The 141,649-nt window shown below is 47.3% G+C and overlaps 10 protein-coding genes and 2 pseudogenes across 12 annotated transcripts in view; 4 read left to right on the forward strand and 8 right to left on the reverse strand.

The window, feature by feature from the left end:
- The first annotated feature begins 389 nt into the window (after window positions 1-389).
- NOBOX (NOBOX oogenesis homeobox) lies at window positions 390-25,157 on the forward strand. Its single transcript, XM_036230222.1, has 13 exons — window positions 390-433; window positions 5,056-5,234; window positions 5,449-5,737; window positions 6,646-6,837; window positions 12,569-12,652; window positions 12,814-13,047; window positions 20,271-20,869; window positions 21,248-21,354; window positions 21,643-21,749; window positions 21,989-22,074; window positions 22,302-22,533; window positions 22,846-23,153; window positions 23,860-25,157. The coding sequence occupies exons 1-13, from the start codon at window positions 390-392 to the stop codon at window positions 24,159-24,161; spliced, it is 2,763 nt and encodes a 920-aa protein (XP_036086115.1). The 3' UTR covers window positions 24,162-25,157.
- A 9,450-nt stretch (window positions 25,158-34,607) lies between these two features.
- Window positions 34,608-34,725, forward strand: LOC118611038 (annotated as a pseudogene).
- Window positions 34,726-35,571: 846 nt separating this feature from the next.
- Window positions 35,572-57,133, reverse strand: ARHGEF5 (Rho guanine nucleotide exchange factor 5). 3 transcript variants are annotated; one of them, XM_016157228.2, is made up of 16 exons: window positions 56,964-57,133; window positions 51,385-51,541; window positions 48,166-51,250; window positions 47,533-47,590; window positions 47,077-47,141; window positions 46,610-46,863; window positions 43,863-44,023; window positions 43,277-43,429; window positions 42,915-43,044; window positions 42,594-42,668; window positions 42,102-42,191; window positions 40,841-40,998; window positions 40,109-40,270; window positions 38,612-38,682; window positions 36,966-37,070; window positions 35,572-36,292 (listed from the first exon to the last, which is right to left on the reverse strand). In XM_016157228.2, the coding sequence occupies exons 2-16, from the start codon at window positions 51,409-51,411 to the stop codon at window positions 36,135-36,137; spliced, it is 4,752 nt and encodes a 1,583-aa protein (XP_016012714.2). In that variant the 5' UTR covers window positions 51,412-51,541; window positions 56,964-57,133; the 3' UTR covers window positions 35,572-36,134. The 3 variants fall into 3 exon arrangements, with proteins under 3 accessions (XP_016012714.2, XP_016012715.2, XP_036086645.1); XM_016157229.2 differs by having other exon boundaries at window positions 57,027-57,131; XM_036230752.1 differs by lacking the exon at window positions 56,964-57,133 and having other exon boundaries at window positions 51,385-56,357.
- LOC107516921 lies at window positions 56,336-81,387 on the forward strand. The gene is made up of 4 exons (XM_036230223.1): window positions 56,336-56,453; window positions 57,283-57,573; window positions 67,732-67,916; window positions 81,061-81,387. Exons 1-4 carry the CDS (start codon window positions 56,336-56,338, stop codon window positions 81,319-81,321), a joined length of 855 nt encoding a protein of 284 aa, XP_036086116.1. The 3' UTR covers window positions 81,322-81,387.
- LOC107516998 (olfactory receptor 2A1/2A42-like) lies at window positions 77,936-78,906 on the reverse strand. The gene has a single exon (XM_016157230.2). The coding sequence runs from the start codon at window positions 78,876-78,878 to the stop codon at window positions 77,946-77,948; it is 933 nt and encodes a 310-aa protein (XP_016012716.2). The 5' UTR covers window positions 78,879-78,906; the 3' UTR covers window positions 77,936-77,945.
- Window positions 81,388-86,322: 4,935 nt separating the features above from the next.
- Window positions 86,323-87,252, reverse strand: LOC107516925 (olfactory receptor 2A2-like). Its single transcript, XM_016157150.2, has one exon. It carries the CDS (start codon window positions 87,250-87,252, stop codon window positions 86,323-86,325), a length of 930 nt encoding a protein of 309 aa, XP_016012636.2.
- An 8,876-nt stretch (window positions 87,253-96,128) lies between these two features.
- Window positions 96,129-98,293, reverse strand: LOC107516939 (olfactory receptor 2A1/2A42-like). Its single transcript, XM_016157178.2, has 2 exons — window positions 97,368-98,293; window positions 96,129-96,153 (listed from the first exon to the last, which is right to left on the reverse strand). Exons 1-2 carry the CDS (start codon window positions 98,291-98,293, stop codon window positions 96,129-96,131), a joined length of 951 nt encoding a protein of 316 aa, XP_016012664.2.
- A 6,701-nt stretch (window positions 98,294-104,994) lies between these two features.
- LOC118610661 (olfactory receptor 2A5-like) lies at window positions 104,995-109,253 on the reverse strand. Its single transcript, XM_036230207.1, has 2 exons — window positions 108,614-109,253; window positions 104,995-105,396 (listed from the first exon to the last, which is right to left on the reverse strand). The coding sequence occupies exons 1-2, from the start codon at window positions 109,251-109,253 to the stop codon at window positions 105,290-105,292; spliced, it is 747 nt and encodes a 248-aa protein (XP_036086100.1). The 3' UTR covers window positions 104,995-105,289.
- A 4,270-nt stretch (window positions 109,254-113,523) lies between these two features.
- LOC118610662 (olfactory receptor 2A2-like) lies at window positions 113,524-114,456 on the reverse strand. The gene has a single exon (XM_036230208.1). It carries the CDS (start codon window positions 114,454-114,456, stop codon window positions 113,524-113,526), a length of 933 nt encoding a protein of 310 aa, XP_036086101.1.
- A 10,074-nt stretch (window positions 114,457-124,530) lies between these two features.
- Window positions 124,531-127,016, reverse strand: LOC118600341 (olfactory receptor 2A1/2A42-like). Its single transcript, XM_036230755.1, has 2 exons — window positions 126,088-127,016; window positions 124,531-124,874 (listed from the first exon to the last, which is right to left on the reverse strand). Exons 1-2 carry the CDS (start codon window positions 127,014-127,016, stop codon window positions 124,850-124,852), a joined length of 954 nt encoding a protein of 317 aa, XP_036086648.1. The 3' UTR covers window positions 124,531-124,849.
- Window positions 127,017-130,695: 3,679 nt separating this feature from the next.
- On the forward strand, window positions 130,696-130,814 carry LOC118611103 (annotated as a pseudogene).
- A 6,778-nt stretch (window positions 130,815-137,592) lies between these two features.
- LOC107516940 (olfactory receptor 2A5-like) overlaps window positions 137,593-141,649 on the reverse strand; it is a 9,997-nt gene continuing 5,940 nt past the window's right edge. The window contains exon 2 of the mRNA XM_016157181.2: window positions 137,593-138,658. Coding sequence (XP_016012667.1) covers window positions 137,679-138,611 — 933 coding nt within the window. The 5' untranslated portion in view covers window positions 138,612-138,658 and the 3' untranslated portion in view covers window positions 137,593-137,678. The remainder of the gene's footprint in view (window positions 138,659-141,649) is intronic.

Genomic DNA, 141,649 nt, shown 5'->3' on the forward strand with positions numbered 1-141,649 from the left:
TACTCCGAACACGTTACTGTCTCTAAACACAAACTGAGCGCCGACGAAGGCAGACACGGGGTGCAATGGGGGGTGCAATGCCGTCCCGCAGGCCACGTGATAGCAGAGGGAGCGAGAGACCAAAGAGGGAGAACGGAGCGGGAGAGAGCGACGGGAAGGGAAGGCGCGTCTCCTGCGCGCGGCGGGGACAGGACCGCGGCGGGGGCGGCTCGGGGGGCGGCACTGCGGGCGAGGGGGGCGGGCAGAGAGGAGAGGGATTCCTCCCCGTTTCTAACCCTCCGGAACGCTGCCTGCAGCTAATAACAACCCAGCGCCCGGCAGCAGCGGGCCCTCCGCGCATCGAGTAGGAGGACGTTGGCGAGAAGCTCGAAGCAGGGCGATGGCGAGCGATGGCGGGCGAGGCGCAGACGGACAGCGGCTGGACCACGACCGCGTGGGCGACGCCGGACGGAGCCCCGCGGACTCCTCGCCGCGGCCGGCCATGGCTCGTGGAATCCGAGGTCGCTTTTCTCTTATGTCCACTGTCTTTTTCCCATATTTTTAAGACAATAAGCAGCATGTACAGTAAAATTTTATTTTCTTAATATATTATTCAGTTTTAAATATTTAAAAATCCCTACATAGGTCGCATGTGAATAAAGAGATTTTCTAACGGTGCAAATACATTCAGACGAGCCGGCGCGGACACACAGAGGCAGGTGCGTGAGGTTCCCAGAGGCGCTACGTGCCAGGGCACGGGCAGGCGTGGGAGCCGCGCAGCCCGCCCGCCAGCGCGGAGGCTCCCGCCCTCTGAGTCCCTCGGTTTGCTCAGGCATTAAAATACAGCATTCATGTTATTATTCTAAAACACAATTCAGAAAACGTTTATAAACAGTATTTCAGCTCTCCATTCAATCATACATTCGTTCAACGAATGCCGGCACATCTGTCCTTACTCTGGACTTCCAGGCAAGACGGCAGAGTCGGTGAACACTGCGCTCACCTCCTCCCACGACCACATCAAAATTACAGCCGAACCACAGGGCAGCTGTCACTGAGAACGCCCTGAAGACCAGCTGAACAGAAGTCCTATAACTGTGGATATAAAGAAGGAGCCACACCAGGACTGGTACCGGGCCCGGAGACGTGGAGTGGGCGCCCCCACCCCCTGTGGTGGTAAAGAAATGGGAGGGATAGCTGGGCTTCAGAGGTCCGCCCTGAGGAGCCAAGGGCCCTGGCCCCAGGGCGCCAGTCCCTAACCTCCGGCTGTGAACACCAGCGGGGACTGTCCCTAGTGAGCAGAGCAGCTGGAGACCTAGGTGTTGCAGGTCGTAAAGGGCCCACGCACAATTCACACCCCACACAGACTCCCGGCTCTGAGCTCCAGCCCAGGTGCAGCAGCTTGGAAAGCCCCAGGGGCATACAACACTGGCTTCAGGGTGAGGGTTGGTGGGGTGGGGGCCAGGGCAGCTCTATCCTGGGGATGGAGGCGCTGGCAAGCCTCGACTTCCCATGGCTTTCCAACGCAGCCAGCCTCCCACAGCTTGCACTGCGAACTTTCCCAAAATCCCTCAAAAGTCCACAAACCCCAAATAAGCAGCACTGGCCCCGGCGTGCTCTGCGCCTCCTGCTAAGTGGCCCCAAGGCCAGCACCAGGGGCACCAACCACAGATCACTCTGTAGCTCCTACCAGGAGGTCCCAGGCCAGGCACAGGCAGTGTCTGACCTTGACCTGCACCAGAACCCATCCTGAGACGTCCCAGAATCCACACACCCAGTGGCCGGCTTCAGACCACACCGGAGCATCACCCAGTTAGCTACATAAGTGACACACCCAAAGGGTGGACTCGACAGGCACCCCGGAGCCCCCTTAGAGCAAACCCCAGCCCATGGGGTCCACCCCCACACAGCTGCACATCCACTGTAGTCACTGCCAGACCTCATGGCCAGTCAGCCTGCGGGTCGAGTCCACCCACCGATGTGCCAACAGCAATCCGGGCTCAACTACAACAGGAAGGAGGTGCACACGAACCACACAAGGGACACCCCTGGAGCACCCAACTCAAGTGGCCAAGAAGACTGCACCCCTGGGCCCCACAGAACACCTACTACACAAAGTCACTCTGCCAAGACGGGGAGACTTCGCAACCCACCTAACACACAGAAACAAGCAAGGGGACAGCCAAAACGAGGAGACAAAGAAACGCGTCCCAAGTGAAAAGACAGAACAAAACTCCAGAGAAAGAACAAAAAGAAATGGAGATAAGCAATCTATCAGGTGCGGAATTCAAAACGATGGTTATAAGGATGCTCAATGAATTTAGGGGCAGAGTAGATTAATCCAGTGAGCACTTCAACGAAGAGATAAGAAACAAGCAAACAAACAAAAACGGAGCTGGAAAACATAAAAAAGAGCCAGTCGGAAATGAATGGGGCGATAGGTCAAAGTACAAATCAGGAGTCGATGGACGGTCACGGGGTGGGGGGCGCAGCACAGGGAATGCGGTCGGCAGTGACGTGACAGCTAGGTGAAGGGCCAGAGGGCGGGAAAAACACGTGTTTTTATAAACCGCACAAATGCCTAAGCAATGTACTGTACACCTGGAACGGATCAAATAACCGAAGGACACGGTGACTGAAATGAAGGGCGCACGGGGGCCGCCGACGGCAGAGCAGATGGAGAGGACAGGGTCGGCCGCCTAGAAGGCGGAGTCGCAGAGAACCCCCGAAGGGGACGCCAGAGGCAGAGGCCTGTTCAAAGCGCGGGCAGTTCGAGGGACCCCTGGGACATGGGCATTTGCATCGCGGGAGTGAGGGCCAGAAGGACGGGGGAGGGCGCGAGGGACTGGCAACCTGCCCGAGGAAACAGTGACAGGAAACAGCCCCGAACCGGCAAAGGGAATCGACAGACGAGCTCGGGACGGGCACAGGGCCCCAGGCAAGACAAACTCAAAGAGGCCACGGCGGACGCGGTGTAACTAAAATGACGACGGAGGCGAGGACATGTAAAGGGATAAAGACGGTCTCTTCGGTGAACGGTGCTGGGGAAACGGGAAGATACGTGCGGAAAAATAACACCGCGCGCTTTCTCACGCCACGTACGCTAAACTCGAGACGGGTTAAAGACTCAAACGTAAGACGCGACATCGTAACACTCCTAGAACGTGGGCAGTGAGCTCGGGGCCATGGCTCTTAGTGCTATTTTCTTATGGTCTCTCTCTTCAGGCAGGAAAGCAGAAATAAACGGTGCTACGTCAAACGAGAAGGTTTTGCACAGCAAGGGGCCCCTCGCCGAAGCGGAAAGACCACCGACCAACTGGGAGGAGGCATTCGTCATTTGGTTACTATCCAAAAAATATATAAAGACCTCCTATGTGTAACTTAATGTCCATAAAACAATCTGATTTAAAAAAAAAAAATAGGCAGAGGGCCTAAATAGATGTTTCTGCAAAGAGGGCATACAGATGGCCCGTACCCACGAAAAGATGTTCGATGTCAGTAATCAGAGGAATTAGAACGACACTCTGACCTCAGACCCATCGGAATGGCCATCATCAACGATCGACAGAGAAACGAGTGCTGAGCAGGACGTGGAGACCGGGGGACCCTCGGGCGCTGTGGCGGGGCTGCAGATGGCACGGCCTCTGCGGAGATCCCCCAGATCGGAAATGAAGCTACCACGTGACCTGGCGATTCCACTTCTGGGTGCTCATCTGAAGAAATCCGAAACGCCAATTCAGGAAGGTCCATGCACCCCCACGTTTACTGCAACACTGTCTGCAGCAGCCAAGGTGAGTGTCCACGGCAGAGAGAGGGATGAGGAAGATGGGCTACACGTAGGCGCCGGAATACTACTCGGCCCTGAAAAAGCACGGACCGTTCATCGCGTGCAGCAACCTGGGGGGACCTCGAGGGCATCGGGTTAGACAAACACCACGCGATGGCGCCTCCACGAGGAACCCCAACACCGAAACGAACAGGGCAGAGACAACCTCACGGACACAGAGAGCACAGACGGTCGCCAGATGCGAGGTAGGTGGGGGGCGCAGGTGAGAAAGGGGAGGGGGTTAAACTGTGCGAACTGCCGGGTATGAAAACAGCCACGGGGACCGCGCGTCCGGCGCGGAGAATCAGGCGACGACACCGTGACCGCTGCCGGCCGGGCGTCACCTCGTGAGCCGTGCAGACATCTCTCCCCTGCCGCACGCCGGAAACTAATGACGCCGTGTGTCGACGGCAATCGAAAATGGTTTTTTTTAATTTTAAAACACTGAGCATCTCCTCCTCAAATTTCGGTTCCGTCATCGTAATCGCGCCCTTGCTTCTGCCCTCAGCTCCCTCGCTGGGCTCACTCGGCAGAGCCAGCGCTCGGAGGAAACCCAGCTCTGCCTCCCTGGCACCTGAGAGGGGCGGGCGAAATCCCGCACCCACGGGGACCGGGGACCGGCCTCGCTGGAGAGTAGACACGCCTGGCCACCCGCTCGCCCTTCCCGCTCCTCCGTCCCTCTGCCCTGGGCCACTCTCGCCGCTACTAGAAAGAAACAGCACCTGAAACGCACAGGTTCTTCTCTTGACCCCGCTTCCTCTGACGGCTGCCCCCTCGTGACTCTGTTCCCCTTTCGAAATTTTCTGGACACCTGCACTTTTTCCAAAGTCCCCGTCCCATGGCCCTCCTGGACCCTCCCCGATGACCCCTGACCCACCGCCGCACCAGGCTCGTCTCGGGCACCGCCGGCAGCCACACTGCCGGAGCCGACCACGCGCCCAACGCGCCCGGCTGCCCAGCACGCGGCGCCCGCCGGGCCGTCCCCTCCGGGACGCCGGGCCCCCCGGCTCCCACCCGACCCCCTGGCCGCGCCTCTCTGCCCCCCGGCCCATCCCTTTCCTCCAGCCGTAACAGCGGCATCTCCCTCGGGCGCCGCTCTCCTGCGGTTTTCTCTCTCTGCTCGCTCTCACTGACCTCAGCTAACACGTCCGTGATCGATCGACACCTGCGTCTCGCACTCGAGGGCGCCCAGCACGAGCCCTGTGCTGCTCTCCCCGGAGCCTGCTCCGCTGGCCCCCTCCGCATCGCAGCGAGGCCATCCCGTCCTTCCCACCGCTGGAGCCCGCACCCCTGGGCCACTCCCGGCTCCCCCGGCTCCCACAGACCGCTGGCCAGGCCTTCCACGTGCTCTCGGAATCTGACCGCTTCTCAGCACTGCGCCATCGGCGGCTGGCCCAAGCCACCGCCGCCTCGCGCCTGAATCGCTGCGGTCACCCGGCGCTGCCCACTGTCCTTCTCCCCAGCTGTGCCCAGCACAGCTGCAATGCCCGACCACGCCGTTTCTCTACTCAGAACCCTGCGGTTTTGGCCTAGGAAAAAAGCCAAAGTGCCCACATGGACCCGAATGCTCGGCGGCTCTGGCCCAGGGCGCCCGTCGCCCCTCTCCCGTGGTCCATCCTCTCCTCCTGCTCACCCTTTTCCAGCTTCACGGGTCGCCTTCCCGTTCCGCAAACACCCCCAGTCACACTCCTGGCTGGAAGGCCCCTCCCCAGATGCCCCCTGGGCGGGCATCCTGGCGTCCGATCTCGCCTTCTCAGCAAGGCCTCCTGGAGCGTGCCGTGTCATGAGGAAACATGCCCAGTACCCCAGTGCGCCCACGCCACCTCGTCCGGTCCCTGGCGCTGAGATGGAGCCCGAGCCCCGAGGGCAGCACCCAGCAGAGTGCAGTCCTGCACTCGACACCTGCTTGTCGAGGATTTACTGCCTGCCGGGGTTGGTGCCTGTCTCCTTGGAGTGTATGACCTGATTCTGAGATTTCCCGGAGATAACTGATTTTTAGAATAGTCAAAAGAAAATGGAAAAGCATCAGGACGAACTGCACCAACCACCCTCCCGTAGAGCATGCTGAATGCTCTGGGCCATTAATTGCACTCTGATGACAGAAGCAGACGTGATAATCACCCGCTTCAGGGTTCAGGCTTCCGTGCTACCCCATGAAATCAGGAGGCCACGGGCAGGACCCCGAGGCTCCTCAGTCCAGTATGTAAAAAGAATGGCCCTAACGACGCTAAGCATAACTAATGACGGACAAAATAAATCACAGAAGACACAATATCACGCTAGTCTTTCAACAACTCCCCTAAATAATAAAAAAGAAAATGCTCCCAATGAAAACACGCCCATCTAAGAAATTCCCCACATGGAAATCAAGTCTTATGCCTTATTCAACAATTAGCGGGACGGAAACACTTCCACGCCCATTTTTCTGCAGTTCCGGCAGCAAATTGATAACCTCGGGCAATATTTAATCAGCACCCTTTAAAAATAGTTCGCTAAATCAGTCAACTACGAAATAACCTCGCCCAAATAATTAAGTTCAAACTGCGTTTCGAATCCGTCATGTGCTCTCGCTGTGTGCAGGTCCCCTCCTCCCTCTGGGACTCTCCGTCATCACCTGGATCGGCGGGCCGTGTAAATCCACGAATCCACACACCGCGCAGCGCGGGCGGGAGCATCTCTGCCCTGCTGTCCTGAGCACCTGCCGGTCCGCACTGAGGGTCCGCACTGAGGGTTCCGTCATCGGAAGCGGCTCTGGCTCCGCCCTTAACCCAGTGGAGACCGGACTTCACGACGAGCCTCCCCCTGACCAGGGACTTCACAACGAGCCTCCCCCGGTCCAGGGACTTCACGACGAGCCTCCCCCTGACCAGGGACGTCGCCCACCTTACTCGGCGTGAGCAAGCGGGGACGTGCTCTAGTCAGGACCTCTCCCGAGAGACAGCAGCCCTGCTGACCGCTGTCGTGACTGGCTTGACGAGACCCAAGAACCCGGCCTTCGACCTGGGGGAGAGCAGGGCGGGCAGTGGTGTCAGGTGAGGGGACAGTGGGGGTGGGGGGCTGGGTCATGGACCAAGCGGCCTGTGGCCTGGGCAAAGGGAACCAAGGAAATTCGGGAAGGGCTGTAAATTGGATCGAACGTATTATCATATCAATTGCTCTACATATCAAGAAGTCTTCCTTACATCCTAGAAGGTTCCGGAACGCAAAGGCAAACAGATCAGCCTCTGCTTGTGCGGCTCTTCCGGACATGGGCCGGGCGCCCAGCACCGGCGACGGCTGCCTCCCCCCTTCCCCCTTCCCCCTTCCACGGGCTTCTTGCTCACGGGGCTGCTGTCTGACAGAGGGAAACCAGGCTTCTTCCTGCGGGACTCCGCTGCGAGCGGTGGCTTGCGGGAGTGTCGCGCCCGGGCTGGACTGGGAGGACTCTCCTCTAGCTGCAGCCGGCAGAGGCGACCTACTCCGCGGCCCTCGCGGCCATTCTCCGGAGCCCCGTGCAGACGCGCACAGCCTCGAGCCGGACAACACCCTGGACCACGGCGCCCCTGACCCTGGGGCCCGAGGCTTGTCCGATCGGCGACCAACCCTTCTTGCAGGCAGACAGGACCCCTCGCGCGCACCCTGAGCTCTGCGTGCACGCCGGGGACCCAGTTACAGCCCCCGAGCAGCCGCGTCGTTTTCGGAATGTTTCCCGGGCATCCAGACGCAGGTGACTGGCGGCACATACCTGCACCTCCCGGCCCCACACTGAAATGTGCCTGTGGGAGAGCTTCCTCCACCAGGTGGCAGCCGAGCCTCACTCAAGCACACCGTGTCGCCATCACGGCCCCATGAAGGAGCAGTCCACAGCTTTAGGGCCACGCTGCCTAGGGACAGGCCTGCCTCCACGCGTGGGGTTCTCTGGAAGACGATCCACATCGATGACGCAAACCGCGGGGCGTCCGACGGCTCCTTCCGAGCTCGGGGATGGCATTTTACCAGCCGCGAGGAAGACGGTGTCTCAGGGCTTCTCCGCCTCGTTCCTCCGCTCCCCCGCAGCACGCAGGGAGGTCCACTTCCTCGGGAGACCGTGCGGGCCTCGGGGTGGGGGGGGGGGGGGCAGGGCTCGGCTGTTTCCCCCCCTCCTCCAGCGCCCAGCCCCCCTCGGTCCTCCGGTCTCTCTTCTCGTCACTCACTCTTACATCTCAGTTATCTGGCTAACTCCACAACTCCAAGTCGTGTATGATGATTATTTTTCATTTTTTTTGGAGGGTGGGGAGACTTCCCTGATGCCCTGAGACCTTTCCGCTTAAATGTGTGAGAACCAGGTTTTGTTGAGGGCACCCTGGAACCCTGACTGACGGTGGCGAGGACAACATGCCCTCGGCGCTGACAGTGTCTGAGGCATGGTGGGCACCGATTCACGAGAAGAAATGAGCAGTGAATTTTCTACATGGCGGGAACTGAACAAATGCCCAGATGCTAACACAAGAGGCTCCCAGTACCCATCTTCTCCTTTTTCCGTCTTTGCTACGAGAAGATTGGGACGCAAACACTCGCTTCCCGAGCCCTCGTCCTCCCTGTTCTCAGGGAGAGAGAAACTAAATTTTCGGTGGCTAATAATTCAGTCTAACAACCTGGGTTGAGGGGCAGAGTGGACTGGAGAAGCAGGCAGCTCAGTCCGGAGCTGTCCCTGGACCGAGGGGGTGACTGTGGGAGAAGGGGGGCAGCCAAACCCCTGACGGAGGACAGGGTGCAACTTCTGCAGAGGCCTGCCAGTCCAGACTGTCAACGAGCCTTTCTCCCAGAGAGCCTTCTCGGGCTCAAGGGACATGTGTGGTCAAGGGCTAACAGGTGTCTCATTGGCAACCTGTATGGACAGGTGACAGAGACCAGCTGCCTCCACCATGCGCGGCCCAGAACCCGGGAGAAGCCCTTACAGGGACAGAGGTTCAGCATCAGAAGTAAAATGACTCGGAGGACATAAAGGTGGTATTTCTCACATGTCTGAGGGTGTGGACCTAGACTCACATGGCCACGATTTTTAATTAGATTGGAAGTGCCCAGGGCAAGTGGCTTTTATTCATGCGGCTTTGCACTGAGCCGCCGGTCATCCTGCTGCCCCTGAGTTTAATCTGGAAGCGCAGTGTTTTCGTGCCCAGAAACGAGGGGACCGCGACTCGGCGCCCGTTGCCTGTTCTCACGGGACAACGCTGCTCCTTGCTCAAGGCCAGGACCGGAGCGCACGGAGGCCTGTTTCGGTGGTTAGCGCTCTCATCAGCCTGAGGTTGGCTTTGTGATGCAGGGCGTTCCCAGAACACACGGGGCTTTCTCATCTCTTTGCTCTAACGATTTACTACAGCCAGCTTCTAACTCGGAGGTGAAGGAGATTGAGACCTCCTTTTGCAACTTTTGAATTAAAACCCACGAAGAAAATGTCAAGGTGAGAAGACATAAAACCTTATCAATATATAAAGTATAAGACAAAATAAAATTGCATAACCCTCTTCATAAAGGCCCGGCCGGCGTGGAGGGCGGCGGCCTCCTTGTTCTGAGCCTTTGCTTACTGGAATGAGCGGGGGTGAAGCCGGTTGTGAATAGCGTGAGACCCCTTCGAGTAACTCCATGCGACTAGCTGCACAGTACAAAGCAAACCTCCAAACGCGCCACTAAGTTCGAAGAGGAAGAGGTCTAAAATGATAAGGGCACGGGTATGATGTGCCCACACGGGGAGCAAACGCTTGCTGCGGCCACGCCCAGCACACCGTCTCGGAGCGTCGCCGAGAAGGGCCCGAGGTCACTCTGGGACGAGTGGGGCTTGGGGCCGGCGGTGCAGGCGGGCCTCGGCGGGGGCCAGCGGTGCGGGCAGGCCTCGGCGGGGGCCGCCGAGTGGCAGACACAGGCGCACACGGGGCCACTGTCCGTAACTGGCAGGGTCCAGAACAGCCTCACAGCGTCCACCGCGACCGGTCGGTGCCCAGGCCTTTCCAAGTATCCAATGCCGCCCCCGACGCTGCCCCCCACCCCCCATCAGCAGCCTTGCATGAGCCCAGCTTCTGGAAGTGCAGCCAATCCCCGGGAAGAAGGACAAGGCAATGTCCCCCTTCCTCCCTGATGCCACTGCCCCAGGGATGCCTGTGGGAAGTTCCAGACCAGCGGTGGTCAGACAGATGGACAGTAAAGCCCAAAGCGGAGAAAGATGGCTCAAAAATGGTCTTTGCGATAGCGAAGGCACATTGTCTGGGGAAAAGAAGGTAAAGATCTGAGCGATACGGCAGCAAAAATGTCGGCCGGAGTCTGTAACAGATGAGAACCCTGCTTCTCAGAGAACAGCCATCGCCAGCGTCAAAATCCCCTGGGCCACCTGCGAAAAACTGAAAGACTTCTGGGTCCTGCTCCGGAAATGCACAATCGGAATTGTGGGGGCGGGAGAGCGAATCGAGGGAATCTGCATTTTTAGCTCCATCGCCAGGTGACTGTTGAAGAGAAAACCAGCCCTGAGCAGGGTCTGCGGGACGCGGAGCCGCAGGGCAAAGGCCGCGCACGTGAGCGGCCAGCCAGGCCGCAAGGGGAGGGGAGGGTCGGAACTGCAGGCCCGGACGATCTGAATTACCTGGGGAAACACGGGCCCGGCACGCGGGCGCACGTCTGCTCCGAGGGGTTCCGCCTGCAGACGCCGCCCCGTCCGAGGCCGCAGGGGCTCCACCCCTCGCCGCGGGAACCGGGAACCGCAGCCGGCATCCCCCGTGCGAGGCGCGGTCACAGCCGGCCCGCGAGGCGCTTCTGCTCAGGGCTCTGCGTCTTGAAGGGGAAACTCAGAGACGGGCGGCCGCCCCGGCTCCTCTGCAGGTGGGACCACGGTGGCCCGGTGGCCGCAGGGCCTGTTCCCAGCGCGACTCCCCGGCCCCACCCCCGAGCCCACATCCACGAGCTGCTCATATGTTTTTCAATAAATTCCTTCCTGCCCAAGTTTCTGAGATTCGGAGGACACTGCAGGACGAAACTAGACCCAGGACAAACTCCTCCACATACTGGGGAGAACGAAGTCGAAGTCACGAGCCGGAGACGCACTCGGAGGGCTTGAGACGAGGGTTCGGGACAGGACGATCCCGAGGAAATTCAGAAAGCTCACCGAACAAAGGGAGGACTCGGATGTGCGCGGGTTGGCCGGTTCCTTTTCTGCCCTCCCAGGCTGCTCTGCTCGCATTTCTACTTTAAGAATTATCTCACTGTGTTGAAATCGTGAAGTCCCCCCAGCGGACTGTCAGAGTAAGAACGTGGTCCACCCCCCGCTGCATGCCCAGGGCATTTCCACAGCGGGCGAGGAGGAGAAAGGGGGCACTCCGCCTGAAGGAGGGTAACAAGAGCAGAGTGGTGGTTCCCACCCCCCACCCCCGAGCCTCCCGAGGTGCACGGTGAGCAGACCCCGAACGCCCGGCCTCCTGGGGCTGCTGTGGAAGCTGCACCCGGGTGTCCGCCAAAGCCTCTTCCCCGCCGGCGGTCTCCCCGCCTGTGCCTTCGAGGGCGCGTCCTCCCTGCCTTCGTCTTCCCCCCAGACCCCGTCACATCCTCTGCACTTTAAAGAAAGGAAGGGAGAGTCTTGAACTTTGAGAAGCTTTCTTTGCCTTTCTGCCCTGCAAAACTCCTTAGTCGAGGGAATGGGAAGGGCTTAATCGCCTGCCTGAAAGGGGGAAAATACATAATGAACAAAACACAAATCAATATCTCAAAAAGTTATCTGGCAAGGTCTCCTTTCTAATCCTGTGAGGTGATGAGGGCCACTGAGAACCAAGGATCTTCTTCTGTTACTCTGCACCCTTGGCATCATGCTGTGCACACAGAATGCGCCTAGGCACATCACAAAAAAATGCATTCGAGTAGGAAAAGAGGTCCATGGAGAGACAGACAGACAGACACACGGACGCAGGGGTTAATAATCTGAATTGGTGGGTAGAAGTTCCTAGGGCAACTGGAAGAATCGGATCGATTACGCAGTGGGAGAGATTATACCCTGAAGCACGAGGCCCGGGTTGGGCAGCAGGGGAAGGCCCGCAGGTGGAAGAAGAGCCCCTCTTTCTGGGGAGAAGAGGCCACGATGCACGCAGGGGACCCCCACGCTCGGCTTCGCGCTCCGTGAGTGTTCACGGCAGTCACCCTGCTCTGCCGCCGCCGCCGGGGACTAGTCATGGAGGCAGCGCAGAACTCATCTCGAGGTTTGCCGGCGGAGGAGGCAGGCCCTCACCTGCGGTCATGGCTGCCGGCCAGCCCTCGGGGATCCTGCAATGCCCGATGCCCTGGCCAAGCGGAGGTTCTGCACCGTCTCTAGAAACTGGGAAGAAGGAAGCGAGTAGAGATTCAGTGACCGGAAGAGGAGCCCGAGGCAGAGACGATGGTGCCTCCTTAATCACTCTGCCTTCTCGCACACTTCCCGGCGCCTCGCAGTGAATCGGAGCCTCGCGACCAGTTGAGGCTGACGAAATATGAGCAGGAGGGAAGAGGTCGAATCCCAGCTAAGGCAGCGGGAAGGTCCGAGCAACGGGGTGCGCTCTGCAGGAGACGGGCCGAGGACATGGCCAGCCCGAGCCCCGGCGCGGATGGGGCAGAACGCCCCGCTGACCAGGGCTGGGTGGACGTGCAGGAGGAAGGACAAAGGAGCCTTGTGGTTCCGACACACTGAGGTCTGGGGATTTTTTTCCCAGCTGAACCGATCCTGCCCTAATCTGTCCTATACACGTCGCAATCTCCTTTTTCTCCCTGGAAAAGGGTCACACTGTCTCATCCTCCAAGCGGCCGCCTGACTCCTGCAGGTGGCCCAGAGTCCGCAGGCCCTGGCACCCGCCGACCAGCACAGGCGGCGGCCCGGCTGGCGAGGTGAGAGGCGCGCAGAGGCCTCCTGGACGGGAGACGGGGCGGCCCGCCGGCTCCACGGCTCCCGCGTCTTTCCCGCGAGCTGAGCGACGGCTTTCGCGGGCCTGTTTCCCCGGGAGTCGCTCGTCTCCCATCGTTGCATCTCTCCCCACGCCCTCCTCCAGGGAAAGGGAGTCGCTCCCAGCCTCCAACCCACCGACTGAGATCGAGCAGAAGGAGCCGTGCAAAGACAAGGACGGGTCCTCTTCCAAGACCCAGAACTGTCGTCCTAACGCCAAGGGGCCTAAAAGTCTGGAGCCGGCCGACCGCAACGTGATCCCGCCCTGCGTGCTGATCACCAGGCCTGCGGGGTCTCCGCGTCAGAGGGACGAGCAAGGCGCAGCCGCCCCGGAGGACAGGTGTCCATGCTGGGGACGCAGCAGCGCGGACGCCCCTGTCCCGGTCCGCGGTCCACGGCGGAGCTCCGCCCCGCACCCCTTCCCGGGGGGGCCAGCAGCCCTGAGCCCGGCAGCAGAAATCCCCCCAGGACCCCAGAGGAGGAAAGAACGCCAGTTCAGGGGCACTTCTGACTGTCACCGAGGCCGCCCCGCCGGCCTGTCACGTTTGTGGCCTCGGAGCCCCAGACCCTGCCTCCTGCCTGGACGCGACGCTCGGCTGTGCACTCGGCAGCCTGCGGACCCCGCACAGGTTCGAGACTATAAAAGCAGAGGGCAGGGCAAGCAGCCAGGGGGAGAGACTGTTCTCAAAAGGCTGTAAGTGAAAATGAGAGAGGCTCTATTTTGAATCTGCTTTCTAATTTTGAAAAATGTAGAACTTTCCGCTTTTTTCCAACAGGTGGAGGACAAAGTATGGTACTGCCACTCGACAAATTCTGAGGAAGGAAAACAGTGAACCCGAACTGTGCTTTTCACGATCCATTCGAGGGGAGAAATGCTCAGAATCACATACAGAATATAATTACGATCATGGGGAACATGTTTGACACAGCGACGGCAAAAATACTGAGAGGAAATGCTCCAGCTTGCTCACGACTGATAGTCGATTGATGGAAAATTGTTTTTCCTTTTCTAATAATTCTGTGTTCACCAATGTCTTGCTAACAAATTTGCATGTCTATTATAGCACACATAACGATCGTTTCACTCTGAAAACAAATGAGATACAAATTCCTCTGCTTGCCTGTCTACAGCCCTGTTAAAGAAACATAATTTAAATCTAAACGTTTTAAAATTACCATCCACAAAGTTTAGCAGTGTTATATTACTTGCAAAATGTTTCTGTAAATTAAATTTAGCCGCATCTAGAAGAACCGGACTTGTGGTCAGAGCACTGGAATCAACATTTATTTTATTTTTATTTTTTGAGATAATCGTAGATCCACATGCAGTTGTAAGAAATGGCAGAGAGAGATGTCATCTAGACTCCCCCCATTTCCCGCCGACGGTACCATCTCGTGTAACTACAGTATGAACAACGTCACACCCAGAAACTACCACTGGCACGAGCCACGGGGCCGCCTCAGACCTCGCCTGTTTTACGGTCATTGGTACGCACGTGCATGTTTTGTGTTCTGTTCAGTTCTATCTCACCGTAGACTCGTGTGACCACCACAGTCCAGCTCGGCACAGTCCCACTGGAGCTGCCCCCTGGGACAGACACGGCCCGCTCCGTCCCCCGCCCCCTAAGTCCTGGCGACGATGGTCGACTTTTGGTCAACGAGCAATAACAGATCCCCCACGTGCCGACCACGATGCCAGGCACAGAAGGGCCGTGACACAAGTAGAAATCGCGTCAACAGTATCGCCTGGCAGTTAGGAGTCCAGGCAGGAACCAGACCGACTGGGTTCAAGCCTTGGGCGTGCCGCTTCCCAGCGGGGTGACCTTTGGCAAAGTACTGAAGCTCTCTATGCCAGGTTCTCCAATAAAGTGGGGATAATAATAGAACCTCCCGGGGCCGTCACGCAGATTCGGTGAGGTGGCATTTTAAGGCAAGTAGAAAGTGCCTGGTCTGGACCCGTGCGTGACGGCACCTAACGACTCACAGTCCAGCGGAGGACACGCAGGACACTGGTCAGGTCAGCCGACGCCAGGTGAGGCAGTTTCACTGCATACACAGTGCAGTGGGAGGACGTGGGAGGGACCCGCCCGGTCTGGCTTCCCAGAAGAGGGAATATTCGGGCTGGGCTTGGAAGCGTCAGACCGAGGACTTCAGAGGTTTCAGGATCAGTGGTGCTGAGGCACGGGAAAGGCGAGGGCCACTCCGGGAGCCCGGGAGCCCACAGGATGGTTAGAACCGAGGGCTGTGAGCAGTGTGGAGGGGCGGGCAGGGGAAGCAGCCACAGAGGCCGGCCCGGGAGGCGGGGGTCTGAGGGGGCCCTGAGGGCTGTGGTGTAATGAGCGCTGTGGCTTCGCGACCCTGGAGAAGACTGAAACAGAGCAGGGGGAGGACAGCCTGCCTCCCAAACACAGGGGCACCGGACGGGGCGGGGACAGGTAAATCAGAAAGCACAGCAAAGGCGACTGATCGCTACAGTCCGGCTAAAGCCAGCGGCTGTGGCAACTGTGTCTTCAACGCGGCCACTGTTCTCGTTGGAAGCATAAAATCGTGGGTGTCCGGGCGCCTGGGCTTAGCACGTGCGAGGCCACTCAGGCCACCACCCGCCAGGCAGTGTCCACCTTGGCCAGGTGATCTCGATGCCGCTGGCCCGCAACCTCAAACCCTCCTTTCCTAGGAGTCCCGAGGGAGCCGCTGGGCAGAGGCTCTGGCAGTTCCCAGTGTCACTCTTGGGCGCTGGCACCAATCAGCCTTGTCATCGTGAGGCCACGCTAATCTGATGATCTGTACATTTGCTTCTTCAGCCTCAGGATGTCCCTGTCCCTGAACAGGTGACTGGCCCCGGCGCCCCCTCCCCTCCCCTCCCCAGCCTTGGAGAAATTTCTCTTCCCTGTTGTCCCTGGGCCGTGATCCCCTACCCAGGGCCTCTTCATATTTCTGCCTGGCTTTCAGGCCTGGATTCTTGCCTCGCCGGTCCCAGGTAGTGCCAATGACCTGTTGCCACCTACGCCTGGGTGTGGCAGGTAGAACATAAACAAACTACCTTGTGCGTCTGCTTTGAAATTCTCCGTCGGCCTCCTCCTCCTGGTTATAGTTCTCATTACAGAAAGAGAGGGAGGAAGGACCAAGAATGATTATTTCATTTCCTTAACCTAATTATACGGTCAGCTCTACGGAGACTGAAAACGATGATTGATTTTATTCTGCAGTAGCATCAGACATGTTCTCCCAACCACTAGAAGAAAGAAATGTTGTAATAAATGGCTCTTGCTAAGAGGGTGGTTGTGGTGGCTTACAGTTTGCGTCTGAAAACCAAGAAACCAAAAAAATAAAATAAAAGTAAAAAAGCCTTTCCTCTAAACAAGGTTGAGCGTACGAAGCTGCCTAAAGATCACGAAGACAAAATGTAACCAAAGACGACTTAGAAATAAATATTCCCAAGTACCCCTAAAATAACACCTTCTCATCCTCCCAGAAACACCTCCTTCGCTTGAAGGTGGTCTGCAAAAGATGGCTTTTAACAGCATTTATCACGGAATACAATCCCTTCCCAACAAAACACATCAAGACATCCTCCCATGCCTTCTTAGGCCAAATTCACTTGTAGCCATTAAATCAAATTGTCACGTAAATAAACAAAATTATATCATTTGTTAAAAAAAAAAAAAAGTCACACAACAGCCAGCCAAGAATATCAAAATAAACTGTTTGAATTTTTTTGATGTCATATCCCAACTCCAACAAATTCGGTTATTAGTGTGTTTAGAAAACACCAACATCTTCAATTCCCTAAGCCCCAGAGCAAAGCCTTGTGTGCGCTTAGAGCCCGCATCTCTCAATGGTTGGTGTAAGGGTGGTGTCCCATCTACAGGTGACCTGAGTCTGCCTTTCTGACCTTTCCCCAGGCGGAGGACATGCAACGTGAATGGTGGCAGAAAAGAGTGATTTATTCTTAATTGAATTCGTCGCGCTCTGCTGCTCACTGTGGCAGACATCTTAGTGAAGGACAATTCCTCTCCTTCCCCCTCTCCTATCCCCAGGATTATCTCAATTGAATTGTTTTTGAAAGATCTAGGAGTGTCTCAAACTAACACCAATAAAAATCACCTGAGGGGCTTGTTACACTATTTCTGGGTCCCCCTCTGGACCCACCAATTAAAACACCTGGGGATGGGGCCTGGTAGACCCATTTTAAACAAATTCCCTAAGAACTGTTGATCTAGGGATGGTTGGGAACACTCTGGGAAACACTAGGTCAAAGAGACAATAAAACTGGAAAATGTGGGCGTGGGCAGCAGGTGAGCTGAGGCCGCAGAGAAGAGGCCCAGCCCTCAGCAGGCTCCTGGCCTTTCGGGAGCTTGGTCGTCAGTCATCTGCCGGGCAGGCAGGGAGGGGTGAGCGTAGGACTTTGAGCAGGGCTGTGACGCAATAGGCTTTACATTTAACCTGCCTCTCCTTCCAACCGTCAGCTCGCCCTCTCCGAGGACTCTCCTGCTGCCCCGCGCCCTGCAGCCCGAGTCCGGGAGAGGGCCCTGCCGCCCTGGGCTCATTCCTACACGTGCTCCTGGTTCAGCGCGGGCCAGCCGTACTGACGTGGTCCATCTACTTGTTCTCCTCTCCACCATACGCTCCTGCAGGCAAGGAAGCGACTTGTGCGCTGAGCCCGGCACACGGATGTCCGACAAGCACCTAACCGAGCAGACCGTTGTGTTCCGTTTACCACCACATCACCACCAAAGGGCCCCGACTCTTCAAACAGAAAAGCGGCTCAACAGCCCCACGCCCGGATCACCGCGGCCTAGAACGGTTCGTTTCCAGCTGAAAACCTGGCCCCTCTTTCTGAACCCCTCCTTTACCAGAGGACATTATAGGGGTCAGAATGGAACATCGGATGAGTGAGGTTTTCATCATATTACTACCAAGTTAACCCGTTTATATTTTTATGTTTCAAAAAGAACTGAAGCTCTCACAACTCTCCAATCCGCTCAAAGGGATTTACGACGCAGGAAAACGCACCAACAGGTGATCAGGGCGTGACCGCGTGCGGGGCCAGTCTTGGGAAGCCTAAAAGCAGAACACCTGGCCGCCATCGGGCCGCCCGCACCCCAAGCACCTGTTTCAGTTGGGCCGGCCCCGCCCACTCGAGGCAAATGCAAGGAAAAGACAACGGGAATTTTTAAATTCTGAAATTGTTTGACCAAGGAGGCGAGAGACATTCTACGAACGAACGAGGAATCACAAAGATCACCTTGCCAGGTGCCCCTCAGCAAACTCCCCTTCGCTGTCGGAGAATAGAACCGTGGCACCGGTCGGGTGGGCAGCGGGACCACGCAGCGCCTCTGCCGCCTACCTGTGGCCTCCCGAGCGCGCGCAGGTGTCCCCGTCCCGAGAACGTGTCCCCGTCCCGAGAGCGTGTCCCCGTCCCGAGAGCGTGTCCCCGTCCCGGGAACGTGTCCCCGTCCCGGGAACGTGTCCCCGTCCCGAGAACGTGTCCCCGTCCCGAGAGCGTGTCCCCGTCCCGAGAGCGTGTCCCCGTCCCGGGAACGTGTGCCGCACGAGCTTACCTTGGAGCGCGGGCCCTTCGTGGCCACCGAGGTCAGCTCCGCGCCCCGACCTCCTCCGCCATCGGCGCACGGCCCGTCCGAGTCGGCGCCTGACCAGCACTAGGGCCAAGCCGTCTGCGCCCGGCGACGAGCTGCACGGTCCCTGGCACAAGCGCGCTGAAAGGCCGTCCGCAGCTTCGCCGGACGAGACGGCGAAGTCTCGAGGGACAGAGAGGTGGAGGCCGGGCCGGAGACGGCGCGGAATGCAGAGGAGAGGGAAGTGAGAGGAGGAGAGGGGACGGGGGCGGAGGGTGGGGGGGGGGGGGGGCGGGAGGAGAGCTGGGAAGAAATATGGGCCAGAGGCAGGGGGGAGGGCCGAACGGGCCAGAGCAGATGCACAGAGAGACGTGGAGAGCGCAGGCCGGCCCGGCGGCGCGGTGCGGGGCGCAGGCCCGGGCTCCCCGCGGCCCGCACGCACCTGCCCGCGCGGCGAGGCTTCATTAGGCCGCGCCGGGCGGCCGGCCGCGTCCTGCGGAGCCCAGGCCATGGAGCCCGCCCAGGAGCCCGGGCTGCCGGCGCGGGGTGAGCCGGGGCGCGGGGGCGGGCCGGGGTGGGCGCCGGCGGGGGCTCGGGCCCCACCGCCCGTCCGGGCCCACGCGAGAGCGTGGCTAGGCCGAGGGGCTGGGGCGCCCTCCGCCCGGGGGTTCCCATCTCCACAGGCCGGGGCAGGAAACGCAAGGCCGGAGCCCCAGAACACTCTGGTCTGGGTTCCCACGCCGCGCCTTTCTCGCCGGGCTTGTCACTCCCGCCTGTGGCACTTGTTGGTCACCTGCTCTGTACCGGGTTCGCTAGGCCACCAGCTCTCCTCCCGGCGTGCGTACACGCGGTCCCGCGGCCTTGCCCTCCGCCAGCTCAGGCCCCGCTGCCGCTCGGCGGGCCACCCTGGGGAACAGCGCGGCAGAGCGCCCTGGGCCGCGAGGCCCAGCCTACTGAACACAGTGAGCACAGCGGGAGGCAGCCATTCCTTAAGCCTTTGTATCCCCTGCAATTTTCATTGAAGTAACAATGACGCTTAGTTATTAGTCAGCATCCATTCCAAAACACTCCAGTGTATTTGGAAACGAGGCAGCGGCTCCTTGGGCCAAGGGGTCTGGGGGTTATGAGTGAGTGGGGAGGCTCACGGGGCAGGCCGGCCCTGGGAAGGGCTGTGTGTGGGGATTAAGAGCTGTCTGGTCCTGGACAGGTTGCTCAGATTTCTAGCCTGTCCCTGTTGGAATGAGATGTGAACGGTGCCTTCCTCCAGATTAAATGCACACCGCATTCGTCTTGGAGAGGTGCCTAGCACAGTGCCTGGAACAGAGTAAGCATCTGACGCGCCAGTCCTAGCTCAAAGACAGGCAAGCTTGGCCCACTCGGCGAGTGATAGGGGCTTCCCGTGCCGGCTGAGCCACTCTTACTTCCCTGTATAAGGGAGGTGGCGCAGGCCCCTGGGCCCCTCTTGGGGCTCTGCTTTCTAGGGAAGGAGCAGGGGGTGCACATGGAGGTGAGGAGGTTGGCACGGACAGTGAGTTCCGTGCACGGCGCCCTCGCCTGGGCTTCTGCGAGGCCATCCCGTCCCACCTCGGCTCTAAGCAGTAACGTCTATACCTGGGGCAGGAACAAGATCCAGTCTTAGAAGCAGCAGAACCAGCCTCCCCCAACCCCCACATGTGTCCCTGAGAAATGCCTGAACAGATGCTTGTCCCACAAACGCACATTCCAGGTGTCTGGAACAAAACTACGAACTTTCAGGGAGTGAGTGTCCTCTGCCATTAGGACTGCTCTCCCGCCTTCTCTGTATGTGAGTGAAGACCCCCTTAGAGCTGCATAAACTCGCTTACATTTTCCAAAGCGGCTGGATTATCGAATTTGATTCTCACAACAGCCACGTTAGGGAGGTACACCTGGAGTCATCATCCCACTCACCACAGAGATGAATTAAAGCTTCAGCTCAAACCGGAAGCCGGTTACACGCGGGGAGCAGACTCTTCCTTCTCCCTGGTGCTAAGGCGGGTTGGTGCTGGCTCCCCACAGGCCGGGAAGGCGGAGGCCAGCCCCTGGCTGCGGGGCCGGAGGAGGAGGCACCACTGCAGAGTGCAGCCCCCCACACTCGGGACGCCCCAAGCGGGGAACTGCCCCCCTCCTGCACCGTCCCTGGGGAGGAGAAGCCGCCAGAGGCCACTGGAGAGCTGACTGGGGCCGATGCCCTGAGAGCATGCCGGCCGCCCGGCTCAGGGGCTCCCCACAAAGACGGAGCTCTGGCCCCGCCCAGACCCCAGCTTCAGGGAGACGGCTGCTCCCTCTCCAGGAGAGAGGCCAAGCCAGGGAAGAGGCCCCGCTCTCCAGGCTCTGGGAAGCAGAAAAAGCCTATCGCTGTGGGTCCAGCCTCAACGTCATCTCCCAGTGGCACCAACCCAGCCCGTGCCACACACAACCCAGTGCCTTGTGGGTCAGGCCGGGGGCCCTGCCACCTGGCCAACCTCCTCAGCACATTGGCCCAGAACAGCCAAAATACAAACCAGAAGAGGCCCCTGGAGGCAGCCTGTCAGGTTCGGAAAAAGACTCGAACCCTCTACCGCTCAGGTAAGTTCGCGAAGGTGAGAGGACTCTGCGAGATCTGGGGGAGTGTCCGGGAAAGCTGGGCTCAACCTCCCTGGAATGTGGGCCCAGGAGACTGGGGGGCGCTTAATTTGTACATCACCTTGTCCTGGATCCTGTCCTGACCTCTGGCAGGGCCATGGCCTCTGACCTCCGAGGGGACGGTTGGGTGGCCGCATCAGAACGTGAAATTGGAACCGCGTCAGAAGGGGCGGGAAGGAAAACAGCACACAGCGCCCGAGAGGGCAGGCTCCGGCCCGGCGGGAGACTCGGTTGCACGACTCCCGGAGGCGCCTGGGCCGAGGGCCGTGGTCCCTCTGGGAGGCTCCCGTCTTTCTCCTCTCCTGCCACGTCTTCTTCCAGACCAGCTGGAGGAGCTGGAAAGGATATTCCAAGAAGACCACTACCCTGACAGTGACAAGCGCCGAGAGATAGCCCAGACGGTGGGCGTCACCCCCCAGCGCATCATGGTAAAGGGGGCCGGGCAGCTGGAGGGGTGGGGGGACCAGGGGTGCTGGAGTCGGTCGCATTAGGGCTGGGTCGCCTGCTGTCACATTCCTACAGGCTGAGAACAGTAGGCGAGCAAAGGGCCTCAGAGGCTATACAGATGAGCCTTCTGTAAAACCCACAGGACGGAGGCATCCGAAGCCAGGGGTGACGGGACCTCCCAAAGTTATGTCGCTCCTCACGTGACAGGCAGGGCCAGCGTCTCAGTCTCTGCCCCGTTTCCCAAGCTCCTCAAGCCCCTCTCCCTGCAGGTGTGGTTCCAGAACCGCAGGGCCAAGTGGAGGAAGGTGGAGAAGGTGACCGGGAAGGGCAGCAAGGATGACCCTGCAGGCCCCGCCCCCGCCGGCAGTCAGTGCAGGTGAGAATTCCTCCAGGTGGATCATCCTGCAGGGAGGAAGTGAGGCCCAGGCCGGGATCCTGGGGTCGAGGAGAATGCTGGAAGGCTGGGGCTGAGGCTCATATCTAGAGAGATTTGGGCTGGATCAGGCGGGGAGGTTGCCAGCGCTTTGGGGACACTGGTGTCCCCTTCCCTGCACTGAGGCTCCGGTGCGAACCCAGCGCCATTCAGACAGCAGTCTCCCTTCTGTCTGCCCCCAGCTCTGCAGCCGAGCTGCCACCTCCTGTGCCTGTGGACCCAGAGCCTGGTACCTTCCCTCAGGAGCCACCTCTGGACACGCTCCCGGGTGAGCTGGCCACCTTCTGAGGGTTATTCTGGGGGATGTGGCAGCTGGGAAGAAAGCGAAGACAGGGGGTCTTTCTGGACAGACGTGGGAGTGGCCAAATCGCCCCGCTGCTTTGGTCCAGTGGGGCCGACTCGGGGGGCCCTGGGCATTGCGCATGGCCACCACCCGGCAGCCCAGAGCCGTCTCCCCGTTCTCAGCGCCATTACCCCTTCCACCTCGGTCCTTAGAGCCGCCCTTGCTGCTGACGTCGGACCAGACTCTGGCTCCAGCCCAGCAGAGCGAGGGTGATCAGAGGGTGGCGGCGACTCCACCACTCCTCAGCCCCCCACCCGTTCGCAGAGCCAACCCTCCTTTTGCCCTGGGCCCTATGCACACGCCCCAGCTGATGCCTCTGCTGCTGGACAACCTCGACAGCGACAGCAGCCACAGGGACGGCCCCTGTGGGTCCTGGGGGACGAGGTACGGAGCCTGATGGAATGCGCAGTTGTTAGCTCGGGAGGGGTCAGGGACGAGGACGGGGGAGCTCGGGAGGGAGAAGGTTCAGCGGGAGGAGCAGCGAGTATGACGAGGACTGAAAGGTAAGTGGGCGTGGCTGAGAGCAGGGGCGGGGGCGGGGGCCAGGACCCGGGGGAGGGAGACAGCAGGCGGCGGGCCTCCAGGCGGCGGGCCGAGGCCGCGGAGGAAGGGCGAGGCGGCCGGGGGCCGACAGTCCCCCGCCACGCGGCAGAGCGAGGCGGCCGGCCTGAGCCTTACCCAGCACTGTCCCCACAGCGTCGCGTCCCCCCCCACCTGCTCGTACTTGGAAGAGCCGGAACCCCAGGAGTTCCAGCCGAGCGCCCAGCCGGGGCTGTTCCCGTTCTCCCAGGCTCCCCAGGACCAGCTTTTCCTGCATCCTCAGCCCCAGTTTTCACATCTGCACCCCTTCCCCCCGTTCTCCCTGCCCAGTGCCCTGACGCCCCCACTGCCAGAAGACCCTCTCTTTCCCATGCCCTACGGCCCCAGTGGGGGCGCAGCACAGGGCTACTTCCCAGGCCCCCCCTCAGGGCAGATCCTGCTGCAGCCGCCGGCAGCCAACGCAGGTGAGTTGGGGCTGGAAGAGAAAGTGCCCTGTGTGACGGAGGGAGCGGAGGAGGGGGCGAGGCTCGCTGTGGGGGGTGGGGGGCCAGGCTGAGGTGAGCACAGGGTGAGGGGACCGCCTTTCCTCGCCCGGAGGTCTTTTTGAAGCTCTTCCTCAAGTTTCTTGGAGGCTGCAGAGCAGGTTGAGATACAGCAAGATCACTGTGGAGTTAGGAAAACAGAAGTCTGAAGTCCGGCTCCACAGTTCCCAAGGGCCTCAGCCTCAGTTTCTTGGGCTCTGACGTATTCCCACGTCAGAGGCACTGGGTGAAGATTAGAAACAACACGAGTGAAATACTCGGCAGGGGAGATGGTGGCTACTGTTAGTATTCTGACGGGCCACCTGGGCCTCTGGAAACCGGGAAGCAGCCACCTTACGGCGGAATTCTAGCAGAAAGGGAAGGTGTCCCGAGGGCGGTCTCCTCGCCGCCTGCATGACAGGGCACGCGACCTGGCCCGTGGTGCACTTCGCGCCAGTGCTGCCAGACCACCGGACTCAAGTCAGGAGCATGCCCGGTCCCCGGGCAGCACCCGGGGCCAGCATTTCAGCAGACCGGCCTGGGCCCTCGCCGGTGTTTCTGTGGCGGGAGTCTCCGTCACGGAACATGCTGAACCGTGGTGCATGCCCTAAGTCTTGTCTAATCTTTCCTGTGTTCTTTGACGCCGCAGGTGCGGTCCCCTGGAACGACCCCTACTTGCCAGAACTGCCCTTCCCTGGTCCCTTCTGCCCACAAGCTCTGGGGCATCCCACAGGAGGGGACGGCTACTTTCCGGATCTGCTTCCAGCTCCCTATGCTCAGGCCGTGAGCAGCCAGCCTTCTCCAGGGCCCACCCAGCTGCCCGAAGGGAGCAGGCCGGGAGCTGGGCCCTTCCTCGGCAAGGCCCGAGAGGAGCCGCCGGCCACCTCTGTGGACCCGCACTCAGCACCTCAGGGGGTCCAAGAGGAAGACAAGGACCGCCCTGGTCCCTAGACCTGGGGCCACAGAGTGAAGAGAGGCTGCCTGGGGGGACGGGGTTGGGGTGCTGCTGAGACGGGGGTCGAAGTTAAGGAACACTGACGGGGCAGTCAGACTTTTCCCCGTTGCGTGGGCCCCTCTGGCTGGACGCTGGTCTGAGAAGGAAGGAGGCTGGCTCTGCCCCTCCCGCCACACCTCCGCGCTGTGGTCCTGAAGACGGGGGCCTCTGTCCCTTGCGAGTGCTGCACCAGTTTGTTGTTTCATGTTCTCACTGGACAAACGAGCCAGAGTCCCCTGTAAGCAGTCCCAAGTCCGCTCTTGGGCTTCTCCTGCAATTACGTGTCTCCAACTCCCACTAATTAAGGGGTTCGTTCCCTCATAGCCTCTCACGCAGCTGCCCAGTTGTTGGCGGTGGCCCTGGGCGTGCCGGGGGAGGTCCCCACTGGGCCCGATCACACGGAGCCGGCACCCTCCCTGGCCTGTCTCTCCTGCTGGAGGAGAAATTGGGCATCTTGGGCCTTGCCTTCAGTCCTACCATTAATCCAGGCTCTATCCCAAACCCGAGTTGAAGCCGGGCAAAGCCGAGCCCGGCCCCTCTCTGGAATTGGGAACCCGTACCTATAGGATTACAAGAGAGGCCCGAGGATACTTAGGTTAAGTCTCTAGTATCGAGAACCCTGACTTATTTTTCCAAAGCTTTCTTTTTTTTACGGGGGAGGGGTAGGACTGAGGGGTCAGAGCACCAAGAAGAGGATGCTGATATATGTCGCACCCCACACCTGAGCGAACGGCGGGCAGTCCTACAGTGCACAAGCAGCTAGGGTTGAAGGCTGTCGATCAAACCACTTGCACCGGTGGGGGTGGGGGGCTGCCATTCCAGATGCTACGATTATTGGAAAATACATGATATTTTTTTTCCCAAAAATTTGTACTATAATCAATTGTTTATGTATATCCATCACAGTTCTAGAAAGATGGCTCAAAATAAATAAAAGGGGGAAAAAAATGGAAACGGAGGAGAAACTCCTTAGCTCCGTGAGCACACAGGTCCAGGTGTGGGTGGCCTCTCACGGGCCAGCGGGGTCGCCCACCTCCGCTCTGCTGTCCTCGCCGTCCGCGCCCTGCCAGGCGAGGGGCGCAGCAGCCTGACTCGGGGGACTGGAACTCCACACGGAAATAGTAGCCGTCCGCGCTGCGACACAGCCTGGGTCTTCTGAGGCACACGCGTCCCACCCCTCTCTCGCGTTCGCATTGTCCCGTGCAGCCCCTTAGATGAGCAGCCTAGACACCGACGTCAGGGGAAAAGACGACGACGACTGTTGGGTCACGTGCTCGTTCCTCTCCTGCCTCGGTCACCACGACAGTCCATCACGTCAGAGCCCTGCAGGGAGCCTGCAGTTTCTCCTTCAGAGCCTAACTGATTCAGGCTCCTGCTGCTCAGGTCAGCAGCGCCGCGGGACAGCGTGCATGCAACGGCGCAGACGTCCAAAGCCGAGGACGTGGGCGGTCGCCTGAGATCTGTGCTGGCGTGCAACACTTGATCGACGTGTCAGACAATCTAATAGTCGGCTAACAGCAAAATGAGTTCATTGAGAATTAAGAACGAAGGATGGACTAGCGAGAAAATGGTGCGAAGGAACCGCACAGGCTGACTGTCCACTCCCGGCCGGTGCAGGAATCTCCGTACCATCGGGGTAGGGTCACCCACCGGGTCTCCCCTGGGGGCTGCAGAGGAGGGGGCGGCTAACTCCCTTACGCAAGAGCCTGTACAACTTTGAAAACTTCACTCATAAAGTTCTTCCTTCTACTAGGAGAAATTCCACATTGTTCACTCATCTGAGTTTTGCTTTTCGTGTGCTACACAGGATAAACCTAATATCGCAAAATCCGAGGACGGTCTGTCATCCCTCAAAGGCTTGCCTTTGTGTGACTTGGTCTCCAGGTTCTTCGTCACCCGAGACGCCTCTTTTCAAATGAATGTGAGTTTAGGGATGTTCCTTTCAGGAATGGTGCCAGAAATGAACCTTACTTTGGACATGGTCTGGTCCGCTGCATGGTACAGTGTGACTGTCACCTCCGCCATATAGGACACACTCTTCTATTAATGTTGCCTGGAGAAAAAGCAACTCCCCGCCCCCCCCCCCCCCAGCCAGTTCATATTATTCTTGGTCCAAAACAAACTTATTGTCAACTATGACCCCTCAGTCATTTTAACAGAAGCTGTTTTAAAGTCAATCTCTCTCATTTTGTAGAGTTGACATTTTGAATCTAAATATAAAAAAGTTTATATTGCTTGTTCAGTTATTTAATTTTAGCCCATTATTGAGCTTGTTAAGATAGTTTAGAGTCCTTACATAACAGCCATTTTTTGCAATTTTTTCTCTTTGCTAATTATTATATTTTGTATATTTTATAATCAAGCCATTGATAAGCCATCATAGTAAACAGAATATAAGTAAGTATAGGAACATTTTTACATCACTCCTTAAAAGTACTCCATTAATGAACATTTTTTTTAGTAGAGAGGTAAACTAGCTAAAAATCCTCCTCAACTATATTATCGTCCTTTGTCATCTCTAGGATTTCAGAAACAGATTTTGGGGAGGGAAAAAAACTTTGCTGTATGACTCACCAAAATCAAACATTTTCTCTTTATAGCACTCTAATAATTTAACAGTTTTATAAACCTAAAACATAATAAATAAGATTTAGTTTGGCACAACTTAGTCTTAGGAAACACTTGTCTGTTATGATTATTTTTTATCATATGCACAAATTACTTTTCAATAATCTCTTTACATTATGTTGATTCTCCTTTAGTTTCTACAAATCACCATTTGACAATAAGGCTAATTGCCTCAAATCTTACAGATCCTCTCCTTTCTGTTCTAGAAAAAATATATAGAATTATTTAAATCAGTTATAAGACTCTGGTTTGGGTTTTAAATTCATCTTATGTTTTTTGTCTGACCCTTTTAATATCTAGAACATTCTTTCTGAAGAAGATAGGCTAAAATCAGAGTCAAGGGCCCCTCCTTTCTCTGTTATGTGCTGGCGCTGTAACGTCTGCCTCGAGGGCGCCATGATCTTTCCCCTGCTCTTCCTGTTCCGAGTTTGGTTTTATTAGTGTCGTTGCTGAGTGTCATTGTTGCTATTGGTCGTTTGCATGTCTTGCAGCACTGAATTTCTCCCGAGCTTCACACTTGGAGATATTATTCTTGAAACTGCAGTGTGTGCCTTCTTTTAACTTTTACATCTTTTCAGCTTTTCAAAATCTGAGCTTGTAGCTGCATTGTTGGCTCCTGGGCGACCTCGTCGGTTCTTCCTTGTCATTCTCTGTGACTACACCTGTGGAATTTCACGTTGGATAGTTCCACACCCCTCTGAGCCTTCCTCGTTTGGAAGGATCGCGTGCTTCCCACAGTCAGCTGGAGCTTTTGTTTCGGTTTTGGTTGGCGTGAGGGAGCAAAGTCTCTGTGTGCCGGAGCGCCCAGGTGGCTCCCCACCGGATGGCAGGAAACACATTCCGGCATTCCGCCTAGCTCACTGGCTCACGCCTCCGTGCCACACCCATCTTCCTGATGCCATCCTCCTTTCCAGGAAAGACTCTCTCTTCCTCCAATTTAAGCTTTCAGTATCACAGACTTTCCACTAGATGGCAAGCCACCACCAGTTTCATTGTGGCCTTAACTATTCTTGTTTACGATGAGCAAGCCCTTGCATTCTTCAAAATGCCCAAGAACCAGCATTAAGATTAGACTCAAAGATATTAAGTCCTTCGAGTTGTAGCTTGGTTTGTAATAAAACACATAGGATGACCAGTTACACCTCAATTGCAGGTAAGCAATTTTTCAGTATAAGTATGCGTCCTGCAATATTTGTGTCCTGCATTTTTATTTGTGCTAAATCTGGCAACCTTGGTGGCAGCGCTTTGCGGGGACATCTGTATTCGCGATAGCTTCTCGGTTCAGGCAGAGATCGTCCAGGAGGCGGCCTCCGCATCTCTGCTCAGCTTTCCCGGCGTCGGGCTCCTGACCAGTCCTGGGTCCACTGTGCGCTCATCTGGTCCTCCCTTCTGCCATTTATAACCCTCACGCAGACCCCACAGTTGCCTGAAAAGAGGCTCTAAAATCTATGGGATTCCTATTATATTTCCTGTTGGCTAAAATTTTCATATTATTAGTTACTCATACATTTCTGAGATAGTCCATTAGAATTTATTTTTAAATGTCTATTTTAACATCACTTGCATAAATGGAACACAGGAAAACAGGCTGCAACAGATAATTTGGCTTTTGTCGCTTCTACTCCAAGTCTTAAATGGTCTTTACTAATTAAAAGTAAGTCTGATTTCCTGGAAATGAAGCAGCTCCTTCATTCACTAAGAAGTGGTGTTATTTTAGTCCACAGGAACAGTCTGGGAGATTGAAGGTTCTTATATTTGTAATTTATTTCATACTATTCTGTTTAAAAATACCCTCTCATCTGAGTTTATCACAAAGTCCTGAGACATAAAGGCAGATACGCATTTTAGTATTCAGTGGGGAGTTACAGGCACTGAGAGTACCGGGTGGACGCAGAATAACAAAATGAGTTTCCATCTCTCTGGGCACTGACCGTCCTGCTGGGGGGTCTGACAACACAAACGGCCAGCTACGCTGCAGGAAGGCAATGCTGGCAGGGCCAGCCTCGAGAACAAAGTGTGGCAGAAGCCCCGAAGGCATGGCAGCCATGTCCACTGGGGCTAAGAACGCTTGAGTCCAAGGCATTACTCATAAAGGAAGAACGGAATTGAAATAAGCAGAGGAGAGCGGAAAGGGCCCTGCAGGCAGAACGGGTAGTGTGCACGGGCCATGGAGACTGGGAAGGTGCTTACGAAGCTGGGAGTGGCGGACCCGAATGCAGAAGATGCCCACGGAGGGACTGCAGTAGAGGACGAGCCTGGCGGGGGAGGGCGGGAAAGGCTGGGATCTGAGCCGTATTCTTTGGGCAACTAGAGAGGCACCAGTAGTTTTAACTTATGGGCATGCCTGGCTCAAAATGGTTTTAGAAAGACAAACGGAAAATAAGATCGGAGGGCTTAGAGAGGGGAAGCAGGGCATCACGAGCGGGCTGCTGGGTGAGTCAAAGTGAGAGGTGGTGAGAGCCTAGGGCTAGGCAATGCGAAGAGAGAGGAGGGTTTGAGGAATATTGAAGAGTCAAGATCAGTGTAATAGGATAGGAAATTAGCTGAAAGGGATTGAAAAGAAAGGGAAGAGGACAAAGATTTGGGTAACCAAGAAATGCTGTTAATTGAGAAAGGAAATGATGGGAATGGAGCGAATTAGGGGGAAGGGAGCCCACTTCGTGTGTGTCGAGGCTGAAGTCCCTGTGGGTACCTGGGTGGGCATGCCTAGGGTCAACAAACAGATAAGGGCCAAAGGAGGCGATCAGGCCTCCTCAGCATGGACCATGCTAGCCGAGGCCGAGAGACCGCACAAAATTTCTCAGGCAGAGCACGTAGCATAAAGCAAAGTGGTCTTCGAATGGACTCATGGGAACACCCACGAAGGAAGCGAGCATGGGGAGGAGAAGGTGGAGCTGAGGTCGACGAGGACTGGCTGAGTGGGGGTGAAAGAGCCGGGAGCACCTTCGGACGGGGGCGGCTGGTCCGGAGAGGAGGTCGGACCAAAAAATAATTGTGCGAATTACATATAACCACCCCCGCTGACAGAGGAGGACGCTGAGGTTTGAATGATTTCCTAACAATGCCAAAACCAAGTCTAGATAAACGTCTTCTGAGTTTGTTTTCCACTTCACTAAGAGCAGATCGAGTCTTACTTCCTAAATGCTAACACATCATTTAAAACACGGAGTCTTAATAAGTAAATGGCTATTTATGACAGCCAATTTTGCGTTTGTTTAATGAGGCCATATGAGGAACTGAAATTGCCCGCTTACTTTACCCAGGCCCTCAGAAAGTTATTAATGATGACGGTAACCATTTATTCAGCACTCATTGTGTAACTCGCTCTCTAATAGGTCATTTCATTTCTCAGCAACCCTATAAGGTGTTAATCATTTGACAGGTGAAAATCTGAGACTCAGAGAGGTTTAAGTATTTGCCCAAAGTTGCAAAAGAAACAAATATTGGACAGGATGTAAACCTATGTCAGGAGGTGCCAACTGCAAGAGGAGACCGCGGAATTTGAGGGCGTCAGAGCGGACTCCTCCTGAAAGACTGCAGGGGGGAGCGCGGGAGTCCACGGGCGGATGGAGAAGTCGCCCCAGTGCTGAGACTCCAGGAGCGGCGGGGACGGAGCGGGCGATCACAGGGAGGACAGGACGCCAGGCAGAAGTCAGCAGCACCTGACGGTGTGGGCGGACGGAGCCGGCGTCAAACCAACTCCAGGTTTTAGAGCCCAGGCCTGGAGGAGTACGATTTACAGGACGCAGAACTCCACGGGGTTGGTTTCTGCCTCATCATCATGGCTGTCTCTGCGTTTGTTACCTTCCCATTTCCTTTCTTGGTCCCCTTGCCTTGGTCAAGTCGCCTCAGGTGCATTCCTCCTGCCCTAGTTTTATCATCCGGGGCTGGAATGTCCACCCACAGAGATCCCCTGGCCCTTTCTGGTGCACTTTCGCCTCCCGGCCACTGATATCCTCCCTTCCAGCAATGCGGTTCCCCGCCCCCGGCCCCTGGCGCCCGTGCCCCAGGCATATTCCAGTCCTTCCAGGACTGAGGCCCCTTCTGACCCGTAAACAAAACAAAGCGAGCATCTACTGTGCCCAAGCGTTCTGTTTCGCCCACTTCTTTATTTCATCTTCTTGCCCATTATTTATTTTGGCTTGACTTTTCTGTTACTTCCTATAACAAGTATTTGAATTGGTGAAATCAGATACTTTTTCATACTCAGCGCGCTAAAAAAAAGATGTCCCCAGGACAAAATTAAAGGACTATGTCAAAAGTTTTAAAAATAAATTCTATACATTCATTTTCCTTTTTTTTTCCAACTACAAAATTCCTCTTTTTCCCCCCTTTATTTAATGCCAGTATTATTTTGTTTCAAGGAGTAAGCCTAGTACTCTCTGCATAAATTTCACCTTCTAGTCAAGATCTTTTAGTTCCCTCTTTCTCTCCCTCTCCCTTCCCTCCCTCCCTCTGCCCCGCCCCCAACCCCAGTCGTTTGAGGCCCTGCTGTGTAAGGAATGACAGATGGCTGTGAAAACCACACCTTATCTTTGTTTCCAGTCTGTCACCTGGCCAAGCTCAATGCTATCACCAAAACTTGTTTATTAATTCCACAAGTGTCACTACCTGCTCCTCCCACTCTCTCAAAAATAATCTGCCTGTCCATATTCTGTTGACTCAATCCTTGCAATTCATGACAAGTCACCTTCAACCTTATGTGGTGAGCACCGACTCAACAAACTCAACAGATCATCTGCTTAAATCCTACAGGTAAACACCAGGCCTTTCTAATCTGCGGTTTCTAACTAACCGGCCGTGAGACGCTAGGCTCACCATCTCCCCTCTCCAGGCTCCATGGTGACAAGTGAGGGTGTCAGAAACAAAGATTCTTAGGGTTCTGTTAACTCCAACACCCCAGCGCAAGCTGATCGCAGTAAGAAAACACTCTTGAACTGGCTGGATTTGTCCCATCCAAGTGTCCGTTCTTATTTGCCTCCCGAATTTCCTCTTCAACCTGACTGTCTGCTTCTGCGACAGCAAGTCTCTCATGCTAGACTTGTGGACTCGACCACACCTCACACTCTGTCACTTTCAGATGAGCTTTCCCCCCACCCCAGGCGGCCAGAGCCCCTCGTCTGGGTGGGAGCAGACTTGGAACCCCAATCTCAGTGCGGCAAACTGACCCAACTCCCACTCTCCTGAATTTCCAGCCACTCTGTTTGGAGGTAATTGCCTCTCTGAAACACACAGATAATTGCCAGGAAAATCCTTATCTGCTCTCTGTGCTCCTAGGGAACTCTGGGGGCCAGACCCAGCCTCTCCTGGCAGAGGGCTCTGCCCTCAGGCCTGTGACTCACATTCCAAGCAGCAGGTCCCTGCAGTTACTCCCTGGGAGCGCCCTCCCCGGCATGGAGAAAGTTTCCGGCGCACGACCCAGCTCTGACCCAGCTCCTTTCTCCACACTTGCCCTGTCCACCCCACCCAGAAAGAATCGACATCGGAGCATCCACTCACCCGCACTCCCTGTGTCTTCCTGGGCACCGCAGCCTCATTTTTTGCAATGTCCTTAGGGGATTCTGCAGACGGAATGGATGCTTTGCCTGATCCTCTTCCCAGGAAGAGGCTAGAGAAATTTCTGCAACGTAACTGTCATTTAAAATGGGCGGATGGGAGGAAGTGGGTCAAAGACTATTGAGCAGAGAGAATGTTCTCGGTACATTTGAATCATGACTGAGTTTGGCAATCGGTTTCTCCTTAGCTCATGCACTTGTAACCTTCGACCCCTCCATACAGCTTAAGAGTTTTAAGAGCACATTAAACAACAGGCATCTCCCGACTCATGCTCATAGCAACTGTGGCTCGAGGGTCACTGAACGGCGTTAGTGATAGAGCCAAATCACCACCACCAAGGTATTTATGCGGTGGATTGAAAATCACGTACATACAAACGTGCACAAATCTCAGTGACCCGTCTTGGGTAAGTGAGGAATGTTCGTGTACATAAAGGGCTGCTGTATCAAAATACTGGATTTCCAATTTGGTCTCATTCACAGCACAGACTATTATGGGTAGAGCAACTCGGGGTCCAGAAGGAAATGAGTCCAGAAAGAGGGGTAGGGCAGTGCATTTAATTTCTTTAGATTTTCAGACTTTTAAACAACTTCTCTGCCAAAGGCCAATTAAAAAAAGATCAGTCATTGTAGGATCAAAATCCACTTTATCTTGTATCATGGATGTAAGATACAAAAAGTTGTTTAAGAGATGGAAAACGAAATTAGGGGAAATAAGTACATCTCAAAGTGTAAGCCTTGGAGATACTAACATGTAGGCTGATCTTACTGAAATCGTTTTAAATGACAGCGACGGAGCATGTCGTGCACAATAAAAATTGTAAGATCATAGTTAACTCTAAGTAAAAAGTTGATGGTGAAAATAAACTCTAAGGAACAGTTTCCTAAGCTGTGTGAGTAGGTAAAAGTAATAAAAAATTTAATGTCAAGTGCACAAAGATAAATCGTTCAGCATGTATCTATAAAATTTTAAGCTCAGAACATGTCACATTTTGGAAAAAGTCTCTAGGGCTGTTGTTGACGTCTCCTGAAGCCACTAAACCTGTGCATGCTTTTGCCTAAAAAACCAACAAAATCTCATATATCTGCTTATGCCTCAAATACAGTTCTGTCCAAAAAGTGTTGGTTAACGGTTGTTTTAATAAAACCTCATAAGAAATTGCTGTGTTTCTAAGACAGTGATGTCAGTCAGGATTAAACTATAAATTGAGTCAAATTCTAGAAATCTGCAGAAGGAAGGGACAGTAAGTGGACATGTACCCAATGATCTGAAACCCAAAGAATAGAAAATTTAGTGATTCAGCTGAGGAAAGATTACTCACACCTAGGTTTTATTTGTTTGATTTTTGGTTTTTGTCTTTAAAACCAAGGACCTAAAGATAGCCAATTCTCTTCTGACTTCCTCAATTAGGTGAGAATAATCCAATCAAATGAATACATATTAATTTCTTTTTTTTTTTTTTTTTTAGGCGAGGCAACCCTTGGTTGACTTCACAGACTGCAAAGACCTTGTCAGCTTACAGTCCCTTATTTTTTATTTTTTTATGCCTACAGCACCTGGTCTTCCTAGGTGGTCTCTCATCCAAGTACTAACCAGGCCCAAACCTGCTTAGCTTCTGAGATCGAACGTGCATATTAAATCACTTAAGACAATTTTAGCCTTACAGAAGTCAGCTTCAGGGGTGCTCAGAAAGCCTCGGCAACTTCAAGCAAAAGAGCAGCCATTCAACCAAAATAATTATTTGCACTTCTATTATTCAGAAGTTATTTTACCTCTCTGGGAAAATTTCCTAAAAAATATAAGGTTGGATATGGCTCTGTTTCAGCCATATGGCCAGTATTTAAATACTGGCTTGAATAAATAATTTAGATTATAATTATTGGTATTCCTGTTAAGAAAAACAAGTTGCTAGTTTACATGTAATTTATATATATACGTATTTATATATATATAAATGTATCATATATTAATAACAAAAAGCTGGCTTTATGAAAATGGTGAAAAGTCGCAATAGAACTTTTCCAAAACTATCTCATTAGATTGTTTAGTAGTGTCAACCTATTTAGAATAAATTAACATTAGCCCCATCTTAATTATGATAGTGAGAACTGTTCCAAAAATTAAACAAGTCGGACATGGTTCCATAGTATAGCACTTAGCACGTCTGCTTTACACACAGATGGTCCTGAGTTTGCACCCCAGTGGGGCCACGGTCCATGGTCTACGACCATGCCACCCTGAACAAGCCCAATCCCATCTGATCTTGAAAGCTAAGCAGGGTTGGGCCTGGTTAGTACTTACACAGAGACCACCTAGGAAGACCAGGTGCTGTAGGCATAAATCAAAAAATAAAATAAATAAATTAAGCAAGCCAACTTACATTTTAGGATGAACTGAAAACCGGGTTACCAAAAGTGGTACAATCACGTCTTATCATCCTTCATTGGATGTAGTATTATTCTTACCTTCGTAGAAAGCTGAAATGCAATTTTACTTTTGAGCCCCGCTAAAGATAAAACAGAAGTAGAACGGGCCGGGCAGGCTATGATGATCCAGCTTGGCAGATGGCTGCGCTGCTGCTGTAGGAGGGCCCGACATGAAAAATAACGTAAAGAATGACCCTGCTAGGAGATCGACGAGCGCACACTGTCAAGCCAGACAGGACTCTGGCGGTTACCTGGTCCGATCTTGCATTTTATACTTAAGGAAACTGACACACGGACAGGCTGAGTCATGGCAGTGTGGTAACTGAGGTACTGTGTCCCCTGACTTGGATCCTAGGACTCTTTCCATCACACCAGGCCGCTTTTCACAAAGAGGACGAAATAGCTGGGAAGATACGTTCACAACAATCCAAGTCAAAACATGAAATCATGAATGGTCTGAGTGGGATTCCCACATCCACCCAAACTAGCCTGTACCTTAACTTATGCGTTCAGTAAAAAAGAAAGTTTGAATGGGATTTTCACCACCCATCAATCCCTTCTAATTTCATATACAACCTCTGATGCCATAACGAGCAGAAAAAACTGCCCAAACTCTCGGAAGTCCTAAGGCGAGAGTCGATGGCCACCATAGCCCAGGGGCCGTCTTGGTCTTTCATGCACCTAAATCGAACATCTTAGCCTCACAGAACTCCATGTTCTGGACTTGTTCAGTGCTTAAAAGTCTGAAGAGAAAACACTCGGAGAAGTGCCAAGTTTATTAGAGTGAGAGCACGTTACCCTCACATTGCCTCTAACGGATCCCAGGGATGCATGCACTGACCTCGTACCAGTAAATCACGGAAAACCTTTGGGGCGGGAAGCTACTTAGAGGTCACCAGGCCGACCCTCCCATCAGATGTATCTACTGCTCTCTCTTAGACATCTCCTTGCGGTGGAAGTCAGATTCTGCTTAACGCATGGCTGCGATGGAGACCGGTTAGCTCTGAATCTGCGCTCCGAAGCAGAGAGTATTTAAGGACTGTATGGCAGCGGAAGTCAAGTTCCTTGGTGTGGGCCCCAAGGGTTCCTTTTCATATGAGAAAATGTTTCCAGAGCCAATGCAAAGTCCCTCAACCCCCCCGACCAAATGCAAACATAAAAAGGGATGGCTGGGACAGCAACGGGCAGCTGGCTTTGGTCCTGCGGCTCTCACGAGGTCCAGTTCTTGGTCCACGGAAGGCCGCTGTTGCAGAGTCACGGGGCCGGACCTCTCCAAGGACATCCTGTCCTTACACTCAGGGGATTCCTCCCAGGGAAGAGCTAGGTCTGCTGTTGCACCAGCTGCAGCTTGGCAGTCTTGACTCGCTGGGCTTCCTTCAGGTTCTGAGCCCGAACCTCCGCGTTGGAGATGAACTCCACCTGCTGCACAGGGAACCAGCCTCGCTCGCCATCCGACAGTCTCATGCCCTCCAGCCAGCCTAGGGGCACAGGGCAGGTGGGAAGAAGAATTACCTCAGACACACTCACAGTGATCTCCCCTGGACCGCCTTCCCAGAATCCTCAGGCTGAAGGGACTGCGGAGCCCTCGGCATGGGAAACCCGGCCTCGGTCACTCCAACCCTGGCTGTCCCAGGTCCTGCAGGGTCTGCGACTGCCTGCTCCTGACCTCTGCTCTTACAAGCTGAACTGTGTTCTCCCAAAACATATGGAGGGCTAACCCCAAGTTCCTCAGAATGTGGCCTCGTTTGGGAATAGGGTTACTGCAGACGTAATCAGTAAAGTTGAGATGAGGTCATACTTGAGTAAAAGGGGCCACCAATCCAATATATAGATAGTATCCTTATTTAAAAAAGGGAACTCTGGAAGACAGGTAGAGATTAGTGATGCTGCCCCAAGCCAAGTCACACCTGGAGCTACCAGAAGCTGGGAGAGGCAGAAGGGACCTCCCCAGGAGCTTCCGAGGAAGCGGAGCCCTGCCGACACTTTGATTTTGGACTTCTGGCTCCTGAAACCATGAAACTAAATTTCTACCGCTTTCAGCCACCAGCTCATGGTGCTTTGCTACAGCAGCCCTGGGACACTGACCCATCGGCCACCTGCCCTGACCCACCCACCGCGGCCCGCCTGTTCCTTCGAGAGTCTCCCTCTCACCATCGCTGCTTTGCTGAGTCACCATCACCACGTCCGCCTTCTCCAGGGCCAACTCGTCATTCTCTCGGGGTTTGTAGGCTCGAAGGCACTGAACTTGTGGGGAGTCTTTGGAAGAGAAGAGTGTGAAGAGAGGTTAAGAAAGGCAAGTAAGTGGCTGGAAGGCAGAGAAGAAATTGCAGGAGGAAGCGGGGAGGACTCGGGATAGAGGAAGTTTGGGCTTTTGAAAGTTACAGACAAAAGAGACAACTGGAAGTCTTCGTCTTCCACCGGGGAACAAAATGGTCGATGAGGACAGAAATACCAGCCCTGAAGTGACTCAAAAATTCTTTTTCTCCGGGAAAGAGTAATTAAAAATTACGCCGTGACCACATTTAATGGCTTGCTATTATAAATACACAAGACTCGTCTTCCCTCTGAGACCCGCTCTGAGTCTTCAGTCCTCAGTGGATTCTCAACTCCTTTAAAACTGACTGTCCAGTCCAAACCGCTCACCCTTATCTAAATGCTTCGCGTATGTTCTGGCTCTTCGACTACATTGCGAAATCTGAGTCTGTGACTCAGCCCTCATGTTCTTCACAGCGCCAGAGGTGGGACCAGGAGGACCCAACCAGGGGGTTCCAGGTACGAGCTAAGAAGGCACTTAATCTCCTCTAGCTTCAGTTTCCTCATCTCCGAATGACTGGGTTGATCCAGAAGACTGAGGAAATTCTGCATTTCCTATATTTCTATGCTTTTGTGACTCAGGAAATTCCCATAGTTTTGAAGTGGAGATTACAAAGCCTCAGAGCCCTCCTGACCACGGGCGTTCCGTCTGCCTCACCGCCGAACCGTCCTCCTCGGAAAACAAACAGAACCATGCTCCATCATCCGTGCTTTTGAAAAGCTCGTCCTCCTCCGCCATTCACAAGGCCAGAGAAGGAGGGAGGAAGAATGAGCTTGCCTTCCTTACCGCCCCAGAAACTGACGCCCGGCAGATGGACGCCCCCACCCCGGCCCCGGGAACAAAGGAACTCAGCTTCCAGCCTGGCTCTCTCCCTCCCCTTCCAAGCCTCCTTGCATTTGTCTGTGCTTTCGAGTCATTAGAGGCCAGTCCTCCTTTGAATTCAATTCCGTTCTGGAATCGAATTAGGGAATCCTTGCCGGAGGACCACTGCGAGGCTGAGAGGAGACCCGTAACCCCTAAGCCCAGGAGCGTGGCCGCAGACGCATTCACGACGCGCGGGTGTCTGCGGCCACCCAGGAGCACCCGGGAGCCTGGGCTAAGGGCCGTGGTCTCAGGTCGCCCGATCCGGGAGGGGGTGTGCCCGAGACGAACGCACCCTGTCGCTGTCCTCCCGCGACTCCCACTCCACCCTACCGTCTCCCATTCCCTGAGGCTTCGAGTGCGCAAAGTCGAGGTAAAATGACAGCGGGACACGCCTGAGGCGGCGAACACTGCAAAAGACCCGACCGACCGCTGTCCAAGGCAGGGAGCCGGCGGGCGCGGGAGGCGCTGCCGCGGGGGTGGGGGGTCGTAAGCGGGGCAGCGCGGGTGCTCGGGCTCCGGCGGCCCGTCGCCCGCCCTGGGCTTCCGGACAGACGCGGGAAGTGGAGGCCCCCGGGCCGTCCCCCAGCCCTCAACCCTGCCGTCCTCCCTCCTCACGCACCGCGGCACTCCAGAAGGTCCAGCTCCTCTCGCGGCATGGCCAGGGCCGAGATCCACCGGAGCTTCTCGCTTCTGCGAAACAAAGCAGGGTCACTCCTCCACCCGCGGTCCGGGGTGTGTGTGTGGGGGGGGGGATGCAGGTCAAGGGGCGGACGTGAGGAGGGAAGGCGCCATGAGAAGGCTTGTCTAGTTCAATGACATCTAGGACACACTTCTATGGGACTCTGCTTGGTTGGCAATATGACAGGATCTTGAACTGTTTGTTAATGTGCCTTGCCATCCTTTACTTTCCCCCTTTTCTTTCTAAGGTTATCTGGTTAGTGGCATCTCATATCTGTCAAGTGGTGGCAGGAAGTAGACTGTCAATTACAAACAGGTCCGTTTTCCACTTGGGGAGCTGTACTACGCCAAATGTCCGTCGCAGTTTAGATTCCTTCACTCTGCATCATTCTTGACACTCCTCTGCCCACCTCCTTCCAACTAAACATCTCAGAGATGAAAATTATTCTGTCGTCGTCAGGGAGATAATTCTAATTTTTTTTTTTGTCATGTAACATAAGTCGAGCCTCATTTTGTAATTATCTAAAGGTTTTGCATCATCTCAGCCTCTGCTTCCAACGGAGAAGCTGTCATTGTAGCTGAGGGCTGACACCACCTCTGCTCCGGGAGATGCTGCCCAGCGCCAGATGAAGAGCGGGGGCCGTTTCTGATCACTGTGCTTCGGTGCCACTCGTCGTCCCCGCCCCCTTCATCCGTGAGCAAAGACCGTCATTGCTGATCCCGCCCTGAAGTGGCTTCCAAGGGACAAAGCTGGAAACTGTCTATAACATAAGGATCCTCAGATTTTTAGGTAGCATGTCAAACTTTTTAAAGAAAAGATTTCTTATATCTTTTATAACATTGATAATAGCTATAGTCTAATAGCTTTTCATTATTAGAGGCTCTGTGTGCTGGATTTTATAGGTATTTTTCAATACTCTTTGAAATATATATCTGTAAATATGTTAATTATTATTATTATTATAAAGGTGAACAAAACAAAGTTCTTGACACTATGGATTTCTGCTCAGCAGAGGACTGGGTTGGAAGGTGGGGGCCGGGGGCCGGGCAGGACGAGGGCGCCCCAGAGCTTGTCCTGGCACACACGTGCCCACCACCCTGGGCTCTGAGGAACTTTTGACTTATACGCCGGGCATTCACTTGTGGGTGTCAGTAATTCCAATTCTGGAGGTACCCCACACCAGCCTGCCTCCTCCACGGTGGCTCGCAGACTTGGTCTTTCTTGACTAGAGGGAGTGAGACAGACACCAAGCCTTGGCGGCGGCTCTGTCCCCTCTGCCGCCCGGGTCTCCTGGGGCTGTCTGTGAGCTCCGGGAGTTTGGGTTTCTCTGTGGACGCTCCCCGGCCCAGCGGGACCACACAGTGCTGTGGCGCTTTGCCGATCACACTTCCCGCCTTGGTCCCGCGCCCTCCCCGACCACCCGCCGCCCCGGCTCACTGAGTCTCCGTGCGGAAGAGGAACTCGGCCTGGGTGCCCTGCGTGTTGTGCAGCAGGAAGAGGCGGAAGAGGTTTTTGTGAGGTCCGTGCAGCTTCATCTCGCACTTTTCCCCGCGGACGGAGGAGAAGGGAGCATGGTCGAACACCAGGAAGCGGCTGCCCCTGCAAGACAGACGGCTTCAGCCTGATCCTGATCCCGCTTCGTCTCCCCTCCCGTCTCTGGGCCCAAAGCCCCGTCTTTAGCATCTAGAAAGTCTCATGAAAACCATGCGATGGTGCTAACTAGCTCTCAAGCTCCGGGGTCCCCAAGGATTCGTCACCAGCTTGGCAAACACACGTCTAGTGCCACTTTAAAGAGCTGAAGAGACAGAACCGATGTGCACTTCTCTGGCCCTGAGGACCGGAGAGCCAGGTCTGGAATCGGCCAACGACCCTGGGCTGCGAGGCTGAGCCTGGCCCAGGGACGCCGCTGCGGACCAACGCCTGTGACAAGCCGGCGGGCCACGCTTTGCTGCGTGTCTGCACCACGGCACAGGCCGCGTGTGCTCTCGTGACGTCATTCTCTCGCTCTGCATGTCTCCCTCTTCTCCAGGCCGTGATCAGAAGCCCAAGGGTGAAGCCCCTGAGCCAGGTTCCTCTAGGAACACAGCCCCTCTCTGTCCCTCTCATTCCTTCCCTCTCGCCTCATCCCATCTCCCTCCTGCGCTCCGGCCTCCCACTCCAGGCACTGACTCTCGGGGCCGAGACAGCAGCAGGCAGTCGTTGAAGAGGTGCAGGTGCACCGGGCGCGTGTTCAGCTTCCTCCGCAGCCCTGGGGAGGCGCTGAACTCCAGAGCGGTCAGCTCTCCACTCTTCACCAGCCAGCGGGACTGCGAGATGAGCGGGAATATCTCCAGGGCGGGAGGAGACAGAGAGGGCGGTGTCACAGACAGGACAAGTGAGAGGCTCCCTCTGAGTCCCGCCCTCCTCGCCACGCCCCTTCCTCACAAGGTCCCCCGCGCGGACAATCTCCTCTTCCCGGTCCTCCCTCCTGCTCATCACCCATCCACTTAGACGGTCTCTCTAAACTCCCCAACTACCACTGACTCCCCTGTGCAGCTCCCGCGTCCACAGCTCATGCTCATGGAAGGTGCCGAGGCCCAACCCAGAATAGTGACTGTGAGAAAGTTTAGTCCTAGAAGCCTGAACTGAAGAAGAGATGGAAGAGCTCAGTGAGGTCCCGGGAAGGGAGAAGGCAGGGGGCAGGCTGTGTGCCTCAGCAGCTAAGAGACTGGCGCACTTCTCACATCTGTTCTTTCTTGGATTATCACCAGAGACAAGAGAGGAGCAGCTGGCATGGGGCCGGGGAATGAGGCTCAGAACTGGCAGGGTCTGCGTGGAGCTGGAATTTGCGTAGAGATAAGGGTACTGAACTGTGATCAATATGCAGATAAGGGATGTTCCTTCTCCTCCAGGGAGATAAGAATGGTATCTGTTCTGAGTTGGAATTTAAATGTGGAATGTCTATTTCACATCTGCATTCAGATGGGAGGTTTCGAACCTACATTTGGATTCAATTTTGTATGGCTTTGGTTAGACTAGATGGAGACTTGATACAATACTGAGTGCTTCAAGCACCAAAAGTGTATCTTTTCAAAGGCTTCCATTGCTAAGTCTCTCTCATCTGCCATTTCCCAAATGCACACTCAGCCCGCAGGTAACCACCGTCCTGGACTTCTCACATACCCTTCCAGAGCTTCCTGACGCATGCACAAGCAAACGCACACCCCGCTCTGCACCCTCCTGCTTTCCCACTATAGGTAATAGCTTATAACCCACACGGTCCTGTCTCCACCCTTTTTCCTGTAACCATGTGTCATGGAGAATGAAGTAGGCATTTGGGCAACCCAGAAACAGGACAGAGGAGTGAAGAAATGAGGTCAGAGACTGGGGTAGGGTGAGCAACGCGGCTCTCTGTGAGAAGGTGGCGGGTGAGGTTCCGAGACTCACTCACTTTGCACTCGAACTCGATCTTCTGGCTCAGGTAGATGAGCTCCTCTGTGCGACGCATCCTCTGGACGTTGTTATTGCAGTCTCGGATGAGCTGAGTGTTGAACGGGGTGAGGAAGGGGGAAGGGCACTGTGTTAGAGGCTTTGACCTTGGAGGCCCGCGTAAATCTGGACATCGGTAGTGGCAGCCTCAGTCTTTTCGACCAGGCGTGAGCTGCGTGAGGCAGCATGGAGCTGAAGGTCCAGGGCTCTGGCCGGACCACCTGCCAGAGCATTCCTGGGCCGAGTGAAAGGGAGATTTAACCTGGGGAATGGGAGAGGGAGGGCGCAGCCCCTGGGCGCGCGCTGCGCTGCGTGCGGGTGGGGAGGCCGCGGGCCTGTGCGCGGTTCCGTGGCCGGGCAACCCCGCAGCGGGACCTCCTGCTTCCTGGGGTCACGGGCCTGAGCGAGGGAAGAGTTCTCTGTGGGGGTCAGGGTGGGAAAGGCGGCTGCTCACCTCCTCCAGGGCGTGGTGCGCCTTCGTGGCCTCTGCCTCCTCTGAAGAGCCAGGCTGTGTTCTCTTTAGAATGTTCTATGGACAAAGGGCAGACAGGAGCCAGATGAAAGAAGGGATGGAGAAACAGGAAGAGGCGATCGGGAGTGGGCTAACGAAGATGTCCAGACGTCCGGGAGCAAACTGCTGGCTGCGAAGCGCCAAGCACCGCGAGGAGGAGGCCGGGCGCGGGCGGCGGGAGCCTGCGCGCCCCTGCGCACCCCTGCGCACCCCTGCGCACACTGCCGCGGGGCCGAGGGGCGGCCTGCGCGCGGACGGCCGTACCTGGAGCAGCAGCTTGAGCCGCGTGATGCGCTGGAAGGGCAGAATGAGGAAGGACTTGAGGGACAGGCGCTGGCACACGGGGTCACTCTCCAGCTTCTCCAGCACGTCGCGGAAGCTGCTGTTCGTGCTCCTGTGTGGGCGGCGAGCCGCGGTCAGCGAGCGCGGGAGGCCGGGGCACATGGCGAGGGCCTGGGGGGCGGACGCTCAGGGCAGAGCCTGCGGCATCCAGTGGACGGGGTCGGGAGAGGGCACGGAGGTCGCAAGAAGGGGAGCTATGGCAACGGCAGGCGGGGGAGGGGTACGTGGCCCTGGCAGGGCCTGCGTGGGGGCTGAATGGGGGCGGAATAGGGGCTCGGTCTCACAGAAGATTCTGGAAGGTGCGTTCCTGGTAGCTCTGGTTGGTGACGTAAGGCAGGTAGACCCGGCGGAAGTTGGAGGCATGGTTCAGGACCACGTCACACACGTGGAAGGTGAAGATGTTGTTCTCGAAGTTCTCCTCCAGGTCAGAAAGAAACCTGTGCGGTGTTCAACCAAGTCCCCTGAGACTTGTGAGCCTTGAGTGAGCACCTGGCTCACCGTGCTACACCCTGAGCGTGTGACATCTGTCAGCAATGACTTCCTGTGACTGGCTTGGCTCCGAGCCCTCCCTCTGCACTAGTTTCCTCAGAGGCTGTTCCCAGTTCTCCTCCCCGCCCCCACCTGGACCTAACTGGTCCTCGTCCCCAGGGCACTGCACGCCCACCACGGCACACCTCGTACTCAGTCCATCCACGAAGGGGTCTGTCCGCCACCGCCCTCTCCTTGCCCTCCCTACCCTAAGGCCACCGGGAATCAGGAGGGGAGCAAGGAGAGCGAGCGCTCCCGAGAAGGAAGAAGGTACGGACTGCAGGTTTGCGGCCAGGGACAGTGAGGCTGGGCACGCGGCGTGTGGCCGGAGCCGGCCCTTACATGGTGCTGACGTCACGCACGTCCTGTAAACGAGAGAAGAGCCACTGCTGGTCTTGGTTGGAAAGGACGGCCCGGAGCCGGGCCGAGTGCTGGAAGTGGTCCACGGCTATATTTAGGCTGCGCAGGTACGAGGCCTCCGACACGATCAGCTCGAACTTGGCCTAGGAGGTTGGAGAGGAGGGAGATTAATGAAGAACCTTCATTGAGTCCCTGGTGCATGCCAGCCGCTGCGTCACGATTTAGGTGGAGTGGTAAATAAGACAGATGCCGCCGTAGCTCACAGCCACAATGGAAGCCAGTCTGCAGTCGGGGGTAGGAAAAGGGCATTTGAGGCTGAGGGAAGAACATGTGCGAGCCCCCGGAGACACTCGAGCGGCTTAAACTGAGTGAATTTGGAATCTGTACTAACGTGGCGGCAGGAGATGAAGCCAGAGAGGCCAACAGAGACGAGGTCTGGAGGGTTATGTGAACACGGCAAAACGGTCTGGGCTGAAGACCACGGGAAAACAAAAAGAGGCTTTCATGTCGGGGAATGACTCGGTCAGCTCTGTTTTTCATAGAGCTGTCTCTGAGCATGGTGTGGAGAAAAGACGGCCATGCGAGAAAACTGTTCTAGTAACTCCAGGTGAGAGAAGAAGGCCCGAACGGCCACGGGCAGGGGACAGGTGGCCAAGTTCACACTTATTCAGAAGGGAGATTTACAAGGACGCAGTCGTTTGCCAGGAGTGGGGGCTGAAAGAGCAGAGTCTCAGCTAATGGCTCAGTTTTTGAGTTTGGTAACTGGGTAGACGACGGGGTCACTTACTGAGCCAGGGAACTTGGAAAGACAAACCAATTCAGGGGACGAAGGAGAGTGGGGTTTGCGGAGGAGGGGGGAGAGGGGGTGTGCGAGGATGAGATGGTGCAGCCGCCGTCTGATGGAGACAGCCCGGCACCCGGCACTCGCGAGCGGGGCCAGAGGGCCCGGCGGGAGGCACCGCGCCTCTCGGCTGCCCCCCCCCCCCGCTGGGCTGGTCCCGCCCTCACCCAGGCTCGCAGCTTCGAGGTACACGGATGGAAAGGAAAGAGGGAGGAGACACACACGCTTGGGTGACGGCTCGGACCACTGGCGACCCGGGGGGTGACCCTCGCGCAGCACCGAGCGGGGACACTGAAGGTGCTTTTGCGCCCTGGCTGTAACTCCCCCAGTCCTGTGACTACAGGCAGCTCATTTAACCTCCCCGAACCTCAGTTTTCTTATCTTTCTGTGGCGGTCCAGTGATCCCACCTCGCAGAGACGTGACAGTCAACAGAAATGGAGTCAGTGAAGGTACTCCGTGGACCCAGAGTGCTGCTTAATGGAAGGGATCCGTGTGTACAAGTGCAGAGGTTTGTCTTCTCGGACACATGAGGCCAGGCCTGGCCCAAGGGCCCTGGATTTGACAGTACGCTGGACTTGGGGAAAGAGAGCTGGGGTTCACGTCCTCTCCCCATCGTTCGGGCTATAAATATGGGGCAGGTCGGTGATGAGTCTCTAAATGTACTTCGTGTGCTTGAAAAGCTGAGGTCAAAACAGGGGCCCCTTCATGTGCTAGAAAAGTCTGAGCTTCAAAAAACCTGAAATTTAAACCTATCCATTCGACTTCGTTAAAACACTGTTGAATCCATACATCCTTCTGGCCGGAATTTTACTCCTTCCCACCTCTAAAAAAGGGAGAATATGGCACTGATATGTATCAAACTGTGTACCAGAAACTATGCTACAGCTAGCTATGCGCTATTTCATTTAAACTGCAAGGCATCCCTAAAAGGTACGTATTTATTATCCTCAATTTTCAGATAAAGAAACTGAGATTTACGGAAGTTATGTAACTTGCCAGAGGTTGCACAGCTAGTAAATGGTGATGCCAGGAATCAAACCCAGATTGGCCTGACTTGAAATTAAAGCAGGCAACAATTCTTGAGTGATTACCATGTACTAGAACCGGCCCCGCCCCCCGCGCCCCCCCCCCCCAACACAACTTGTTCTCCCAGGACCTCCTTGCAATGCAGCTTTACAAACGAGGAGACAGAGCTCAGGAAAAGCAAGTCATTTGGCCAGAGCAAAAAGCTAGCAAGTAATAAAGTGGGCTTCACATCCAGGCCACTTACTCCAGAACCCAAACACTTAAACATTACTCCATAATGCCTTTCCTTGTGCCATATTGTCTTCCTGGGAAGAAACGTTTAACCCATATTTCAGACTGATTATAAGAGAAGCTCTCCATGAAAAACCTATTATTTTTTTTTAACATTAGGCAAAATAGCTTCTACTGCAGTCTTGCTGTGGGGTGTAAGGCCCAAGCAGGCTGATGACCATTCCAAAGCCTCTATGAGACCAGCGGACTGCAAAGGGCACTCTTCAAGAGACCCAGCGGAAAGCTCCTGTGTGTGCCGCAGCTGCAGAGGAGAGCTTCAGCGCGGCCGGAACCCCCAGCTGGAGAGGGACTTCCGGTCGAGCTGCAGCAGCAGTGAGGGGATCAGTTCTACCCTCCTCCCAGCCAACGCAGAGGCGGGCCGCTCCGTGTGAGCGACCCAACAGCAGCGGTGGGTGCCCGCGGCGTGAGGCGGAGCAGAGGTGGGGGCGGCGGTGGCACTCAGGACGCAACGTGCGACAGCGTGGCACGCGTGAGTGCGGTGAGCGTGTGGTGGTGAGCAGGAGACCAGAAGGCCAGCAAGCGAGCCTGCGCTTCCCCCCCTGCACCCCGCCCCGCCGCGCCCCGCGGTACCTCCTGCAGCTTCTGGTCCTCGTGGGTCATGGAGAGCAGCACGGTGCTGTTGCGCACCACGGGGATCTCCTGCCAGAGGGAGCTGCTGGAGGCCATGGAGAGGCGCTGCAGGTAAGACTCCGAGGACACCAGGGCCCGGCGGGGCTGCCGGGGGGAGGCGGGCCCGGGGGCCTCTGCCAGGCTGTCCAGCCGCTGCTGACTCTGAATCTCCTTGTTCAGGGCCACGTCGCTGTACTCCTGGTAAAGCAGCTGAGCTACAGGGGTGGAGAAGCGCGGGAGGGCGAGAGTCAGCCGGGTGGGGAGCCGGGCACAGGCACAGGCGGGAAGCCGCAGACCGCCCGGCTCTCCTGGCGGTCCTCTCTCTGTGGGGACCCCCAGCCCACCGCTGGCGGCCACGTGCCCCTCTCCAGTCTGGGGCTGAACGGCCATGGGGGTCCACAGTTCTGATTCTGACTCAAAGTACTCACAGGAATTGATGAGCTTCGAGCGGCGCCGGGAAAAGCCTCCCATCACCTCCTTGGGTTTTTTCTCCCTGTGGAGGAAAGAGGGGCCCCAGGTGATATGTAGGTGAGTTAGTCTCCAACCGCTAGGACATGTGCTGGAATGTCACGCCAAGTCTCCTGAAGAGGCAAGCGGCAGCCTGACCCACTTTGGGGAAGTTTGCAGCTTATTTGTGCATCATTTTTGACTTTTACAGGAGGTTCAGTTCATGGCCAAAGGGCCTTGGAGGATGGGGGGTTAGGACTCAGCTGACAAAACCAGACGGATCCAGGCCCTGCCTCCCCTGGAACCCTGGTGTCTGTCTCCTCCCCTCCTCACTCCTGGAAAACACAGGGTCCCATAACCCTTGCCAACTCATGGAAACCTCGATCGCCACCCTAAGAAAAGAGATGACAAGCGTGTCCTTTGGGAGGGTAACTCACCGAAATACAATGGTGTCGGAAGAGCCGAGGGTTTTTTCCATGGCTGGACCTCTTGTATCTGAAAACGGAGATGAATGAAGTAACTGAGGTTTCAGAGGGACATTCAGAGGCAGCTGAAGAAGGTAACGACTCGGGGAGATGCGGGCGTCTGGGGGCACAGGAGGCGCGTAAAGGGGCGCAGGTGGAAATCTGTGAGGGCGGGATGTGCCAGAGTAGAACGCATTTGAGGACACTGGTCCAGATACGAACCGGTCCCTCGAGTCAGAATGTAACCTGGCCAAGTAGAGGATGTCTCCTCTACTACTGGGGGGACATCGAGCAGGTGCCGGTAAGCAGGAAGTAGGGTGTGTTTAGGAGTGGGGGGAGGATGTGCAGAACCACCTTGGGAAAAACAGATGGATACACAGTAAAAGAGCCCCCTGGGTGGGTGACAGACGGAGGCCGCGTGGGGAGCGAGGAGCATCGCAGTGGCTCAGAGAGGCTTCTGAGGGCCTGCCTCTGCGCCGGAATCGGATGTGTGGGTGAGTGCAGCCGGCAGGGAGAACGGCATGGGACCCGGGGGGCAGAGGATGGACGCGGGGGCAGGAACTGGACAGAGCCTGGTCTGACACGGGCGGCGCGCGCCCTGCTCACCTGAGGCGCCCTCGGGCAGGATGGAAGGCCTGCGCACGCCCTGCCGATGCCAGCCCTTGTGCTTGCTGGCGCCCTCGCCCGCGGCGGCAGCCTGTGCGCCGCTGCCCTCCGCGGGCCTCCCCGCGTCCCGCCTGTGGGGCCAGCTGGACGCCTTCTCCAGATGAGGATGGCCGGCTTTTTCAGGCTGCCTTGCCCGACCTGCATCTGACCGCCTGAGGCCGTTGGCTCCTTCCTGATGGGCTGTTCGTCTCAGTGATCCTCCGGCCCGGGCCCTGGACCCGTCTGAGCGCCCCGCTTCCCAGGTGGGTTCCTGGAGCTCCAGCGTCCAGGGGGTGGTTGGTGAAGAGGGACTCAGAAGGGCCGTCACGTTGCTGAAAGCCATGCCAGGGGCCACTTCACTCTTACTCCTGCTGGTGGAGGCCAGCGAGTCCACTGCTCTGCCTGTGGCTGGGGGCCAGGAGGTACGTCCAGCAGAATGGGGAGTGGACACCGTCCACTCCTGACAAACAGGTCTTGGCTTGGCTGGACCCCCTGAACCCACGAGTCCCCCCTGAATGCCCCTGTTCCTCCCCCTGGACTTCGGGGGCAACGGGGGTGGTTCGGAGAGAGCATCTACGATGGGGACCGCGGGTAGCGGCCTGTAGATCCTCGGGTTATTCTCGGGAAACGCGGGAGGAGGGTGGGGCTGGGGCAGATCAGGAGTCGGAGGTAATGGCTTGTTGTACCTCAGCTTTGGGGAGAAAGAGGTCTGGGGATGGCGGGGACTGTCTGGCGTAGAGGGCAGAGGTCGGTACTGCCTTGCCACAAGGGGGTCAGGGACTTCGGGAAGAGGGCCTTTAGGGGGACCATGTAGCCCCGAACTTAGGGCCAGCGGAGGAGGATAGCTACACTGCCTCAGCGTGGCGGCCGCGCCGAGACTGCCATCCCTCTCCACCACAGACTGGCCATGCCTCCTCTCTGGGGGAGGCGGGGCTGGAGGTTCGTGGACCCACATATCTGCTGAGACAAGGGGAGCTGAGGAGCCGTAGGCGGGGAGCCCGGGGGAGCCCCATGGTTGGGCGCCGTGGGCACTGCCGGGCCTCTCTGGGCTGAGGGTAGATTCTCGAGGGCCCTGGCCCCAGATGGACGATGAACTAGGGGACTCCGGGATGCTGCTGCAGCCCCCGCTGCTCTTCCTGTCCCTTCTCGGGATCACAGAACCACAGATGGGGGGTTTGGGGGGCCTCTGGGGCAGTTCCAAGTGAGAGGAGGAGAGCGGCGCCCCCGCCAGGCCCGGGGCTGGCTGCGTCCTGTGTGAGCCGGGGAAGGAGATGCTCCTGGGGTGACATGCCGCCCCTGCGCTGGAAGCCAGGGGGCTGGCCCACGGGTCCATGCTGGCCTCTGCAGCGGGGGAGCCCTGAAGGGGGGCCGGAAGGGTGTCGGAAGCCCCCCAGAGAGATGGCTGGTCAGTCAAGGAAGAGGCTCTGGAGGTTTCTGGAGAATACACGCCATTCCTGGGAATGGCGACCGGGGCGCTGGCCGGGGGCGAGGCGGTCGTGCAGGTGGGGCCCTCGGCAGGACTGCAGAGACCCCGACCTGGGGTCCTCGGAGGGGTCTCCCACGCACTGCCAGAGGCCACCTCGGTCTCCAGACTGGATGCAGCCCCCTCCCCCAGCTTGGGTCCCTCTTGCTGGCTGTCCTGAGCTGTCTCTTGGTCAGGTGACTCCCCGACAGGAAAGGAGCTAGGTAAAGAAATGGCCTGAAGGGACCGTCCTACTGGCTCCAGTGCAGGAGTCAGAGCTACAGGGGACAGATCCTCAGCCCCGGGCTCTGTCTGAGTCCCAGCAATTCTGCTTATGGCATCCCAGGTATCTGGAAGCAGGTCGCAGGGAGAAGAGACCCCCAGGGCCACCGGAGCCAGTGTGGGAGGACCACTGCGCTCCTCCCCCCGGCCTGTGCGCCCCTCCGCACCCGCGCCTCCCAGCGTGGCCCCCTCCCAGGCTTCCGGTTCCTCCTGGCTTGGCCCGGCCTCCTCCTCCCCCTCCTCGGGCATCCGTTTCCCTCGCGGACCCTCATGTTCTTGCCCTCCAGCGACACTCGCTGACTCCCCCGCCGGGCTCCGGTTCCCCTGCCGCGGAGTGTCCACCGTCCTCAATTCCCTCTGCTCCGCCTGCTCCGGATCTCCCTGGCCCTGCGACCTGCTCTCCCACTCGTCGTGATCCGGAAGTCCCAGTTCCCCATCGTCTCGGAGCTGCTCCTGTTTCTGTCTCTGTCCTCCCTCCGTACCGTCAGCCTGCTCTCCCACCTGCGTCAGCCCCGCTACAAGCCCGTCAGAACAAACGGCCGCCCCCAGCGTCCCTCCCCCTGGAAAGCCCAGTTCCCCTTGTCCCTGCTCCTCCAGCCCCTCGGCCTCCTGGGGACACACAAGCCCTTCTCTCCCTGGACTTCCCTGCACGTCCCCGGGCCGCAGCTCTTGCCCCGGCCTGACAGTACCACTCTCAGAGTCCTGCGCTGGGTGGCTCTCTGCAGGGTGCTCTTCCGAGGAAGGCCAACACCTCGTCTGAGCAGAGGCGCCTGGAGAGGTTTCCTCCTCCTCTTCTGCTCGTCCGGTTCCCAGGCTCAAGGCAGCGAGCCCTGGGCTAAATTCCACCTCCACTCTGCTGTGCAGCTCGCTGGATGTTGGGACCGGGTCCCGACCCTCACCCTGGGCAGGGTCGGCCCAGAGCTCCGGGGGAGCTGGTGTCTCTGCCTGTCTGTCTGTCGGGCTCTGGGGCACCGCCTCCCAGCGTTCTGGAGTGTTTCGGGCCTCGGCCGTAAGGTTTTCCTGCTTGGTCTCCGCATCTTCAGGGGCTTCCTCGGGTAAAGAGGTCATACTTTTGGTTGCACAGTCATTCACATCTCTTAAATCTCTCTGCTGGGTCTCCAAGAGTGGGCGTCCTTCCGCACACTTATAGGAAGGGTCCTGGCCTCCCGGGGCTCCAGGCCCCACGGCAGGGGTCTGCCGGCTGCTCGTGAGCGCCTCGGGGCTGACACTGAACTCGTCCACGGCGGGGATGGGAGCCGATGCTCCGAGCTGGGGCTCCGCAGCCTCCATCAGGGCCGAACCCTGAAGAATCAAAGACAAAGGCTCCATCACCGCTCTGCTGTCACCCGCCAGAGGGACAGACCCTGAGGACGAACAGGACGTTCCTCTGGGTCCCTTTAACTTGTTGTTTCCTTGTTCATTTAACAGATACTTACCGAGTGACCCTTTTCAGTGCGGGGCATTCAGACACATGGAGCTTGCGGTCTTGTGGGGGAGGGTGATGGCATGTGATTAGACGTGAGCCTTGCCGTCCGCGTCCTGAGCGCGCCAGGCGTAGATGGCATTATGTCATGCCGTCTCTCCCTGCCGACTCTGCGGACACCAAGAGTGACTCAGTCCCATATGACTCCCAGACACCATGAGTGACACGCCCTAGAACTACCCACCCAGAGAAGCAGTGTCTGCAGGGGATCCTCCTCCTAAGCTACGGGATCACGACAGGTCTGGCCATCGGCCACCGCAGCCCGTGTCTTACACGGTCTCGACTGCATCCATCCTATTTTCCAGTGTCTAGCAGAGCCTTGTAAGTCATCAGCGAGTTTGTTTGCAATTACAGAGGCAGCTGCTGTAAAGCAGAACGACCTAGTACATTAGAACCGCGGTAGACAGGCACGGTGGTTGCCTGTTTCGTGAAGGCCCATGCGACGGCTGCCCCCCTTGCCCCGCTGTCCCCTTCTCTCCGACAGCCTCGTGAACGCTTCTCATCACGTCCCACCTCTTCCCGCACTGCGAGCAGAACTTCCCACCTCCTGCTTCGAAAGGACTTAGAAACCAAAGGAGTTTCTTGCAATTCAGAGCAACCTGAATTTTGCTGTTTCCATCTTTTGTCCCCTGACGGTGCAAGACGTGTGTGCCCCTCCTCTCTAAGTGCCATCTCCTTGGGGCTGCCTCTCTCGGGGGCCTCCCGTTACCGAGGAGCTCTCTCTCACACCGGCACCTGCTAGAATCATGCCGCCAGCCCGTAGGCACGTCCGTGCCTTCCTCGTCTTTCTAACTCGTCAAAGGAGCTGCTCCTGGCTGCTGTCTTCACGTCCTCACACCTCGCCTGCCTCCTGCAGAGCTTCCGTAGCTCCGCCCGCCTGCCCGGCAACCTTCGAGCTGCTAACCCCAGAGGAGACTCGATGGGTGCTTTCCTTGGTGGTTCTTGTCTGTAGGAGACACTACTGACTTTAGAAATACTTCTTGCTATTCGTGAGACTACATTTTCCTGGTTTAACCCTTCCTTACGTGTTTCCCAATTCTCTAGCTAGGTTACTGGACACATCTCTGCAGCACTTAGCAACTATAATTCACTTCCCATTTCCTTTGTACCATTTGCATATTAATAATTACATAATTACGTGTGTATTTTGATTTATCATCTATTTCAAGCAGTAGGTGGCAAGCTTACAAGATCAGGAACTACATCTGTCTCATTCGAGTGTCTATACATAGCACAACAGTGGCCCGCACTGAGTGCTTAATAAATGTTTTTCAATTACAGAGTGAAATTCCCGTATCCCCGCTGGCCGCATTCGCTGTATCTAATCCAGTCGCCGAGCCCTCCTGACCCCGCCTCGCCGATGTCCCTCCAGCCCGTTCGCTTTCCTTCATCTCGCCTCCCCTGCCGGGCCCTGGCGCAGCCCGCCGTCCAGTCTCCCCCAGGCCACTGCACGCGGGGCACAGGCTGGCCACAGGCCTGCACCCAGCTTCTCGCCCCGCTCAGGCATTCTCTCTCCGCCCCCGAGCGATCTTTCGAGGCCCACTTCTGGTATTCTTCAGCAGCCTCCGACTGCCATCGGGACGAAGCCCCCCTGCCCACCGGACCCGTTGGCTCACCCCCCTCGCTCTGCTGCGGGCCTTCCCGGGCGCCGCTGCTCCGCCCGGAATCATCTCCTGTGGTTCCCAGAGAGCCCTTTACTTCTCGCATACTCATCGCACGTGTAATTACAGTTAATGCCTGTTTTCCAGGCTAGACCATGAGCTTCACGAGGGCACCGACTGCCATATTAGCCGCTCAGTGCCCTCTGCCTGAAGTTTAATGCACCCTTGACGAAGATTTATCACACGGATGAATGAAGGAAGGATGCAAGGTTAAAAGTATGTTGTTCAATTTCTAGTCCTGCCTTCTTTGTATCTTGTTAATCTAAGACAATTGTAGAAATCATTTATTTGAACATTCATTTTATCTTTATAAAGGGGATAAAATACTTCCTTTGCAAGAAATTCGAATGAAGATTAAATAAGGTAGTATGGAAAAGTGTGCCGTTAAATTTAACTTAAGGGTCATAGCAATGTTAGGGATTATAATTATAGATAGAGAGAGTAAGTGTAAGACAGACGTATGGGCCTAAGAGCTGGAAAGGCTTTTAGAAACACACAGAAAACTCTGCTTGTTACAGATGAGGAAGCTGAAGGTCAGATAACTAGATACTTGCTCACATTTCCTAAGCAAATAGTGTAGGTCAGCTCAAGCCAAGGTCTCCCGACTCAAGTCAACTATCAGTGAGCAGAAGTCCAACTGTAAGAAAGAGGGCAGGGAAGGTCACATGCCTGGAGAAGACCCCGAGGCCTACAGAACCCAGAGCTGAATCTGGACCTGCGCTCCTCTTGTCCGGTCTAGAGGAAGCCCACCACCCAAAACGCCTGCTGTCCTGCTCAGACAGTGCCCAGGTATGTATGCTTGCGAGAGCATGCATACACACGTGCACATGCACACACACACAAGTGTGCATGCGCAGAAGAGCCACCCTTGCCGTTTTCATGCAATAGTGCCTGACACAACCAAACGGGCAGGTCCCTAAGCCACCCTGCAGATCTAGTAGTATGTGACAAGTTCCTGGCTACCTCACAGACCCAGATACCATCTATACGGGGCAAAGAGCCACGTCTCACACAAGCTTACCCGTGCGGGACTCTCATGTCCTTTTCTAGTTAATTGACGCAGCACACGACTTGCTCCCTACATCTAGCCCTAAGAACGAAACGCTAAAATCATTGCGGATGATACTGTGAGGTCACCCTGTCCCCCCGACCACGCGTTAAATAACATACGCTCACTGAAACTTGGCCCCTACCTGCCTAAGGCCACTGTGCAACAAAACCTGTAGTCTCCGCTCACCCACATCTGTGCTGCCCGGGCCCTAGACCCACATACACCACCGTGACCGCGAAACAAGCAGTCTCTCAGTGTTCACGTGTGTTTCTGCTCTGCGTGGTGTGTGTGTGTGTACGCACAGGTGCTAGATGGACGCCGTCCGTTCCATTCTAGTGACGCAATGCACGTCTGTCTCCTGCAACCCCAGTGACACTGTTTCTGACGCTATCTTTATCCATTAGGAAATACTGGCGGTCACCGGCTGAGCCGCCATTCCCTCTGCCTGATCCCGTCCTCGTAATCTTATTACAGTCGGGCACTACAAACCTAGAGCGTGACGAAGCCAATCTGCACAACATGGTTTTAGTCACATAAACGCATCCGCTGGGAGGTGTTTTGCACTGCCCACTGTGTCAGAGTTGCCTCCTTACCTCCTTCTCCGCTGGGAGCGAACAATCACTAACTGAACACACGCAAAGACGGAGCGCGGCGTCGCCCAGACCAGAGGCATTTTGCACCAGCTGACCCGGTCCACGTGCGGCTTTTTTCGACACAAAGCTCCATGTCACCCCATGAACACAGTGTGTGACAGAGCTCGGCCTCTCTCTCGGAGCCGCCTAGGCTCTCGTGCATTTCTAGTCTCCAGGCATAAACTGTATTTCGAAGACATCCTCCCTCGCCAGCCGGGTGCCCCCGTCACACGGCTTCCTCTCGACCCACGTGGACTGCCGCGTGTAATTCTGAGAACCAGGCGTCTTAGGTTTTCTGGCAGTGTCAAGTGTTAAGTGTCCCCACTGACACCACGAATCACTGAAACATTCCTGGGATTACAGTACTTCTGCCTTTGCACTACGTCATCTATACTGCTGCCTCTCTTAGGAAAACAACCCCCGAATCGAAAGATGCGTTCTCATTTTGATTTAGGAAATAAGACTGCCACAGAGATCATGGCTTTATTTACTGTTTGACATTATTGCTCCCAATACTACAAAGATATGAAGATAAGGGTGGCAGTCTGGGCCACTCACTGCAAAGCCCCGTGTCCCGTCCGCTTTAGGAAACCCCCGCCATCCCCGCGCGAACTGTAAGCAGCAATGCAGACGGACCCCGCCAGCCCACCGTGGCCCTGCCGCCACCCACACAGATAGCGTGAGTGTGAGGGGCCAGGTTTTGTTCTCAGCAGAGACTCTGCGGGTGACTTTGTTCTTGCCCACCTGGGAGGCACGACAAATGGCCAACTCCTGTTCACTTTACAGACACGGCGAGTGACCTAGCCCTGTCTACACCATAGGTTGTAAGCCTCCTGTCTGGGTCTACACCACTGACACTTGAGTAACACTGCTCCTGTCTGGCCCGGGACCCCGTGAGTGACCCGTTCCTGTCCACACCGCACAGTGACTGACCACTCCAGACACCACAAATGACACCGTCTTATCTATCCCGCAGACACCACGCTTGATGTGGCCACGGACAACCTCAGACAGGCCACAGTGTGGGCAGCCACACGTTCCAGGGCCCTAACGCACCAAGAGTCTTGGCCGTGTTCAGTCGGGATCGCTGTATTTCTCAGACAGGAAGGATTCCTTTGCACGCCTCCTGCCCCCACCCTTCCCCACCGAGACACTGACAGACATTCCTCCCCATTTTGCCAGGACCCAGGTCAGAAGCTGCTTCACCCTCCAAGTGTAGACAGAACAGGAAGCCTAAGGAAGAGGCCGTGCAGGGAGCTGTTTAGCTATGAGCTGGGACTCCTGGAGCAGGCCAAGGATGCAGAGCCTGAGGATGCCATGGGGGACACAGAAGAGGGAAGCAGCTAGAAAAGGAAGCGACCCTCCCTCCTGGCCTGTCTGACACACCCTCCCCCCTCAATCTGACAGGAGTCCAGGCCAGAGTTCACTTCTAGGCAGCAGGAGGGCAAGTCTGTGCTGGGAATCAGGGTCCAGGAAGGGGCGAAGGGACAGGGATCCAAAAATCAGATGGCATCAAGATTAGCTCTCCTAGGACAGTCGTGCGGGAAGGCAATTATAATGATGCTCAGAACCGGAGCCCCACCCCCACCAAACCCCAACTCCAAACAGCTCCCTCCCACCTCCCCGAGTTCTCAGGGCAATGTTGTGATTGACCTGAAGCTTTGGAAGCACTCCACAGGTGAGGGGAAGGGGGGCCGCGGGGCGGGGCAGGAGTCATTCTTACTCGAAGGCCTTGGCTAGCAGGGGAGAGGGCCCTATTTAGACTCACACGGAGTGCGAATCCATGGGAAGGTGAGCGAAGGCAGGCCCAGGCCTAGTTCCGGGAAAAGAGACAGTAAAACATCTCTAAGTGGGGCGCAGGTCCACGAAGGGAACCGCAGCTATTCCTTATGACAGAGGGCGGCCCTCCCCAGGACCGGGACTTTGAAGAGCCCTGTTATTGGCCTGGGGAGCACCTGGGGGCAGGGTGCCCATTTCCAAGGCAGGGACGAGGCCGGAAGGAAATTTTTCAGGCAAGAGCATTTCCTCCAGCTTCGCTCCTCTTCCTGGCCGGGATACTCAGTCACACGCCCCGACTCCTGCCTGACGCCCAGCCCCCCATTTCCGGAGCCTGCGCCCCGGGACCCGGCTGGGGCTGGTCCCAGGGCGAAGGCCTAGTTTCCTCGTCTTCCTGTCCCTCCGCCCTTACCTCCGCCGGGTCTCTGCAGCCGCCCGCCCGGAGCCAGGTGCTGTGAGGAAGAAGGGCACCCACCTGGGCAGTGTCACATGCTGTCCCGGCCCAAGAGTCCCCTCCGAGTGCCAGGCGCCGGCCGGCCGTCCCCTGCGCTGGCCCTGGCCGCCCTGGCCGCCCCACCCGCGCCCGCCCCTCCCCGCCCGGCGGGAGGGAGGGATCTGGCTCTCCTAGGAAGTTTCAGGTGAGGAAACAGGGACACACCTTCCTGGGGGAGGGGCAGGGCCCGTCCGCGCGGCGGCCCCATTGGTGTGAAAGCCGCGCTCGCTCGCGTCAGAGCGGGGCAGTGGCGCCCGGGCGGGAGCGCGGCCAGGGCGCACAGGGTCGGCGGCGGAGGGGCAGGGGCCAGGGCCGGCAGCAGTGACCAGACGGGGCGGGACGAAGAGCGGCGAGAGCGGGGCCTGTCCGGCGTCCTGGCACGTCTCTGCAACCTGCCTGGGCGGTTCCTGCCCCTGCGTTTCTTCGGGGCTTCGCCTGAGCCTGACTCTGGACCGCGCTGATCTTCTGCGCTCGGCTCGCCGGCGTTTCTCTTCCGGCTTATCCGCGCTTCTGGTGTCTGAGTTTCTGGGTTCGTATACACACCTTTATCTTTAGGCCTCAGTGTTAACTTCTCTTCCTTAATGTCTCCCTGTCGCTGGCTAGGTGAGGAAGGGTGTTCTCTCGCTCCCTCTCTCTCCCTGGGAGACCATCTCTCAGGGTCTAAGAGTGAGTTCATTTTAGGATGATCATGTATACAGGGTATGTTTTCCTTCTGTGTTCTTCCCAGGACATCTGTGTCTGTGTGTGCTGATACTGAAGTATCTAAGCCTATGCCTCAGGCCTGCATGTTTTTTCACGCCTGGATTTTCTTCCCGATTCTTTCAGGGAAAGCTTGTGTTCTGTAGGTCTCTGAGTGGGTCTGTCTTCATTTCTCTCCACGGACTTTGAACAATGCCAGAATGTTCTGTGGTGCAGCTGCGTGCACATCTGTAAGAACCCCTCACCCAGGGAACAAAGATTCTGCAGTATGTCCATTTTAATCAGACCACTCCCAGCCCCACTCACCACCGCAGGAGGCTCCATGGTGATATAAGTCAAGTAGAGTCTTCATGGGCTCTCTCCACAGTGTTCTTCGGAAGGCTGTGATCTCTAAGTCCAAACAGTCAGCGGGTTAGACTATTCCCATATTACTGTGCCCACCGGGTTAGACTATTTCCATATTACTCTGCCCACCCCTGGCCGCTGCGCTGACATCAGCTGGCCATGCCCACCAGCTTTTTAAAGGGGGCCTTAGGACAGAACGCATCTCTACGTTACGGCAGAACAGTCCCGAAGCATCTCTACGTTCAAAGAACGTGCTACTTTGGCCACCCTGCTCTGAAGGGTTAAGTCCTAAACAGGTTAGCAGCACTCAGCCCATTCTAAGCTGCCATGTCGGCGCTGGAAGCCGGGGAAAACTGGAACTCGGAGTTCAGGTAGGCAAGGGCAGGCCCCGCAGTGCCGGAAGCTCGGGAAGGGGGTAAGAGTAGGGAGTGCAGTAAGTTAAAAAGTCCATTGCACAACGACAAAAAGTGATCCAATCGAAAGGTGGGCAGAGGACCTGAACAGATACTTCTCCCTAGAGGACATACAAATGGCCAACGAATATTTGAAGAGATGCTCAACATCGCTAGCTGTTAGGGAAACGCAAATCAAAACCGCAATGAGATACCACCTCTCACCTGCCGGAATAGCTGTTATCAACAGGACAAATAACAGTAAGCGTTGGAGCGGATGCGGAGAAAAAGGAACCCTCAGCCACTGCTGGTGGGACTGCAAATCGGTACAGCTACTGTGGAAAACTGTGGAGGCTCCTCAGAAAACTTAGAATTGATCTACCATGTGATCCAGCAATCTCTCTACTGGGTATTTACCCCAAAGACTTGAAAACCCATAACCAAAAAGATATCTGCACACCGATGTTCATAGCAGCATTACTCACGGTGGCCAGGACACGGAAGCAACAGAAGTGTCCTACGATAGATGACTGGCTAAGGAAACTGTGGTACATATATACAATGAAATAATACTCAGCCATGAGAAGAGATGAAATTCTGCCATTTGCGACAACATGGATGGACCTCGAGATAATCATGCTAAGTGAAATAAGCCAGACAGAAAAACTTGAAAATCACGTGATATCACTTATGTCTGGGTATAAACCTAAAAGCAACAAATGAACAGGAAAAACAAACAAAGACTCGTGGACATGGACTATAGACTAGTGGTTACCAGAGGGGAACGGGGAGGGGAGAGGGGGGAGGTAGACAGGGTAAAAAAAAAAAAAAAAAAAGTCCATTGCAGCGTTATGTACAACAGCCAAGATGTGGAAACAACTGAGGTGTCCATCAATGGATGGATAAAGATGAGGTACATATGCACAGTAGAATATTACCCAGCAATAAAAAAGAATGAAACTTTGCCATTTGCGACAACATGGAAGGACCTAGAGAGTATCATGCTAAGTGAAAGCGAGAAAAAGAAATCCTTCATGGTTTCATTAATCTGTGGAATCTAAAAAAACAGAACAAACAAAACAAAAACAGAGGCCAAAATGGTGGTCGCCAGAGGGCGGGGGATGGTGGGACGAGGGAAAAGGGGGAGGGGAGTGCAGTCAACAATATTGCGACAAGTTTGCGTGGTGACAGACGAGTACTAGCATCAGTGGGGTGGTCGCATTGGAAGCTGTAAAAACATCGACTCGCCATATCGTGCACAGGAAACTAATATAACATTGCATGCAAACTATACTTAAATTTTAAAAATTTTAAATAAAGTAACAAACAAAAAAAAAAGTTTAAGCTAGAATTGTCTGTAGGCTGGGAGAGCGAACTCAGTCCAGGGTGCAAGTGAGCAAAGTTAGTGAGCTCCTGGCCCGTGGCAGAAGTAGCTAGTCTCTGCCGTGTTTCATCCTGCCCATCGGGAGTGGGCAGTGTGGTCAGGGGCGCGGGGACTGCCTCCTGTGCCAGCCTGGCCGTCCCTGCTCCGCTCGGGCCTCGCTTGGTTCTCCCTGATTGCAGAGCTCTACCCCTGTGTTTCCTCCCAGGTCTCAGAGGCTTGATCTCGTCCTGTTCTGCCAGCTCTGACCTATCAGCATTTTTGTTGTTCAAGTCACTGCCCTTAATTCAGTGACCTCCGGGCTCTTGTCCAGGGAGTTAAGCATACAAGGCTTGACCTGACTTTTCCAGTAGTAGTGAGATGTAGGAAAGTTAAAACATCACTTAGGGAGTTGGTGTTTCCCATGAGCATCCTGTCTACAGGGTGTGTGCATGGGGAAGCAATCTAGCTCTACAGGCCCCTCTTCCCTTCTCTGCAAACTATGGCTGGTGCTTGCTCTCTTTCTCTCCTCTCTTTCCTCTCTTCTCCTCTCCTCTCCTCTCCTCTCCTCTCCTCTCCTCTCCTCCCCTCCCCTCCCCTCCCCTCCCCTCCCCCGCCTCCTTTTCCATTTCTTGATGCTTGCTCTAGGTGCCTAGGCTTCTTAATCAGACCTGTAATCCTATCCCCACATTTTGATAAAGGGATTAGTGGCCTTATTTAAAGCAGGGGCTCACCAGAGTTATCCCTGGGCTGTCACCGCCCTGATCCGATATCCCCGTGGTGACACCACTCATGTTGATGGTTGAGAGAGAGGTCTCCCACTTGGTTGGCTCCGACTCTTAGCAGATCCAGTGCCAGTCCTTTTAAAACTGCCCAGGCCTTTCTCACTCTACTTTTTGCTTGATTCCATGACCTACCTTTGAACCTTTTCAACTGATTCTGAACTTGGTTCTTTTCTTAACTTGGCTGACCATGGTCTCTCCATCTTTCTCCTTTAAGGCCACCCCTGACTTGGCCACTGTGGTTCTCAACTACCCAATCCCATTCTGATGAACATATTTTTCTTTTCTTATCCTTGGTTTCCCTTACTTCTTTTCTCAATCTTTGCACATTGGCACTAGCCTAAATAAATTCAGTGTTGTTCAAGGTATAAATACCAATTGCTTCATTCATTTTTGTCTTTCATTCCTTTAATTGATATGCATTTTTTAACACCACATATACAAAAACCAAGTCTCTGCTCCGTGGAGCGCTCGGTCTAATCAAGAAGAGACACGAGCAGCAGACGATGATGGCAGAACGTGATGAGTTATGTGGCCATCTACACGCAGTGGTGACGTAACGGAGAAGACACTGCTTGGAGAATAAGAGAAGGACTGAAGGGTAAGGTGAGGCTGAGCTGACCCGTCTGAAGAAATGGACTCTGTCGCCGGGTGGGGAGGAGGATAGGGAACGGCCTACCGACAGGAGAAATGAGATATGCAAAAACGAGGCCTGAGCGCATTCTGTTGAGGGAGGAGCAAACAGTATGGGCTTAACACGAGGTGCAGTGAAGACATGGCGAGGAAAAACTTGGTAACTATGTAAGGTGATGCGTATGTTAATTAGCTTGATTGTGGTGATCACGTCACAGTGCATGTTTGTCAAAACCTCAAGTTGTCCACCTTAAATATATGCGATTTTTGTCAATTATACTGCAATGAAACAAAAAAAAATCATTTAGAGGAGCCTTATCTTTGAAAGTATAACGTCCAAACTCAGTAGCATGCGTGGTCTACATTGGCCCCTTCATGATCTGGCTGCCTGACCACACTCTTCCCAGGTCTCGGGAGGTTCATAGTTCTGGGAATTCCTCCTACAGGTATATTTTTTACTTGGGTGCAAATATCATAGCAAAGTATATATGCCTCAGCATCTTATTCAGTCAAGCATCTCCAAATTGTCTGGTAAATACAGTCTGGGAATGAGCGCGTCTTTCTACGGCAGAGTGCCAGCAGCCGGCAAGACCACAGGGCGGCATCCTGCCTCGCAGAGAGCGAGCCCCGCAGGGCCCTTCTTCATCCACACGGTCTTGTTGGTTTTGCTCTGAGTATTTGGTCTGGGCCGTTTTCAGATGTTCTCCCACCCAGCCTTTCTGGACGACAAGGATGGGGCTGGGGTTGGAGGTGCTCCCTGTTCTCAGACTGAAGCTGGTCAAGTCCGTTTCGGGGAGTTCTGGTTCCAGTGCAGCCCTATACCTGGGGAATCAGTAAAATCTCAAGGAAAGGGTCTGGTCATGTGCTGTTGTTTGGTTTTAAGCATCCACATCATTACGACAAGAAGCCACATATAAAAGCAGAGGTTCTTTACTAGAGTCTTCCACCATAACCACTCAATGAGTCTTATGAATTTGCCCCAAACCAAGGGCATTTTCATGCTGTAGGTGTGAGGTCAGGCAAAACTGTTGGAAAACAGCTCCGTGCTGACTTAGATGCCTAATGATAGTGGGGACCCTCTGATCTACAGCATTAGTTTTTAAGTGTCTTTTACCCTACCTCCTATCAATAAAAGAATTGTCAGCAGGCATCCTCAAGATATGTGTGTTTTGTTTAATTATAAACTAGATACATGTGCTTCTTTATACTATGCAGAAACATTTAAATAATAAGATTAAAATAATGTGATAAAAATAAATATAATGACGAGTTCTAATATCTTCATACCATTCCCCTAATGGTCTACTAAGCATCCCACCGTGTGGGTCCATGGTAGAGAAAAGGCGGCCAGTCCTTAGCTGGACCTCAACTTTTATCTAGATTTTATGGTTTCAGGTAACCTGTCTGAAACCGGAATCCCCTCTTCCCAACCCTAAGGCACTCTTAACTCGATTATTTAATTCACTGAATCATTTGACATATATTTATTGTGTTTTCATTATATGCAAGGCATTGAATGAGGGGCTGGGGATACAGTGGTACACATGGTCCTGACCTCAATAAAGGTATGTATATTATGCCAGCACATAGACATTAAACTAATGATTTCTTAATAATTATGTTCTTATCATTTTAATTGGTAGTAAAAAGTATATATGTATCACCTAAGAGAATGACCTCACGTGGACAGTTAGAGAAATCAATAGTTTGGACGTACTATTTCAGCTGAACTCAGAAGGATGAACAGAAATGAACTGGGCAAAGAGGATGGGAAAGGGGGGTGGGGAACACTTGAAACACTGAGGCAGGAAGGCCATTGGTTCATTCCTGGAACTGAAGGAAAGCCGGTGTGTTTCAGACCGAGAGGACAGGGCAGAGGCACCCGGGCAGAAAGAGGAACTGATGATGTGAGTAGACCAGGGGCCCTGTGGGCCTGGGCAACCGCATTAAGCTTATCGGTCTTTCTCTTGAGGGCAAGGAAAGCCACTGAAAGATATAAAGCAGGCAAGTGACAGGGCCAGATTTGCATCTCAAAAAACAAGTCACTTAAAAGTGTGACAACTTATCTCTATTCTTTCCATTCTTATCTTTCGATCTGACTTAGAAACCTGTTTTTGCTTTGCAATCCACTTACACTTTTCCTTTCCCTACTTTCTACAAATTTTCACACATCCTTCAAGGTTCCACATTCAGGTCACTTCCTTAGTAGAGTTCTTCCTTGTTCTCTCTTGCAAACTTCTACACTATTTAGAACCAATCTCCATAATGGCACTTCCTAGGTTTTATTTATTTGCCTATTTAATTTTGATCTGGGGAAGGCAGGCACGGAAGGTTGAATTATAATCTTCGTGGTACAGACTACCTGTCGTCTTTGATTCCTTTGGTTTTGTCAAGGTTCCTTCTTCGTTTTGCTTATTGACTCCTTTTCTTTTTCATTATAAAAACAAGTATTGTTTGTGTGCGTGCATTTTCAACTTACATAAATGCCATCGCTCTTATGTTTTTCACTTTTTCCAATCAGAAGGAATGTTAAAGACCAGATCATTTTCTTTTGTGAACTCTTATTCCTTTTATTTTTAGTTTCCTTTTGTCCTATTTTCTTCTTTCACCCAACTTTAATTTTAACTCGTGTGTGTGTGCGTGTGTGTGTGTTTATGAGCCATATTATGTTCTTTTTGCTATGAGATGAGAAACACATGCAAATACATAATGATATGTACATACATGTTTATACCAGATCTTATGCTGGTGGAAAGAAGGAGTTATGATACCAAGAATTCCTCTGATGGGTGCTAAAGCCGAGTACTTCTATTATTTTTCTACATGTATATTTTATTTTTTATTCTTCCTATTTAGGAGATTTTTGGATTAAAATCTCATAATATTGAAAGAATAAGTTGGGTCTTTGTGTATTGTCTATCCTTCTGATGGACATAATAAAAGGTGAAAATTGATTTTGAAAAACTTGCCGATTATATTGAACACAGAAATGATCTTAGTTCTACGTTTATTGGTCAAACACCGTCTTTTGCTTTTGCCAAAAGAAAGTCATTGGCGGCCTTATCCCTAACCTCAAGTCCTTGATGTCCGCTTCTGGAAGTGTCCTGTTCCAGCTATCAGAGTCCCCAGTGACTGTCCTTAGGTACAAGTATCCCCCTCCCACTTTCATCCATATCATCCATTCTCCTTCTGATTGCAGTCAAGACTTCCGTTGCTGCACAGGTCTCCTGTCCTACTCCAAATCCTGGGCTCAGAGCACCCCGCTGTCACGGTGCCCCGAGGCTTCCACTTACTGGCCCTCACCTCCCCGTGGGCGTGCATAGCTTGTGGTGACAGCACAGAGAGGGGGTGGCCAGCCATGTATTGCTGTGTGATAGTTCTGACTGCCGAAGGATGGAAAACACAAAGATGGAGACAAGAATACGGATGAACAGAGAGGGAGATGCCGTTCGCTTCGATAAAAGTGCCCTTCTACTTCCCTTATGATACAAATATTCTTGCACCCATGGCGCCCTCAAGTCGGGAACAATGAAGACATTAAAGTCATAGAAGCAAACAGTAAAAAGGAAAACAGTTAGGAGGACAGTTCAACTCTATCCTTTCAGAGATGATCGAACAGCTCCAGAGACGTCGTGACTTAAAAGACATATTCCTGGCTCCTAGGTAGCGACCGCTTGGGGTTATTAGCATCCTCTCAGTCACTCAGGCTACCAATTAAGGTTACTGAGCACTTACTTTAGATTGTCTGCATTTGTGACACTATTACTTTGCATAAATTCAAGGCGAATGCTCATTGTGGGATATACAAGAGCAACTATGACATGGACTCTGTCCCAAAAGAACTTGAAAAATTTAGATGGAAACGATAAAATAATATTGTAAAGTAACCTCTGATAAGCCCAAAGAGAGGCAAAAATAACAATGCCAGGGAAATTTGAGAAAAGTATGATCAACGTGGGCCGGAGTAGTTAAGAAAGGCTTTACCGAGGAGTTGAGTCTCGAGCTGCCCCTCAGTAGAAAGTGTGGGTGGGTGTGGGAGATACGCCTCCATGATAATTGATACTCTGTGCCACTTCTTAACACCCAGGTTCCATTCCTGACACACATACATCAGACAGTGGTTAAGAGCAGCATTTTGGAAGAGGAGTAGGCTGAAAGGTGAGCATGAAGCCTTGAGACATCAACTTGGGTATGTGTGGAGGTGGCAGAAGGCACCACTACCTAGGGCAACCTTCACCTTTTGGGCCCAAATCAACCTGCACCAGAACGTTTTTGCACTATATGCTTCTTTGACAAATTCATCAAAGCGTGCACAGATTAGGTCTCCAATCAAATGTATATTTTGGATTTCCAGTTCCTGAAGAAATGTGTTTCCTGCTTGGAAGATGTTATAGCACCATCTTGTGGAAATACATGGGTTTGATTACAAGCCTTTTTGTTCTGAAAATATTGTCTCTTTTTAAAAAATCAAACTTGAAACGTATCCTTGGCTCTGAATCAGTCTTGGTATTTACACTTTGTGAGTAGCAAAAGGTTTCTCATATATTAATCTCTGACGGCGAACGGCTCTCCATCAGTGAGAGCTTTCTTCTTTTCAGAATAATCACACATATTCTGGATCCAATATTCTCTCCACCCGACTTTCTTTTAGGCTGTGTGTTCTCAGGGTTGGATTTTAACCATGTATGAAGAGAGTCTGTCTTCTTTGAAGTCAAAGTACCTCTAAGTCCCAAATGAAAATACAGGAAAATAAAGGAAGAGACACTGGGAGCCATGGCTCCTTTTTGTCTTCTCCAGAGGAGCTGGGCGAAGAAGTCCCTGAATTTTTAAGGAGCTGAAGCACTGTAATGGGGAGCTCAGAGAGGAATTCATAGCTGCCAGGAACTTATAGAATCATTTCCTGGAAATTTTATTGGGTCCACTAAGAAAATAACCCCTGGAAAAATGTTTCATTTAGAATCATAAATTCATTGAATCATTGAGCAACTAACTAATGAGACTTTGAAATGCTCTACCCCTCTAGTGGAGGGGGGAAAAAAGCTCAATTTTCTCAAACTTTCTTAACCTTAGTTTCGTCCATGTTAAATATAGAATTTCTTTCCCTGTGAAGGTGTGGGGCTTGAATAGGCTGCCAATTTTCACTTAAAGTTAACAAGTCTCTTACTCAGGTTTCTAATAGTTTGTCAGGACAAACGATACTACAATGACTGACCTTTATATCTGCTACGTTGCACGTGGGCCAGCCTACCTGAAGGATATATTTCTGGAGGTGGAATCACTAGGAAGAATGGTATGTGCATCTGTAATTGTGGGAGATACTGGCAAATTGCTCTCCATGGAGATCATTTATACCAAATTACAGCAATGTATTACACCCCGTGCTCTCATTAACTGTGTGTTTTTAAATTTTTTAATCTTTGCCAAGCTGATAGGTAAAATATGTATCAGTGTAGCTGCTGTTACGGTTTTCACAATTTTCTTGTTATAAATTTGATTACTTGAACTCAAATTTATCAAGAAGCTTGGTCACCTCATCAATTCTCTCTCCAGAACTACCTTGGCAAATATATTGATTTCGAATAGGTAAAATGGCTCCAATTTTTGGCAGTTTTCAAAAGTTCTCCCTCCCCTGCTCATCGCAGCGGTGGATTTACCATGATCCGGGCAACTTAAGCTCCACGTCCTTACCAAGGGCCCTGCTGAGCCCCTGAACTAATCTTGTAGTCATAAACGCACATTCTCCTTCTTAAAGAAGCTGCCCACATTTTTATAAGCTTCAGTTCTGGTTATCCTCTTGCTTGTCACCATCACCCCAGTTTCCAGCCTTTCTCCTTGGTTTCTCACGTATTCTTCCAGAATTATGTTTTGTACATGTAAGCGCATATACATGAGGATTATCCATCCCTCTGTGTATTGTACTTGCTTTTCTCAGTGTATCTTGGAGCTTTTTCTATACGACATGGAGGACACCTCTACTGTTTTTCGTTTCTTTGTTGACAATTACGTGGCATTCCGTTGCACGGCGGTACTGCTCTTCACCTGATCAGCTCCCTCTTGGGGCAACTTTGTATGGATTTGTTTTGTTTTCATCATTTTCCTTAAGTCTCCTGACAGGTTTCAGAGACATAAATGGTAGTGAAAACTCTGGGGTAGCCACAGGTTTCAGAAGAGGTAAAGATGAAAACAGGTGAAACGGCAGGGGGAGCCTCAGCCTCCCTCACTCCCCCACCCTCTTTAGGAGTTTAGGATTCTAACTCTTATCAAAACAGGTCCCCCAGAACCTGCTGTTCACAGCCTAGCATAACTACGTACATCTGTATGTTAAGCTTGTCTTTGATTGTGACACGAAAGATTGTCTCGCTAAAGAAATTCTGATTATCTGCAGGCAGAAGGGAGACATCATTGTAAGCCTAGGGCACTTCTAAAATCGTGCTGAATAGGTGTTAGTTTTATAAAAGGTCACATTGCTTTAACAGAACACCATTGCTACAGCCCACGGAAAGACGCCCACTGCACGCACCCACACCAACGACAGGCGCTGCTGGATCTGACGCAGCAAGATCGAACAACCGAGGCATGGAGTACTGGACGTCTCCGGCACGAGGCAAGAGTCAATCACTTAATTCTGACTTCAGCCACCACTTCCTCTCTGCTCTTCCAGGTCAGTGCGAATGCCACGGGGATGCCCTTTTAGGTGGCTGGAAATGCAGCCTTTTCATTCTCCCCACCTTCCTAAAGTACCAGCTGCCAGTCTCCTGTAACAACCTGCTTTTAGGAAGAAAGGATCGCACACCTGTCTAATTTTGTTACCCTAAATCTAATCCTTATGCTCAGTGATATCTTTTGTTCAGACACTCTCCTTTGGCTCTCACCTGATATCTTCCCTAGAACTGAACTGTAGTGGGTTTTAGTTAAAGAGAACACCTTTCAAGTCCTCTATTTTTTGTTACAATTGCTCAGGTAAATAATATATAGAGAAAGTAGGGGAGAAAAAAAAGAAAGAAGATGAGAGAAAAAACTAATCAATCACTATGCTGTAAGACTAAGAATCATGTTTAGTACTTCATTTCAGCTTAAAAAGTATTGACATGTATGCTGAATTTTCTGAAGCTTACAACATCCCCTTGGAACAGATAGGGTGGGCGGTATCCTACCACCATTTTATACATCAGGGAGCAAAACGAGGATACAACTGATCATGGCATACCTGAGCCCAGGTCTCCGGAATTCCCCCAAATCTAGAGATTTGATGGTTTAAGGCTGAGTCCCTCAGGAAGTGACCTGGGGAGCAATAGCAATTCAGAATGTCTGCTATAGTGGGGCCTAAGAGATTTGTCTTGAAACATCATTTGGATTGCATTCCACATACAGTTAAACACAAGTCTGTTTGTATCCATGGGAGTGGTGCTGATGGAGCTCTGGGGAGGAGGCTTATCTCTCTATTCCACTCTTAGTGCCATCACTTCTCTAGAGTTGCACTGTTGTCCTGAAACTCAGAGCTTCTGATTACTTGTGTCAGATGCTGCTAGATGTTTATCCAGACCCTTTCTTCCTATTCCTGGGTACACGTAGAGACCATATTTCCCAGAATTCCTTGCATTTTGTAAATGACCACACGAGTAAGTTTTAGCCAATGGGGTGTGAGCAGAAGTGCTGAGTCCAATTTTTGGCTAAGCCCACTAAATCCTCCATGCTTTTTCTCTTTTTTCTACATATGACAACCCTGAGAACCACATGGAGATGATGATAGACCCACAAAGTATAAGGACACTGAGTCCCTGAATCACCAATTAATGGCTAGCTGCCTGCTGGTCAGGAATGCCAGCTTTGAATAATAAAAGAAATTTATATTTTGGTACAATTTTAAAAAGTCTAACAAAATCTTGAATGATATCAATCATTGCTTTTTTTTTTTTTGCCCTGGGTTTAACCACAGTGTGTAAGCACGTGTGTGCTGATATAAATTCAAGAGCCAGAGGATCAAAAAGAGCTGAGAATAAAGTAGCCTGAATGAACTGTTTATTTTCTTGTTTTAAAATTTCAATACTAACGCTTGTTTACTTAAAAAATTTCTAATAATGCAGTCTTATTTCCCATAGTATACTTTCCATTTTGAGAATCTTCTTTAATCCTTTAATGCTTATCATTTTATATATTTTCCTGGGCATAGGTTAAGTTTTTCTCTACATGAATGAGAAGGTACTACGTCAATATAATTTTTCCTCACTTATTTTATGAGAATCTTCTCTGGACATTATAGAGATAAAACTTGATTATTTTAATAGTTGCATAACATTCCATATTATAGATTTATGTTTTAACAATCCCACTATTGAAAGATATTAGGTAATTTATGGCATACTGCTATTACAAATAATACTTCAATTTAAAATGTTTATATGTATATATTTTGCCCCTACATATGTGAACATGTCTGTAGGCTATGTTCCTAGAATTAGAATTGTTGCATCGAAGGGTAGCAAATTCTAATTTTAATATTTCCAAATTATGACCAAATCAATTTATATTTTCACCAAGACTATGGGAAAATATCCATTTGTCCACATGCTCGGCAACACTAGAAGGTATCCACTTTTTAATTTTTGTCCATCTGGCAAAAAATGGTATCTAATACTTTAAAATTTATTTTCCTAATTACTAGAAGGCTGTACATCTCTCATCATGTTCTTTAGTGGGTTTTCACTTGTTTTATTATTCATAGCTCATTTGTCTCTACTTAAATCTAGGTAATTTTTGCCAATTAAAACAACTGGTTTATATGTTATTATTTTGTTCATTAGGTAAGATAGATAAAGATAGCTAGCTATAAAACTCTGTCGGCTACATTTTGACCTTTTTCTTAAAATGGATTTTCAGAATATTTGGGTTGCTTTTCTTGAGCCTTACTTAGCCATAGACAGAAAAATACTACAAGCGTGCTTAGTGGCCATGGGTGCGGCTTTCGGAGTCAGGCTGACCTGGATTAGAGCCCAGATTGTGTCATACCCACTTGCTCATAACTATAAGGAAGTTCTTACCATCTCTGTCTCTGTTTCCCTTTTTTTTTTAAATGAGTGTAACAAAAACACTATATTCATAGACTTTCCATAAAATTTAGACAAGGTAATAATGCAGGCATCTCAGCACTTAAAAGGCATTCAATAAATATTAGATATTAAAATTATTATTTACGATGTGGTCAATAGAGGCACAGAACTAGACACTTAAGTTTTATTTCAGGTGTTAGAACTTTTCTTTCCTAGTGAAAATTACTCTTAGTGAGGTCCAAGAAAGCTAATAAAATTTCTTAGAGTGGGCATTTTGCCTCATATTTTAGCCAGCTTTCTGCAATCCCTATTTCCTAGAGTACCAAAATATTCAACACATTTATTAATTTGTCAGTTACTCTTGAGTTACTACTCTGTTTAAGGCCCAAGATATTCGATTATCTTTAAGAGTCTATTTCATTTTTCTCTGTATAAAACTTTACATTCCTTCAAGAAAATGAAAATCCTAGTTACGATGAAATGTGAGGAAACAAACAGAGAGACAGAAAATTAGAAAATAAGAAAGAACCTTAAAGACTGTCAACTTTTCATTTCATAGATGAGGAAACTGAAAGCCAAAAACTTTTCTAAGGTCATCCAGTAAATTAGTGAGGAGACTGGGATGGGAATGCAGACATCTGGACTCTGAGCCAGCACTTTGCTGACTAAATCACACTGTGCTCAAGGATCCACCTCTTTTTTGGCCTAGAGCGATTTCAAAACTTAAAAACAAACAAAGCAAACAAAGAGCAACACAGGTTAAGAAAAGACAGACCAAGATGAACCAGTGCTTGTCAATGTCGGTCAAGAAAGCAAGGAGTGTGATATGTCCCCACTGGATGGGAAAATAGTCTCCTTTTATTTCTGTCTCAACACCCCATAATTAGCACTCACAGCAAATAGCAAACAACAGTCTCACAGGTCGGTGGTTGGCAATTTCTGGTCCACATGCCAAAGATGCTTCAGGTGCCAATTTCAGGCGGCAAGTGAATCAGCTACCACACACAGATTCCTATTCCTATCATTTCCAGTGTTTACTGTCCATAATTGTCTCCACCCTCCTGCCAGCGTTTTCAAGGGAAACACCCTAATACCAGCTGATACCAGCACCATCCCGGCCTTCCAGAGCCACAGGCTCAGCAATTCGGCACACTCCTTTGAGACGCCAATGACCACTGCTCCCTATGGCAGAAACAAATAAATCTTCCCAGCATTTTTTATATTAAGTGCGAGTTCCTCCCCAATTTGTTTCCTTTCTTCTCTGTGATCATAGCGCAATAACATATTCCTGATTATTAATATCCACCACATAAGAATATACTAAAAGCAAGAACTGATAAATCTAATGGACAATAAAATATCTAACTTAAAAGAATGAAGATTAGCACATCCCCAGGCCCCTAAACTATGGGTAGAATTTGAACACAATGACTGCTCATTTGTATGCTCAAAGTTTAATGAGGGTATACTATGAAGAGTCCTAACACCAGCTATTTGGGTTATGAATATCAGTAGATCTTCTACAGTGGAGAGGTTAATTAAAGCTAGGTCTTGAATTATGGTTCTATCAGTGAATAATTTTGTGACCTTGGGTAAATTCACTTCTCTAAATTTCATTTTCCTCATTGTTATATAAAAATAGTATTAGTGCCCAATCCACAGATTTGATGTAAAAAATTATATTAAAGTATTTTATATAAGGTCTACTATACTATAACACACAGTTTGAGGAATTTAAAGAAGGTTAGAAATCAGAAGATAGCTCAAGTCTAAACATTTGGAAATGAGGCTAACAGGTAAAGCGTCCTTTATTTACTTATCAAGTGTTTTGTGAGTGCTATGTATTAGGAATGGCAAGGTGTTGAAGGTGTTGAAGGTGGATTGATAAACCGACTCTTGTCCTTTTCTTGTGGAGATACGATGATACATAGAGAAATGTACTATGAATCCTAGGTTGAAGAGTATAAAATGTCGGATGTCAAAAACAAAATCTGAATTGCTTTGCCCCACTGGATGGGCTAGGAACAGGTTCAAAGGGAGGGAGGTTCCCCCTGGGACCTGAGGCAACTGATACAGAAAAGGGTCAGTGAGTCGGGGCTGCAGCTCTGACTCCTATTAACCCTGCTCTGTCCAAGGCTGAGTGGCCTCCTGTGCTGCGAAAGGGGACGTGCGGAAGCCATGAAGGTGAAGGCGTTGCTGACTTATCGGCCCCAATGTTCTTCCTGATTAAAGACAGCCTTGATATCAGATACCCCTCCGGCATTCTCTCATCCTGAGCTCGAGCGTCCGCATCGCTCTGGTGGTGCCTTCCTGGGCACGTGGCTCCCTCCCAGCCCTGATCCATGTGAGCCTCATCCTGAGAGTGGCACAGTTCCCTTCTGTAATGGAAGACCACCTAGCGCCATTGACATCTGTGATGGGAAGAAAGAATGTCAAAGCAAGAGAAGAAACAGAATAACGATGAAAAAGGGATCATCTTGGTGTTGCACATGTTAAAATTCTCAAGAGAATTTATTTCTGGAGTGTAGAAATAATCAGTAATGGAAGAACTCCAAGTAAAACAATTAGAGTAGTCTTAGAAAAGAGATGTAATTCCGATTTCTCAGTAGAAATATCAACTGTGCTGCTTTTAACACTGAAATCAACCTTTGCACTCTAGAGCACTTTACATGATAAGAAGAGGAGCAAAAAAATAAAAGCAACTTTTATGACAATGCAATTGCTAAGAAGGAATCAATGAATGTGCTACATCTGAGCTCTAATGACTATTTTACAATGGGTGATGAATACAAACCAACAACTGGCCATTTGGCAATTAATCTAACAATTGGTTCACGGTTACTGATTTACCAAATAGTAGTTTTGCCTTCTTGTACAGATATTTTGACAAAGAGCTAATGTGCTAATCAGCAAAGTTCTTGCCACTCTTGCATTGTAAATATTCTGTTCAGGTTTATTCGTGGTTCTTTTTTGAGCTTGGGTAGTGTGATACAGCTGAGAAGTGTGTATGTGGAACATAATTTCCAACGCTGGATCTACAAAGTGAGGGCTAGGCCCTAGGCAGAGATAACCCCATCGAAATACAACCCAAAGTAAGCTTTTCTGAGCAGGAGCTGAAATCCTAAAGGGCATACCCACTGGATCCCTCTCCAGAAGCAACAAATGACTTTCTTTAAAAAAATAAGCATTATCAATAAATCACTATGTCACCAAGAATCAAATGAATCTAACTACTATACTATGAACTCCTAATACATGACCAGAGTTATTTTTTTCAGATTATATACAAATTTACCATGCCAGGGCAACCTTTTAAATTTAATTGGAAAACCTACAAAACATGAAAATCTTTAGTTGTGAAAAAAACGTGCTTGGATCCACATCTTATGAAAAGCTCGATCTCGTCATTCAGTTCTCCATTATTTGCATTTGTAACATCCAAAATGATCGCATAGGAGGGGAAAAAGAAACCTGACTTACAAAGTGTGACTCTTTCGCAAGCTGAAGAGGCAGACGAGAGAGGGCTGTCTAAGGGGCGCCCTAAAGCTCCTGAAGAACCAAGGCCACACGGGAGGAGAGCCTGGCCTCTTCTATAGGGCTGGGTTGTAATGCACTCCTTACGCACCCACTTTTGTAATCCTGATACTTAGCAAATGTTTATTGAGTGAACAAATGAATGAATATACATGAATGAGTGAATGCCTAAATACTGACTTTTTGGACAATCTTTGGACTAGATATGGAATTTCTGGCTTGCTTAAATCTTGCCTACCATAATCATGCCCAATTAAGGACACTCTTTCCAAGGCAAAAAAGAACAGACCAAAGTTTGATAAGAGAATAACTGTAAAACCTCCAAAACATTTACACATTGATCTTAAAAGACACTTGTTTTCTTTTTCTCCATATTTTGTTTCATACTACATGATAGTAAAAGCATCTTACATAAACTCAAATTGATTACATTTGTCAGAGGACTATCAGAAATGAGAGACTAAAAACAAAAAAATTAATTATATTATTCCAGGTCCCAATGTAACGTTTTATGCTATAAATGGTATATATTGCGTGTGTGTACAAGTGAGCAATTTAAAAATTGGCAAATTGTTTGATGACTAATACATGATCTGGTATCTCCATGGTTTCAGGGTAAATATCCAAGACTGAAATAATTTATTTGCACATGAACACACCTGTCAGTAGTAGACAGAGACTATGTTTCAGAAAGTGAAGCTTCAATTCCAGTGAGCTGACAAACTGTTCCCTGGCATTGCGGGCGTGAGCCACGCGGCATCCCTGAACGGGAAGCTGCTGTTGGTCCTCAGCGCACGGCAGCTGTGGCCAGCCTACTAGGGGTGAGAAGTATTTGTAACAACATGCCCAGCAGAAACCCCCTCTCTTTAGTGTAAAATAGTTTTAGATCTCTCTTGAGATTTCTCATTTGAACCACATATTTAGAAGGATGTTGTTCGATCTGCAAACATTTGTGGGTTTTCCAGCTCTCTCTCTGATATTAGTTCTACTTTAATTCCATTATGGTTTAAGAACAGATTAGATTTTATGATTTCTATTATTTTAAATTGTTCATGTGTATTTTATGACCCAGAACATGGAGTGTTTTGATGAACGAATGTTCCATGTGAGCCTGAGAAGTATTTTGCCATTGTTGGATGAAGTAGTCTACACATGTCCATCATATCCAGTTGATGGATGGTGTTATGAAGTTCTGCCATGTCCTTACTGATTTTCTTCCTGCTGAATCTGTCCATTTCTGATAGAGGGATGTTAAAGTCTCCATCTACAATAGTGAATTTATCTATTTTTCCTTTTAGTTCTATCAGTTTTTGCCTCATATGTATTTTTTTTCTCTGTTGTTAGGCATATAGACATTAAGAATTGTTATGCCTTCTTGGAGAACCGACTCATCATTGTATTAATATCCCTATTTATTCCTGGTTACTTTCCTTGCTCTGAATCGTTTCTATTAACAGCTGTGTTTCTCCCTCACTATATTATTTTCTCTATCCTAATCTCTTTTTTCTCCCTTTATGATATTCTCTCTCAATTTCGAATTTTCTTTATTACTCTTCTACAGTTCTGCTTTCTCAAAATCTCTCTTTCTTACCTTGCCAATATGTATATCACATTTCTACAGACTTGTCAACAGTTCCAGTATTTGAGTGATCTTCATGAGGATTTTGATTACACAGAAGTCAAAATTCAGGTTAACTAGTGTATAAATAATCTTGGAAAGTACTATCTAATAATTCATAATGGCAATACTGCTGCTAACCCACTTCTTTGGGATGTTAAAATATTCTCTCTTGATTCTATAATAGCCAATAATTACTATCTTGTTGTACTTCAGAAGTAATTCAATAAAAACTTGTTTTTAAAAATACCCTTAGATTGGAAAAATATTTTTGATCTAGGAAGTCACACAGAAATGATATACTTGACCATGAATTGTGCCTGGAATATGGTAGGTATTCAATAAATATCTGTTGACTGACTAGATATGAATTGGATTAAATCTGAGAAAAATAAACATTAATGAGCTGTGCACATTCTTCCTTGAGACAAATTCGAGAGAGAGAGAGAGAGAGAGAGAGAGAGAGAGAGATAAAGAGAAGGAAGAGAAGAGAAGGAAGGAAGGAAGGAAGGAAGGAAGGAAGGAAGGAAGGAAGGAAGGAAGAAAGGAGGGAGGGAGGAAAGAAGGAGAGAAAATTTAGTCACTATAAAGTAGAAATTGAAGAGCATGGGACTGGGGGGAGACACACGTTGACTACATGTATGACTGAGAATACTGCCTAATTCCTCAAAGCCCCAAATTCCTACATGTTAAAAGAAGAAAAGTGATAGTACCTATTTCATGAAATTGTTGTGAAAATTATTTGAGATAATACAGGTTACACATTGGGCATATTCCCACTACATAGAGAAAACTCAATAACTGGGATCAATTATTGCCAATATTTATCGGCTTCTTGAATAGCCTAGGATTAATGGGTCAGACAGGCATGACCTCTTCGTGGTTCATGATAATCATGGAAATCACTCCCCTTAATGGCCACAGGATTCACCGTCTAGGACGACCAGCCTCCTGTAAATGATCTCCGATCTTCCAGGCCTTACAGAGAACCGATGGGAACTCTGTGGCATACGGGAGGCTGTAGGGGACCCTCCTTCGCTTAGCATGTCCTTCCTTGGGATAACTTGTCCTCGCTCTTTATGCCATAACACGGATGTGGATACACTACGCTGTTGTGGGAAGTGCGGAGGGCTCAGCAGCCAGGCTGCACATATCAGATGGAGTGATGACAGGACCTGCTTCGTGATTTCACGGTGACTGAATGAGACGATCCATGTAAACTGCTGTCAATGCACAGCCATAGCACTGGGCACGTCAGTGATCGAGATGTTAGCTATTATTATAAAAGCCCGTTTTAGTTTTGTATTCAGTAAGCTCTGTTCCCCACTCACAATTATCAAGAGTTGGGCTGAGTAACTATTAACCCCCAAATGAAGAGCACACACTTATTCTTCTCCACAAGCCCCTGTTCACTCTTACTGTGAAATCAAGACGGGCTCTGCCAGAAAGTGGCCGAGACTCAGGCCAGGTTAGAAAGTGCAGTTTGTAGGCAAAACCCTGAGAAGCCACCTAACAGGTGTGGGTGCGTCCCTGACCACTCATTTCCAAAGAGGCTGAATCACTAAATCTCAATATGCCTCCAAGGCAGAAGAGCCAGCAGGGCTGTACTAGCCACTTAGAGTACCTGGTGAAATGTCCTATTTCAGGACAGGACATTCTGATGAGGGGAACAGGACAGGTCTGGAAAACCAGGAGAGCCTGCTGGGGAAAGACCCTGGAGAACCACGTGCACAGACCCTGCGCATGTCCGCTTGATGACAGCTCTGCGCTCCAAATTTCAGGAGAATCCGCAAACGACCCAAGCTGTGCCATCGGTACCCGTTCTTGGCCTCCTCGGGGACGGACCGCCCTGCGTTGCCTGTTTGCTGGCTGCTAGCTGAGCGGTTTCCACCTGCAGTCGCCAACGTGCACTGTCCCACGACACGTGCAGGCTTCCGCCTTCTCTCCTCGCTGTCCTACATGGCTTGCCTTCACGTGGTTTCTTACTGCAGCCTGCCTGTTACCTTCCCCATATGAGTCAATAACCTTCATGGGAAATTTCTGCACATCGTGCAACACAATTAACTAAAGATCTCTGAGTTATTCTCTAACATGGAAGTTACATTTATGGAGAATAGATAAGAGTGCCTTCAGTTTTTAAGTTTGTTTCCTTTCACACCACCATTTTTTTAAATTACACCCTGCCAAACCTTATGACATATGGAGTCGGTCATAAGAGAGGTAGACAGACTGCATTCATCTTCGGAACCCAGATCTGAATTACAATAATTTTTAACAATAAATATGCTCAAAATCGAAGAAGAAAAAAAAATTATATCTGATAGAATCCTATTTGATAAAACATCAATGAATGTAAGCTTTCTGAAAATTTCCCTACAAAAGAAAAGGGAAGTCACACTCTTGTACCATTAAGGCACACATAAGAAGAAAGCGGTGAACTTTCTGGATTTGGACAGTAATTATTTACTTAGGCAACTTAAACCTACTCCAATCAGCAATGGCTTTCCTTGCACAGTGCTCTCCTCAGGGCGCCTTTGACCTCTGCGTTCCTCAGGCTGTAGATCAGTGGGTTCAGCATAGGGTTGAAAAAACTGTAAAACAGGAAAAGGATCTTCTGCTGCTCCTCAGGATGGCGGGACTTGGGGGCCATGTACGTGACGATGGCACTGCCAAAGAAGAGCCCGACCACGCAGAGGTGGGACGAGCAGGTGGAGAAGGCCTTCCTGCGGCCGTCCCCAGACTGGATCCGCAGGATGGCAACGAGGATGCACGTGTAGGACACCAGCACCAAGCAGAGAGGCCCCTCTACTATAAACGTACAAGCTACAAATATGATGATTTGGTTGAGCCATGTGTCAGCACAGGCCAATTTAAGGACAGACAGGAGTTCACAGAAAAAATGGTTGATTTCATGAGGCCCACAGAAGGGCAGCCTCAGAACAAGAACCATTTGAGCAAGAGCCAGGAGGGAGCCACATGCCCAGGATGTCACCACCAGGGAGATGCAGACACTCCAGCTCATGATGACAGAATATCGGAGCGGGTGGCAGATGGCCACATACCGATCATAGGACATCATCAGCAGGAGAAGACATTCTGTTAGAGCAAAAGTCAAAAAGAGATATGTCTGTGTCATGCAGCCGGCAAAGGAGATGGGCTTGGCCGGATTCAGGAGGTTCACCAGCATCTGCGGCACCGTGTTGCAGGCATAGGCCATGTCCACGGTGGCCAGGTGCGAGAGGAAGAAGTACATGGGAGTGTGCAGTCTGGGGTCCAGTGAGATGAGCCCCAGGATGACTCCATTTCCCAGAAGGGTGAAGGCATAGAATAGGGAGAAAAATCCAAAGAGGAGAATGTGGATCCTCGGACCAAGACGAAATCCCAGGAGGATGAATTCTGTAACCACTGTCTGATTTTCCTCCATTTCAATGCTGAAGAGAGAATCAAATAGCTTTGTGACAGCTATATTATTTATTGTTTAATAAATTATTGGTGTGTGAAAAATTACTGAAAAACACCTTTAAGAACTCATTGAATTAGAAAATAATACATGAAGAGAAACAATCAGTAACGAAACAGTTTAAAATGGAAGGATCCATGAAAAGAAAAGAATTTTACTTACTTCAGCAGAAATCATAACTGAGTTATATAGTATCTAAGTTCCATATTCATGGGTTGAAAGAATTAATATTTGAAAATAAACAAAAACTCAAAGTTATCTATACAGTCAACATAGTCCCCACCAAGGTTCCAATGGCATTTTTTTACAGAAGTAGAAAAAAATCCTAAACTTTGAAGGAACCACAAAAGACCTTGAAGAGCCAAAGCAATCTTAAGAAAGAAGAGCGTGGAGACATCACATTTCCTGTAAGTCCGCAGTAATCAAAACTATAAGTATTGCAGAACAGAATCCCAGAAAAAACTTACACATATACATTCCACTGGTATTACACAAGGGAGTCAAGAAAGTCAATGGAGAAAGACAATCTCTTGAATAAAGGCTGCTGTGAAAATTGAATATTCTTATGTAAAAGAATAAATCTATAACTCTTTTTTCAGTCACAGAATCTAACTTGAAAAAGGAGTAAAGACTTAAATTAAATAGAAGAGCCCGAACCATAAAAATCCTCAAAAAAAAAAAAATGAAAGAAAAAAGATCTTTGAAGTGGGTCTTGGCAATGATTTTTTGGATATGACACCTAAAGCACAAGCAACAAAATCAAAAACAAGCAAGAGAAGTATATCAAACAAAAAAGCTTCTGCCGAGCAAAAGCAATCATCAGCGAAATGAAAAGACAACCTATGGAATGTGAAAAAATATTTACGATTCATGTATTTTATAAGGGGTTAAATTCCAAAATATATAAAAAACCATACAACCCAACAGAATAAAAATTCACATAATCAAAAAAAATATTGGAATTGCAAACCAAAACCACAGTGAGATGTCACCTTGCATTTGTTAGAAAGTGTATTATCAAAAAAAGACGAGATAAGCATATGCTGGTGAGGATACGAGAAAAAGGATCCCATCTGCACTGCTGGTAGGATGTTAATTGGTGTAGGCACTGTGGAAACAGGATGGGAGTTCCTCATAGAAATACAGAACTACCATATCATCCAACAATTTCATTTCTGGAAATATAACAGAAGGAAAAAATCCTACGTCTAACGGATCTGCACCTCCATGTTCATTGCAGCATTATTCATGACAGCCAAGTCATGAAACACCCTAAGTGTCCATCAATGGATGAATGGATGAAGAAGTTGTGTTATATACATACACACACACATAAACACACACACACAAACACATACATAATGGAATACTCAGCCATAAAAACAAGGAAATGCTGCTATTTATGACAATGGGAGCAGACTTGAGGGCATTAGGGCATTTTATTAAGTAAAATATCAGAGAAAGACAAGTACTCTATGATCTCAGAGACATAAGGTGATAAAAAAAAAAAAAAAAAGAAACAAAACCAAACTCATCGATAAAGACGAGATTTGTGGTAACCAGAGGAGGGAAGGTGGCGGAGAGGAAGCTGAGGAAGGTGCTATAAGGTACAGACTGCCAATCATGAGGGAAACAAGCACAAGAGACGTGAGGTACTACACAGCGATGACGGTCCTCAGTGCTGTGTGATATGCCTGAAAGTAGTTAGTAGAGTAAATCCTCACGGTTTTAATTGCAAGGAAAAAAAACCACATTATTTCTATGTCTACAGTGGATGCGTATTAATCAGACTTACTGTGATCATTCCGCAATGTTTGCAAGTCGAATCATTACACCGTACACCTTGAATTTCTACAGTGCTGTATGTCAATTATATCGCAATAAAACTGAACAAACCTGAATAAGAGAGTAAGAAAGGTCGTAGCCTAAAATAAAAAAAGAGGAGAAAATGACTCATCTTGCTTTAATTCAATCCTTAGTAAGTATAACGGGCATTATACCTGAAATCCAAAATACAAGAATTTGCTATTCTCCAAAAAGCAGTGGTTGACCTCGACAATAAGAATTAGCATATACTTTAAAAGCAGACAATAGAAACACATTATTGACAAAGTGCTAACAAAGTTTGTATCTTCATAAATGACAGCATCAACTAGTGGCAAGATATTCCTCCGGGAAGGGGACACACTGCGCGCTCTTCTTCTATGTCCGCTCTCAGCCCGGCAGCCACACGAGCAGGAAACACAGCCAGCCACAGAGCACACCGCTGAGACACCGCCACTCGTTACAGGCCCTGAGCACTCGGCATCACTGGAAGTTCGTGAAGCCCAGCACTGCCCCGGTCCCCAAATCTCCAGGACGGTCCAGTGAGCCCACGACGAAGCAGAACCAGTGTGACAATGAGTAAGCCCCTGGCATTAACCTCCGTGGTTCCGCTCCTCCGCTGTGTCCTGGGCCCCTGGTTTTGCAGCAGAGCTGGGATGAAAGGACCCAGAGAAACCAGCTGATTGCAAGTCCCCACCCGACTCTGGAGATGCTGCAGTAGCTGTTATGGAGGCAGTGGGTGGATCGGGGACTCCAAAGGGAGGCCCAGGTTTCCCAGGGGAGCTTATTAGGACCTGCCTGAGGGAGGGCTGTCCAGGGCACACAGGCGTTCTTGGTAACCTCCCATCTCTACTGAGAAGTGGGGAGATTCTGAGTCCAGTCCCTTGGAGAAGAGACATCAGGTTCCTCAAGACATATTCTGACAGAAGCCCCAGGTGTCTCTGGGTCTGAAAGAAAATTTGCTATATAGTCCTTGCAGGGGAGAGTGGAGAGGGGTATGGGGCAAGGTAGATGGGGTAAAAGGGGTCATATTGGTGACAGAAAGAACTCTAACGATGGGAGGGGAACACACAATGTAACTGTAGATATGTCTTACCGTTATATGTACAGCTGAAACATCAAATTTAATTAACTAATGTCACCATAAAAAATAAATTTAAGGAAAAAACACCCCACCATATTTCTTTGTACTCTACTGTATTTTCATACTGGACATAAGGGAGTCAAAAGGGTATTTTGAAAATCTCCTATCGATCGTCATGTAATTTACAGACAATTACTTCACTGTGGTGACAATAAGTTCACTGCGGTGTGATTCCTCACTATGGGGCTATGATTTCAACTGGGGCAAACTGCGCACCGTTCATTAAGTTTTGAGAACGTGTCCACTTGTACTCTACATACCCACTGTGAGAAGAAACAGGGAAAGGAATATCCTCCATTATAAAGAAATCGGCATCTGGGTTAACCATGATTATCTTGTGAGTTTTGTGACGGTTGATTCATTCCCTTCTTTCCAGTGTAACTGATAGAAAAGTACTTTCTGGACCTCGCGAGCTTAAGTCCCTCAGGTTTTTCTCAAGAAAAGTTGGTTTTCTGCCATTTTTGACTTTCCCTTTTCAGCTTTAACACTTTATGGGACTAGATATTTAATGGCCCTTAAGAAAAATAACATTCACTGATACATCGGAGACTCCTAACTTTTTAGGACGGCAAGGATCGCTTTATAAGCCAGTGCTGTGGATCTCCTTGTCACTGTCCACTGCAGTTCGTACACACACCACAAATGCACTAATGCACACCAGGGTCCACTGAACTTCTGGGGACTGTCCATATGTCCCTTGGAGTTCATAAACTCCTGACGAAGAAGCCCTAAACCAGATAAATGCTGATACTCTAATTATGATTTCATATAATTGGACGCACGCAATTTAAAAAATTGTTGTTGGTCAAGGGTCAACTATATATACATTTTATCAAAAGCTTTTTCATGTTTGCTTCATCAAATTATTTTCTCTCTATATAGATAGAAACACATAAAGATGATATATATTATTAATTTCCTGTGGCCCACTGAAAAGCAAACGACATGGTACTTCCAATTTATCCCTGAACCCTATTAGTTTTCCAAGTAACAAGGCTGTTCACTGACCTGTCCTCAGTATGATGAGGAGATGTGATACTAACATGATTCGCTCTTCTAAATGCTGCCTTTTCTACTCCGCCGTCAACATGCAAATCCTGCGTCGCATGTACCTCGCCCCCTGCCTTTCTTGCCGTGACACTACCAGTTCTGAGGAGTACAGACCATTGTTTTGTGCAATGTCTCTCGACTGAGGTTTTCCATTGATGACCTTTTTCTTAGGGTAGACACTCAATTTTTGGTAGATAAAGATGTGTCCTTCTAATGCCTTTTCTTAATACACAAATAATGCTAATTTGTCCCTTTACTAGTGACGACAAAGTCCATCCCTCGATTAAGGCAGTGTCTCCAAGTTACTGCCATTATACCATGATTAATCCATCATTTTTAAGCACTTTCTCATTTCGCATATCTCAAGGGTCATAAATCTGAAAGAGATGTCAAAAAATAACAGTCTCCAAACTCTTAAAATCACTCCAGTTTAGCTTCTCAAATTTATGGTTCTCGATTCATTCTTTCTCTAAGCATCTTCAATGATCACTTTCTGCTTATTGAGCAAAAGATGATCTCTACTAGAAGGCACACAACTAGAACTTAATCATTTAAAAATTACTATTAATTCAAAGTGCTATGTATAATTCATGTAATTGAAAGACAGGGTTTCTGCAGGGTAACTTGAATACACTTGAAGATACAGACTGTATTATGAATGTAGACAGAATGACATTTCCTAAATGAATTCACATCTTATAACTGCTTTGAAGTGATTCTTATAAGAAAGATTCCAGAAAGTTATTTATTGAAAAATTAGGTTCCAGGAAAGTAAAATAACCTAAGAAGGAAACCTGAAGACATGCACAACATTGGGAGCTTTTGCAACATGTCACCTGAGGGAGGCATCAGTTACAAAGGCAGTGCCCCCTTTCGGAACGATGACTCACACAAGACCCCAAATAGCAAAAGATAGCTTGAGAACGAACGAAGCAGAGGTATCCCGCTCCCTGATTTCACGTTAAACTCCAAAGATACGGTAATCCAACAGTATGGTACTGGCATGAATGCAGTGCGTCGATTAATGAAACAGAATAGAGAGCCCAGAAATACATGCTTCCTTATATGCTCAATTCATCTATGACAAAGCAGGCAAGAATATACAGGGGGAAAACACAGTCTCTTTCATTAAGTGGTGTTCGGAAATCTGGCAGATACACGCAGAAAATAAAACTGGACCACTTTCTTACACCGGATACAAAAATAAACTTAAGGTGGATTAAAGGCTTATTGTAAGACCTGAAATCATAAAATTTCTAAGAGAAAACATAAGCGCTAAAGTCTCTGACATCGGCTTTGGCACTATCTTTTTAGCTATGTCTCTTTGGGCAAGAGCAACAAGAGCAAAAATAGTCAAATGGGACTACATCAAACAGAAACGTTTTGCTCAGTGAAGGAAACCGTCAACAAAATGCAAAGAAAAGCTGCTGAGTGGAGAAGGCAGTCATGAATGATATATTCTATTTGGGGTGAATAGCCATAGTATAAGAAACTCATACAACGAAACATACGAAAGTCTAATGAAAAAATGGGCAGAGGACCTGAATAGACATTTCTCCAAATAGGATACTGAGGTGGCCAACAGGTACATGAAACCATGCTCAACATCTCCAATCATCAGCAAAATGCATATCAAAACCACAGTGAGTTATCACCTCACACTTACCTGTCAGAAGGGCTATCATTAAAAAGAAATCAACGAAAACTCTAAGAACTCGAATGCCCATCAAAGCGGCCCATTACAATCGCACACCTGTGACACCATATTAGCCTTGACTCACGTTCAACATCTACCTTTATTCCTTCTCCCAAACGCCTATACTTTCTTATCTACAAGTCCTTCCCCTCATTTAAAATCATGGTTCATGGTATTCCTTCCTTCATCACTCATTTATTATTGCATGGAATCATTCGAAAATATTGTAAAGACCTTACTCTAAGTCAAGCATTTGTGAATACCGTTCACTGAGGAAAAAGACTAAATGATTAGTAGAATGGACAGAGACACTGTTTTTTAAAGTGTCTTAATGTTTAAATGTTTTTTTTCCTTTATCCTTATTTACATAAGTGTTTGGAACCCTGGTGTTTTTACTGGTGATATCGGAGATATTGAAAACTCTATACTATGGTAAAATGTTATATAAGTAAAATACCATGGTCATCTGGGCTGCTTCATTCTTCTTGCCCTGGGAGATGAGTATAACATACTCAGAAGCGTTTGTTGATAGGACATTGTGCATTTATGCTCAAGTCCTGTTTTAGGTGTATGGGGATTCTAAACAAAAAAGAAGTTTAGAGAAGAGGGAGGCAACAGGGAGATGATGGAAAAGAAAGATGGGGAGGAAGAAAATACAGCCGCCCTACATTAAATTCCTTCCTCACTATTACAAGTTTTTCTGAGAGTGGATGGAGACAAATAACTTAAGAAAGGGAAAACTGAGTGCTGGATAGCTGTAGATATAGGGATCAAAACGGCTTCTGATAAGCTGACAGGATTTAGATGGCTAGTGTCAAAGACAAAACTAAGTCTGAGGCACAATTGTTAAAAGCTCTTTATTCATAAGCTTTTGGCGAGGGTACCCATGTGCTGTTGATTTTATGTCAGCAGGAGTTCAAATGTGGTAGCAAGGAGAGTAAGTTTTATACAGAAACAGTTGGGAACACCGAGACAGTCTTTGATTGGCAAGCATTCTGCTCTGGTGGGATTTTTTTTTAAGTTGGAGAATATAATTGATCTTCGGAGAACTTCGGAGGTCCTTGCGGCAATGGAGGTAAGTGAGCAGTGTAATGACATGCAAAGGCAAAGGCAGAAGAACTGTCGTGGAGTGCTGGCAGCCAGTGGGATTTTGGGGGACGAGCCATTTCTTGACACAAGTGGGTCGATGAGGTACCTTTTTTTATGTGTGTTAAAACTGTTATAATAGTCCCAATAGGGCTGGTGCCTGCCATGACAGGCAGATTGTCACAAGCAAAGTGGTGGACACCATTCCAGCACAGAAAACAACATGTATGAAATCATGAGGTGACAATGAACAAACAGTATTTCTACTTAAAAAATGAGCCGGTGGCCCTGGTGAAAGATGATGAGAAATGGAACTTGTCCTACGAGAAGATGAATTTTGAGTGTCTAATTTTGAAATTTGAGTTTGATGGAGTAGAACTTGGCTCTGTGGTGGAGTCTTGCACTTGGCAATTTGAGAAAGTTCAGCCCTGCATCTCACTTCTACGAAATATGCTTTAATTGGTATCTTACCCTATTTTCAGAGCTAGAATTTGAACAATTATCATTTTGATATCAAAGCTCTAATAGGAAATATTTTCTAAGTGTTCCCTTCAGAAAACCACTTATTGTAAAAGGAAATCCCCTATCAAATAGCATGCATTTGCCCTTCACAAAGACCCCTTCTTCTTCAGAGCCCTATACAAGGCATCCTTCACCTGAGCATTTCTCAGGGTGTAGATGAGAGGGTTCAGCAAAGGGTTAAAGAGACAGTAAAAAAGAGACAGTATTTTCTCCTGCTCCTGTCGTTGCTTGGATGGGACCATATAAACCACCATGGCTATGCCAAAGAAGAGTCCAGCCACACAGAGGTGGGAGGAACAGGTGGAGAAGGCCTTTCTGCGGCCGTCCTTTGACTGGATATGTAGGATGGCCCAGACGATGCGGGTGTAGGAGATGAGCATTAGGCAGAGGGGCCCTACTAAGGCAATCATGGAAACAGCAACGATGACCACGTTGTTGATCCAGGTATCAACACAGGCCAGCTTGAGGACAGACAGAATTTCACAGAAGAGGTGGTCCACTTCCCCGGACCCACAGAAGAACAACCTTAGCAGGAGAATCATATCTATCAAAGCCATGATAAACCCACATGACCAGGAAGTGGCAGCCAGGACCGTGCACACTCTCCAGCTCATGCGGACGGTGTACTGGAGGGGGTGACAGATTGCCACGAACCTATCATAGGCCATTGCCGCCAAAATCAGGCACTCTGTAATACCAAGACCTGCATGCAAAAATGTCTGCATAATGCATGGGACAAAGGAGATGGTTCTATTCTGATTCACTAAGTTTGCCAGTATCATGGGGACATTGTTAGAAGGATAGGTCACATCAATGATGGCCAGGTGTGAGAGAAAGAAGTACATGGGCGTGTGGAGTCTGCGGTCCAGACAGATGAGCCCCAAGATCATGCTGTTTGCCAAAAGACTGAGGGCATAGAGCAGGGAGAAGATCGAGAAGAGGAGCATTTCCGTCTCTGCACTGAGCTGGAATCCCACCAGGATGAACTCTGTGATCCATGACTGGTTCCCCCCCATTCCTCCATGACAGGTTTTCAAGCTTTAAGGTGTAGTAAAAGGTCAGAGCTGAGGAATCAATAAAAATTGAGTTATTTACCTCAAAATGAGCTCAGAGAAAGGTTTCATTCTTGTTCCTACTTCAAAGTCTCTCCTAATCCCACATTTGATGTTAACTTTTAATATCATATGAATTTAAACTTTAGAACATGTCAGGAATTATGAAAAGAACTGCCTTATACCCATCTATGCAGTTCCAACAGGTTAATATTTCTTCATATGTGCCTTATCATTCTTTTTCTCCTTTTGTTATGGAATACGTATTTCTCCTTTTATTATGAAATACGTATTTCTATGAACACTTGAGTTTAAAGTGTTGACATAAAGCCTCTGTACCACTAAATTCCTCATTTTCTCATTGAGAAAGACATATTCACTACAATAACCGCGAAATAATTATCCAAATCAGTGACGTTATTATTGACAGGATTCTTTACCACACCCCCCATCCAGAACCCAATCTCAAATTACGTGTGACATTCAGTGTCTTCCATCTTCAGTTTCCTTTCCGCTAAAATTGTTCCTCTGCCTGTCTTTATTTCTCACACACTGATATCCTTAAAGTTTATAGAGTAGTTCTTTAATAGAATGTTCCCAAAATAGGCATTGTACAAGTTTCTCCTTTTTTATTCAGATTATTCACTTTCTGCAGGAAATCAAGTATCCTCCCCAGTGTGTACCATGAGTCTTGAATGATGTTAATTTATTATTGGTGGTGCTAACTTGATTCACTTAGTAAAGACGGTGTCTCCCAAGTGTCTCCACTATAAAACCATATTTCTAATATAATTTCTGGACACGCATTGAAATTACTTTATAAATATTCTGCTTCTCATAAAGCTTTCCAGCCCCAAATTTCAATATCCACTTACTACCTTGCCTGACTTGGTTATTAGTAATGACTATTACAAAATGGGATGTGCTAACTCATTACCGTTTTCATATTTACTAGTTGCCAATTTTCATATACAAAGGCTCTATCTATCTGTCTATCCATCTACCTGTCTACCTACGTACCTACCTACCTACCTAAACACCATCAATCATCTACTTCTTGGCATATGTACCTATCTTTTCATCACCTATCAGTATGAACTCATGAATTCTTGATCAAGGAATTGTAATTATTCATTATTATTTATTCATGTTTAATTGTCCTAGATATAAACCCTCCAAGCTTGATCTTTTGTCTTTTTAACATGTTGCCATGAGTTTCGAGCACCTACTTCTGATTCATTTCAAGCTTTTCTTGTAAATAACTCACTTCAGCCATGAACAAAGCCATTTCCCCAAATTCTTCACTTTTAGTGAAGAATCATATTAAAATCATAAAAACCAATGTCTGGATTGTAATAATTTTTAATTTATCTTGATTTTTGCTATATTTCCGACATCCTCTTTTAAAAGAACAAGCATACATTACAGGAAGGTGCACAAATTGTTATGGAAATAACAGATTCTTATAACTTCTGAAAATTGAATACGGTTTAACTGAGTTCCTTTTTATGGAGTCAAATCTATTTTACTACATAACACTAGCCTTGAAGAAAATGGTCTTGATGTTATTTGGTAGTTTATTTTTACGGAAAATATATATTTGTTATTAGCACCTTAATATCAAATTTATGTATGGCTTGCTTGTATTTGTACTTGGAAAATTATAGACTCTTGCACATTTTCAATTTAGACATAAAAGCTTTAAGAATGTGGTTCATTGTGTGAATGAGGTTATTCTTACCTTGTATGAGCGTTTGATATCAAGTTTCAAAAGCTTCGTAGGAAATCATTATGAAACTCTATATAAAAGACTAGAGAAGTAATGCTCTGAAAAAAAAAAGCCACGAGTGATCATGGTTAATGATTTGTATATACAGTTGTATCTTTTTACCATATATTTATTTTCATACATATCATGAATTTAAATCTACATCACAGTGTTGCCGGTTTACCTATTTCTATCATTTAGAAATATATCTGGGACTATTTCTCACTTCATAATATTTCTACGTAAGATGCTTTGAACAGCTGCATACTATTTCTTTAAGTTTAAAGATTTTAATATATTTAATAATCTTATTAGGTTTATGCAACATAATGCTTCACTGATTAAATTTTCTGCGTATGTATTTTCTCTTTTTTGACTTGAAATTTTACATTCATTTCAAGGACACAGGACAAAGGTCAGACATGTATATAATATATGAGGGGATCCCCCGGTTACACTAGCACCCATCTGACACTACATACAGCCATTAAGCTAATACTGCGTTCCCTAAGCCAGACTCCACATACCTGAGACGGTTTTGTGTGAGTTTTCTTTTCATAAGTCTTTATAATAAATTCTGAGATTTGAAAGTGCTCAGTCTATATTTGGGGCAATCACGTCATAAGTTATATAAATGTCTAACCATTACACTACATGCCTGAAACTAATCTAAAATATTAGTTTTTTTAATATAAAAAAAGAAAGTAGTCAGTCTAATCAATCACACAATAATACTTAAATACATTAAATAAATATAATGATATTGTGTCACACACATATTTGTATGTATAGCAAATATAATGACATTGGCTCAGGGTAAGGTTTCAATAGAGCAGACAACTCTTAGGAAATATTAATAAAATCTCCTAATAATGGATACAATTGTACTTCACACAATATTTTGCTTATGAGTGCAGGATGAATTCAGTGATTTTAGAATGGCTGAGAATTACTGTATATCCCACTGGAGGATATCAGGCTTAGGTAAATGTACATTCCCAGGAAGCTACATATCGAGTTGGAAAGTGCAAAGAAGTCATTCAAAAATACCAGTGTGGCTAAGACTGTGCCTGTCACTGCCCTCATGGCCAATCTATTACTGTGCAGTAAGGACATTTGTTAAACTTTTCAGTCTTTTTTGTGATGTCTGATTTAACAGATTATTTATTTTAGATTTATTTTATTTTTGTTTTCACTACCATTATCATTTGGATTTTAAAAAATGAACAACATAAAAACTAAAATTGAAGATAGATCAAAACCCTAAAGCCAACAAAGTACTGAAACAATGAAGAAAATATCACTGTAGCAATAACGAAAATCTCACCTTCTCAATAGAGTAAACAAAACAGGAGCAGCTCAAATAACAAAAGGTTGCATGTCGGTGCGAGCAATTCATGCTCTGAGCAGCCCTGTACCTCCGTGTTTCTTATTCTGTGGAGTTTTCCTCTATTTTTCCAACTCTCGTCAGGTCTCTTGGTACTCATTCCATCCTATCTTGTGATACGGAAGATATTTTTATTAAATTCTGCAATTTCAACTCTGATGAGCATCATAGTAAGTCGATAATCTGGATGGTTAGGAAAAGAACTATGACAAACTGACATCTTACGCTCTTTCGGCAAAGAAATGATTTATTTTAACTGTTACTAGAATTTTCTTTGCCACTGAGAAAACGTTCCCAGGATCATGATCTTCATTTAGGTGAGGTAATATAGAAAGTCATTAATTTGGCTACATCAGAGCCTTACTCAGAGCCTCTCATTCTCGAAGTCCGTTCTCATATAGACACTTGGGCCAGCTCTGACGACTGCAGTTAAGTTACAGTGAGAGGTGACTGTGGGAGATGCTGAGGGAGTCCAAGGCTCCCTGACCACGGCACAGAGGGCAGATGTTCCCTAAGCTGGGGAAGAAAGAAATCCAGGTGCCTAATGTATCTACCTGCGATGCACAACATCAGTCAGCAGCAAAGATCACCAGGAGAGTCATGATGACCTGTCCTATATCAACTATCCCAACTAGAAACTACCTCCCAGCAGAAATTGATCTCTTTCCACATGAGAAGATGCTGGCACTGGATTTTCTCACAAGTACCCACTCTGACCTAGAATAAGCCCCGCCGAGGTGAGAGATGGACCTCTGTAATGGGTGTAGTATCCTGCTCCCTTGGCAGCTTTCAGAGGGCTACCTCCCTGACACAGGAGGATCCACAGGACTAGCTGAAGGTTCCTCAAAGAACCTCAGAAGCGTAGCTTTTATTTTAGAATCAGATAAATTAAAACCATCCTTGAGTTCCTACTGAGAATTCAAATTCCCAGAAGAATCACAATAATCCTATCTCGTTATCTTCTCCCTACAGTGGGAAAAATACTGAATGTTTCCTCTGGAGGAGATTTATGATGGTATCTCACAGGCTTTGGAGGAAAAATCCTAGGGAACGGGCAGGGCACATACTGTCATTCCACTATATCTACGTAAACTTTCACATACCTCAAGGGTTTTAAACCTCAGACAGATACCACAAATTGCAGTAACTAAACTCTTAAAATTTGTCGTTTGATGAATTCATGCTTGTCAACAATCCCATGAAGGTATGTGAGAGGCCGAGGCTTTTAGATGCTGGAGAGAAAGGTTCCCATACAACCTGGTAGGGCAACCCTGAGAGACAGCAGGTGTCCTCAAGAGGTATCTCTGACTGTAGCACAGGTTGATAGATACACGGGAGGAAGGTTTATAATATCCATAAATATTCCTAGTGATCCAATTATTGAGCCCATTTTATGTTTCACTTATACTCCACTTAGATCAAAACGGTCAGAGGTTCTGTAGGGGCAGGACTGAGCCCGAGCAGAATCCAGCATCATTTGCTGAGTTAGCTTGACCTATTTCACTCAAGTCTCGAAATTTTCGAGGCTGACTTCCAACCCTTGCCTTCCTCCAGGAGGACAATTCTCTCTAACCCGCTCATTCTAGAGACAAACCTTTTTCCACTGACTGTCTCTCCTCATAAAAGAAAATTCATCATGTCCAGCGATGGCTAGATAGCCACCTGTCCCTCCTAAAATCATTCTTGTTTAGTTTTGTGGGACAATCCATCGTGTCTGTTATTTCCACTGTGTACTAATGGAGTAAGCACAGGTTATGATGTATATTATGTAAACCCACAAAACACTGGGTCCCCCACATTAGGATTATATAAGTGGTAGAGCCAGCTAGATATAATTTAGTCTGGGATGTCATAAGACCTCCTAGAAACCTGCTACTGTCAGGCCGGAGCCATTTCCTGGGGCATTTATGCCATCACGTGAAGTCTGCATTTTATTCCCATTGCAAACACACTGTTCTCTCCCATCCTGATTCATACCTTTCCACCCACAAATGCAGATTGTATCTGTGCACAGCACATTTTAGCATCCAGAAACACAGCTGCTGTGTTTTGTCCATCTTAACCAGAGAATTTCTAAGCACTTGATCATCAAGGTTTACAGTTACACAGTGATCAGTCAGATGAGAAACGACTAACCTAGAAAGGGTCTGATGACCATGTGGAGAGGGGCTTCTGGAAATTTCTCCCCAAATGAAATCCTTTGTAGCGGAAGCAACCTAAAACATAGAAGCCAAATCTTACTGCTGCATTACTAGAATGCCATTAAGTCACCAACAACTGATCCAGTTCATCGTCGCATCATATGACCCAAATATACACCAGTGCCGTGCCACTCTGGGTTGCACGCTTCCATCTGACGTTGTCAGGTTCCAGACGCAAGGTTGGTCTGGGCAAACAGATGCTTTTACCATTTTGTGCATCTGGCGTAATTATGCCAAGAAACAACATCATTCTCTAGCTCTGAGCCTTTCTTGAGGCCACCAGTGCAAGACTAGATTTCCCTTATTAGGTACCCGCTTATTCATTTGCTTATTCTCATCGTCTATCTCTCCTTTTTTCTATTTATCATTGATGTTAATCCAGTTTCCCACCTTTAGAAGGAATATTGGTTTCAGCCACTGTGCTTTTACAGACTGCCGACAGCAGTACCAGTTTAGCAAGTGTCTCTTAGTCTATGGGAAATCTCAACCAGCTACACTTACTGTCAGCCCCAATTTTGCCAAATGGGATAAGAACGTGTGCGTCCCAGCCGGCTTTAGGAATTCCGGCATGAGTCTTCCAAGGTACAGCTATAGTGTGCTCCTTAGTGACTACTTCTGCTTCTGCTACCACATTTGCAGCCCTGGTTTGTGAGCAACTGAATAAGGCAGGAAAACAGAAAATTGAGATGATGTCGGGAAGAGTTATATAGAGGTACCAGGATCCTCCTCCCTTACCGAGTTTTCCTCAAATCCCCCAGAAACATGGGGCATCTCTGGAGTGGGTACTCTCCCCCGATCCTGCTCATGTGAGTGTAAGCGCGTGCTCATAAAAGTATGTAACCAAATTCTTCATGCTCTTATATCTTCCGATTTTAGATAACACATGTTCAGAGTGTCCATTCTAACTCTCTATGTGTCTATATGTTGGGATACCGCTTAGCCTGCTGCTGGACAGTATGAGCCATAAAATGTATTCTTTGGTCTACAGAAATGTAATATGGTGGTCGAAACTGGTTGTCCTTTACTCCTTTAATCATAGTTTCCTTCACTTCATCACACCTATTTCTGATGGCTACTTTGAAGCCTTTGTCTATTAAATCCAACAACTGGTCCCTCTTACAGGCAGCTTCTGTTGCTGATTTTTTTCCTAGAGTATGGGTCATTCAGGGCTGTTTCTTCACACGTCTAACAATTCTTTTGCTGGAAATTGAACATTGTGGACAAAACTCTGAGTATCAGAACCTTCCTTGCATCCTTCTCAGGCTTGTCATTGTGTTGATTAATTGGCTGGATCATTTAGTGACCAGTACTTCAGAGTAAGTGTTAAAATCAGAGGATGTTGCTTCTCATGGGGTGCAACCTACAGTGTGCCTACAGTTACACTGGGATGAGGGCGATTGTGACAAGGCTCTCTTTGCCTATTTCCTTGACCATACACAACTGTTAAACTCCACTACTGTGGGCTGATTGGTCTATTGCTTTCAAAAGTGCTCCAGGGCATGGATTGCATGAGAGAAACTGACAATCAAATTCAGCCTCCACTGAAGGGATCCAGGAGAGTATAGTTTGAGATTCCTTCTGACCCCAAGATGGTCCCTTCCAGCTCTTTCGTATTCCAGTTCTTGCCTACAAACGAGCCAGCAGGCAGTTCTACCATATATATCCAATGAGTCTAACAACCTCTTCACAACTGATTGTCACCATGACTCCTGGATGTTTTTGAGAGTGCCCTTAAGGCTTGAATTTCTCCACACTCTGTTGTAAATAAAGTCAGCTCCTTTGAGAGAGATTACTAGATATTTGATATCTGGCCTGCTTTTATCTCCAGGCAAAATCTCTGTGCTTTTATGGCTAGGCGTGTGGACCAGGGTGTACTTCTCCTGAGCAGTGTCTCCAGTTTAGGAACGGCTCTCGGTGTGGATGGGGCGGAGAGGGCAGTAGTCTCAGGTCTCCGTGACTAGCCTTTTCTGTTGTGGGACCACTCATTGGAGTAGTGCTGTGCCCAAGGACGAGTCTCAGTCCCATGAGCGCGGGCTGAGCAGTAGAAGGGATCCCTCTCTCTGCCTCAAGCTCCCAACACTTAGCCTCAGAAGCAGGTAGCTTGGGGGAGGGATCAGAGAAGCTGATGTGCTGCCCCCTCCCGGGAATAGCCCTGCAGTGGGGAGTTAGGGAGCGAGGAGGCTGCAGGAGTGCGGAGTGGAATTCCCTACTCCATGACCTGAGCACGAGAAGAAGGCAGCTGATCTTGGTGCAGACAGCACGGACTATTGCTCTTCTTACTGATTTTAGTAGATTTTCTTGATAACTGTTTCTTTATTCGCTGTACACCTTTAGAGCCATCTCCGGACATTTTAACTGGCTGTTTAAGAACAATTTTTACCACTTTCACTGGGGAACATGTCCCCGGCTTGTCCCACTGTCATGCCCAAGGAGAATTCCCCTGTAGTGCTTTTTCCTACATAAGTTATTATGAAACAAGTTATCAATGTCAAATAAAACAGTAGTTTTCATCATTTGCTACTATTCATCTGCTTTCTTAAACAAGTCTTCATCCTTCCTTCCTGAACCGTTGCATGCCACACTCGAGGCAGTGAAGGAGCTTTAAATACCATGGCTAAGGACTGGAACCCCATCTGTAGCTACCTATAGCATGTACGTCTGGGTACCCCTTGTTACATGCAGCCACGGTCCTAGTAGTTTTTCACAGCCGCGCTCTGTGAAAGCTCTTGGAAACATTTATCTGATGACCTTCATACATCTTCCAAACTCCTGGGCTCTCTTGTACCTCAAAGAGACTCTCGGTGGAGCCTGCCGTGTCCACCGCCACCCTGTCTGTGTGGCTGGTGCTACCTCGTGCCTTCTGCCTCCTACCTCCCTCAGCAGGTGCACCAAAAAGTCCCATTTGTGTTTGAACCTTATTGGATAATTACCATTTGCTGAGAGAAAAGGAGAGATACATATATATAAATATGCATTTATACATGCAATTTACTTTATTCTCACATTTAGGAGCAATGTATTTTAGAAATTAGCTTCGGGTTGGAAGATATTAATATAGAGAAGAGGCACGAGAACACAAATGGACTAAACATGAAGCCAAGCATCGATGAGAGCCTGCCGCGTGCTGCTGGACTCGGGAACCTGCCTGATCAGATGTAAGGCCAGATCACGGGGAACCTCCAGAACAAAGAAACCCCTCTGAGATTACTAACACTGTTCACACACACCATGAAACGATAACAGGGAAAGACAGACTCTTAGCTGTACCTTGCACGAGTTAAAGATACACCCAGCCATTCATTCCATTCTTCACTCCCCATAATGAGTAATTTTTCACGGAAACAAAGAAAGATAAAAACCCTGTTCCGGAAACACTCGGGGTCTCATTCTCTGACTCTGAGAGGAGACCACACCATCTGTGAGCATTATTCCTTCTCTGATAAACTTTCCTTGGTCTACCCCTGGCTCGCTCTTGAATTCTTTCCTACATGCAGCCAAAGACCCTCCCTCTCTCGATGGGCCAAAGGCTTTAGTCCCCACTCAAGGTGATTCACTCTGTCCTGCATCAACATAACCTACTTTGTCAGGGTTTGATAAGTAAAAATGACAAAATCTACTTATTTCCATTTCATTTTGCTTTTAGAGATCAGGGGTTCATCGCTTCATTTTGCTACTATTGATCAGGGATCCATCATTTACGACTGCAAACTCTTCATTCCTTTTCAAATTGCGTCATTATATCTCTTTTAATAGCTGCTTTTGTTAATATATACGGAAGCCAGAAATGTCCAAATGCTCTTGTGAAGACACAGTAAAATGTTTATTTCTAATGAAATCTCAGAGTGATTTCTCAGGGGAATATTTTCATACCCGGCAACTAGCAGACGTGAAAGGAAATCCATGTGTGGTTGTATGAAGGTCAAGAAATGAACATGTCGATTTTCAAACTGACTGAGGGGAACCAAGAAAGGAAGAAGGAAACAACATCACATGCTATTATAAAGCACTTTACATTTCCAGGGAGACGAGAGGCCCGATTTAACATGGGATCAATAAAGTAAGTAAGTGGGCTCCGAGTGTCAGAGTAGTTCTCGCGGGGGGATGTCCTGCACCATCAGTGTGCACGGTTCCCTTTCTTTGCGTGGTAGGGATGTATCCCTTGTAAGACCTCCCCCTTGTCCTTACACACCCCCTTTACTGGGTGTTTCCTCTGGTGGTCTAAACCTTCCCTTCGTTCCGGTCTTCTGCCTTCTCACCACCCTGGTGTCTGTCCCGTGTGGCCCTGCATGGCGTGACACGCCTGATGTCTCTAGGACATGTGAGTATAATAGACTGTTTCTTCCTAAACGACTCCTTTGCCTCCTCTTGTGGCTGCACCTGACTGACCATCGTATTTAAGAAATACAAATGGTACATAGTTTTTACTTGTGAATACTTGTTTCTCAATAGTGCGTCTCATGAGCAGAATTAATTAATTCTGAAATGATCCAATATTCATCATTTTTCAAATTGTATGTGTGCTTTTTGGATCACCTCTAAGAATCTCTGCCTACAGAAGGTTGTGGAGAGATTCATCTATTTTACAGTCCACACGGTTTCAGGTTATCAGTTTAGGCCTATAAATGTCTATGTTAATGTGGCACCTGTGAGAGCACAAGGCTGAAAATGCCACCTACCATGTTGCACAGAGAGCACAGCCCCCAGTGGCTTTTGTGTCCCTCACATTGTCCTGTCCTTGCACAGTGCTCTCCTCAGGGCGCCCTTGACCTCTGCGTTCCTCAGGCTGTAGATCAGTGGGTTCAGCATAGGGTTGAAAAAACTGTAAAACAGGAAAAGGATCTTCTGCTGCTCCTCAGGATGGCGGGACTTGGGGGCCATGTACGTGACGATGGCACTGCCAAAGAAGAGCCCGACCACGCAGAGGTGGGACGAGCAGGTGGAGAAGGCCTTTCTGCGGCCGTCCCCAGACTGGATCCGCAGGATGGCAACGAGGATGCGTGTGTAGGACACCAGCACCAGGCTGAGGGGCCCCACTAGGATGATCACAGCAGCAGCAATGATGACAACTTGGTTGAGCCATGTGTCAGCACAGGCCAGCTTGAGGACAGACAGGATTTCACAGAAGTGGTTGATTTCATGAGGCCCACAGAAGGGCAGCCTCAGAATAAGAACCACATGGACCAGAGCCAAGAAGGAACCACATGCCCAGGATGTCACCATCAGGGTGATGCAGACACTCCAGCTCATGATGACAGAATATCGGAGCGGGTGGCAGATAGCCACATACCGATCATAGGACATCATCAGCAGGAGAAGACATTCTGTTAGAGCAAAAGTCAAAAAGAGATATGTCTGTGTCATGCAGCCGGCAAAGGAGATGGGCTTGGCCGGATTCAGGAGGTTCACCAGCATCTGCGGCACTGTGTTGCAGGCATAGGCCATGTCCACGGTGGCCAGGTGCGAGAGGAAGAAGTACATGGGAGTGTGCAGTCTGGGGTCCAGTGAGATGAGCCCCAGGATGACTCCATTTCCCAGAAGGGTGAAGGCATAGAATAGAGAGAAAAATCCAAAGAGGAGAATGTGGATCCTCGGACCAAGACGAAATCCCAGGAGGATGAATTCTGTAACCACTGTCTGATTTTCCTCCATTTCACTATTAAAGAAAGAATCCGATAGCTTCCTCACAACTATGTTATTTAGTGTTTCATAAATTTTTGATGCGTGAATGTTACTAGGAAACTTCTTTAAGTACTAATGATTTAGAAAGATGGATGGATGGAAAGAAGGAATGAAGGAAGGCAGGAAGGAAGGAAGACAGGAAGGAGGAACGAGGGAGGAAGGAAGGGAGGGAAGGAAGGAAGGATGGAAGGAAAGAAGGAAGGAAGGAAGGAAGGAAGGAAGGAAGGAAGGAAGGAAGGAAGGAAGGAAGGGAGGAAGGAAGGGAGGAAGGGAAAGAGAAAGAGAAAGAGAGTTAGAGAAAGGCAGAAAGAAAGAAAGAAAGAAAGAAAGAAAGAAAGAAAGAAAGAAAGAAAGAAAGAAAGAAAGAAAGAAAGAAAGAAAGAAGAACGAAAGAAAGAAAGAACGAAAGAGAAAAAATAAAGATAGAAAATGTATAAAGAAAAACAGGAGGGAAGGATCGATGATGGAAACAAAAACAATAAAGAAAATAAAATAGAAAGACAGACTTACTTATTTAAACAAATTAAATTAATTGTCTGACCATTAAGCTAAATTTTCAGTATGACTTTTACATTTATGGAAGGGGAATATATCACAAGTGATCACCTACCTAGATCCATTGACACTGCAATGGAATGAAGAATTATTACCCAAGACGACATAGAAAACAGTCAGGCAATATGGACTGTCTCAGAAATATGTATGTCCAAATCTACAAAACAATTACTGGATAGTAGAAATAATCTGTAACACAAGAGGTTAAAAGGGAAGGATCCATGAAAAGAAAACAATTTTACTTCCTTCAGCAGAAAACATGACTGAGTTATATAGTATCTGAGTTCATATACATGGGTTGGAAGAATTAATATTTGAAGATATACAAAAACCCAAAGTTATCCATATAGTCGACATAATGCCCACCAAGACTCCAATGGCATTTTTTACAGAAGTAGATAAAAATCCTAAATTATGAAAGAACCACAAAATACCTCAAATAGCCAAAAAAAATCCTGAATAAGAAGAAGAGAGCGAGGTGAGACACATTTTCTGGATTCACACTGCATCACGAAGTCACAGTACTCCCATATGGCATTGCATAAAAACAGACACAGAGGCCAACGGAACAGAATTCCAGAAAGAAACTTATACACATACAGTCCACGAGTATTTAACAAGGGAGTCAAGAAACTCAATGTAGGAAAGACGGTCTTTTTAATAGATAGTGCTGGGAAAATTGAATATTCTCGTGGAAAAGAATGAAACTATAGCTCTTTTTTCAATCACAAAATATAACTTGAAAAGGACTAAAGACTTAAATAGAAGACTCATAATCATTAAACCCATAGAAAAAAAATGTAAGAAAAAAGATCCTCGAAGTGGGTCCTGGCAATGATTTTTGGGTTTTGACACCTAAAGCACAACAACGAAATCAAAAATAAGCAAGCAGGACTACATCAAAATAAAAAAAGCTTCTGCCGAGCAAAAGAAGTCATCGGCGAAATAAAAAGATGACCTATATGATGTGAAAAAAATATTTGTACTCCATGTATTTTATAAAGGGTTAAGATCCAAAATATATAAAGAAAAACATACAACGTATTAGAAAAATTCAAATAACCTAACAAAAAAAATTGGGCAAATAACCTAAAAAGACATTTTTGTAGAGAAGACATATGTATAGCTAACAGGTGCCTGAGAACATGCCCTACAGCACTAATCATCAGGGAAACAAACCAAAACCACAGTGAGATGTCGCCTCACACCCGTTAGAATGGGTATCATCAAATGACAAGAGATAAACATATGTTGGTGAGGCTATGAGGAAAAGGAATCCATCTGCACTGTTGGTAGGACTTTAAATTAGTGTAGACACTGTGGAAACAGTATGGGAGTTCCTTACAGAAATATAGAATTACCAAATGATCGAACAATTTCATTTCTGGGAATATATGAAAAGGAAAAAAATCATGTCTAACAGATCTGCACCTCCATGTTCATTGCAGCATTATTCATGATAGCCAAGACATGAAAACAAATAAGTGTCCATCAGTGGATGAATGGATGAAGAAGTAGTGTTACACACACACACACACACACACACACACACACACACACATCATGGAATACTCAGCCATAAAAACAAGGAAATCATGCCGTTTATGACAATAGGAGCGATCTTGAGGGCATCAGGGCATTTTACCAAGTAAAATAACTCAGAGAAAGACAAGTACTCTATGATCTCACTTACATGTGTGATTAAAAAGTAAAACAAAACCAAACTCATCGATAAAGACGAGATTTGTGGTAACCAGAGGAGGGAAGGTGGCGGAGAGGAAGCTGAGGAAGGTGCTATAAGGTACAGACTGCCAATCATGAGGGAAACAAGCACAAGAGACGTGAGGTACTACACAGCGATGACGGTCCTCAGTGCTGTGTGATATGCCCGAAAGTTGTTAATGGACAACTTTCCTAACAGTTTTAATTGCAAGGAAAGAAAAAACACTTTATTTCCATCTCTACAGATGATGGGTATTAATCACACTTACTGTGATCATCCCGCAATGTTTGCCAGTCGAATCATTCCACTGTACACCTTGAAATTCGACAGTGCTGTATGTCAATTATATCTCAATAAACTGAAAAAAAACTGATAGAGAGAGTAAGAGAGGTCATAGCCTTGAATGAAAATGAAGAGGAAATAGATTCATCTTGCTAGAATTCAATCCTTAATTAGTATAACACGCATTATACCTGAAATCCGAAATACAAGAATTTGTTTTTTAAACCAAAAGCAGTGGTTGGCCTCAAAAGTAAGAATTAGCATATACTTTAAAAGCAGACAATAGAAAAACATTATTGTCAAAGTGCTAACTCAGTTTGCATCTTCACAAATGACAGCATCAACTAGTAGCCACATACTCAGTCTGTGAATTTTACAATAGCCTTGATAAACAAGATAATATCCGGAAATATGTGACTCGAGACATGTGGGAGCCTCCCAAAGTCCACTCAAGGTGCTCTGACACAATCTCAGGGTGGCGGGAGGTGTGACAATGACCCAAATGTAGTCAGTGGAGTGGGCCACCTGTGTAGAGAAAGACTGCAGGGAAAGGGAAGAAGATCGATACAAAGCACAGACCAAGGCCAGAGAGGCAGCAACGGTCTGTGCGTCCGTAACGAGCTTCAGGGGAAGTGGAGCCTGACGCCCTGGCCTGAGGATTCTAGTCACTGGCGATGCGATGTCCACATCCAGACGGATGGCTCAGGGGACCAGTCATCAATAGCCCTGACCAGCCCTTCCTGCTCTGGTCTCCTGTTCCCCACCCAACAATTAGGTAATGAATTATCTTCTAGACTAGATATTTCTACAAAGAAAGATGTGTTGATCAGCAAGTTCTTTGGATATTATGCAGCTACATTCAAAATTTTAAATAAATGAACGTTTAGCTGTTCTGGCTTATGCATTGTCTTATTGTGCTTTGGATGGCAGGATGCAGTCCTGAGCCAAATTTCCAAAGTAGATCTAAAAAGAGAGGACGAGACACTAAATCAAGGTAAATACATTGAAGACAGACTCAGAAAAAAACCAGATCTTCTCCTAACGGCAGTAGATGAGATGTCTGTTTTCTTATAACAGTTGTTTATAAGTGGTCAAATAACCTAAACATAAATGACAGATCTATGTCTACAGCCATGCTACTCTGAATAAACCCAACCACATCTGAACTCGCAAGCTAAGCATGGATGGGCCTGGTCAGTACTTGGATGGGAGACCACCTAGAAAGACCCCGTGCTGTAGGCATAAAAAATTTTTAAAAATAAGGGATTGTATGCTGACAAGGGCCTTGCAATTTGTGATGTCAACCAAGGGTTGCCTAGCCTAAAAAATAATATATAAATACATACATACATACATACATACATACATACATACATACATACATACGAGATTTAGAAGTCCTAACACATGACCAGAAGCATTCTGTGGTGCTGAGCTCTGTGAGGTTTTTACTGTGAAGATGCTGTTCTAGAGAACGTGAAGGATAAATACAAAGGTACACAGTAAACATAAAATTCCTAGAAGTAAATTTTGAGAGTTACTGACTCCCATGATTCTCCCAACTCGCGGCACCAGGGCCTAACAACTCAGTATCTTTTCTATACTTTTTCCATTTCACCATAAATACTTATCCTCAAAGCTGCAGGAAATCTAACATATTCAATGAGTACACTCTAGCTTCCTGACATTGTCAACACTACGCTTTTTGAGAGATATGTAAAAAACACTGATTTACTACCCATTTGGCTTCATTTCCATCCCAATAAAAATGTTCTCATATGTTTAAGATGAATTGTAACAGTATGTACAGTAAGTAAATCCATAATTTACACAATAACCAACACGGTAATTCCCCTGAAATGCAGCCTCCCTCCATAACACACAAACCCGCATTTCCTTTGGGCAGGAAAATTATGCCATAGGTTCCATCTAAATCCATAACAGAGAAATTTCCTCTTTCATCTTTTTGAGTCATCTTTTCCAAGTAAATCTCTGACACATGAACACTTTCTCACCAATAAATATTGACCAAATCCTAAATACCATTATATAATTTGCCTAAGAAATCAGCATCTAACTATTCGTATAGATTATGAATGATAAGCATATATGTTCAACAGTAACGGAAAGTATTTCTCTCAACACATAAAAAAAGGAAGCCAGTAACAGAGTGACCATCAACAAAAGCCCAGATGCCACAGCACATGTAAGAGGAATTCATGATACATTCAATAAGGCCACCTGTTTAACGCCCACCTGGGAACCAAGCACCTAAGAAGGGGAGGTTTCTATGGGAGCTGCAAGCCCTCACTTCTGTGCCTGATGGAAAATGGGGCAGAATCCTCTGAAAAGCAGGTCTGGGTCTCTGATGGGCTCAGCCTAGTTGGCAGCTCCTGAGGCCTCACTCGAGGGCGGGCGGGGGACGCGGTGCACACCCCCTCCTCCGGAAAGGGGTCACAGGGCAGTGCTCCTCTTCTATGTCCGCTCTCAGCCCGCCAGCCACACGAGCAGGAAACACAGCCAGCCACAGAGCACACCGCTGAGACACCACCACTCGTTACAGGCCCTGAGCACTCGGCATCACTGGAAGTTCGTGAAGCCCAGCACTGCCCCGGTCCCCAAATCTCCAGGACGGTCCAGTGAGCCCACGACGAAGCAGAACCAGTGTGACAATGAGTAAGCCCCTGGCATTAACCTCCGTGGTTCCGCTCCTCCGCTGTGTCCCGGGTCTCTCGTTTTGCAGCAGAGCTGGGATGAAAGGACCCAGAGAAACCAGCTGATTGCAAGTCCCCACCCGACTCTGGAGATGCTGCAGTAGCTGTTATGGAGGCAGTGGGTGGATCGGGGACTCCAAAGGGAGGCCCAGGTTTCCCAGGGGAGCTTATTAGGACCTGCCTGAGGGAGGGCTGTCCAGGGCACACGGGCGTTCTTGGTAACCTCTCATACACCTTTAAAAGTGTTTTCTTCCATTAGAAAAATAAGCAATAAAATTCTTAAAATTTTGTCTATGTATTTAGCCCCAAAAGAATTGAGCGTGTTCATTTTTTTCCTTCTTTCATTAGGAAGAAATCTTGGCAACTAAATAAACACCTCACTTAACCTTTTTCTTTGAGATTATAGTAATATACATGGCACTCTGTATAGAGTATCAAGAAATTCCTACTTGAAAGGCTATTGTCTGAGATTTGTTCATGGCAAGGATAACCAATAAATCGTGTACGTTCCGTTTTCTTTCCTTCTTACTCTCCAAAGGATCAATGGGCTTTCTATAGTTTATGTATTTCCTTTTTATCCATCACATTTTCATGTACTTGTTCGTGTGAATATTCTCTTATTGAACTCTTGTATCTCTACTTTCTAAACACTATTGAGAAGCCTTTTTAATACTCACACATTATGTTAGTAGTAGGTTTTGCCAATCCATCTAGATTTCTGTATGATAGTTGGTTTTCCCTTTGAAATCCGAAATGGAAAAAAAAAAATAGATCAATTTCATGGAGGGGGATAAATTGGAACATGTATAGAGAATTTTTTTTTTTTATCTCAGATTCAGAAGATAGTGAAGTTGAAGAAACTCATACTGTGGTATCTAGAAATACTGGTCCAAGATGAAGCAGAGACCTGGATTCTTTCATCTCCAGTCGATTTACCAGTGAAGAGAAGAAACAATGACTGGGCCTTATTTCCCATACCCCAAGAAAGTACAGACTTTCCTAGGTTGATCTAGGGTTCTCTGTTTATGCCCACATTCTTTATAGAGGCTCACCAAGTAGGGAAAAATTAATTATTTTGCTCAGAAAGTATTTCAATCAGTCAATCAAGACCAAGAACTCTTGTTCCAGTAAAATGTTAATAAGTGTTGTGAAAAAAAAAATGTGATTAAGTAAGTTTGAAGGACACTGACTAAAAATTGAGAGGGAATTCTTCTTTGCCATAGGAATTTCACAGTTTCACGACGCTAATAGGAATTGTGAGGCATACCGTGAGGCGGCTAATATGCGCCACATCTCAACCTCATGTTCAAAGCCTTCTTGAAGGCTAGTGGAAACCATTTTGGGAAATATGGGGTTGGACCATAGCTTGATGAAGATATTATAATGGCTTAGTTTTCAAAATCCTGGTCCGTTTGTCCAGCTGCGTCACAATTTGCTACTGATGATATTTTAAGACAGATTTCTAGAATCATCCCACATCTACTGAATCAGTTAATCTAATGGTGGGACAGAAGATATTTCCACTTTTAATAAATGTCTTAGATAATTCTCATGCTGCATTGGGTTGAGAACCTCTAGAGATATCTTCCTAGGTTACCGTCACCCTCGATATCATAATCTTTCATAAAGATTATGAAATAGAGATACATTCACTTTGAGCAACCTTCACTTCTGAGTTCCTGAGACTACAGATCAGTGGATTGACCACGGGATCGCATAACTGTGAGACGGGAGGAGATATTTCTTTTGCTTCATGGGGTTCCCATATCTTGGCCCAACATACAAGATAATGGTTGTGCCTTAAAAGAGTCCAGCCACAGAGGTGGGATGAGCAGGTGGAGAAGGCTTTTCTTTGACCTTCCCCTGACTGGATCCTAAGGACGGCACAGAAGAAGTGCATTTAAGAGATCACGACTGATGAGAAAGGTCCCAACAGCATGGAAATGGCTCCTGCCAGCACTATAATCTCATCGACACGGGTATCTGCACAGGCAAGATCTGAAAGGCCATGATTCCACAAAAAGTTTTTTAGCAAAGTTTTATAGCTTAGTGGTTGCTCTAGATATTATATATACATATGACATTTGATTGGTATCACTTTTAAACCAGTTTGAGTGAAGTATGGAAACCTTACTTCCTTCTGTGTCACTTCACTCTCTCCAATTTATAATTGTCTTCAATATTTCCTCACATAAATTTAGCATAGGACCAGACAATGCTTAAATTTTTGTCTGAACCCTCAAACAGACTTCCGGAATTACAAGACAATACATGTCTATTGCTCTAACCCACTACATCTGTGGCAGAAATAAGAAAGTAATATAGAAATGATCATGTTTTATTTTCAGTATGTTATAAAATAAACCCATTTCTAACTTCTGTGGGGACCCTAATAAAAATTCAAAAGGAAATTGATGGCTTTTGGTGTTTATGTGAGCATATAAAGAGATTGGAAGTCATCACACTAAAAATATTCTGAACTGAAAATGAAAAACTTCATCATCAAAAGAAAAACTGATGAGTTGCACTTCATCTGAATTTTTAAAAAATTGCTCTGTGAAAGACACTGTTAATAATATGAAAAGTGAAGCCACAGACTGGAGAAAAAGCTTTGCACATAGACAAAAAATGACTTGATTTGAAAATATACAAAGAATTCTTAAACTTCAATAAAAGAATGAATACCTCAATTAAAAAGCATTCCCAACCCTCTAACAATTCTTCTTCAAAGAATATATACAGAAAATAGGCATATGAAAGGATGCTCCACATCGGTTTTACCATCAGCAATATGCAAATTAATACAACGGTGAGATATCACTAGGAACCTAGTAAAATGGCTGAAATCCAATGTTTAGAGAACTGACAACACTAAAAACTGATGAGGAATATGGAGCAAGAGAAACCCTCAACATTGCCGGAAGGAATGCAAAACGAATGGTAGAGCCACTTTGAAAGGCATTTTTATAATCTCTCACCATGCAATCTACCAATTGCACTACATCGTATTTACTCAAATAGTTGAAAACATATGTCCACGCTAACACCTGCACACAGATGTTTCAAAAAGCTCATTCGTGAAGGACTAAATTTGGAAATAATCAACATGCCCTTCAGTAGCTGACTGGGTAAAGAAATTGTGGGACATCCAAACAAGGGAATAGTGTTACGAAGAGAAAGAAGCTAGAAGTAGCACTCCGGTGGGGGATGTGGATAATGGGGCAGGTTCTGCATGTATGGAGTCAGGGGTGCATGGGAAATCTTCGTACTTTCCACTCAAGTTTGCTGAATCTCAAATTGTTCTAATAAATAAAGCTCATTAAAGAAAAATGGGCAAAATATATGAAGAGATACTTCAACAAGGAAGATATACGGATGGCAAGACAGCACCTGTGAAGACACTCAATATCATATGTCACCAGAAAATTTCATATTACAACAAAAATTAGGTACCACTGCCCATCTACTAGCATGGCAAATATTCAAATCCCTGATAGCACCAAGGCTAGCAGGATGTGGAGCAACGGGAATTCTCATTTATTGCTGGTAGAAATACAAAATGAAACAGCCACTCTGTAAGTAATTTGGTAATTACTTACAAAACTAAACATACTCTCACCGAAGATTCAGCAAGTTATATACAAAGAAGCTTAAAACTCATATCCACAGAAAAACATGCACACAGACGTTTATAGCAGCTTTATTCATAATTATTATACAACTTGGAAGTTACAAAGATGTCTGCCAATAGGTGAATGAATGTACAAACTGTGCTATATCTGCACAAGGAAATATTATTCAGCAATAAAAAGCAATGACCTATCAAGCCACATACACACACACTCACACACTCACACACATGCCATGGCATAGCCTTAAATGAATATTTCTGTGTGAAAGAATCCAATCTAAAAATGCTATATATGGTATGACTCCATCTATAGAACATTCTGGAGAAGATTAAAGTATGGATATGTTTTAAAAATCAGTAGTTGCTGGGTGTTTGGGAGAAGAGGATGAGGAATGAACAGTTGGTACACAGATGTGGGTGTCTGGAAAAACAGTTACCCTTCCCAGACTTTACTGACTGACTTCAGGAGGGGAAAGATCTTTAGCCATGAACCTTGCTGGAGATTCTGGGGACCCCTCCAACCTCCTCCGGGGACGCAGCTTCTCTGAGACGGTGCACGTATTTTCTGCTGACGGGGTTTCCCTGCCTCCTCTCTGGAGCCGGTAGACACTTGCTCGGCCTGTGTCTGCCTGAGATGTACGACATCTCTAGGGCTGAGAAAAGCCGGAGTGCTTGCCTGCAGTGTTCCACTGGCTCCAACATGGCGTCCACACTGCCATTCCCTTCAGGGCTCTGAGTCAGGCCACGCAGAAAGCAAACCCTCAGGACACTTCTGGAAAAGCCAGAATGCAGTATGTGTGGTCCATTCTTTTCTTTCCCTCTAGAGAAGGAGCCAGGACCTGGAAACTTCCTCTTGACCCGGCCACACGGGGCCAGGGAGACAAGTAGCTAGGGCACATAAAATGCCATAAATGTGCATACTCACTTTGCTCTGTCTCTTCTAGGCTTCGTGCTTCTCTCGGGTGCTGTGACCTCTTAACTGGTTTCCGCTGTTCTCACACAGGCAATTTGTTCCATGTATTCTTGTCGTCGTGGAAGAACAAGGGCCTGAGGATTCTTATTCTGCCCTCTGGCTGATGTCCTCTGGGATCATCCATGCCCATCTTTATTCCATGCCTCTTCTCGGGGAATCTTCCTGAGTTTTACTGCACCACCAATCACATCTCTGAAGGGGGGAACACCCACTGAACCTAAACTCGACCTCCCTCACACTGTCCTCGTCTTCTGCCACGCTCTGCTGAAGGCAGCCTTCACTTGAGCATTCCTTAGACTGTAGACAAGGGAGTTCAGCAATGGGTTGAAGAGAGTGTAAAACAGGGAAAGGATTTTCTGATGCTCCTCTCGGTCGCTGTTTTCTGGGACCAAGTAGACCATCATGGCAATGCCAAAGTAGAACCCGACCACGCAGAAGTGGGAGGAGCACGTGGAAAAGGCTTTTCTGCGGCCCTCCTTCGACTGGATCTTTAGGATGGCGTGAAGGATGCGTGTGTAGGAGACCAGCATCAGGGAAAGAGGCCCGACTAAGATAAACACGCAAGCAACAAAGACAAACGTTTTGTTGATCCAAGTGTCGCCACAGGCCACATTGAGGACAGCGAGGATTTCACAGAAGAAGTGGTTTACTGACCGGGGCCCACAGAAGGGCAGCCTTAGAAAGAGAATTAGATGTACCAGAGACAGGGAAAATCCACAAGCCCAGCAAGCGATGGTCAGGACCGTGCACGCTCTCCAGTTCATGATGGTGGTGTACTGGAGAGGATGGCAGATGGCCACAAACCGATCATAGGACATCACCATCAAAATCAAGCACTCTGTATCGGCAAAAATCAGGAAGAAATACATCTGCAAAGTGCATGAGACAAAGGAGATAGCTTTTTTGTGTTTCACGAGGTTTTCCAGCATACTGGGCAAATTGCTGGAAGCGTAGGCCACGTCGATGACGGCCAGGTGAGAAAGGAAGAAGTACATGGGGGTGTGCAGCCTGCGGTCCAGCCAAGTGAGTCCCAAGATCATGCCGTTTGCCATCAGGTTGAAGACATATAACAGGGAGAAGACACAGAAGAACAGCACTTCCACCTCTGCACTGAGCTGGAATCCCACCAGGAGGAACTCTGTGCCCCACGACCGGTTGCCCCCTATTCCTCAAGGACAGTCTCTGAAGGACTGGAGAGTGACAGAAGTTGGAGCTGGAGAGCAATGGAAACCGGAGTTATCTCACGTGAACTCAGCGGACGCTTGTATGCTTGTCCCTTCTTCACTTACTCTTTTCCTCCAACGTTTCTTTGCTTTTTAGCTTTTTTTCTTGTGAACTAATTCAAGTTTGAAGATAATTATGAAGAACTGTGAACAATGCCAGTATAGCTGACCCCTAAACAATGCAGGGGTTAGGGGTGCTGTCTCCCTGCACAGTCAGAAATCTGAGTATAACTTCTGACTCTCCCAAGACTTAACTACCGATAGCCCGCTTTTGAGTGGAAGGAAGCCTTATGGATCACAGTCAGTTGATATGTATTTTTCACATTTAGTTATTTTATACTGTCTGCTTACAATAAAGTAAACCGGAGAAAGGAAACTGTTATTAAGAAAAACTGTAAGGAAGAGAAAATACATTTACAGTATTTATTGTGGAAAATGTACGTGTAAGTGGACTCAAACAATTTAAAAAACCCTTGTTGTTCAAGGTCGACCATACATACAATTTATGAAAAGTTTTATGTTTGCTTTATCATTTCATTTTCTCTATATATAGATACACATAATATGATACATATTATTAGTTTTCTGTGGCCCACTGAAAAGCAAACGACGTGGTACTTCCAATTTATCCCTGAACCCTATTAGTTTTCCAAGTAACAAGGCTGTTCACTGATCTAACCTCAGTATACTGAGGAGATATAATATTAACGTGATTCACTACTCTAAATACTGCATTTTTACTCTGCTGGTCAAATGCAAATCCTGTATCACATATATTTTATCCTCTGCCTTTCTTGCCGTGACACTACTAGTTTTGAGGACTATAGACCAATTGTTTTGGTCAATGCCTCTTAATGTATGACCTGAAGCCATAAAATTTTTAGGGTAGATAATCAATTTTTTGTAGAAAAAAGTGTGTCCTTCTAATGCCTTTTATGAATACACAAATAATGCTAATTTGTCCCTTTACTAGTGACGACAAAGTCCATCCCTTGATTAAGGCAGTGTCTCCAAGTTACTGCCATTATACCATGATTAATCCATCATTTTTAAGCACTTTCTCATTTCGCATATCTCAAGGGTCATAAATCTGAAAGAGATGTCAAAAAATAACAGTCTCCAAACTCTTAAAATCACTCCAGTTTAGCTTCTCAAATTTATGGTTCTCGATTCATTCTTTCTCTAAGCATCTTCAATGATCACTTTCTGCTTATTGAGCAAAAGATGATCTCTACTAGAAGGCACACAACTAGAACTTAATCATTTAAAAATTACTATTAATTCAAAGTGCTATGTATAATTCATGTAATTGAAAGACAGGGTTTCTGCAGGGTAACTTGAATACACTTGAAGATACAGACTGTATTATGAATGTAGACAGAATGACATTTCCTAAATGAATTCACATCTTATAACTGCTTTGAAGTGATTCTTATAAGAAAGATTCCAGAAAGTTATTTATTGAAAAATTAGGTTCCAGGAAAGTAAAATAACCTAAGAAGGAAACCTGAAGACATGCACAACATTGGGAGCTTTTGCAACATGTCACCTGAGGGAGGCATCAGTTACAAAGGCAGTGCCCCCTTTCGGAACAATGACTCACACAAGACCCCAAATAGCAAAAGATAGCTTGAGAACGAACGAAGCAGAGGTATCCCGCTCCCTGATTTCACGTTAAACTCCAAAGATACGGTAATCAAACAGTACGGTACTGGCATGATGCAGTGCGTCGATTAATGAAACAGAATAGAGAGCCCAGAAATACATGCTTCCTTATATGCTCAATTAATCTATGACAAAGCAGGCAAGAATATACAGGGGGAAAACACAGTCTCTTTCATTAAGTGGTGTTCGGAAATCTGGCAGATACACGCAGAAAATAAAACTGGACCACTTTCTTACACCGGATACAAAAATAAACTTAAGGTGGATTAAAGGCTTATTGTAAGACCTGAAATCATAAAATTTCTAAGAGAAAACATAAGCGCTAAAGTCTCTGACATCGGCTTTGGCACTATCTTTTTAGCTATGTCTCTTTGGGCAAGAGCAACAAGAGCAAAAATAGTCAAATGGGACTACATCAAACAGAAACGTTTTGCTCAGTGAAGGAAACCGTCAACAAAATGCAAAGAAAAGCTGCTGAGTGGAGAAGGCAGTCATGAATGATATATTCTATTTGGGGTGAATAGCCATAGTATAAGAAACTCATACAACGAAACATACGAAAGTCTAATGAAAAAATGGGCAGAGGACCTGAATAGACATTTCTCCAAAAAGGATACGGAGGTGGCCAACAGGTACATGAAACCATGCTCAACATCTCCAATTATCAGCAAAATGCATATCAAAACCACAGTGAGTTATCACCTCACACTTACCTGTCAGAAGGGCTATCATTAAAAAGAAATCAACAAAAACTCTAAGAACTCGAATGAACTCTAATGCCCATCAAAGCGGCCCATTACAATCGCACACCTGTGACACCATATTAGCCTTGACTCACGTTCAACATCTACCTTTATTCCTTCTCCCAAACGCCTATACTTTCTTATCTACAAGTCCTTCCCCTCATTTAAAATCATGGTTCATGGTATTCCTTCCTTCATCACTCATTTATTATTGCATGGAATAATTCGAAAATATTGTAAAGACCTTACTCTAAGTCAAGCATTTGTGAATACTGTACACTGAGGAAAAAGACTAAATGATTAGTAGAATGGACAGAGACACTGTTTTTTTAAATACGTCTATAATGTTTTAATACTTTTACTTTAACCTTATTTACATAAGTATTTGGAACCCTGGTGTTCTCCTAGTAACATCAAAGATATAAAAACTCTATACTATGGTTGAATGTTATATATATAAAATAACATGGTCATCTGGGCTGCTTCATTCTCCTTGCCCTGGGAGATGAGTATAACATGCTCAGAGACATTTATTGATAGGACAATGTGCATTTATGCTCAGGTCCTGTTTTAGGTGTATGGGGATTTTAAACAAAAAAGTTTAGAGAAAAGGGAGGCAACAGGGAGATGATGAAAAGGAAAGATGGGGAGGAAGAAAATACAGCCGCCCTACATTAAATTCCTTCCTCACTATTACAAGTTTTTCTGAGAGTGGATGGAGACAAATAACTTAAGAAAGGGAAAACTGAGTGCTGGATAGCTGTAGATATAGGGATCAAAACGGCTTCTGATAAGCTGACAGGATTTAGATGGCTAGTGTCAAAGACAAAACTAAGTCTGAGACACAATGGTAAAAACTTTATTCATAAGCTTTTGGCGAGGGTACCCATGTGCTGTTGATTTTATGTCAGCAGGAGTTCAAATGTGGTAGCAAGGAGAGTAAGTTTTATACAGAAACAGTTGGGAACACCGAGACAGTCTTTGATTGGCAAGCATTCTGCTCTGGTGGGATTTTTTTTTTAAGCTGGAGAATATAATTGATCTTCGGAGAACTTCGGAGGTCCTTGCGGCAATGGAGGTAAGTGAGCAGTGTAATGACATGCAAAGGCAAAGGCAGAAGAACTGTCGTGGAGTGCTGGCAGCCAGTGGGATTTTGGGGGACGAGCCATTTCTTGACACAAGTGGGTCGATGAGGTATTTTTTTTATGTGTGTTAAAACTGTTATAATATTCCCAATAGGGCTGGTGCCTGCCATGACAGGCAGATTGTCACAAGCAAAGTGGTGGACAGCATTCAAGGACAGAAACAACATATATCAAGTCATGAGGTGACAATAAACAAACAGTATTTCCACTAAAAAAGGAGAAGTTGGCCCAGGTGAAAGATGAGAAATGGAACTTGTAATACCAGGAAATGAATTTTGAGTGTCTAATATTGAAATTTGAGTTTGATGGAGTAGAACCTGGGTCTGTGGTGGAGTCTTGCACTTGGCAATTTTAAAAAGCTCAGCCCTCCATCTCACTTCTACAAAATATGCTTTAATTGGAATCTTACCCTATTTTCAGAGCTAGAATTTGAACAATTATCATTTTGATATCAAAGCTCTAATTGGAAATATTTTCTAAGTGTTCCCTTCAGAAAACCACTAATTGTAATAGGAAATCCCCTATTAAATAGCATGTATGTACCCTTCACAAAGACCCCTTCTTCTGCAGGGCCCTATACAAGGCATCCTTCACCTGAGCATTTCTCAGGGTGTAGATGAGAGGGTTTAGCAATGGGTTAAAGAGACTGTGAAAAAGAGACAGTAATTTCTCCTGCTCCTCTCGTTGCTTGGAGGATGGGACCATATAAACCACCATGGCTATGCCAAAGAAGAGTCCAACCACACAGAGGTGGGAGGAACAGGTGGAGAAGGCCTTTCTGCGGCCGTCCTTTGACTGGATCTGTAGGATGGCCCAGAGGATGCGGGTGTAGGAGATGAGCATTAGGCAGAGGGGCCCTACTAAGACAAACATGGAAACAGCAAGGATGACCACTTTGTTGATCCAGGTATCAACACAGGCCAGCTTGAGGACAGACAGAATTTCACAGAAGAGGTGGTTCACTTCCCCGGACCCACAGAAGAACAACCTTAGCAGGAGAATCATATGTACCAGAGCCTGGATAAACCCACATGACCAGGAAGTGGCAGCCAGGACCGTGCACACTCTCCAACTCATGCGGACAGTGTACTGGAGGGGGTGACAGATTGCCACGAACCTATCATAGGACATCGCCACCAAAATCAGGCACTCTGTAGCAGCAAGACCTAAATACAGAAATGTCTGCATAATGCATGGGACAAAGGAGATGGTTCTATTCTGATTCACTAAGTTTGCCAGCATCTTGGGGACATTGTTAGAAGCATAGGACACATCAATGATGGCCAGGTGTGAGAGAAAGAAGTACATGGGCGTGTGCAGTCTGTGGTCCAGACAGATGAGCCCCAAGATCATGCCATTTGCCAACAGACTGAGGGCATAGAGCAGGGAGAAGATCCAGAAGAGGAGCATTTCCGTCTCTGCACTGAGCTGGAATCCCACCAGGACGAGCTCTGTGACCCATGACTGGTTCCCCCCCATTCCTCCATGACAGATTTTCAAGCTTTAAGGTGTAGTAAAAGGTCAGAGCTGAGGAATCAATAAAAATTGAGTTATTTACCTCAAAATGAGCTCAGAGAAAGGTTTCATTCTTGTTCCTACTTCAAAGTCTCTCCTACTCTCATATTTGATGTAACTTTTAATATAAATGAATTTAAACTATAGAAAGTGTCAAGAATTATGCAAGGAATTGCCTTCTACCCATCTATGCAGTTCCAACAGATTAATATTTCTTCATATGTGCCTTACCATTCTTTTTCTCTTTTTATTATGGACTACTTATTTCTATGAATCATTTGATTTTATAGTGTTGATGTAATGCCCATTTACCCCTAAATTCATCATTTTTTCATTAAGAAACAGATATTCACTCATGTAACCACAAAATAATTATCACAAGCAGGAAAGTTATTATTGGCATGATTCTGTACCGCCCCCCCATCCAGAACCCAATCTAAAATTACATGTGACATTTAATGTCATCTATCTTTAGTTTCTTTTCATCTAAAATAGTTCCTCAACCTGCCCTTGTTTTACACACACTGATACTGATGAAGAGTAAAGAGCAGGTCTGTAGTGGAATGTTCCCCAATTTGGGATAGTACAGAGTTCTTCATTTTTTATTCAGATTATTCACTTTCTGCACGGAAGTGTGTACCATGAGTCTTGAATGATGTTAATTGATTATTGGTGGCGCTAACTGGGATCGCTTAGGAAAGATGGTGTCTCCCAAGTATCTCCATTATAAAATCATTATATTTCTCACTGACATAATATCTGGAGCATACATTAATTAAAACAACTACTTAAATATCTTGTTCCTCATAAAGCTTTCCGCCAATAAATTCAGTATCCATTGATTACCTTGCCCGACTCAGGTATTAATAATGATTACTGCAAAGTGTGATGTTCTAACTCCATCATTGTTTTTCTATTTAAAGGTTGTCAATTTTCATATTGACCTAAATATCATCTATTATCTACCTCTAGGCATCTGTACCTATCATTTTTATCATCTACGAGTATGGACTCATGAATGTTTTCATCAAGGGATTGTTATTATTTATTATTATTTATATATGTTTAATTGTCCTAGATATAAACCCTCCGAGTTTGACCTTTTGTCTCTTTAACATGCTGCCATGAATTTTGAGCACCTCCTTAGTTCTGATGTGTTTCAAGTTTTTCTTGTACATTCCCCAATTCTACCATGGGCACAGCTATTTCTCCAAATTTTTCACTTTGAGTGAAGATTTATATTTGAATCATAAAATCTAATGTCTGAATTTTAATAATTTTTACTTTTATCGTGATTTTTGCTACATTTCTGATATCCCTCTTTAAAAGAGCAGGCATAAATATAGAAAGGTACATAAACTGTTACAGGGATAACAGATTCCTATAATTATTCGGAATACTGAATACAGTTTAACTGACTACGCTTTTATGGAGTAAAATCTATTTCACTACATAACATTAGCCTTAAAGAAAATGGTCATAATGTTATATGGTAGTTTATTTTTATGCAAAATATATATTTGTCATTAGCACCTTAATAACAAATTTATATATTGGCTTGCTTGTATTCATTCTTGGAAAATTACAGATTCTTGGTCATTTTCAATTTAGACATTAAAGCTTTAAGAATGTGGTTCATTGTGTGAAGACTATTTTTACCTTGTATGAGCGTTTGACATCACATTTCAAAAGCTTCGTAGAAAACAATATGAAACTATATTTAAAAGACTAGAGAAGTAACACTCTGAAAAAAACCCCACAAGTATTCATTGTGAAGAATTTGTACATGCAGTTGTGCCTTTTTACCATATACTTATTTTCATACATATCATGTAAATCTATATCACAGTGTCGCTAGTTTACCTATTTCTTTCATTTAGAAACATATCTGGGACTATCCCACTTCAAAATATTTCTATGCAACATGCTTAAACAGCTGTATACTATTTCCTTAAGTTTAAATATTTTAATTTATTTATCCTATTAGCTTTATACAATATAGTGCTTCCTTGCTTAAATTTTCTGCATGTGTATTTTTTCTTTTTTGACTTTTGAAATTTTACATTCGTTTCAAGGACACAGGACAAAGGTCAGACATGTATATAATCTATGAAGGGATCCCCCGGTTACGCTAGCACCCATCTGACACTACATATAGCCATTAGGCTAATACTGCGTTCCCTAAGCCAGACTCCACATACCTGAGACGGTTTTGTGTGAGTTTTCTTTTCATAAGTCTTTATAATAAATTCTGAGATTTGAAAGTGCTCAGTCTATATTTGGGGCGATCACGTCATAAGTTATATAAATGTCTAACCATTACACTACATGCCTGAAACTAATCTAAAATATTAGTTTTTTTAATACAAAAAAAGAAAGTAGTCAGTCTAATCAATCACACAATAATACTTAAATACATTAAATAAATATAATGACATTGTGTCACACACATATTTGTATGTATAGTAAATATAATGACATTGGCTCAGGGTAAGGTTTCAATAGAGCAGACAATTCTTAGGAAATATTAATAAAATCTCCTAAGATAATGGATACAATTGTACTTCACACAATATTTTGCTTATGAGTGCAGGATGAATTCAGTGATTTTAGAATGGCTGAGAATTACTGTATATCCCATTGGAGCATATCGGGCTTAGGTAAATGTACATTCCCAGGAAGCTACATATCGAGTTGGAAAGTGCAAAGAAGTCATTCAAAAATACCAGTGTGGCTAAGACTGTGCCTGTCACTGCCCTCATGGCCAATCTATTACTGTGCAGTAAGGACATTTGTTAAACTTTTCAGTCTTTTTTGTGATGTCTGATTTAACAGATTATTTATTTTAGATTTATTTTATTTTTGTTTTCACTACCATTATCATTTGGATTTTAAAAAATGAACAACATAAAAACTAAAATTGAAGATAGATCAAAACCCTAAAGCCAACAAAGTACTGAAACAGTGAAGAAAATATCACTGTAGCAATAACTAAAATCTCACCTTCTCAGTAGAGTAAACAAAACAGCAGCAGCTCAAATAACAAAAGGTTGCATGTTGGTGCGAGCAATTCATGATCTGAGCAGCCCTGTACCTCCGTGTTTCTTATTCTGTGGAGTTTTCCTCTATTTTTCCAACTCTCGTCAGGTGTCTTGGTACTCATTCCATCCTATTTTGTGATACGGAAGATATTTATATTAAATTCTGCAATTTCAAGTCTGATGAGCATCATAGTAAGTCGATAATCTGGATGGTTAGGAAAAGAACTATGACAAACTGACATCTTACGCTCTTTCGGCAAAGAAATGATTTATTTTAACTATTACTAAAATTCTCTTTTCCACTGAGAAAACGTTCCCAGGATCATGATCTTCATTTAGGTGAGGTAATATAGAAAGTCATTAATTTGGCTACATCAGAGCCTTACTCAGAGCCTCTCATTCTCGAAGTCCGTTCTCATATAGACACTTGGGCCAGCTCTGACGACTGCAGTTAAGTTACAGTGAGAGGTGACTGTGGGAGATGCTGAGGGAGTCCAAGGCTCCCTGACCACGGCACAGAGGGCAGATGTTCCCTAAGCTGGGGAAGAAAGAAATCCAGGTGCCTAATGTATCTACCTGCGATGCACAACATCAGTCAGCAGCAAAGATCACCAGGAGAGTCATGATGACCTGTCCTATATCAACTATCCCAACTAGAAACTTCCTCCTAGTGTAAATTGATCTCTTTCCACATGAGAAGATGCTGGCACTGGATTTTCTCACAAGTACCCCACTCTGACCTAGAATAAGCCCCGCCGAGGTGAGAGATGGACCTCTGAAATGGGTGTAGTATCCTGCTCCCTTGGCAGCTTTCAGAGGGCTACCTCCCTGACACAGGAGGATCCACAGGACTAGCTGAAGGTTCCTCAAAGAACCTCAGAAGCATAGCTTTTATTTTAGAATCAGATAAATTAAAACCATCCTTGAGTTCCTACTGAGAATTCAAATTCCCAGAAGAATCACAATAATCCTATCTCGTTATCTTCTCCCTACAGTGGGAAAAATACTGAATGTTTCCTCTGGAGGAGATTTATGATGGTATCTCACAGGCTTTGGAGGAAAAATCCTAGGGAACGGGATTACACTATATCTACGTAAACTTTCACATACCTCAAGGGTTTTAAACCTCAGACAGATACCACAAATTGCAGTAACCAAACTCTTAAAATTTGTCGTTTGATGAATTCCTGCTTCTCAACAATCCCATGAAGGTATGTGAGAAGCCGAGGCTTTTAGATGCTGGAGAGAAAGGTTCCCATACGACCTGGTAGGGCAACCCTGAGAGACAGCAGGTGTCCTCAAGAGGTATCTCTGACTGTAGCACAGGTTGATAGGGACACGTGAGGAAGGTTATAATATCCATAAACATTCCTAGACCCCCAAATTATTGAGCCCATCTTATGTTTCAGAAAATGTGTCAAATGTTTTATATGGACCACACCATTTAATCCCTACTTGACCTTCCCTTTATAGCTGTGGAAACGAACGTTTAAATATGCTGTTTGCTGATGGAGTGTTCCAGGGACTACTGGGAATCGCAAAGGGTCTATGGGATCAAAACTATTTTCGCAATAATATTTAGAAACTTTTTCCCTTTGCATTCTCACTCTCAAAGTCAAGTTTTCCAGAGATGACTAGATAAGTGATATTGCAACAGACAGAAAGAAGAAACAGAAAATCCTGTCCTCTCCTGTAAGCCAAACACTTAAAATTTTTTCAAGAAAAGGGAAAATGTCACTACTCTTCACTATTTTTAAGTTTTATAACATTTTTATGTTAACACATATTAATAAATTTTATGAATGAATAAAACTTAAAATACTTAATAGTTTTTATGTGTAATGTGATGCATATCAAGAAATACAACACCATAAATAACGTATGTTTGGGTCCTTACTAATTGTTAAGAGTTCAAAGTGATCCTGAGACCAAAAGTTAGCAGCCTTGCTTTAAATGATCACATTGCAATCTAGCGAGGGCCCGAGTTGGAAACAAATGAGTTTTCTCTGATACCAACAACGTTTCAACTTTCTATTGCTACAATAGCAGGGACACAGACTTAATGGCATAAACCTACACACCTCTATTATCCCATGATTTCCACAGGGCAGAAGTCCCGGTGTGGGTCAGCTGGATTCCCTGCACCGGTCTCACAGGCTGAAACCGAGGTTTGGGCTGGGTTTGCGACCCTTGTCTGAGGTCCTCGCACGTGGCCCCCTTCATTTTCACACTTCAGGCTCTCTGACTTCCTCCTCTGCCACTACATATAGAAAACTCCCAGCTTTCGGAAGGCTCACCTGCTTGCCTTTGGCCCACCAAGATACCCTCCATATAAGATCACCCGATTTGCAAAATCCCCTCACAGCAGTACCCAGATTAGTGCCTACTTAAATAATGAAGGGACAGGGATCTTCGGAGGCCATCTTTAGAATTCCATCTACCCCACAAAATCTTTGGTCTTAACTATTATACAGCGTTTTCAGTTTAGGTCCTGTATTTCTCCTTAGGAAGATGCTACCCTAATGCCACTATCTTTATTATTAGTCGCATATACCTCCAGAACTCCCATCTCAAATGATCAAAATAATTCTGAATGCTAACACAGAAGTCAACAGTGTCCATTTCTGTGTCTTACACTAAGTGACAGGATTTCAATATTTTAAAGGTTCTTTTAATTTCCGGCTTACGTTAATGTACCTGAGTAAATCCTTGCTTGTACACTTCACCCATCGGTTTAAAGGCTTGTCCTGAAACTAATTTCTATTGTGTGTGCCACCAAGTGGGGCACACGTCCACCCCCACCTTCCACATGCTGAGGACATGATGTTCTTCAGAATAGTTCCATTTTGCCCTAACTGTACTACAGGTTATGTCTTCCTCCGGTCCATTTTGGGGAGAGGGCAGTCATACTACATTCGTGGTAATTACAAGTGCCTCCAGAGAAGCTGAATAAGTTCCCAGTTCTCTGAAATCCCCATGACTGCACCCTTTGGGCCTCAGCAGCGAGGACAAAGGGCCACTTCCCCACAGTTACCTTACACTCCGCTTGGATCAAAACAGTCGGAGGTCCCGTCGGGGCAGGACTGAGCCTGAGCAGAATCCAGCATTATTTCCTGAGTTTGCCTGACCCAGTTCACTCAAGTCTCAAAATATTTCCAGGCTGACTCCCAACCCTTCCCTTACTCCTGGAAGAGAATTCTCTCTAACCCCCTCATTCTAGAAATAAATCTTTTTCCACTGGCTGTTGCTCCTCATAAAATAAATTCAGCATGTCCAGTTTGCCTAGATAGTTTCCTGTCCCTCCGAAAGCCATTCTTTTTTTGTTTGTGGGACAATCGATTGTGTCTGTGATTTCCATTGTGTACTAACGGAGTAAGCGCGGGTTATGAGGTATATTGTGTATACAGCAAAACACTGGGTCCCTCATATTAGGATTATATAACTGGTGGAACCAGCTAGATATAACTTAGTCTGAGATGTCACGGGCCTCCTAGGAACCTCCTGCAGTCAGGCTGGAGCCATTTCCTGGGGCATTTATGCCATCACGTGAAGTCTGCATTTTATTCCCATCACAAACACACTGTCCTCTCCCATCCTGATTAATACCTTTCCACCCACAAAAGGAGATATGTACTTGTGCACAGCACACTTTAGCATCAAGAAAAACAGCTGCTGTGTTTGTCCATCGTAATCAGAGACTCTCAGAGCACTTGCTCATCGAGGTTTACAGTTACACAGTGATCAGTCAGATGAGAAACGACTAACCTAGAAAGGGTCTGATGACCATGTGGAGAGGGGCTTCTGGAAATTTCTCCCCAAATGAAATCCTTTGTAGCGGAAGCAACCTAAAACATAGAAGCCAAATCTTACTGCTGCATTACTAGAATGCCATTAAGTCACCAACAACTGATCCAGTTCATCGTCGCATCATATGACCCAAATATACACCAGTGCCGTGCCACTCTGGGTTGCACGCTTCCATCTGACGTTGTCAGGTTCCAGACGCAAGGTTGGTCTGGGCAAACAGATGCTTTTACCATTTTGTGCATCTGGCGTAATTATGCCAAGAAACAACATCATTCTCTAGCTCTGAGCCTTTCTTGAGGCCACCAGTGCAAGACTAGATTTCCCTTATTAGGTACCCGCTTATTCATTTGCTTATTCTCATCGTCTATCTCTCCTTTTTTCTATTTATCATTGATGTTAATCCAGTTTCCCACCTTTAGAAGGAATATTGGTTTCAGCCACTGTGCTTTTACAGACTGCCGACAGCAGTACCAGTTTAGCAAGTGTCTCTTAGTCTATGGGAAATCTCAACCAGCTACACTTACTGTCAGCCCCAATTTTGCCAAATGGGATAAGAACGTGTGCGTCCCAGCCGGCTTTAGGAATTCCGGCATGAGTCTTCCAAGGTACAGCTATAGTGTGCTCCTTAGTGACTACTTCTGCTTCTGCTACCACATTTGCAGCCCTGGTTTGTGAGCAACTGAATAAGGCAGGAAAACAGAAAATTGAGATGATGTCGGGAAGAGTTATATAGAGGTACCAGGATCCTCCTCCCTTACCGAGTTTTCCTCAAATCCCCCAGAAACATGGGGCATCTCTGGAGTGGGTACTCTCCCCCGATCCTGCTCATGTGAGTGTAAGCGCGTGCTCATAAAAGTATGTAACCAAATTCTTCATGCTCTTATATCTTCCGATTTTAGATAACACATGTTCAGAGTGTCCATTCTAACTCTCTATGTGTCTATATGTTGGGATATCGCTTAGCCTGCTGCTGGACAGTATGAGCCATAAAATGTATTCTTTGGTCTACAGAAATCTAATATGGTGGTCGAAACTGGTTGTCCTTTACTCCTTTAATCATAGTTTCCTTCACTTCATCACACCTATTTCTGATGGCTACTTTGAAGCCTTTGTCTATTAAATCCAACAACTGGTCCCTCTTACAGGCAGCTTCTGTTGCTGATTTTTTTCCTAGAGTATGGGTCATTCAGGGCTGTTTCTTCACACGTCTAACAATTCTTTTGCTGGAAATTGAACATTGTGGACAAAACTCTGAGTATCAGAACCTTCCTTGCATCCTTCTCAGGCTTGTCATTGTGTTGATTAATTGGCTGGATCATTTAGTGACCAGTACTTCAGAGTAAGTGTTAAAATCAGAGGATGTTGCTTCTCATGGGGTGCAACCTACAGTGTGCCTACAGTTACACTGGGATGAGGGCGATTGTGACAAGGCTCTCTTTGCCTATTTCCTTGACCATACACAACTGTTAAACTCCACTACTGTGGGCTGATTGGTCTATTGCTTTCAAAAGTGCTCCAGGGCATGGATTGCATGAGAGAAACTGACAATCAAATTCAGCCTCCACTGAAGGGATCCAGGAGAGTATAGTTTGAGATTCCTTCTGACCCCAAGATGGTCCCTTCCAGCTCTTTCGTATTCCAGTTCTTGCCTACAAACGAGCCAGCAGGCAGTTCTACCATATATATCCAATGAGTCTAACAACCTCTTCACAACTGATTGTCACCATGACTCCTGGATGTTTTTGAGAGTGCCCTTAAGGCTTGAATTTCTCCACACTCTGTTGTAAATAAAGTCAGCTCCTTTGAGAGAGATTACTAGATATTTGATATCTGGCCTGCTTTTATCTCCAGGCAAAATCTCTGTGCTTTTATGGCTAGGCGTGTGGACCAGGGTGTACTTCTCCTGAGCAGTGTCTCCAGTTTAGGAACGGCTCTCGGTGTGGATGGGGCGGAGAGGGCAGTAGTCTCAGGTCTCCGTGACTAGCCTTTTCTGTTGTGGGACCACTCATTGGAGTAGTGCTGTGCCCAAGGACGAGTCTCAGTCCCATGAGCGCGGGCTGAGCAGTAGAAGGGATCCCTCTCTCTGCCTCAAGCTCCCAACACTTAGCCTCAGAAGCAGGTAGCTTGGGGGAGGGATCAGAGAAGCTGATGTGCTGCCCCCTCCCGGGAATAGCCCTGCAGTGGGGAGTTAGGGAGCGAGGAGGCTGCAGGAGTGCGGAGTGGAATTCCCTACTCCATGACCTGAGCACGAGAAGAAGGCAGCTGATCTTGGTGCAGACAGCACGGACTATTGCTCTTCTTACTGATTTTAGTAGATTTTCTTGATAACTGTTTCTTTATTCGCTGTACACCTTTAGAGCCATCTCCGGACATTTTAACTGGCTGTTTAAGAACAATTTTTACCACTTTCACTGGGGAACATGTCCCCGGCTTGTCCCACTGTCATGCCCAAGGAGAATTCCCCTGTAGTGCTTTTTCCTACATAAGTTATTATGAAACAAGGTTATCAATGTCAAATAAAACAGTAGTTTTCATCATTTGCTACTATTCATCTGCTTTCTTAAACAAGTCTTCATCCTTCCTTCCTGAACCGTTGCATGCCACACTCGAGGCAGTGAAGGAGCTTTAAATACCATGGCTAAGGACTGGAACCCCATCTGTAGCTACCTATAGCATGTACGTCTGGGTACCCCTTGTTACATGCAGCCACGGTCCTAGTAGTTTTTCACAGCCGCGCTCTGTGAAAGGCTCTTGGAAACATTTATCTGATGACCTTCATACATCTTCCAAACTCCTGGGCTCTCTTGTACCTCAAAGAGACTCTCGGTGGAGCCTGCCGTGTCCACCGCCACCCTGTCTGTGTGGCTGGTGCTACCTCGTGCCTTCTGCCTCCTACCTCCCTCAGCAGGTGCACCAAAAAGTCCCATTTGTGTTTGAACCTTATTGGATAATTACCATTTGCTGAGAGAAAAGGAGAGATACATATATATAAATATGCATTTATACATGCAATTTACTTTATTCTCACATTTAGGAGCAATGTATTTTAGAAATTAGCTTCGGGTTGGAAGATATTAATATAGAGAAGAGGCACGAGAACACAAATGGACTAAACATGAAGCCAAGCATCGATGAGAGCCTGCCGCGTGCTGCTGGACTCGGGAACCTGCCTGATCAGATGTAAGGCCAGATCACGGGGAACCTCCAGAACAAAGAAACCCCTCTGAGATTACTAACACTGTTCACACACACCATGAAACGATAACAGGGAAAGACAGACTCTTAGCTGTACCTTGCACGAGTTAAAGATACACCCAGCTATTCATTCCATTCTTCACTCCCCATAATGAGTAATTTTTCACGGAAACAAAGAAAGATAAAAACCCTGTTCCGGGGACACTCGGGGTCTCATTCTCTGACTCTGAGAGGAGACCACACCGTCTGTGAGCATTATTCCTTCTCTGATAAACTTTCCTTGGTCTACCCCTGGCTCGCTCTTGAATTCTTTCCTACATGCAGCCAAAGACCCTCCCTCTCTCGATGGGCCAAAGGCTTTAGTCCCCACTCAAGGTGATTCACTCTGTCCTGCATCGACATTACCTACTTTGTCAGGGTATGATAAGTAAAAATGACAAAATCTACTTATTTCCATTTCATTTTGCTTTTAGAGATCAGGGGTTCATCACTTCATTTTGCTACTATTGATCAGGGATCCATCATTTACGACTGCAAACTCTTCATTCCTTTTCAAATTACGTCATTATATCTCTTTTAATAGCTGCTTTTGTTAATACATACGGAGGCCAGAAATGTCCAAATGCTCTTGTGAAGACACAGTAAAATGTTTATTCCTAATGAAACTGCAGAGTGATTTGACAGGGGAATATTTTCATACCCGGCAACTAGCAGACGTGAAAGGAAATCCATGTGTGGTTGTGAAGGTCAAGAAATGAACATGTCGATTTTCAAACTGACTGAGGGGAACCAAGAAAGGAAGAAGGAAACAACATCACATGCTATTATAAAGCACTTTACATTTCCAGGGAGACGAGAGGCCCGATTTAACATGGGATCAATAAAGTAAGTAAGTGGGCTCCGAGTGTCAGAGTAGTTCTCGCGGGGGGATGTCCTGCACCATCAGTGTGCACGGTTCCCTTTCTTTGCGTGGTAGGGATGTATCCCTTGTAAGACCTCCCCCTTGTCCTTACACACCCCCTTTACTGGGTGTTTCCTCTGGTGGTCTAAACCTTCCCTTCGTTCCGGTCTTCTGCCTTCTCACCACCCTGGTGTCTGTCCCGTGTGGCCCTGCATGGCGTGACACGCCTGATGTCTCTAGGACATGTGAGTATAATAGACTGTTTCTTCCTAAACGACTCCTTTGCCTCCTCTTGTGGCTGCACCTGACTGACCATCGTATTTAAGAAATACAAATGGTACATAGTTTTTACTTGTGAATACTTGTTTCTCAATAGTGCGTCTCATGAGCAGAATTAATTAATTCTGAAATGATCCAATATTCATCAATTTTCAAATTGTATGTGTGCTTTTTGGATCACCTCTAAGAATCTCTGCCTACAGAAGGTTGTGGAGAGATTCATCTATTTTACAGTCCACACGGTTTCAGGTTATCATTTTAGGCCTATAAAAGTCTATCTTAATGTGGCACTTGTGAGAGCACAAGGCTGAAAATGCCACCTACCATGTTGCACAGAGAGCACAGCCCTCAGTGGCTTTTGGTGTCCCTCACATTGTCCTGTCCTTGCACAGTGCTCTCCTCAGGGCGCCCTTGACCTCTGCGTTCCTCAGGCTGTAGATCAGTGGGTTCAGCATAGGGTTGAAAAGGCTGTAAAACAGGAAAAGGATCTTCTGCTGCTCCTCAGGATGGCGGGACTTGGGGCCCATGTACGTGACGATGGCACTGCCAAAGAAGAGCCCGACCACGCAGAGGTGGGACGAGCAGGTGGAGAAGGCCTTTCTGCGGCCGTCCCCAGACTGGATCCGCAGGATGGCAACGAGGATGCGTGTGTAGGACACCAGCACCAGGCTGAGGGGCCCCACTAGGATGATCACAGCAGCAGCAAAGATGACAACTTGGTTGAGCCATGTGTCAGCACAGGCCAGCTTGAGGACAGACAGGAGTTCACAGAAGAAGTGGTTGATTTCATTGGGTCCACAGAAGGGCAGCCTCAGGATGAGAATCACATGGACCAGAGCCAGGAGGGAGCCACATGCCCAGGATGTCACCATCAGGGTGATGCAGACACTCCAGCTCATAATGACAGAATATCGGAGCGGGTGGCAGATGGCCACATACCGATCATAGGACATCATCAGCAGGAGAAGACATTCAGTGTGAGCGAAAGTCAAAAAGAGATATGTCTGTGTCATGCAGCCGGCAAAGGAGATGGGCTTGGCCGGATTCAGGAGGTTCACCAGCATCTGCGGCACCGTGTTGCAGGCATAGGCCATGTCCACGGTGGCCAGGTGTGAGAGGAAGAAGTACATGGGGGTGTGCAGTCTGGGGTCCAGTGAGATGAGCCCCAGGATGACTCCATTTCCCAGAAGGGTGAAGGCATAGAATAGAGAGAAAAATCCAAAGAGGAGAATGTGGATCCTCGGACCAAGACGAAATCCCAGGAGGATGAATTCTGTAACCACTGTCTGATTTTCCTCCATTTCACTATTAAAGAAAGAATCCGATAGCTTCCTCACAACTATGTTATTTAGTGTTTCATAAATTTTTGATGCGTGAATGTTACTAGGAAACTTCTTTAAGTACTAATGATTTAGAAAGATGGATGGATGGAAAGAAGGAATGAAGGAAGGCAGGAAGGAAGGAAGACAGGAAGGAGGAACGAGGGAGGAAGGAAGGAAGGGAGGGAAGGAAGGAAGGAAGGAAGGAAGGAAGGAATAAGGAATCAGGAGGTTAGGCAACGTTGCTGATTGCTGCTGTTCCCGCGCCCAGCCCCGCCGTTCTCGTCCTTCCCCTCCCTCCTCCCTCCCGCCCGCCCGCCCTCCCGCCCTCCCCCCGCCTGCCCTCCCCCTCCCGCCCCCCTACCCGCCCTCCCGAGAAAAAATAAAGATAGAAAATGTATAAAGAAAAACAGGAGGGAAGGATCGATGATGGAAACAAAAACAATAAAGAAAATAAAATAGAAAGACAGACTTACTTATTTAAACAAATTAAATTAATTGTCTGACCATTAAGCTAAATTTTCAGTATGACTTTTACATTTATGGAAGGGGAATATATCACAAGTGATCACCTACCTAGATCCATTGACACTGCAATGGAATGAAGAATTATTACCCAAGACGACATAGAAAACAGTCAGGCAATATGGACTGTCTCAGAAATATGTATGTCCAAATCTACAAAAGAATTACTGGATAGTAGAAATAATCTGTAACACAAGAGGTTAAAAGGGAAGGATCCATGAAAAGAAAACAATTTTACTTCCTTCAGCAGAAAACATGACTGAGTTATATAGTATCTGAGTTCATATACATGGATTGGAAGAATTAATATTTGAAGATATACAAAAACCCAAAGTTATCCATATAGTTGACATAATGCCCACCAAGACTCCAATGGCATTTTTTACAGAAGTAGATAAAAATCCTAAATTATGAAAGAACCACAAAATACCTCAAATAGCCAAAAAAAATCCTGAATAAGAAGAGAGCGAGGTGAGACACATTTTCTGGATTCACACTGCATCACGAAGTCGCAGTACTCCCATATGGCATTGCATAAAAACAGACACAGAGGCCAACGGAACAGAATTCCAGAAAGAAACTTATACACATACAGTCCACGAGTATTTAACAAGGGAGTCAAGAAACTCAATGTAGGAAAGACGGTCTTTTTAATAGATAGTGCTGGGAAAATTGAATATTCTCGTGGAAAAGAATGAAACTATAGCTCTTTTTTCAATCACAAAATATAACTTGAAAAGGACTAAAGACTTAAATAGAAGACTCATAATCATTAAACCCATAGAAAAAAAATGTAAGAAAAAAGGTCCTCGAAGTGGGTCCTGGCAATGATTTTTGGGTTTTGACACCTAAAGCACAACAATGAAATCAAAAATAAGCAAGCAGGACTACATCAAAATAAAAAAAGCTTCTGCCGAGCAAAAGAAGTCATCGGCGAAATAAAAAGATGACCTATATGATGTGAAAAAAATATTTGTACTCCATGTATTTTATAAAGGGTTAAGATCCAAAATATATGAAGAAAAACATACAACGTATTAGAAAAATTCAAATAACCTAACAAAAAAAATTGGGCAAATAACCTAAAAAGACATTTTTGTAGAGAAGACATATGTATAGCTAACAGGTGCCTGAGAACATGCCCTACAGCACTAATCATCAGGGAAACAAACCAAAACCACAGTGAGATGTCGCCTCACACCCGTTAGAATGGGTATCATCAAATGACAAGAGATAAACATATGCTGGTGAGGCTATGAGGAAAAGGAATCCATCTGCACTGTTGGTAGGACTTTAAATTAGTGTAGACACTGTGGAAACAGTATGGGAGTTCCTTACAGAAATATGGAATTACCAAATGATCGAACAATTTCATTTCTGGGAATATATGAAAAGGAAAAAAATCATGTCTAACAGATCTGCACCTCCATGTTCATTGCAGCATTATTCATGATAGCCAAGACATGAAAACAAATAAGTGTCCATCAGCGGATGAATGGATGAAGAAGTAGTGTTACACACACACACACACACACACACACACACACACACACACATATCATGGAATACTCAGCCATAAAAACAAGGAAATCATGCCGTTTATGACAATAGGAGCGATCTTGAGGGCATCAGGGCATTTTACCAAGTAAAATAACTCAGAGAAAGACAAGTACTCTATGATCTCACTTACATGTGTGATTAAAAAGTAAAACAAAACCAAACTCATCGATAAAGACGAGATTTGTGGTAACCAGAGGAGGGAAGGTGGCGGAGAGGAAGCTGAGGAAGGTGCTATAAGGTACAGACTGCCAATCATGAGGGAAACAAGCACAAGAGACGTGAGGTACTACACAGCGATGACGGTCCTCAGTGCTGTGTGATATGCCCAAAAGTTGTTAATGGACAACTTTCCTAACAGTTTTAATTGCAAGGAAAGAAAAAACACTTTATTTCCATCTCTACAGATGATGGGTATTAATCACACTCACTGTGATCATCCCGCAATGTTTGCCAGTCGAATCATTCCACTGTACACCTTGAAATTCGACAGTGCCGTATGTCAATTATATCTCAATAAACTGAAAAAAAACTGATAGAGAGAGTAAGAAAGGTCATAGCCTTGAATGAAAATGAAGAGGAAATAGATTCATCTTGCTAGAATTCAATCCTTAATTAGTATAACACGCATTATACCTGAAATCCAAAATACAAGAATTTGTTTTTTAAACCAAAAGCAGTGGTTGGCCTCAAAAGTAAGAATTAGCATATACTTTAAAAGCAGACAATAGAAACACATTATTGTCAAAGTGCTAACTCAGTTTGCATCTTCACAAATGACAGCATCAACTAGTAGCCACATACTCAGTCTGTGAATTTTACAATAGCCTTGATAAACAAGATAATATCCGGAAATATGTGACTCGAGACATGTGGGAGCCTCCCAAAGTCCACTCAAGGTGCTCTGACACAATCTCAGGGTGGCGGGAGGTGTGACAATGACCCAAATGTAGTCAGTGGAGTGGGCCACCTGTGTAGAGAAAGACTGCAGGGAAAGGGAAGAAGATCGATACAAAGCACAGACCAAGGCCAGAGAGGCAGCAACGGTCTGTGCGTCCGTAACGAGCTTCAGGGGAAGTGGAGCCTGACGCCCTGGCCTGAGGATTCTAGTCACTGGCGATGCGATGTCCACATCCAGACGGATGGCTCAGGGGACCAGTCATCAATAGCCCTGACCAGCCCCTCTTGCTCTGATCTCCTGTTCCCCACCCAACAATTAGGTAATGAATTATCTTCTAGACTAGATATTTCTACAAAGAAAGATGTGTTGATCAGCAAGTTCTTTGGATATTATGCAGCTACATTCAAAATTTTAAATAAATGAACGTTTAGCTGTTCTGGCTTATGCATTGTCTTATTGTGCTTTGGATGGCATGATGCAGTCCTGAGCCAAATTTCCAAAGTAGATCTAAAAAGAGAGGACGAGACACTAAATCAAGGTAAATACATTGAAGACAGACTCAGAAAAAAACCAGATCTTCTCCTAACGGCAGTAGATGAGATGTCTGTTTTCTTATAACAGTTGTTTATAAGTGGTCAAATAATCTAAACTTATATGTATTTTAAATGATAGATTTAAGTCTATGGACATGCTACCCTGAATAAGCCCAATCCTATGTGATCTTAGAAAATAAATAGGGTTGGGCCTGGTTAGTACTTAGATGGGAGACCACTTAGGAAGACCAGGTTTTGTAGGCATAAAAAATAAAAAATATGAAAGATTGTAAGCTAACAGGTCCTTGCAATCTATGAGGTCATCCAAGGGCTGCCTTGCCTAAAAAATAGTGAACAAACAAATAAATAAATAAATAACAGATTTAAAAGTCCTAACACATGACCAGTAGCAGCAATCTGTGCTGCTGAACTCTGTGAAGTTTTTGCTGTGAAGATGTAGTTCTGGAGAAAGGAAGGATAAATACAAAGGTGCACTTTAAACATAAAACATACTAGAAAAATCGTTAGAGTGCGTTGTCTCTCATTCTTCTCTCAATTCACGCCACCAGTGCCTAACAATTCAGTATCTTTCTATACTGCTTCCAACTCACCATAAATACTTATCCTACAAACTACAGAAATCTAACATATTCAATGAGTACACTCTAGCTTCCTGATACTGTCAATGCTACACTTCTTGAGAGATAAGTAAAAGACATGGATTTACTACCCATTTGGCTTCATTTCCATCCCAATAAAAATGTTCTCACACATTTAGGATGAATTGTAACTGTATTTAGAGTAAGCAAATGCATAATTTACACAATAACCAACACGGTAATTCTCCTGAAATGCAGCATCCCTGCATAACACACGATACCAGTATTTCCTTTGGGCAGGAAAATTATGCCATAGGTTCCATCTAAATCCATAATACAGAAATTTCTTCTTTCTTATTTTTGTGTCGTCTTTTCCAAGTAAATCTCTGACACATGAACACTTTCTCACAAATGAATGTCCACCAACCGTACATACCTTTATATAATTGCCTAAGAAATCAGCATCTAACTATTCGCATAGGTTATGAAGGATGAGCATATATGCTCAACAGTAACGGAAAGTATTTCTCTCAACATGTAAAAACGGCAGCCAGTAACACAGTGACCATCAACAAAAGCCCAGATGCCACAGCACATGTAAGAGGAATTCACGGTAAACTCAATAAGGCCACCTGCTAGCGCCCACCTGTGAACCAAGGACCTCAGAAGGGGAAAGCTCCCGAAGGCTGCGCATGGTCCCACTCTCCGGGAGATGCTGTGGGAGCTGCAGAGCCCTCACTTCATTGCCTGATGGAAAATGGGGCACAATCCTCTGAAAAGCAGGTCTGGGTCTCTGATGGGCTCAGCCTAGTTGGCAGCTCCTGAGGCCTCACTCGAGGGCGGGCGGGGGACGCGGTGCACACCCCCTCCTCCGGAAAGGGGTCACAGGGCAGTGCTCCTCTTCTATGTCCGCTCTCAGCCCGCCAGCCACACGAGCAGGAAACACAGCCAGCCACAGAGCACACCGCTGAGACACCGCCACTCGTTACAGGCCCTGAGCACTCGGCATCACTGGAAGTTCGTGAAGCCCAGCACTGCCCCGGTCCCCAAATCTCCAGGACGGTCCAGTGAGCCCACGACGAAGCAGAACCAGTGTGACAATGAGTAAGCCCCTGGCATTAACCTCCGTGGTTCCGCTCCTCCGCTGTGTCCTGGGCCCCTGGTTTTGCAGCAGAGCTGGGATGAAAGGACCCAGAGAAACCAGCTGATCGCGAGCCCCACCCGACTCTGGAGATGCTGCAGTAGCTGTTATGGAGGCAGTGGGTGGATCGGGGACTCCAAAGGGAGGCCCAGGTTTCCCAGGGGAGCTTATTAGGACCTGCCTGAGGGAGGGCTGTCCAGGGCACACGGGCGTTCTTGGTAACCTCCCATCTCTACTGAGAAGTGGGGAGATTCTGAGTCCAGTCCCTTGGGGAAGAGACATCAGGATCTTCCTCCAGGCATCTTCCGACAGAAGCTCTAGGTGTCTCTGGGCCTGGGAAAAGATTTGCTACCTAAGACCCTGCAGGGGGAAGCTGTGAGGGGGAAGGGAGGCGGGGAGAGGGTAGAGGTAGACAGAGTAAAGGGGTCAAATATGTGGTAAGAAAAAGAACTCTAACGATGGGAGGTGAACACAATGTAAATGCACATATGCCTTACTGTTAAAGTGTACAGCTGAAACATCGGATTTTGTTAACCAATGTAACCATAAAAAATAAATAGAAAATAAATTTAAGAAAAAAACACCCCTCCAAATTTCTTTGTACTCTACTGTATTTTCATACTGGACATAAGGGAGTCAAAAGGGTATTTTGAAAATCTCCTATCGATCGTCATGTAATTTACAGACAATTACTTCACTGTGGTGACAATAAGTTCACTGCGGTGTGATTCCTCACTATGGGGCTATGATTTCAACTGGGGCAAACTGCGCACCGTTCATTAAGTTTTGAGAACGTGTCCACTTGTACTCTACATACCCACTGTGAGAAGAAACAGGGAAGGAATATCCTCCATTATAAAGAAATCGGCATCTGGGTTAACCATGATTATCTTGTGAGCTTTGTGACGGTGATTCATTCCCTTCTTTCCAGTGTAACTGATAGAAAAGTACTCTTTGGACCTAGTGAGCTGATGATGTGGACTTAAGGCCCTCAGGTTTTTCTCAAGAAAAGTTGGTTTTCTGCCATTTTTGACTTTCCTTTTCCCTTTTTCAACTTTAACACTTTATGGGACTAGATATTCAATGGCCCTCTTAAGTTAAAATAACATTCACTCATACATCGGAGACTCCTAACTTTTTAGGACGGCAAGGATCGCTTTATAAGCCAGTGCTATGGATCTCCTTGTCACTGTCCACTGCAGTTCACACACACACCACAAATGCACAAATGCACACCAGGGTCCACTGAGTTTCTGGGGACTGTCCATGTGTCCCGTAGAGCTCATAAACTATCAACAAAGAAGCCCTAAACCAGATAAACATTGATGCTCTAATTATGATTTCACATTCTCATCACCAGGATTACCATCAAAATGGTTAACCAAGGAAGCTTAGCATTCTCATTTCTGACTCCATTTAAGAATAAATTTTATTAAGGACTTAATATCAACCCCTATTAAAAATAACCTAATCCCTTTATTGAAATGACAATATTTGCTCAATAATATAAAACACTTGATGCAATTAAGCGGTTTCTCTTAATCCCCCAAATTCCTGACTGTTCGCCAGTGTTTAACTCACTAAAGCTTAATAGACTTATTTTTTTTTTTTACTCTAGGGTTTAACTTACAATCAAAACATTCCTATAATTGTGCTAGAAGCCTTTACTTATCTCCAAGTTTTATTGCTTTTCAAGTAGCTGAAACCTGACTATCTCTCTAAATAACATTAAAAAATACAATTTGGAATTGATATTAATTTACTTCATACACCTTAAAAAGTGTTGTTTTCTTCCTTTAGAAAAATAAGCAATAAAATTCTTAAAATCTTTTCTATCTATTTAGCCACAAAAGAATTGAGTGTGTTCATTTTTTTCCCCTCTTTCATTAGGAAGAAATCTTGGCAACTATATAAACACCTCACTTAACCTTTTTCTTTGAGATTATAGTAATGTACATGGCACTCTGTATAGAGTATCAAGAAATTCCTGTTTGAAAGGCTATCGTCTGAGATTTGTTCATGGCAAGGATAACCAATGAATAATAAACCACGTATGTTCCCTGTTTTCTTTCCTTCTTACTCTCCGAAGGATCAGTGAGATGCTTGGGCTTTCTACAGTTTCTTTATTTCCTTTTTTTTGCCATCACATTTTCATGTACTTGTTCCAGTAAATGTTCTCTTATAGAGCCCCTTTATCTCTATTTTCTAAAAACAATTGAGAAGCCTTTTTAATATGAACACATTATGTTAGTAGTAGGTTTTGCCAATCCTTCCAAGTTTCTACAAGAGACTTGGTTTTCCCTTTGAAACCCCAAATGGGAGAAGGTGGGAATAGATCGATTTCATGGAAGGGATAAATAGGAAAATGCATAGAGTATTTCTTTTTTTATCTCAAATTTAGAAGATTGTGAAATTGAACAAAGTCATTCTGCGGCACCTAGAAAAGCTAGTCCAAGATGAGGCACAGGGCTGGATTCTCTATCTCCAGTAGAAACAGTGACTACGGTAATTTTCCATAACCAAAGAAAGTACAGACTTTCATAGGCTGATCTAGGGTTCTCTGTTTATGCCCACATCCTTTACAGAGGCTCACCAAGCAGGGAAAAATAAATAAATAATTTTGCTCAGAAAGTATTGTCCATGAGTTGATCAAGACCAAGAACTTTGTTCCAGCAAACTGTTAATAAGCGTTGTGGGAAAAAAATGTGATTAAACAAGTTTGAAAAATACTGGCTAAATATTGAAAGAGAATTCTTCTTTGCCATAGGAATTTCACAGTTTCACGATGCTAATAGGAATTGTGAGGCATACCGTGAGGCGGCTAATATGCGCCACATCTCAACCTCATGTTCAAAGCCTTCTTGAAGGCTAGTGGAAACCATTTTGAGAAATATGGGGTTGGACCATAGCTTGATGAAGATATTATAATGGCTTAGTTTTCAAAATCCTGGTCCGTTTTTCCAGCTGCATCACAATTTGCTACTGATGATATTTTAAGACAGATTTCTAGAATCATCCCACATCTACTGAATCAGTTAATCTAATGGTGGGACAGAAGATATTTCCACTTTTAATAAATGTCTTAGATAATTCTCATGCTGCATTGGGTTGAGAACCTCTAGAGATATCTTCCTAGGTTACCGTCACCCTCGATATCATAATCTTTCATAAAGATTATGAAATAGAGATACATTCACTTTGAGCAACCTTCACTTCTGAGTTCCTGAGACTACAGATCAGTGGATTGACCACGGGATCGCATAACTGTGAGACAGGAGGAGATATTTCTTTTGCTTCATGGGGTTCCCATATCTTGGCCCAACATACAAGATAATGGTTGTGCCTTAAAAGAGTCCAGCCACAGAGGTGGGATGAGCAGGTGGAGAAGGCTTTTCTTTGACCTTCCCCTGACTGGATCCTAAGGACGGCACAGAAGAAGTGCATTTAAGAGATTACGACTGATGAGAAAGGTCCCAACAGCATGGAAATGGCTCCTGCCAGCACTATAATCTCATTGACACGGGTATCTGCACAGGCAAGATCTAAAAGGCCATGATTCCACAAAAAGTTTTTTAGCAAAGTTTTATAGCTTAGTGGTTGCTCTAGATATTATATATACATATGACGTTCGATTGATGTCACTTTTAAACCAGTTTAAGCATGGAAACCTTACTTCCTTTTGTGTCATATTACTCTCTCCAATTTATAATTGTCTTCACTATTTCCTCACATAATAGCATAGGACCAGACAATGCTTAAATTTTTGTCTGAACCATCAAACAGATTTAAAAAACTCAAGAGGAAAAGGAAAGCCTATGGAACTTACTCATCATATTGCGTACCATTTTTTTTTCTTTCTGATATTCCAAGTTTCCTTCTTTTCTATTTCTTTTCTGTTTAGAGAATTCATTTTTAAAAAACAGTTTCATTGTGTATAAAATTCTATGTTTGCAGTTTTTAATTTCAGTGCTTTAAGATGGTATTTCATTGTATTTAGGCTTCCATGATGTTTGGTAAGAAGTCAGCTCTAATCCTATTGCTTTTCCTTCTAAAGTAATTCATCCTTTTTTCCCAGCCAGTTGTAAGGCTTTATATTTATTTTTCATTTTCAGTAGTTTGACTAATATATTTCCAGTGAAATTTCCTTCATATTTATACTACTGGACTTTTTCTGAGTTTTGTGAATCTGTATGCACATTGATGTTTATAGCAGCTTTATTCATAATTATTATACAACTTGGAAGTTACAAAGGTGTCCGCCAACAGGTGAATGAATGTACAAACTGTGCTATATCTGCCCAAGAAAATATTCAGCAATAAAAAGCAATGACCTATCAAGCCACATACACACACATGCGCCATGAACACACACACACACACACACACACACACGCACACGCACACACACACACACATGCCATGGTACAGCCTTAAATGAATATTTCTGTGTGAAAGAATCCAATCTAAAAGTGCTATATATGGTATGACTCCAACTATAGAACATTCTGGAGAAGATTAAAGTATGGATATGTTTTAAAAATCAGTAGTTGCTGGGTGTTTGGGAGAAGAGGATGAGGAATGAACAGTTGGTACACAGATGTGGGTGTCTGGAAAAACAGTTACCCTTCCCAGACTTTACTGACTGACTTCAGGAGGGGAAAGATCTTTAGCCATGAACCTTGCTGGAGATTCTGGGGTCCCCTCCAACCTCCTCCGGGGACGCAGCTTCTCTGAGACGGTGCACGTATTTTCTGCTGACGAGGTTCCCCTGCCTCCTCTCTGGAGCCGGTAGACACTTGCTCGGCCTGTGTCTGCCTGAGATGTACGACATCTCTAGGGCTGAGAAAAGCCGGAGTGCTTGCCTGCAGTGTTCCACTGGCTCCGACATGGCGTCCACACTGCCATTCCTTTCAGGGCTCTGAGTCAGGCCACGCAGAAAGCAAACCCTCAGGACACTTCTGGAAAAGCCAGAATGCAGTATGTGTGGTCCATTCTTTTCTTTCCCTCTAGAGGAGCCAGGACCTGGAAACTTCCTCTTGACCCGGCCACACGGGGCCAGGGAGACAAGTAGCTAGGGCACATAAAATGCCATAAATGTGCATACTCACTTTGCTCTGTCTCTTCTAGGCTTCGTGCTTGTCTCGGGTGCTGTGACCTCTTAACTGGTTTCCGCTGTTCTCACAAAGGCAATTTGTTCCATGTATTCTTGTCGTCGTGGAAGAACAAGGGCCTGAGGATTCTTATTCTGCCCTCTGGCTGATGTCTCCGGGATCATCCATGCCCATCTTTATTCCATGCCTCTTCTCGGGGAATCTTCCTGAGTTTTACTGCACCACCAATCACATCTCTGAAGGGGGGAACACCCACTGAACCTAAACTCGACCTCCCTCACACTGTCCTCGTCTTCTGCCACGCTCTGCTGAAGGCAGCCTTCACTTGAGCATTCCTTAGACTGTAGACAAGGGGGTTCAGCAATGGGTTGAAGAGAGTGTAAAACAGGGAAAGGATTTTCTGATGCTCCTCTCGGTCACTGTTTTCTGGGACCAAGTAGACCATCATGGCAATGCCAAAGTAGAACCCGACCACGCAGAAGTGGGAGGAGCACGTGGAAAAGGCTTTTCTGCGGCCCTCCTTCGACTGGATCTTTAGGATGGCGTGAAGGATGCGTGTGTAGGAGACCAGCATCAGGGAAAGAGGCCCGACTAAGATAAACACGCAAGCAACAAAGACAAACGTTTTGTTGATCCAAGTGTCACCACAGGCCACATTGAGGACAGCGAGGATTTCACAGAAGAAGTGGTTTACTGACCGGGGCCCACAGAAGGGCAGTCTTAGAAAGAGAATTAGATGTACCAGAGACAGGGAAAATCCACAAGCCCAGCAAGCGATGGTCAGGACCGTGCACACTCTCCAGTTCATGATGGTGGTGTACTGGAGAGGATGGCAGATGGCCACAAACCGATCATAGGACATCACCATCAAAATCAAGCACTCTGTATCGGCAAAAATCAGGAAGAAATACATCTGCAAAGTGCATGAGACAAAGGAGATAGCTTTTTTGTGTTTCACGAGGTTTTCCAGCATATTGGGCAAATTGCTGGAAGCGTAGGCCACGTCGATGACGGCCAGGTGAGAAAGGAAGAAGTACATGGGGGTGTGCAGCCTGCGGTCCAGCCAAATGAGTCCCAAGATCATGCCGTTTGCCATCAGGTTGAAGACATATAACAGGGAGAAGACACAGAAGAAGAGCACTTCCACCTCTGCACTGAGCTGGAATCCCACCAGGAGGAACTCTGTGCCCCACGACCGGTTGCCCCCCATTCTTCAAGGACAGTCTCTGAAGGACTGGAGAGTGACAGAAGTTGGAGCTGGAGAGCAATGGAAACCGGAGTTATCTCACGTGAACTCAGCGGACGCTTGTATGCTTGTCCCTACTTCACTTACTCTTTTCCTCCAACGTTTCTTTGCTTTTTAGCTTTTTTTCTTGTGAACTAATTCAAGTTTGAAGATAATTATGAAGAACTGTGAACAATGCCAGTATAGCTGACCCCTAAACAATGCAGGGGTTAGGGGTGCTATCTCCCTGCACAGTCAGAAATCTGAGTATAACTTCTGACTCTCCCAAGACTTAACTACCGATAGCCCGCTTTTGAGTGGAAGGAAGCCTTATGGATCACAGTCAGTTGATACGTATTTTTCACATTTAGTTATTTTATACTGTCTGCTTACAATAAAGTAAACTGGAGAAAGGAAACTGTTATTAAGAAAAACTGTAAGGAAAATACGTTTACAGTATTTATTGTGGAAAATGTATGTGTAAGTGGACTCAAACAATTTAAAAAACCTTTGTTGTTCGAGGGTCAGCCACATACACGTTTTATCAAAAGTTTTTTCATGTTTGCTTCATCAAATTATTTTCTCTATATATAGATAGAAACACATAAAGATGATATATATTATTAATTTCCTGTGGCCCACTGAAAAGCAAACGACATGGTACTTCCCATTTATCCCTGAGCCCTATTAGTTTTCCAAGTAACAAGGCTGTTCACTGACCTGTCCTCAGTATGATGAGGAGATGTGATACTAACATGATTCGCTCTTCTAAATGCTGCCTTTTCTACTCCGCCGTCAACATGCAAATCCTGCGTCGCATGTACCTCGCCCCCTGCCTTTCTTGCCGTGACACTACCAGTTCTGAGGAGTACAGACCATTGTTTTGTGCAATGTCTCTCGACTGAGGTTTTCCATTGATGACCTTTTTCTTAGGGTAGACACTCAATTTTTGGTAGATAAAGATGTGTCCTTCTAATGCCTTTTCTTAATACACAAATAATGCTAATTTGTCCCTTTACTAGTGACGACAAAGTCCATCCCTCGATTAAGGCAGTGTCTCCAAGTTACTGCCATTATACCATGATTAATCCATCATTTTTAAGCACTTTCTCATTTCGCATATCTCAAGGGTCATAAATCTGAAAGAGATGTCAAAAAATAACAGTCTCCAAACTCTTAAAATCACTCCAGTTTAGCTTCTCAAATTTATGGTTCTCGATTCATTCTTTCTCTAAGCATCTTCAATGATCACTTTCTGCTTATTGAGCAAAAGATGATCTCTACTAGAAGGCACACAACTAGAACTTAATCATTTAAAAATTACTATTAATTCAAAGTGCTATGTATAATTCATGTAATTTAAAGACAGGGTTTCTGCAGGGTAACTTGAATACACTTGAAGATACAGACTGTATTATGCATGTAGACAGAATGACATTTCCTAAATGAATTCACATCTTATAACTGCTTTGAAGTGATTCTTATAAGAAAGATTCCAGAAAGTTATTTATTGAAAAATTAGGTTCCAGGAAAGTAAAATAAGAGGGAAACCTGAAGACATGCATAACATTTTGAGCTTTTGCAAAATGTCACCTGAGGGAGGCATCAGTTACAAAGGCAGTGCCCCTTTCCGTACAATGATTCAACACAAAATTGACAGACTGTCCTAGATCCTGGTTTTTCCTCAAAGACGATAGCATTTGGAATGGTCTACATAAATGTGCCTTAAGTTTGTAAGATAATATTAAGTTTTGCTACAATACAGAAAATACAGTATGCAAAATGGGGATAGAAACACTTTTAGGTACTTTTTTTGTGTCTGAAGTAAAAACTCTTATCTATAGCTCCATCATCATATTTTCATTTCACTTAAAAATATTTTTAAAAATAACAGAGAAGGTAGATTAAATCTCTTAAGCAATGGAGCACCAACATAGAGAAGAAAGTTCTGAGATAGCCTACGTGAAATTTCCCCTTGCCAACAGAATTGATAAGGTAACAGCAGCTCAGGACACAAATGTCTGAGTGCTCAGTGTGTGCTATTCTCTACCTGGCTGGTTCTGCATCTGAGCTAGGGAGCTTTATGCTGTTTCTACAACTCAGTTAGTGGTATTGACACTCGTTCTATCCTATCTTATGGTAGGACAAATACTTGTATAAAATATAGTAATTTCTGAGTCTAATAATTATCAAGATTTAGCAAGATTTCAGAAAAGTTCCAATAATAACTATATTGTAAAAGTACCTCTATCCTGTTTCAGAAAAGAAAAGATGACTAAATTTCACAAGAATTTTGTTTTTCAATAACAGAAGTTACCCTATCAATATCATCATCTGTTAGGTAATCCAAGGTCCTTTGATTTGGGCAGGGGGACACAGCATAGCCTTATTCAGAAGAAGTGTCTGCATATGAAGCCTCTTCCATATTTCCCGATACCTCACAAAAAAATACAGTTGGGTTAATCTGGACACCTGCCACTCGATCATAATGAACAGTCATGATGAAACAGCTGAGAGGGAACCAGAAGATCCCCGCTCCGCAGGCAGAAGCTCCCAGAGCTGGGGTGAGACTGGAATCTGCGTATCTGTTCCATCTGCCTGTAACAGCAACTTTGAGTCAGGAGGGACTCAGGACATCTTACCCAGGAATGTCACTCCTCTCCATATAGCCATGTTGCTTTCTGCTGCCACCCTCTTCTACGGCAGCAGCCTGTACTGAAAATCATCTCACAGTGCAAATAAATCACCTCTGCATAAGCAGATGTAAGTAATGGATACTCCTCAGGAATCTACTTTCACAAAGATAAGACCCTTCAGACAGAGTTACATGCTATAAGACAGTATAGCAGGCTTCTAAAGATAAATTTCAGATTCAGCAGCATTTACTACAATTGCTCAGAGTTATGCCAGAGTTATGAAGTTCTAAATTAAACCACTAGGAATAAAGGTTTTATTTAAAATTCACTAATAACTAAAAATCCCAGAAGGACCATAAGACATTACATGTCTCTATTTCTCCCTGA

This window comes from Rousettus aegyptiacus, unplaced genomic scaffold (assembly GCF_014176215.1).
Source record: "Rousettus aegyptiacus isolate mRouAeg1 unplaced genomic scaffold, mRouAeg1.p scaffold_m13_p_13, whole genome shotgun sequence".
Taxonomy (NCBI): domain Eukaryota; kingdom Metazoa; phylum Chordata; class Mammalia; order Chiroptera; family Pteropodidae; genus Rousettus; species Rousettus aegyptiacus.

Excerpts from the sequence above, each read along its gene's own strand:
- LOC107516921 (XM_036230223.1), top strand. The coding sequence starts at position 56,336 with ATGCTCAGAACCGGAGCCCCACCCCCACCAAACCCCAACTCCAAACAG. Across the intron at positions 56,454-57,282 it reads GCTTTGGAAGCACTCCACAG|AGCGGGGCAGTGGCGCCCGG; the intron begins GTGAGGGGAAGG and ends CGCTCGCGTCAG. Across the intron at positions 67,917-81,060 it reads CTTCCTCTCTGCTCTTCCAG|CATCAACTAGTGGCAAGATA; the intron begins GTCAGTGCGAAT and ends CATAAATGACAG.
- LOC118600341 (XM_036230755.1), bottom strand. The coding sequence starts at position 127,016 with ATGGAGGAAAATCAGACAGTGGTTACAGAATTCATCCTCCTGGGATTT. Across the intron at positions 124,875-126,087 it reads CTGTGCAAGGACAGGACAAT|AGGGAGGGTCTTTGGCTGCA; the intron begins GTGAGGGACACC and ends GCCCATCGAGAG.
- NOBOX (XM_036230222.1), top strand. The coding sequence starts at position 390 with ATGGCGGGCGAGGCGCAGACGGACAGCGGCTGGACCACGACCGC. Across the intron at positions 20,870-21,247 it reads TCGAACCCTCTACCGCTCAG|ACCAGCTGGAGGAGCTGGAA; the intron begins GTAAGTTCGCGA and ends GTCTTCTTCCAG. Across the intron at positions 21,355-21,642 it reads TCACCCCCCAGCGCATCATG|GTGTGGTTCCAGAACCGCAG; the intron begins GTAAAGGGGGCC and ends CTCTCCCTGCAG.
- LOC118610661 (XM_036230207.1), bottom strand. The coding sequence starts at position 109,253 with ATGGCAAACGGCATGATCTTGGGACTCACTTGGCTGGACCGCAGGCTG. Across the intron at positions 105,397-108,613 it reads CGTGGTCGGGTTCTACTTTG|GCACAACCATTATCTTGTAT; the intron begins GCATTGCCATGA and ends GACTCTTTTAAG.
- LOC118610662 (XM_036230208.1), bottom strand. The coding sequence starts at position 114,456 with ATGGGGGGGAACCAGTCATGGGTCACAGAGCTCGTCCTGGTGGGATTC.
- LOC107516998 (XM_016157230.2), bottom strand. The coding sequence starts at position 78,878 with ATGGAGGAAAATCAGACAGTGGTTACAGAATTCATCCTCCTGGGATTT.
- LOC107516939 (XM_016157178.2), bottom strand. The coding sequence starts at position 98,293 with ATGGAGGAAAATCAGACAGTGGTTACAGAATTCATCCTCCTGGGATTT. Across the intron at positions 96,154-97,367 it reads CTGTGCAAGGACAGGACAAT|AGGGAGGGTCTTTGGCTGCA; the intron begins GTGAGGGACACA and ends GCCCATCGAGAG.
- LOC107516925 (XM_016157150.2), bottom strand. The coding sequence starts at position 87,252 with ATGGGGGGGAACCAGTCATGGATCACAGAGTTCATCCTGGTGGGATTC.
- ARHGEF5 (XM_016157228.2), bottom strand. The coding sequence starts at position 51,411 with ATGCCCCGCACTGAAAAGGGTCACTCG. Across the intron at positions 51,251-51,384 it reads GCACTGAAAAGGGTCACTCG|GGTTCGGCCCTGATGGAGGC; the intron begins GTAAGTATCTGT and ends TTGATTCTTCAG. Across the intron at positions 37,071-38,611 it reads GGACCTTCTGGAGTGCCGCG|ACTCCCCACAAGTTCAGTGC; the intron begins GTGCGTGAGGAG and ends TCTCTTCCAAAG.